Source organism: Barbatula barbatula (genome assembly GCF_947034865.1).
Source record: "Barbatula barbatula genome assembly, chromosome: 24".
Taxonomy (NCBI): Eukaryota; Metazoa; Chordata; class Actinopteri; order Cypriniformes; family Nemacheilidae; genus Barbatula; species Barbatula barbatula.
In genome coordinates, this window is record NC_136787.1 from 15,140,137 (window position 1) to 15,250,565 (window position 110,429).

The 110,429-nt window shown below is 38.2% G+C and overlaps 11 protein-coding genes across 17 annotated transcripts; 7 read left to right on the plus strand and 4 right to left on the minus strand.

Moving 5' to 3' along the window:
- The first annotated feature begins 2,764 nt into the window (after window positions 1–2,764).
- On the plus strand, window positions 2,765–6,669 carry tmem120aa (transmembrane protein 120Aa). The gene is made up of 12 exons (XM_079449078.1): window positions 2,765–3,273; window positions 3,573–3,691; window positions 3,771–3,887; window positions 4,131–4,190; window positions 4,361–4,456; window positions 4,582–4,671; window positions 4,759–4,824; window positions 5,016–5,077; window positions 5,190–5,282; window positions 5,363–5,427; window positions 5,791–5,859; window positions 5,953–6,669. The coding sequence occupies exons 1-12, from the start codon at window positions 3,196–3,198 to the stop codon at window positions 6,061–6,063; spliced, it is 1,026 nt and encodes a 341-aa protein (XP_079305204.1). The 5' UTR covers window positions 2,765–3,195; the 3' UTR covers window positions 6,064–6,669.
- Window positions 6,670–6,949: 280 nt separating this feature from the next.
- pora (P450 (cytochrome) oxidoreductase a) lies at window positions 6,950–17,223 on the plus strand. Of its 3 annotated transcripts, XM_079449446.1 has the most exons (16): window positions 6,950–7,030; window positions 7,773–7,975; window positions 10,490–10,538; window positions 11,186–11,314; window positions 11,405–11,554; window positions 12,466–12,590; window positions 12,719–12,808; window positions 13,148–13,246; window positions 13,609–13,725; window positions 14,022–14,140; window positions 14,374–14,555; window positions 14,630–14,779; window positions 14,854–15,121; window positions 15,197–15,342; window positions 15,509–15,594; window positions 15,702–17,223. In XM_079449446.1, the coding sequence occupies exons 2-16, from the start codon at window positions 7,803–7,805 to the stop codon at window positions 15,844–15,846; spliced, it is 2,028 nt and encodes a 675-aa protein (XP_079305572.1). In that variant the 5' UTR covers window positions 6,950–7,030; window positions 7,773–7,802; the 3' UTR covers window positions 15,847–17,223. The 3 variants fall into 3 exon arrangements, with proteins under 3 accessions (XP_079305572.1, XP_079305573.1, XP_079305574.1); XM_079449447.1 differs by lacking the exons at window positions 6,950–7,030; window positions 7,773–7,975 and adding an exon at window positions 9,609–9,842; XM_079449448.1 differs by lacking the exons at window positions 6,950–7,030; window positions 7,773–7,975 and adding an exon at window positions 9,613–9,842 and having other exon boundaries at window positions 11,223–11,314.
- Window positions 17,000–19,602, minus strand: rhbdd2 (rhomboid domain containing 2). The gene is made up of 4 exons (XM_079449449.1): window positions 19,226–19,602; window positions 18,443–18,847; window positions 18,086–18,236; window positions 17,000–17,817 (listed from the first exon to the last, which is right to left on the minus strand). Exons 1-4 carry the CDS (start codon window positions 19,401–19,403, stop codon window positions 17,460–17,462), a joined length of 1,092 nt encoding a protein of 363 aa, XP_079305575.1. The 5' UTR covers window positions 19,404–19,602; the 3' UTR covers window positions 17,000–17,459.
- A 2,054-nt stretch (window positions 19,603–21,656) lies between these two features.
- Window positions 21,657–31,679, plus strand: LOC306889778 (adhesion G-protein coupled receptor G4). Its single transcript, XM_079449069.1, has 25 exons — window positions 21,657–21,937; window positions 22,745–22,833; window positions 23,835–24,526; window positions 24,600–24,645; window positions 24,762–24,800; window positions 24,880–24,941; window positions 25,065–25,135; window positions 25,429–25,462; window positions 25,554–25,591; window positions 25,691–25,818; window positions 25,907–26,006; window positions 26,211–26,323; window positions 26,548–26,755; window positions 26,975–27,131; window positions 27,248–27,409; window positions 27,613–27,732; window positions 27,913–27,958; window positions 28,041–28,150; window positions 28,262–28,383; window positions 28,460–28,731; window positions 28,830–28,941; window positions 29,364–29,647; window positions 30,020–30,121; window positions 30,197–30,325; window positions 31,110–31,679. The coding sequence occupies exons 1-25, from the start codon at window positions 21,864–21,866 to the stop codon at window positions 31,211–31,213; spliced, it is 3,414 nt and encodes a 1,137-aa protein (XP_079305195.1). The 5' UTR covers window positions 21,657–21,863; the 3' UTR covers window positions 31,214–31,679.
- On the minus strand, window positions 31,598–42,905 carry gabrr3a (gamma-aminobutyric acid type A receptor subunit rho3a). The gene is made up of 9 exons (XM_079449076.1): window positions 42,426–42,905; window positions 41,140–41,252; window positions 38,747–38,814; window positions 37,882–38,105; window positions 35,747–35,829; window positions 35,313–35,450; window positions 34,610–34,762; window positions 33,409–33,602; window positions 31,598–32,845 (listed from the first exon to the last, which is right to left on the minus strand). The coding sequence occupies exons 1-9, from the start codon at window positions 42,566–42,568 to the stop codon at window positions 32,543–32,545; spliced, it is 1,419 nt and encodes a 472-aa protein (XP_079305202.1). The 5' UTR covers window positions 42,569–42,905; the 3' UTR covers window positions 31,598–32,542.
- Window positions 42,906–45,175: 2,270 nt separating this feature from the next.
- hhla2a.1 (HERV-H LTR-associating 2a, tandem duplicate 1) lies at window positions 45,176–50,783 on the plus strand. Its single transcript, XM_079449077.1, has 7 exons — window positions 45,176–45,517; window positions 47,009–47,293; window positions 48,452–48,730; window positions 48,814–49,140; window positions 49,252–49,341; window positions 49,467–49,529; window positions 49,687–50,783. Exons 1-7 carry the CDS (start codon window positions 45,448–45,450, stop codon window positions 49,740–49,742), a joined length of 1,170 nt encoding a protein of 389 aa, XP_079305203.1. The 5' UTR covers window positions 45,176–45,447; the 3' UTR covers window positions 49,743–50,783.
- A 520-nt stretch (window positions 50,784–51,303) lies between these two features.
- On the plus strand, window positions 51,304–54,344 carry LOC306889536 (uncharacterized protein). Its single transcript, XM_079448584.1, has 6 exons — window positions 51,304–51,869; window positions 52,013–52,288; window positions 52,364–52,690; window positions 52,782–52,889; window positions 53,407–53,463; window positions 53,544–54,344. The coding sequence occupies exons 2-6, from the start codon at window positions 52,039–52,041 to the stop codon at window positions 53,993–53,995; spliced, it is 1,194 nt and encodes a 397-aa protein (XP_079304710.1). The 5' UTR covers window positions 51,304–51,869; window positions 52,013–52,038; the 3' UTR covers window positions 53,996–54,344.
- Window positions 54,345–59,506: 5,162 nt separating this feature from the next.
- On the plus strand, window positions 59,507–77,196 carry phldb2a (pleckstrin homology-like domain, family B, member 2a). 4 transcript variants are annotated; one of them, XM_079449070.1, is made up of 18 exons: window positions 59,507–59,658; window positions 62,587–62,695; window positions 64,376–65,337; window positions 65,435–65,767; window positions 68,687–68,821; window positions 68,982–69,119; window positions 69,364–69,492; window positions 69,849–70,004; window positions 70,153–70,263; window positions 70,421–70,510; window positions 70,589–70,735; window positions 70,875–70,974; window positions 71,438–71,627; window positions 73,424–73,514; window positions 73,594–73,731; window positions 74,189–74,408; window positions 75,062–75,147; window positions 75,275–77,196. In XM_079449070.1, the coding sequence occupies exons 2-18, from the start codon at window positions 62,650–62,652 to the stop codon at window positions 75,413–75,415; spliced, it is 3,213 nt and encodes a 1,070-aa protein (XP_079305196.1). In that variant the 5' UTR covers window positions 59,507–59,658; window positions 62,587–62,649; the 3' UTR covers window positions 75,416–77,196. The 4 variants fall into 4 exon arrangements, with proteins under 4 accessions (XP_079305196.1, XP_079305197.1, XP_079305198.1 ...); XM_079449071.1 differs by having other exon boundaries at window positions 73,594–73,710; XM_079449072.1 differs by lacking the exon at window positions 69,364–69,492.
- A 2,517-nt stretch (window positions 77,197–79,713) lies between these two features.
- On the minus strand, window positions 79,714–83,315 carry LOC306889200 (uncharacterized protein; the record flags this gene model as incomplete). Its single annotated transcript, XM_079447936.1, has 1 exon — window positions 79,714–83,315. The coding sequence occupies one exon, from the start codon at window positions 83,313–83,315 to the stop codon at window positions 80,967–80,969; it is 2,349 nt and encodes a 782-aa protein (XP_079304062.1). The 3' UTR covers window positions 79,714–80,966.
- A 3,126-nt stretch (window positions 83,316–86,441) lies between these two features.
- zdhhc20a (zDHHC palmitoyltransferase 20a) lies at window positions 86,442–94,786 on the plus strand. The gene is made up of 13 exons (XM_079449006.1): window positions 86,442–86,927; window positions 88,022–88,048; window positions 88,458–88,552; window positions 88,883–89,003; window positions 89,191–89,260; window positions 89,340–89,372; window positions 89,640–89,760; window positions 90,942–91,074; window positions 91,495–91,621; window positions 91,899–91,982; window positions 92,297–92,406; window positions 92,620–92,667; window positions 92,963–94,786. Exons 1-12 carry the CDS (start codon window positions 86,810–86,812, stop codon window positions 92,661–92,663), a joined length of 1,083 nt encoding a protein of 360 aa, XP_079305132.1. The 5' UTR covers window positions 86,442–86,809; the 3' UTR covers window positions 92,664–92,667; window positions 92,963–94,786.
- A 9-nt stretch (window positions 94,787–94,795) lies between these two features.
- Window positions 94,796–107,640, minus strand: smg6 (SMG6 nonsense mediated mRNA decay factor; the record flags this gene model as incomplete). 2 transcript variants are annotated; one of them, XM_079449001.1, is made up of 20 exons in its annotated part: window positions 94,796–96,583; window positions 96,676–96,757; window positions 97,020–97,237; window positions 97,325–97,469; window positions 97,975–98,142; window positions 98,280–98,438; window positions 98,545–98,761; window positions 98,854–99,028; window positions 99,161–99,277; window positions 99,374–99,519; window positions 99,689–99,750; window positions 101,003–101,215; window positions 101,336–101,446; window positions 101,589–101,667; window positions 101,757–101,863; window positions 102,413–102,523; window positions 102,790–102,982; window positions 103,066–105,244; window positions 106,843–106,857; window positions 107,543–107,633. In XM_079449001.1, the coding sequence occupies 20 exons, from the start codon at window positions 107,631–107,633 to the stop codon at window positions 96,453–96,455; spliced, it is 4,719 nt and encodes a 1,572-aa protein (XP_079305127.1). In that variant the 3' UTR covers window positions 94,796–96,452. The 2 variants fall into 2 exon arrangements, with proteins under 2 accessions (XP_079305127.1, XP_079305128.1); XM_079449002.1 differs by lacking the exon at window positions 106,843–106,857 and having other exon boundaries at window positions 107,543–107,640.
- Between the last annotated feature and the right edge of the window lie 2,789 nt (window positions 107,641–110,429).

The following is a 110,429-nucleotide window of genomic DNA, read 5'->3' on the forward strand; positions in this document are numbered from 1 at the left end:
TACAGTAATTTATTGAAGAACTAGCATTATCTAAAATTAATTTGTAGCGTTGCTTGAAAACTAAATATTCAGATGATTCGGATTATTTATATATTCAATAACCTTGTGCATACAGTATAAGCTTGTACAGCCTTATATTTCTACACATCAATTATTATTTACGTATTTGTTTTTTGCATTTTTGACAGGGGCATTGCACATAGGATAAAACCCGTAAAATGGACTGAAAGGTTGGCTATCTATCCATCCATATATCTGTCCGTCTATTCAAATCTATCTATCTAAATTGTATCCTATCGTCCATTTATCTATCCCATCCATCTCTTTAAGTCTTATGTATCTATCGTTCTATGAAATTTTGCTTATTCCCTCCTTTCATTATATTTAAGGGTTTTCCAGTACAATCATATGGCAACGACTGTGGTGTGTTTATGTTGATCGTAAGTACATTATGTTTGTAGTTAATATTATATTGTTTTGCCATGATACTGACGTCTCTTTCATGTATAGTCTGCATTGTACATTGTGCTGGATGCCCCATTTGACTACACAATTGTAAGTATTAGTACAGTTTTCACTATACAGAGGAGTCCAAAGCCTTCCTGAGAGGTGATCAGCAGCCTGTATTTAGGTTGCAAAACGTAAATTGGAATAAATCTCTCAGGTAAAAGCATAGACTAATCATAAGGTAAAGAATGGCATGTTGTCATGACTAACTTGGTAAACATGGGCTGTATTTTCTCCCCAACAGGAAGAGCATTTTGACGGACAGGTAACTTCTCGGGTAACTCCTCAGGAAAAGTACCAGTAACCTTAAAAAGGTAGTCCTAAAGGTAACTAAAATTAATATTTGCTTTTTAGGTAGATGAAACCAATGTTTTCATCTGAGAAGCAGGTGGTTCAGTCTCCACGAAAAGTAGGTTTTGTTAGAGAGGTTGTGGCCATTATTGTTCAGCATATTTTTATTTATCATCTTCTACATTGTTGTTTCTTAGGAGCGTGTCATGAACGTGTCATGACGGATCTTAAAACTGCCAGTCAGTGGTGCTTGGTGAACATTTACATTACATTTATTCATTTGGCAGACGCTTTTATCCAAAGCGACTTACAAGTAATTTGTTATTTTTTTACAGTGGCACATTACTGCAGAGCAATCAGGGATAAGGTGCCTTGCTCAAGGGCACTTCAGTCATGACCTTCTGGCACTGAGATTTGAACCAGCAACCTTCTGATCACAACTGACTCTCTGGGAATCTTCTTGGCTCAGTTCATGGAGGATGATGAAGCTGCAGAGGCCTTGGAACAGTTCTTCAGCACACATTTCATAGAACATGATAGTGTAGAGCCTCTGATGTTTGTTTTTATGCAGGACATGCAAACATTTTTAGAGAATGTGGTGGACAAAATGCATCTTAGAGTCTTTTGTCGAGTACAAAATTGAACAGGGTTGTCCAGGGTTGTGTTATGATTTTATGCCACATATGCATTGAAAACTGATTTGGAAGCCTCTATTTCGAAAAAAAAACAGATGTGAGCCGTCCTGCTCTTTATATATATATATATATATAGAGTATGTCTACATAATAAAACTTTATCATTAAACCATTGATTAACAAGCACCTTTTTATTGTAGAATGAGTCATTTATGTATATATGTGTGTTTGTTTATAATTTTAGGCCGGAAGAATACGTGTACAAGAAAAGGTTTTATTTAGTAATGTATTTTCATTATTAGTGTAGATGTTCAGTAATGTATTTCAGCTTTAAAATAAATACCTGGCCTTGACCTGAACCACCAGTATTCACGATACTCTTAAAAAGCAGTAACCTTTACATTTTATTAATAGAATCTTATAGTTCACCACGTTAGAGCGTGCATGTGACGAGTGCGCATGTGCGGCTGAGCGTGCATGTGACGAGTGCGCATGCGCGGCTGAGCGTGCATGTGTCTGACAGTGCATCTTGTCTGCAGCCAGATGCTATTGGAGTAGGCGGCTGCAGTAAGGGGAGGAGTCAAAAAAGACCTTTGAAGTCGGACACTTCGTGAATCTCGCTGTTTTGTCTCTTGCAAACGTGAACAATGGAGGAGATCACGTTCGCGTTTTTTATCGCAGACGAAGTGGATGTAATCGAAATACCACTGTTTTTACATGAAGATGGTTACAATAATAATCACTGAATGTACTGTCAAATAATGTACAAATAAACAGCTTACACAAAAACATGTAAGACATTTTCAAGGATTGTATAAACAAATGCTAAATGAAGTAAATAGCAAGTTGCTTTTGAGAGACAGAGTTCATAACAAATGTTTGTCATATTTAATAACAAGCAGGTTTCTGCCACCATTTCACGTCAATAGTATTTTTCCATACCATGCAAGTCAAAGCTGTATTGTAGCAAATATTCTTCAGAAGTTCTTCCCTTATTTTAAGACCCTGACACTTCTCAGATGAAACCACACAAAGATGAGGCATAATGACTAAACAGTCCATTTAGATATGTATGCGTGCATGTATATTTTTAATGGATTGATTTATTAATTCACACAAACATACAATAGAATAAAGAGAAAATTACAACAAGGAAGAATTCTAATGAAGAGAAATTTAAAATAAACGCACGTCCTAATTCTTAATTTCACTAGGCGTGTTTTTTTTTGTTTAGTTTGCATGAAAATATAAATGAACAGATGCGTAATCTAATTCTTAGAATGAAGAGAAAATGTATCGTTGACATTCTCAGCCAATGAGCTTGAAGCTGTGTCGTCAGTCAGTCGTTTCCCATCATGCTTTTGAATAGCGCAGTCGGAGGAGAGCAACTGCGCGAGAGTTTTTTGGCATGACATCAGAGCAAGGCGGACGTAACTCGGACACTTTTCTAACCGGCATGCAGCTCGCGGTGATCACCGGTGATCGGTTCTGCGCAGATTATGCTCATCTCAAACAAGCCTCTATACAGTAGAGCGTCTGTGACGCATCACTCTTGTTTTGAAGGCGCTCATTGGTCAGATTTCAGAGACCTAACAGTATAAAGCGGAGTCTGTCTCTGATTGGCTAGGCGAGGTAGCGCCGGTGTTCACGTGACCGCCGTTATGAAGAAAGCGAGTAGACCATCCCAGACACGGTAGATTAGACGTTTTTCCTTTCGCTATTATTTGGTGACGCTAACTTTCAATAAATAGACTTTCTGGAAATGTTATTAAATCCGAACGGGTTGACCGAATGTTTACAGGAATGGGAGGATCTGGAGAAAGACTACCAACAAGTCCAGGTCAGAGCTCTTTTCCCAGTCACGAGAATAGCACGACAGCCCTGAAGCATCAGATGTTACACTTCTCTGTATTTTTATAACGTTACATACTCATATATCGGAAGACTGTAACCTTACTCTAGTTATGCGTTGTTGATTATAGTTTAGCGTTACCTATTATCAACAACTTCACAGCCACAGCAATGATGGCTTATATTAGAAAGCATTAACGAATAGATATGTTCATAGATTATAAAATATCGTAATATTATATATTGTTACATATAAAAAGTTATATATACATTTCTGTTTTGTTTCAGGAGACACATCGACTCTACAAACAGAAGCTGGAGGAAGTTTCGAAATTGCAAGACAGCTGTTCGTCTTCTATCGCACGCCAGAGGAAAAAGTTAAAGGATCTCTCCGAATCTCTGGACGAGTAAGTCACGACTTGTGCTTTAATGTAAATGTCAAAATAAATATTATAGCCCTGCGCTCAAGCCCTGTTTCTCTGTTAGGTGCAGAACCGCAGAAAGTCCAGAAGATGTAAATAAAGTAGTAGAGATCCAAGAGTCCATAAGAGAAAGACCTAATGTATTTTTTGAAATGGAGGCCTTCCTGCCAAAGAAAAACGGGTAATGGAAATGAAAGCTGTCTGAGTTTAGGTCTGCCACATCCTTTTATGTTTAAATTGCATTTATTATTTATGCAAACCAGGTCATGCAACTCCCGTTCTTTAACCAATAAAACATGTATTGTAGAATAAAAAGTGCTACAGAATTAAGATGATTAGGCCTATAACAACTTTGTCAGTTAATGATGATTGTGTTTGGTCTTATAATTTCTTTCCTGTAATATTTATCCTGTTCTTAATCCAGGTTATACCTCAGTCTTGTTCTTGGAAATGTGAATGTTACGCTTCTTAACAAGCAGGCCAAGTAAGTTATGAAAACCCTGAGCAGAATGCAATACTGTATGATATAAAAAAATTCAAAGCAAAAATATGAATTGTAACACCTGAGTAGTCTTTGTAGTGGTCAACATCTTACATTACGTTGTCATGTTAATTTTGTCATTAGTCCAATTTATGTTTATCTCCATCTTGCAGGTTCGCCTATAAAGACGAGTATGAGAAATTCAAACTATACTTGACTGTAATCCTCTTGTTGTTCTCATTCACCTGTCAGTTTTTGGTCAGCGACAGGTATGTTGTTTGTTGTTCAAAGTTCTAGCACCATCTCTAAATATGAAACATGCTTTTAAATATTTACATACATACTGTTAAGTATTTAGTCAAAATTTGCTTTATGTCTGCTTGTGGTTTTACAGGGTTGTAGATGCCCTTTTCAACTTCTTGTTGGTGTGGTATTACTGTACATTGACAATAAGAGAGAGCATTCTCATTAATAACGGCTCTAAGTAAGAATAGTCATGTACTCTATGATGTTTAATACTCTATATGCATGTGATATAACATAAGTATAACATACTTGACTTTTATTTTAGGATCAAGGGCTGGTGGGTGTTTCAACACTATGTTTCAACATTTCTTTCTGGAGTAATGCTGACCTGGTATGAATGTAATATTCTTCTACTAACAAACATTTGAGTTTATACTTGGCAAGTATTTAAAAATAAATGTTATAAGAAAGCACACAGAATAAAGAGGAAAGTATGGGAGAGATATTGAAAGAGAGACTGAGAGTGGGAGACCTTTATAAGGGAATGTGTGACTTACATCAACGGTTACATCTGTCTCACAGGCCTGATGGTGAACTCTACCAGATGTTTAGAACTCAGTTCTTGTCATACTCCATGTATATAAGTAAGATCATCACCACTTGTATTTATATTATACTGCTTTGTTTACATTTAGGCTGCAAGCAAGCTTTTTAGATAATAATTTATTTATTGGTTTTATTTTGTTTTCCATTCAGATTTTGTTAAGTTTTTGCAGTATTACTATCAGAGTGGATGCTTATATAGACTTCGAGCTCTTGGAGAAAGACACAACATGGACCTCACTGTTGGTGGGTCTCATAGCATATATATTTATTAACACTAGCAAAATGTCATTTTTTACATCTACACTCCTGTGTTTTATGGCCAGAGGGGTTTCAATCCTGGATGTGGAGGGGTCTGACCTTTCTCCTACCTTTCCTTTTCCTTGGCCATGTAAGTTTAGTTGATGGTTTTGGTATCTTGGGTGGTTTTGCAATAACTGCACTCATCTTGGGAAACAGTACAGTTCTTAGTTTATGGGCCTGTAATATTGGGAAAGGCTTCTGTTGAAGTAACAGGGCTAAAATAACAATCTAATGTTGTAAGTTAGTAAGGACATTGTATAAACATTGAATTTATCACAGTACTAAAGTACTTTGAACCTTTTTTGAATGAATAAAAAGTAGAAATAGTTTTTAGATTTTATGATGAACTGATGGCCATGAAAGAATGGATAGATAGTTTTGGATGCAGTGTTATGAATGCCATGTGAATGTGATAGTATATTGTAGATCTTATGCTGTTATGTATGCTCAGTTTTTCCAGCTTTACAATGGAATTACACTCTTTCAAATGGCCCGACTTCCAGAATGGAAAGAATGGCAGGTCAGTGTTCATAACTAAGAATAAATAAACATAAAAACAAAGCTAATTTTGTTACATTGATTTCATTGTTTTTGTCAAATATTTTCTTCCCAGGTTCTCATGTGTGGCTCCACTTTCCTTGTTTTATTCATGGGAAACTTCTTTACCACTCTTGGTGTTGTTTACCACAAATACATGGATCAAGAAAAGACCAAAGCTTTATGAACATGACAAAAAAGTTCAAAAGTATTTTTGAAAGCAATTTATGTTTTATATGAATGTCTTTTTTATGTAAGCGAGGGATGGAATGATTGTTTTGTTATTGTAAAATGTATGAGTAACAGTTTAATAGAATTTTGGTAATTGTTCTCAGGTGGGTTTTTTGTTTGCCAGGATAAGTGACGATTTTTGTAAATGTGTCACAAAGCAAGTTAACAGTCTTTGCCATAAACTATTTAATAGATTGTTCTTATTTTGGATTTCAATGCCATGAAGTGTTTCATTTCATATATAAATGCAAAATCCTGACCTCAGACTCTGTGTGTGTTTAATGATAAAATACCTTCGGCCTTCATTTAAGGCAGTTAGAATAGGGCAATGTTTGTTTAATGGAACAAAGCTAGAAAATTAATATTATTTGCTATCACTACCATTGTGCTACAGTGTCAACATAAGACTATGTCTACACCTATGTTTGAGTAAGGAGAAATGTGCAAGCATTGACCATGATTTTCACAATTGACAAAAAGGCTCCGACAAACAGAAATGGAAAGTGCAAATGTATCAAAAGACAGTATATCTGCCTGAATAAGTCATGAAGTAAATAATTACATTACAACTACATTTAAATAATTGTTTCTTAATATGATTTTAAATCAAATTTAAGTCAATCATGTGCTTGCCAAATAACCTGAAAAACGTTACGACTGTTCTATCAATTGCTATAAAAATCAATTGCTTTAACTTTCCACATCATGCCAACAAAAGAAAACCATATTAATTTAAAAAGTAATGGATTACACTTAATAACGTATTTGGAATATCTTCACAACAAAATAACCCAAAGGCATTCGTTGTAATTCATTATTACATGCCCCGTCACGTTAAAAAAGACACGAGGGGTTTTATGAACTTGTGACTGGCAACCAAATGTGACGTAAGCGTTTGTTGCGCATGCCCCAGCAAAACCGAGGTATGTGCCATAGTGCTGCACATTTATGTAACGTTACTTATATACCGACATATATTGTCAGTGATCTAATGACATTTACTGAGCGGTATTAGCCAGTGGCACGTACACATCAAGGGTCTGACTAGCATGTGTCTGATCTGATAAGCATGTGGTTATGCGCACTTGAAATGTCGCACGTTTTCACATTAGTTCGCTTTACATTACACTTCCTATCACAAGCTCCTATTTCACAATTATAGTGCTTTGTATGCAATGTATAACACAACTGAACAACTGTTTCTTCGTGTATCATAAAGCTTTTTATTGATCTGTGATTTATAGGAATACCGAGTAATTACCAAATCATGATACTTCAAGGTAGTTCAAGTAATACCGCGGTCAGTCACTGCGGTTTAAAGTGGCGATTTTTTAAATGATGGTGAAAAGGGAATTTTCTATAGCCTATGTGGCGGTGTTAAACAAATGTCATTTGCAAAGAATTGTGGGTTGGGGTTTAAGCATGCAGTTACGTTGAACATTCAAAAGAGGGCACAACCGTCAAAGTGTTTTGCGTTTAATTTAAGCTAGGTAATCTATGTGTATTTATTGAATGTATTTATTTTATGTCACCTGTAAAGTGGAAATTTTCCACTGTTGAAATTGTGCTTTTTGTTTTAGTTTTTTAAAATCTTTTTCGAGTTTGTCTGTATGAAATCAGAAATTGTTAACAGAAATGACAGTGACTTAAGCAATCTGTTTGCAGGCTTTTCTGATTTTGCCATAGTCTTTAAATATGGATGATGCAGAATCCCACCTGCAGTCCGATCAAGAGCAAGATCCAGAACCCTTCCTGAGCTCTGTGGACATCTTCATCTTCTCACTCATCTCTGGGCTGCTTATCTACTGGTTCTTTTTCCGAAGAAAACCAACGACTGCCCCAGAGATAAGGACTGTCACCAGTACAGTGTAAGTGTCTTATATTATGCCTCCTCTCATCTGTCCATGAGCGATGTTCCACCCTCACAAATGTTTCTGCATGGTTGAAATGAACTTGATCAGAATCACATTTCATAAACACCAAGGTGGTAGAAGTTGTAGGCTATAAAACTGGATGAATAAGAATTACTGTGTTCCATTATGCAGAGGACCAAAAACAGGGTTTCCACGTTGCGCTTCATAGCTGAAATTGTAAGAATCATATTTTCAATAATATTTTTGTTGGAAAGTCTCTTTAAAGTTCTTCTCTCTGTCAACCTTTGGCTCCATTCAAACAAAGCATAATTTCTGAACCATGGCTTGTTTCTAAAGCACTTTGTGGTTAAGTAAGTCATGGGTTCCAGCATTGCAAAGTGTTGACATCATGGGACCAACAGAATGTGTGTGTGTGTGTTATGGATTGTTGCAACCAGGACGTTGTGTGGGTATAAAGTAAGTTATTGTTGACACATTTCACAAAGCATAAGCCTCACACACATATTAAATACGGCTGTGTATTCAGATTGTTGAAAATACATTGCCTTGGTTAATGAGATCAAACATTTAACTTGTAGGTTGGTGAGTTGGTAAACAAACAACATTGGCCCCTATTGACTTCCATTGTATGGACACAAAAACAGAGACATTCCTCAGAATTCTTTTTAACATTTTGGAACTCGAAGAATTGCCTTGGATTTGCATTTTTTATATACATTTCTCAGAATATCGTCTTTTCAAAGAGTCAGGTTTTGAACAACTTGCTGGTAAATAAATGACAGACTTGTTGCTATTGGGTGAACTTTCTCTTAACATCTACTGCTCAGTGTTTTTAATAGTCCCACGATGTTATTCTCCCCTTGCTCCTCATAATTCTTACCAGTCAATTGTTTGTAACGCTGTACAATAAACTTATGACTCTTTGTAAACAATGAAGCCTGATAGATAAAGAGAAAAAGAATGACGAAGGAAATGATGTGTAACCGAAGAACTGGAAATGCCAGGAAAAGATAACCACTTCCAATTCTCTCTGCACTTCCTTCAGCCTGTTTCACATTACTCTTGGGTTAAAGGACTGAGGCCAGTCCACACTGTCGTGCCAAAGTCTGCACTGTTCTTTCTTGTTGCATGTATAGATAATGGGGCATCTGTAGTTAAAGCTTTATAAGATTCTTTAAAACACTCGCGTCCAAAGTTTGTTGCTTTTGTATCAGCGCTCTACAGTGCATGTATTTTATTACACTAGGAAAGGGAGGGAATAGTTGATGTCTGTGTGTGTTTACATTGGCAGGGGCATTACGTTTTGTGGGCGTGCATGTGGGCTTACTTAGCTTTAGTTTGGGGACAGATTTGTCCCAAGAAATTAGCTAAATATTACAAAACCTCCCTTTGAATTCATTTGGTAGCATTTGAATTTGAAAATATTATTATAAATAAAACCTTTTTTATACTTTTAAAAAACTTTTGTTATTAGGGTCAGCCTGTATGGACTACGTAGATTTAAGTCAATAATACATTGTCTGTCTGAGATGAAGTGGGGTTTAGGAACAGTATTGTGCTGCAGAGATCCATGGGAAATGTTGTATGTTCTCATTGCTCTGCAACCCCTTTGCTCCGGCCAGATGTTGAGAGAGAAAGAGAGTATGAGCGAGCGAGGGAGCACGTCTCAAACCCCTGCCTGCCTCACTGCTTTCAAGAACAATGTGCTTTCAGGAGAGCCTGATCTCTGTCTAAAGGACTGAGTCTGAATCTAAGAGAGGTGATTTGGCTCTGTATGCTGTAGTTTGAGGATTCGGGTCTTTCCCCCAGTCATGGGGTGCATGTTCTCTTTGCCTCAGGACAGACTGGCAGCTGCAGAGAGGTTAGTGCGGGACACATGGATCTTTGGATATTGTAGTGTATTGTGTTGTGCTAGATGTGTCAGGTTTTTGCTTTTGAATTTCATCAGGTTTGGCCTTTATTGTATGAATATCTATTTAAATAGGTTGTGTTTTAACTCAATGCTTCTGCAATATAAAGTCAGCAAATAAAGTATGTATCATATGTTGAGTATGTATGATTTGGAGTAACTGCATGAATGCCTTACGGGTTTGTTTACTTTAGGGATTTTTTTATCTACATTTTCATTTTACGCGATGTGTATTTTTGCAATTGATTATAAACCAAACACCATCTATGTGGGAGTAGAAACGATATGATCAATGTTGTAAACATGTAACTTTTAAGTAAAGTTGTTTGCACTAGGTAAACTTCCATCTGCTCTTCAGATTTTCAGATCTTAAGATGTGTGAGATGAAAGTGTTGGTTTTCGTTAGTTGACCATTGAGTGAAAGCAGACGTATTCAAACGCTGTGGTGTTCTCAGTGTGATGAGAGCCTAAGGATATTCTCAGTGTGGAAAAGGCCAAGACACTAACATGGCTTAATTCCCTGTTTACTACCAAATGAATCGGCCTTGGCATGTTATTCTGCCTTTTCACGCATGTGTTCTCTTGCTTTTTCTCTTCAGATCTCAACCCGTTCGTGAGACCAGCTTTATAGAGAAAATGAAGAAAACTGTAAGTTTTCTAGAAACATTTTTACTGCCGCACAAAAATGTAAAGTCCCCCTGTGGTGAAAATCAAGTTTTTAATGTTGTTTATATGTGGTGCTTTTTGAATGCTTTAAGATAAACCATGTGCAAATTCATAATTTTTAACCATTGCAGAGTATTTTCTCCATAAAACAGCATTTTTTCCAAAATTCAGTTTGAAAATCCCTCTGTTTATGACATCATAACTCTTTAACCAATCACGTAACAGATTTGAGCCATAGATGTGTTAGGATGGTACATAGAATCGGAACTGAAGCGATCGCTGCCTTTTTAGCTCTGTTTGAACAACACAAACACGTTGCTCACACGTCGAATGAGGCATCAATGTACCTATTATCAACATTCTGAGCTCACGCGATCTCATTTGCATATTCCTGAATCTGCGTATACTATATCAAGCAAGGTGGTAGGGTTACATTCAAGCGATTTTAAGGCATGAAGAATTTATTTTTACAGGAATAAATCTTTTTCATATCCTATTTTAAAGCTTAAAGATGAGTTTTATTATCAAATTCAGTGGGACTTAAAATATTTGGCAAAAATGACATTCACTTTGGTTTAGAAAATACTTGTGTTATGTTTGATTTTTGTCTTTGTAACCTCTCGCTCTAGAACCGAAACATTGTGGTGTTTTACGGATCCCAAACAGGAACAGCTGAGGATTTTGCTAACAGACTGGCAAAAGATGCCCATCGCTATGGTATGAAAGGGATGGCAGCTGATCCAGAGGAGTATGATATGGTACTTAGGACGTTATGCACGCTATTATGAAACTCTGATACTTTTTACTCACCATTTTAAATAAAAAAAAACATTGTCTCCCAAACACAGTCCGAGCTGTCTAGACTGAGGGAAATTTCAAATTCCATGGTTGTGTTCTGCTTGGCGACATATGGAGAGGGAGACCCCACCGACAACGCTCAGGAGTTCTATGATTGGATGCAGGCCGCTGATGATAGCCTGGAGGGGATCAATTTTGCAGTAAGTATTTAGTCAAGATCAGTCAAGTTGCCTTGAATATTTTAGGCTGGCATCAATGAAATCAAAGTTGAAGGCCATCTATATGCCTTTGTTCTTCTAAAAATGAGATGAGCAAAACACGTTTCAGAGTTCAAGAAATTGCATTAGTCAACCTGTAGGCACCACCCAAAATGTATTTGCTTGTGATGCCCATTTCCTCAGCAGTATAGTTCTTAACTAGCGCATGCCTCAGGCTGTCCCGTAGTTAAGGGGCCCACGGAACCCTCCTCACTTCTCCTTCACCAAACGGAAACATCTGGCCTTGCCAAATAAAGCTAGCGCTCCATCCCAGCTGAACCTTTCTCCTAGGAGGACTGCTTCAAATGGGACGGGATCACTGTATCGTCTGTTCCTTTGATTCTGGAGACACAAGGGTCCAGGCACAGCTTGAGCTGGACCAGTATTTTGGATGAGAGCCTTGTGGTTTCAGCATGGAGTTTGTAGATTCTTTAATGTGGTTCTGGTGGGTCGGCATGATAAAACCTGTGGTTGGAAACATCACCCCAGTGTGACCAGACTGGGGGGCAGACTAGACATCCAGAGGTTATTAGAAGTGCAAAACTACGGAGAAAATTCATAATTTTCGCGTTTTCAGTGCAGTGTATTAAAAAGGGGCAGATCATACATTGAAAGTCACCAAAACAGTCATATTTTAGTTTTCCTTTTTCTGCAGAACACAAAAGAAGATATTTTGAAAAATGTTGGTAAAAGAAAAGCACAGCCCCCCATTCACTTCTATTATAAACAATGCAAGTGAATGGGGGGTTGATAACGACATTATTGTGTGTTCTGTGTAGGAAAGAAAGTTTTTCTTCAAAAACTTAAAACGATCTCTTATAAAATAATGAGTTGATGGTTTACTTTGTTTTAAGGTTTTTGGTCTTGGTAATAAAACCTACGAGCACTTCAACGCCATGGGCAAGTACACAGACAAGAGACTAGCTGACTTGGGCGGGAAAAGAATATATGACCTTGGCCTCGGAGATGATGACTCTAAGTGAGTGAATAATACACTCAAACCGAACAAACAGATGTTTATACACATATATCCGTTTTATTTAGGTACATTCTGTCCTTCTCTTTTCGTTGTTTGCCTTTACCAACCCAATCCTAAATCGTTTAAAGCTTGGAAGAAGATTTCATCTCTTGGAAGGAACAGTTTTGGCCCGCAGTGTGTGAGTTCTTTGGAGTGGAAGCCACAGGAGTAGACAGCAGGTATGGTTTTTCGTTCACCTAATCCAATTTAACAATATCGTGCTGTATATCTTACATTGTATTGACATATAATAGCATAAATGAATGCACGGTTGATTTTAGCAATGCAGACCATCTGTAGCTTTGTGGTCTGGTTCAAACATGATGTTCATTTGAGGCCACACATTCAGGGTCTCATCTGCATATTAGAGGGAACAGATTCATTGATCATGTACCTCCATAACAAACCTTCCCCGGTCGTGCTTGAAAGGGTTTTTGCATCTCATTAAACATCATAGGTGTTTTGAATGCTTTAAATGCAGGCTGGGATGAGATCTCCGATCCTTTTTGTGCTTTCAGCATTCGGCAGTTTGAACTGGTGGTCCATAATGACATCAACATGAATCAGGTGTACACAGGAGAGGTGGGGCGTCTTGGAAGCTTTCAAACGCAGAAACTGTAAGTTGATCCCTTTCAACTTAGGGATAGGTTTATAGTTCACAGTCAGACATTTCAAAAGATCACAAGTCTGCCGGTAACATTACTATTGTGATTCTTTATATATTATAACTGTGTTTCTTACCCAAGGGGCCGCAGTCTCCATATGTTATTTTTTTGTTCTGATTGATTACTTTTGTAACAAATATGCATTTTTCTAGTTTTGCCAAGCTCAATAATATTTTATTGGGTAATAACTGAATGAAATGGTTTATTGTGACTATTTAGGGGCCTTCAAACAAAAAAGGTTGAGATCCTCTTTACTATATACATCATCGTGGTGATTATAGGCATAATATTTTTCTATTGTTTGTTTTGTGTAGGCCTTTCGATTCAAAGAATCCTTTCCTTGCTTCTGTTTCTGTAAATCGGAAGCTGAACAAAGGAGGAAACCGTCACCTGATGCATATCGAATTGGATATTTTAGACTCTAAAATCAGGTACAGTTCAAGTATAATATATAAAGATAGCCAATAAACTTTTTATTTCACTGCAATAACCCACAAAAGTGTGGGTTCCAGTGATTTTACCATTGTTTAAGTGCTTTATAAGCACTCCTTAGCTATATTTCATTAATATATGGTCACAAGTGTGATATCTGTTTCTACAACAACTTATTTTCTGTATTACAATGTCAGGAGATATTCTGATTCTGATATTCTGATCAGATATTCTCTGATGTAGCAAGCAATCTACTCACAACAAAGCTTTGAAAAATATTTTATGTTTCGTGCAGATACGATGCTGGAGACCATGTTGCCGTTTATCCCACAAATGACACATCAATGGTCAGCAAACTAGGAAAGAGACTTGGTGTAGACTTGGATATCTTCATGTCCCTCAAAAATCTGGATGGTATATAATAATATGTAAAATTCCTATTCCATCATTAAACTTGAATCAACTTTAAAATTTGGAATTACATTAACCTTAGAATGGCTTGCAGGATTTATTTAGTACTTTAGATTAATTATTTCAGACATTTAAGAGTATTGTTTAAAACATAGTAGAAATCTGTATTACAACTCTTAGTTTATATCTTGTTTAATACTTAATTTATTGTTGCAATTTGTGATTTTGTTTTTCAGAGGAGTCTAATAAAAAGCATCCATTCCCCTGCCCGACCACATACCGCACGGCACTGACACATTACCTGGACATCAACAACCCGCCCCGTACAAACGTGCTTTATGAGCTGGCACAATACGCCTCTGATCCACAAGAACAAGAAAATCTGCACAAGATGGCCTCTGGATCTTCAGAAGGAAAGGTTCGATTTTCATGTTTACTTTGTGGATCGGTTTAGATCAGAGCATCTGTTAACTGTCTAAATGTTCCTCTCAGGCTCTGTACCAGAGTTGGGTTGTGGCTGCTGAAAGGAACATACTGTCTATTCTAGAAGATCTACAATCTCTCCAACCACAAATAGACCACCTCTGTGAACTTCTGCCTCGACTGCAGGCTCGATACTATTCCATCGCATCCTCTGGCAAGGTCAGACTTTGCCGTATTTTAAAGAGCTGAAATCACAAACGCCTTGAGGTTGACACTGGACTTCCTCATTTCAGGTGCATCCGTCCTCCATCCACATCTGTGCTGTGGTGGTGGAGTACGCTACCAAGACGGGAAGGGTCTTCAAAGGTGTGGCCACCAACTGGCTGAAGAATAAAGTTGTAACTGATAATGGCCACAAGCCCACTGTTCCCATGTATGTTAGGAGATCCCAGTTTCGGCTGCCGTTCAAACCCAGTAATCCTGTAGTCATGATCGGGCCTGGAACCGGCATCGCCCCCTTCATAGGCTTCATCCAGGAGAGAGCATGGCACAAGGAACAAGGTATGAATTTGAATATGATTTCTAATAATGATGACGAATGCTCCAAAACAAATTGACATCTGGGCTCTGTTACAGGGAAGGATGTTGGTGAGACAATACTTTACTTTGGCTGTCGGCATAGAAACGAAGACTTCCTGTACCAGCAGGAACTGGAGGAGTTTGAAAGGGCAGGTGTACTGACGCAGCTTAATGTTGCTTTTTCCAGAGACCAGGAGCACAAAGTGAGTGTCTACAGCATTATACGTTTTTTTTGTAACATTTATTTTTCTAAACATTTATGACATTTTACATTTAAGAGGTGATCCAAAGATAGGTGCACAGTCTAAGATTTTTAAGTAACAAAGCAAGTTAAAGACAAAGTAGTTCTGTGGTGTCTTGTTTTCACAGGTCTATGTGCAGCATCTTCTGAAGAAAAATAAGGAACACCTATGGAAGCTAATTCATTTCAATAATGCTCATATCTACGTTTGCGGGTGAGAATAAATCTTAATTGTACAGCATAGGCAATGCTTTTTAAAGCCCACAATGAGAGATTTTGTATTTGCCTGTCTGTGTAATGAGATTCTTAATGTCCCTGCAGAGATGCACGTAACATGGCTCGGGGCGTCCATGCTGCTTTCCATGAGATCGCGCAGGAGGTGGGCGGACTGACGCACACTCAGGCTGTGGACTATTTCAAGAAGCTAATGACCAAGGGCCGTTACTCACAGGATGTTTGGAGCTAAAGCAACTGATGAGCCAATATCTGCTACTTTACCTCAGATGTTTTTACTTCAGAGTACAGATATAAATCGCAGAACTTACTTTTTCTGTGTTTGCATTGACTTGGACTGATTTGTTGCTGTCAGTGTCTCTTAAAGTATACAGAAGCTCGAGTGCACCTGTCAGCAGTGCTGATATAACCGAAGGCACATAACACAAAATTGAGTCTAAAATAGCTCATTTTATATTTACATTTTGGCTTTCGTGGTGCCATATCATGTCCATTACGGCCAGTATTTGATGCCCATTTAGGTGGTAATGTATATCAAATGCAAAATGTTCTATAGCTTCTTTTTAAAGGGTTGGTTCACCCCCCAAATTCATTCAACATGTATGGCTTTCCTCCAATTAAAGAACACAGAATATATTTTGAAGTATGTTGGTAACCAAACAAAATGCACCCCAATGAATAGACGCCAAACCACTGAGAGATTTCTCAAAATATCTTCTTTTGTGTTCCACGTAAGAAAGAGTCAAATACAGGTTTTGAATGACATGAGGGTGAATAAATTGTAGATTTTTTGGAGAACTATCACGTCAAACACGGCCTTATTCATATATAATTAGTTTGACTGTCAATTGTTTAAACCCTGTGTTAAAAGACTACAAATATCACTTTTATGTCCTTATTAAAGATCTTTAGGTTTCTGTTTTGCAACTTCTAGAAATGATAATGTAATGCATTCACTCACAGAAATCAACTATTTTGGAATGTTTACAAATCATGTGATGTTAAAGTTTGACTTATTTATTGTTTGATATACTAAACCCGTGTCCTATCTATGCATTCATTTGGAAAAACACTATAGCTGTGTGCTGTGTGTGAGCAATTCTGAAATTGACGTGACTTCCTTCCTCACTACATGATTAACTGTAGTCTTTTGAAATATTCTAAGCAACTGTTTGCTATGTCCTTGACAAATGCACGGAGTTATCCATTTCCATTGTAAAAGGTGCAGTTTATGAAGAGTAAAGTGTGTTATACTAATGTAAATTTTAAATTAATTGTGTAATTGTCTTAACTTTTCCAATGATTTTTCAATTCAGCCCCCTGGTGAACTAATGGTGCAACTGCATCACGATGCTGGCAATGTGGTATGAAACAAGTTTCAATTGAAAGTACTTTAAAGCACAAGTCATTTTAAAGTATTTATCATGTTGAGGAAGATGCTGTGTGCTACAGTTATGTCACTTGGACACATTTTGTGCAACGACATACTCTCATTGATGCAATGTTAAAAGATTTAAAAAAAAATTGAAACACTGTCTACGTTTGTCTTGTTTTTACAAAAATCCAAATGTACGATATAATGTGTGTTAATAATAATTAAAAAATGTATAAAGACAAATTTTATTCCATTCTATAAATTAAAGTACAAAAACATGAATAGCAATTCAAATGACAAATGTATAAAATAGAAGAATTAAAAGTTACAAAAACAAAGGTTACATGCAAACAAATCTATAAAACATCCAGCGTCATTTGTTTTTCTGGAATCAAGATATGAGGTATCTAATGAACATAAAAATACATTATATCCCTATATCCCTAGGAGATGAAGGAACCGCAGGCACATTAGACTCTTAAGTGAGATATCTCGGGTATGATTGAAACTCCTGGCTGAGGTAGATGACTGAAAGGTTGCCCTGTCCCTTTTAATGGAGGACTGATCTGAGTCTGCACATATGGAGATATCCATGGGTTGCCATAGCGATGAGCAGCATCGCACTGATGGCTGTGTCCGTGGCTATGACCATGTCCATGACTGTGACCGATGGTGACAGAGCTTCCAGTGTAAGGTGTGGAGTTTTGTTGTGGATATGTCGAGTGGGGCCAACCATCCAGTGAGTTTGGCAAGCTCCCTATCGCTTGACCAGTGGTGACGTTTACTGGGGCGTAGGTCTGGACAGGATACGACCCTGGGGTTATGTCTCTGGAATTACAAATATTTAAAACTTCAAGCATTAGATATTATACTTAGGAACTTATAAATGATGTACAGTGGAACTGAAAGTACTTGGACTTTTTTTGTTAAAATGTATTAAATAAATGAGATTTTCTTATAAAACAAAGTATATGTATTTAGTGAAATGATTTGCATGAAAAGTATCTTTGTGCTATAATACCTTGCAATAAGTGGCATGTTGGTTTTGAATAAACATTTGCTCATGTACATATTAACAAGTGAATCATTAACTCACGTGAGATCAAGAGGTTTGTTACGCTCCTCATCAGACGCAGGGATGAACTGGACCCCAGGTAAATGCTTAAGCAACCGAAAGGGGAACTTTTTCTCCAGGACTGAAGCTCTGGACTCTGACATCTCGAACAGTGAAAACCATCCTATTCCATCTGATACAAAACATCAAGTTAAGGAATAAAATTCAACTTTAATTTGTCTATCTTTATGTTTTTGGATTACAACAAAATGTTTATTCTAAGGTTTAAATCATAGAACTATCATCTTTAATTTACAGGCCTGCTATATGGGGAAAAATAAAAACTGTGTGTTTGGATTCTACAATCTACAGCCGATGACTTAAATGATGGAAGGATACATATCATTCCTGTGATGATGGCCAGGACATTGCAAAGGAAGACAGTATTTGGAAAGGCGACGGTTACAATCATTAGAATAATCCAGGGCAGAGATGCAGTGGGCACATTTATGCCCATGAAATATGCCTTCCGCATAGCAGAATTGATTGTCACCACCCCCAAAACAGACATAGCCAATGGGATGAGACCATTTACTGAGCTCCTATTGGACGGGGAGAAAAGGAGTGACTCTAGCAGCACGTGTAGCAGTCCACTGATGGATGTCAGGAGCAGTGATTGATAAAGATATCTGATTGTACCAATGCCTTTCTCCAGTCCAATACAGGGGTACACCATCACTATGACATTTAGGAAAAAACATGTCATATTCTTGTGATAGAGGCAATAGGTGACGAGTTTGTAGACTGTAAGGAAAAAGGAAGCGCAAGTTACACAACAATAATTCAAGTATAACACTCAACACACACAATAGAACAAAGCAAACAGGATGTGTTAGGTTCTTGTAAACGTCATTCAGGCAGCCCCGCCCACAATGCTGAGCTAACTGTGTCATTCCAAAACATTTTATTGCGTCAAGATGTTTTGATAAAAAGCTTTAAAAATTACATTATACAAATCTACTCTTTATGAAGATTACTCCTTTATATTTAAAATATATATTTATGAACGTATAAACTAGTATCAAGTTATATTTAAATATGTATAATGGTGAGACTTCCAGACACTTCGAAAACAGCTGTTGAATGTGTTTTTGTGATTTACAATTTGTTAAAAGCTCTTACCATGGCCTTTGAGGACGGCATTAGTGTCCAGACTGAAAATATGCTCCGAAACATCAAAGTGATGTGGTACGACGCTGAGAACGCACGAAACCGCGAACACAACAACTACCCCACATGTCAACTCTACGTGCGGTACAAAATATGCAAACTTCTGTCTCCAGTCTTTTATAGTATGCATTTTAAGGTTAGATGATATGCATAACTTAATTATTATTGTTTACTGGCAGGTTACTTTATGGTGCGAAAATCGTCATTCAGTTCCCAGCACTCGGAATTTTGCAACTTCCGCGTGGAAGAAAAGATGATTCAAGAGCGTGAAAGAGGCGCACTGCTTACGCAATCCTGCGCCAGAATGGTTCTCATTTCATCGAAGCTTCTGGAGCTAAAAAAGAAGCTCCAGAAACCTCTCTGTGTTTTCAACTGGAACGATGGCAATCATGTTACCATTGCAGTGGGTGGAGGAAAGTAGCCTAACAGGACGCTCATGTTCAGATTCTGATTCTTCCTTGTTGATTATTCAGAGTGGAAAATCTACATGTAGACAAGATATTTTTGATGAAGTAAATCAGTAATTTTTTTAAGTTTCTCAGGAAAATATTTATGTACATTTGGGTTCCAGCACGTGGCTATTAAGGGTAATGAAAAAGTGGATAAAGTAGCGAATGAAGCCCTAAAAGCAGAACACTTAGATATCCAAGTCCCACCATGTAAAACAGACATTAAATACAATATTAATAGAATGTGGCAGGATACATGGGATCAGGAGGAGAAAGGAGCATACAGCATTCAGAAAGAAGTAATTGATAAAAAGTAAAGCAGGTTGAGACGGCAAGAAACCAAAATCACAAGGTTGAGAATAGGACAAAAAGTTGAATTAGCTGTTTAAGATTAATAGGTAAACACCAGACTAGATTATGCATACATTGTATAGATGTGGAAAATGTAAAACATGTACTCTTGATATTTAGAAAGTACTCTGAAAAGAGGAAAGAATTAGAAACGGAAACTGGAAATGAAATGAATTAAAAAAATCTATTGAACATGTCCGGAAATCAATCAGCAACAAAGGCTAAGTTCGCAAATAGGATTTATTTTTTTAACTTTTTTTACAAATGTTCATTGACATCCCGTTGAGGTTCTAAAGATGGCGGTAATGCACCTTGTGTGAGTCAGTGGCTGTGTCCGAAATTGTCTACTTCCATACTATATAGTAGGCGATAATGAGTATGAGTCATGAATAGTATGTCCGAAACCTCAGTATGAAAAAACAGTAGGCGAGAAATACCCGGATGGTCTACTACTTCAGCTGAGATTCGTGAGTGTGGATCGGATGGACACTGATGTATCCCATAACGCTACGGGAGCTGAGCAACGGTCAATTTTCAAAAGCAAATAAAATAAAAATAGCGGAAAACTTTAAGGAAGCTCACTTTTTCTCTCTGGATGGTCACAGTTCCATTGAAAGTGTTTCTGTCATGCGATGGATGCAAGATACTTACGCTGCTTCATTTGCAGTAGGCTTGTATCTGACTATGCAAATACATTAATCACATTTTGCTCATTTGTGTAAGATATGAGCAAACATCACATCCAGAGAAATGTGAGAAACCCGGTGAGGTAATGTATTAAATGGCTATATTAACGTGCTGGCCATATAAAATGTGTTTTGAATAATTCATTTGGTTGCATAAGAAACACGCTTTGAGATTTTACTTTATTTATCTGCCAGGGATTAAGCAGACCTTAACAGCAATAATGTGTCATTGGTCCCATTCAAGTTATTAAGCAAAAGGCATGTTCCCTTCATGTGGATCAACTAAGGATTTGGTTAAAGAAACGCACAATGGAGTGTTATGGAGGATATATATCATTGTTGCAATTGAAACAGATGTAGAATGTGTTTAAAGCTTGTTCCCGTGGAGACAGAATGTAATGTAAACAGCTCACAACAAAGAAAGTTGATGCAAACCCCACCCGCCTATGCCTGAAAAAAAACGGAGAACAAAGTCGCAAGTATGATGCAGGTATGGGTGGAACCACCTGAGATGACGTAAACGTGTTTTTACACATTCCTAAGAAGTAAAAGCACTACAAGTTAAAAGCAGAATTACCTGTTAGTCCATGTAACAAAGTTACCAAAGATATGCAACAACCACAAAAAGACCAGTGAAAAGATATTTCTAATGAATAATAACATTACAATTTCTTTCAAATGAATGTTAATCTATAGTAGGCCTATATATTATATCCTCAGGGTTCACGAAATTTAAACTTACTTTTTTGTTAATGGATGGACATTAGCCTGTTTACTGATTTAAGATATAGTTTACATTCATCAACAATAATTTATTTTAGGTGATTCTCTGGAGGTGACCTCTGCTTTTGGGTGTGTTGTAGTTTGGGTTAAAGTGGGCGGGGCGCATAACTCTCCGTTCACTGATAGCGCCAATGTCGAATTCCATATGTGATCTGTCAAGACGTCAAAGGGATATCGCTTTAAAAAACTACTAAGAAACCCTTTTTCATACAATTTTCATACAAGTTTACACATTTAAGTAAACTGGCTGCGGACTTCTGTGGAAAAGTGGACAGAAGTTGTCAAAAGGAAAACGTTTATTCTGTGAGTGAAGAAGAGTCGATGGTTCGGTGCGTCTGTACGAGTGACGATGTGAAACACAACAGGATCTATAGACAACTTTCTCCGTCATCAAGGTATGTGTCTAATTTGAGGGAAATAATAATAACTTTTAATTCATTAATTATGTTCATATATTATTTTAGTCATTTTGTATATTTATATTTTGTATAAATCGTGGCTACGTGCTGCTTAGAAGGTATCTTACAGTGCCTGCCTCATATTATATGCATTACTTATTGTTAAAAAGAATAATATGCTACTATAGTAATGATTTAAATCATCACTCTGATTTAATGATAAACATATTAGTCATAAATAACAAAGATTAAACCTATTTAGCACAGGCTCTCTCACTCTCTGTTTGTTTCCTTGTACACTTTTGTAAAAATCGTACCCAATCCTTCACCATTATCTAGTGTGTCTTCTTTGTTACTAGGTTAGCCATTTATTACACTTTTTTCTTTAATGTCTAATCATTGATAAGGTGTGTGTTTTAAATAAGACCACCCACATTCTTTAGACATGTTGCACAACCCCATTTGCCTTCTCAAACAGCCTAAGATGGTTTTACCAGTCTAGCTGGTGTTCTGTTCATATTTTGAGCAGTAAAGACCAACAAAAACCCAAATGAGACTAGCATGGCATTTTAAAAGCTTTCAGACTGAGGCAGAGGATTAAACAATATTTGACACTGTTGGGCTATCAATTGGTCCATAAACTGCTGCATTTCTCAAATTTCCTAATTGCCAAATAAAAGTAAATGGAAACATAGTAAATGCAATTGTGTCCCCGCCTTTTGCATGGGAGTCACAACTTGGCAAGCACATGTTGTCCTATGTCCTTTTTCAATCTGTTTCATTTCCTCTGATGTGTTTTTGAAGGATGACAACCAAATCTAAAGGGAGCTTTGGGCTCTGGAGATCTATGGATTATGTATTTGCTCTGCTCTTGCTCCTGCAGTGCTCTTCAGGTGAGTTCTGCCATACCTTTTGTAGAAGACACACTACTATATTGTGCTACTTCCGCATGTTTGCTCACCTGTTCTTCTGAATGTGTAGATTATAAAGGTAAAAAACCAATATGCACAACGTAGTAACATTGAATAATGGATTCTGTAATCTTTAATGTAATCTTTTATATGTGTGCAACTGGACATACAGCGGGGTCCAAAAGTGTAAGGCAACTGAAAGAGCTTGTACCATTTAATTTAATACAATGTCTAGAATTTTCTGTATACTAAATGTATATGAGATTTTAGATCCTATTATTAATTAAGTATATTTTTCATTTTAAGGCCTTTTTTAAGATCTTTGTTATATTTAAGAGTATGCACATCGTTGCTGTCCTTTCAAAACCTTGGATGTCCAAATTCACTGTTTTTCAGAAAATGGATTTAACACTGTAGTTTTTAAATGATTAAACTCTGTGTTTTCAGGCACTTTTTAATACTTTTTATTAGTTAGATATTTGCAAAATCCAGGGTCATATAAAACTAATGATTTAGGGCAAAAAAGGTTTCAGAAGGACAGCAGAGATATGTGTGGGAATGAACTGCAATATTGTTCAATGTCTTTTAGTCGGAATGTGAGTCATACCAAAAATATCTGCAGTTAACTTGAAAAACAATTACCAACAATGCAAATATACAGAATGGGCAGACAACCTGCTCGACATGTTCTAGTCTGGCACGAAACAAAAGCCCATCACACAAGACAAATCACTTAACTGGGCAGACAGAGTTACACAAAGACAGATACAGAGCATTTAAAGGCTACGTTTGGAAACAAGAAAGGGGAAAAGGAATTAAAAGAGAATTATGGAGTGAATAGAGATTTAAAATGTTTTACATACACATACACAAAAAAGCTCAATATGTACAAAGCTGAATTTTAATACAGTAATTCATAAATATCATGTTTTAAAATGATTCACCTTTTTTATTTGATTTTGATTTCTCAACAATTGTCACAGCTGCAACAACGACAACAGCTGCAGCAGCAGCAGCAGCAGCAACAATCTCAACAAACACATCAACAACTACAAAAACAAACGAAACAGCAACAGCAGCAACAATCTCAACAAACACATCAACAACTACACAAACAAACGAAACAGCAACAACAGCAACAATCTCAACAAACACATCAACAGCTACACAAACAAACGGAACAGCAACAACAGCCACAATCTCAACAAACACATCAACAGCTACACAAACAAACGGAACAGCAACAACAGCCACAATCTCTACAAACACATCAACAGCTACACAAACAAACGGAACAGCAACAACAGCCACAATCTCAACAAACACATCAACAGCTACACAAACAAACGGAACAGCAACAGCAGCAACAATCTCAACAAACACATCAACAGCTACACAAACAAACGGAACAGCAACAACAGCCACAATCTCAACAAACACATCAACAGCTACACAAACAAACGGAACAGCAACAGCAGCAACAATCTCAACAAACACATCAACAGCTACACAAACAAACGGAACAGCAACAACAGCCACAATCTCAACAAACACATCAACAGCTACACAAACAAACGGAACAGCAACAACAGCAGAAAACTTCACGAATGCAACGACACCCGCAATAACTACAATCACAGTAAACACCACAATTTTTAATACATCTAGAAACGTGGTAAGTATCATTAAGACAACAGTTCTATCATGTTATCAGAAACCATATTAAAATTATTTTTTATCATTTTCAGGCTGAAATGTTGTCAACCCCCTACACGACATCAGCATTTCCGACTAGTAAGGCTTATGAAGATCTGAACATCTAAACTTTCTTTCTCTATACCAAACAACCACTTATCATATTAGTTTGAATGTTTTTAATATAATATTAAACAGTTCATTTTTTGTTTCAGCAATCATGCCCTGTAGCTTTTATCTAAACTGTAATCAAAGTAAGTATACAAATATTACGCCCTTCCTCTGACAAATGAATGGAATACAGTGCTAAACTGACTCTGTTTACGGTTATAGCATTTTACTGGATGGCTATATCTGTACAGAGTGAAAATCAGAGTCTAGTTTTCCAAGAATGGGTAAGTTTAGAAACACTAAGAACATTTTTCTGGATCTGGTTTTGAAACATCATAAATTATGTAATCATATAAATTGTGAAAGTTTTATGTGTAGACTATATAATCTGCAATGTGCTTTTTCAGTTTAGGTCAGTGTTTCAAAGCACCCTTAGTAAATGTGTCGATGCAGATAATTCCAGCGTCAGCAACACCAGGTACAATATTTTGTATGGAAAACCACACCTTTTTATGAACATGTAAAAATACAGTCGACACGCCATTTTGTCTTGTCAAAACTTGTCCTAATATCAATAAAAAAAAAATATATATATATCAATCAAAAATTAAGTCTAAAGAACTTCATCATGATCAAATAAATAATTTTGATGAACATTAAAAGTACATCTAAGTTCTGCAATGTTATACAAGCTTTCAGCTGCTTTTACTTGACATACATTTAATCCCACTATCAATAGAGATAACTTAATCTTTTCTTCTGTATGTTCAGAAATGCCTCGACAAGCACACCAGACCCGTTTCTAGTAAGCACAGACAGTTGTCATTAAAGCAACACAAACTTGTTTTTCATCATATTTAATGTAATAAATGAAACATATGTTTTTTCATTTTTAGGACATAAAGGTCTCATGCGAAACAGGACCTGTTGCAACGTCAGTATCAAATGTTGTTCATTTTGATTTGGAAAACATTCAGGTAGTGTTGTGTAAAGTTACTCTACTGTATGCTTATACTTAATCTTGTTCTCACAGGGAAGCACTATGTGAAGTACTTTTAAAATTGAGTAGACCGGTCGATGTATGCTGCATTAAAAAAACATTGAAAGATGCAGGGAACTCAACTACTAATGGCACTTTGATAGGAGGTGTAGAACGAGTGGGTAAGTGAACCCATGTTTTTTCATGTCTTATTTTATCTTAAAATGTTAGTAAAGTTTACATAATGGATTTATTAAACTTTTCTGACAGGTGTGTGTTTACATAACACAACGAACAATTCTTCCGGACTATACAATGAATGCAATAACTCAAGCAATTCTGATCATCAGTGTGCAGGAAATTTGACATGGTACGTAATCCTTACGGAAAATAACATATTATTCTTGTAGTGTTTCGAACGTTGATGATTTACAACTGAATGTTTACATACTTTGTGTTCTGTAACTTTTTATGTAAATAATTGCTTATCTTTGTAGGTCTGCCTGAATTGCTTTTGATGTGTTTTATTTGCCAATACATTTCAGTTTCTCTTAATAGTACTTTGTATTTGTAGCTTTAACGGATCAATTGTAGCTGTTCTTCAGAATGACAACTGTAATTCTAACGTGACATATATCAACGGCACATTTTCTACCCCTTCTTCCACATCCCCCCCACCTTCCACAGGTAGGTTACTTTTGTCTACAGGGCTCAGGATTGCATCAACCTCTAAATATCTGCTTCATTTTTTTATCAACATTGTTTTTCTAATGTTGTGGTCAGACTATGACCCAGTCATGTTAATGAGAGATTTGATATCGTTACATTTGTAAACACCTTATCATCAATCCAGCCAGAAAACAGCCATGTGTCCTTTCATAAATGTTTTTTTCTTTATTCTCTTGGTTTAGCATCCACAAACCCAGATGCTGGTGAACTGTTAAACATGACTGCAAACCCTTCAAGTTTAACCTCCTCTGAAGTGGACTCGATCATAACAAAGCTGGAGAGGCTTCTCTCCGGGCCAAATGTCAGTGTGGCTCTGGCAAACACTTCTGTGGGGATTGTGAACTATCTGCTCGATGTACCTGTAGCTGTAATGGCCCCCTTCTCCAAACGGTGAGTAGAAAAGCAGTTTCTAGTGGACAACATTATCTGTGGTCTTATTGTTTTTTGATGTTTGGGTTATTTTTTCCGCATTTTGTGGACACTAAAAGTGTTTACTTTTAGGTTGGTTTATGCGTTATTCAAGACAAACGTCACCATATCTGTGTCTTAGCTATTTAGTTTACACAAAATGTTGTCGAAGTATTGACTCTGTCCACATCTGGTTACAAGGGCCAATGGAATTGTGGACACTGTGGGTCTTAAACTGGTTGTATCAGGAGAGAGTGAGATATTACTTACTTCATCACTGGCTCTGGCCGTGAAGAAAGTCAATGGGGCCAAGTTTCAGGAGACGTCCTTCTCCATAACTGACCCATCAAACGTGCAGGTAACATCCTTTTCATCTCACAGACGATAATAGAACTGTTCATGGAACTGTTGCTGATGAAGGAAAAATGCAAGTTTAGTTTACAAGATCTGATAATGCTTTTATTGATACAATAGATCCACAGCGACTCCAGGCTAAAGAGAGATGTTCAGGTTCGATCTGTCCCTCTGGGTTCAGCCATTCTTCCGGCTTCACTGACACAGAACCTCAGCTCGCAGGAACAGGAGCTCGCATCCAGAGTGCAGTTTAACTTCTACAATAAGAGCACATTCTTTCAGGTCTGAGCCCTGATACATGCAGATTCATTATTTAGCAATATTAGTGTGATTTGTATTGATATAAATTATAATATAAATATAATATAATATTGATATAAATTCTGTATTTATATAAACTCTGACCTTTGAGCATGTCATACATAAATATAGCAAAAAACATCAAATAATAAAATAAAATGGGCTCTTTATATATTTCTTTGTAGGATAAAGCACTTGGTGAACGCAAACTGATCAGTGGGATTCTGAGTGCCAGTGTGGCTAATCTAAACATCTCTAATCTACAGAAGAACGTGACCATAACACTGCAGAACACAGAGACTCCGGTTAATGTTAATCACTTTGTGTTATGAATAAACATTTCACCATATGTAATACATATATATATATATATATATATATATATATATATATATATATATATAAATATGCTATATATATATACGCATATGCAATATTGGTCTAAGTCAGAACAATTTTCTTTCTTGTTTATTTCCCTTCTACAGGGTAACAAAAAGGTATTATGTGCATTCTGGGACCTTGGCTTAAATGGTAAATTTTATTATAAAGTACTTTAACCTTTAACTGCTTCGTATTTTATGCATACGTTCTGACCCCAGATCCCCTGTAACAGGTGGTACGGGCGGCTGGAGTTCTGAAGGCTGCACTAAGGTTAACTCATCATCATCTGAGCAAGAAACACAATGCAGCTGTAACCACCTCACCAGCTTCGGTATTCTGCTAGTAAGTCGCTTAGCATTTACCTCACCTGATGTATTTATGTTTCATAGGACATTTCGTCCTTCGGGTTGTTACTGTATAATTTGAGATGTCTGGGTCAATCTCTCTTTACAGGACTTATCCAAGCAGCCTCAAGATCCGTTGCAAAACACAATCCTGACTTACATAACATTTATCGGCTGTGGCCTTTCGTCTATTTTCCTGTCCATTACACTGCTCACTTACCTGGCCTTTAGGTATGGATCGCTCTGAGTTATTCTGACAACTTTAATGACTTTTCAAAGTATGCTTACCTTTTGTATCTCTTTATAGTAAACTGCGCAACGATATCCCGTCTAAGATCCTTATTCAGCTGTGTTTGGCCCTGCTGCTGTTGAACCTAGTGTTCCTGGTAGACGGCTGGCTGACTCAGTTCCCAGAAGTGACAGGCCTTTGCATCTCCACTGCTTTCTTTCTGCACTACTTTCTTCTAGCCTCCTTCACATGGATGGCCATGGAGGCGCTCCACATGTATATAGCACTTGTTAAAGTGTTCAACACTTATATCTCTCGCTTTATGCTCAAGATTGGATTTGCCGGGTGGGGTAAGGGTGCTGAGTTACATTTCAGATTTCATCAGCACTTGTTGATGGGTGTTTGTTGAGTTGTTTTGTCTGATGAGGTCATCTTGCTTTTTTTAAAGGAATTCCACTCATTGTGGTCATAGTCGTCATAGCTACAAACAACATCACGACATCAAAAAACTACGGCATTGTATCATACGGGAAATTTGTGGATGGAACACCAGATCAGTTGTGAGTAATAAGGACGTTTTCATTTTGGCCAGCAGCCACAAACGGCCTGCAATTAAGAGAATGAAACGTTTTTAAATATATTATTATTATTAATACATATTTGTAACAAGGTTCAATAAAAGGGAAGGAAGGAGGCGGGAACCGGCGAACATAAAATAACTTTTAATTAATAAAATCAAACGTAAATAGACACACACAAACCACAATATAAAGTCCAGGCCTGGTCCTCTCTCACTGACGGTCCGGTTACCAACCTTATTCAAATTATCTTCTTTTGTGTTCTGCGTAAGAAAGTCATACAGGATGGAAATGACAGGAGTGTGAATAAAAGATGACATACGTTTTATTTTGGGTGAAAACTATCCTATTAATGTATTAATGTATCTAAAATGCACTTTTTTCACATTTCCTTACCTCCACAGTTGCTGGATCACCAATGACATTGTTTTCTATGTGGCTGTGGTCGGATACTTCTGCATTGTCTTCCTGATAAACTTCACCATGTTTATTGTGGTATTGGTCCAGTTGTGTCGCATTAGGAGGCAGAATCCACAAAATGTGCAGCATCGCAGTTCCTGGCAGGAGATTCGCAGTGTGGCAGGACTCACTGTGCTTTTGGGTCTCACCTGGGGCTTCGCTTTCTTCGCTTGGGATCCCGTTAACCTGCCCTTCATGTACCTGTTTGCAATATTTAACTCTTTACAAGGTAAGTCTCAATCTGCACATACACTCTATCAACATCACCAAATCAACATAGGCCATACTGACTTTCTAAATAAATGATTTTTGTGCATGATGTATTCAAACCAAAGGCATAAAATCGACTTGATCAAGATCACGTCACATTATTAACAGGACATGTAAAGATATTTTTCGTAAGGGTGAATTTTATTCCTTGATACATAAAGATTTCTGTCTGTGACAGTTAGGTAAAGGAAAAGCCAGGATTCTGTCGTGACTATAATTCATTTCACATCCTTTGTTCAATCGTTTATATAATGGGGTGACATGTCTCAGGCTTATTAGCATCCCGTTCTTATGGCAAGTTGACAATTGAATGCATCTTATCTCATTACAGGATTGTTTATCTTCATCTACCACTGTGCCTTGAAAGAAAATGTCAGACGACAATGGAGAACATACCTGTGTTGTGGAAAACTGAGGCTACCAGAGAACTCAGGTACAAAGCCTTCTGAGGTTCTTGCAGATCTGCGTTTTGGTGATTAACATCACCCTGTTTTCTTTGCCATGCCAGAATGGAGTCATACAGCAACTCAGAAGATTAAAAAAGCTCCCAAGAAAAGACCTTCATCAGCTCATTCCAATTATTCTAGTTCATCTTTCCTGAATAATGACAGCACCTCTGATTTGCCCATGGGGATAAGTGAGTATTACCTGTTTAACTGGCTTCACTTTGTGGCATTATGTTTTGACTGCATACTCTGTATATTTATTAGCTGAAATTCCCAGCAGATGATGTTAACTAACGGTAAATTTCCCATCTTTACGCCTCTGTCAGACACTTTCAGCTAGTTACCAAAAACAAACCAACAAACAAACTAAAAAAGGTTGTTTTATAGGAATAGGTACCAGTGTTGAATAGTTAAGTATTTTTACTTGAGTACATTTAAAAAAATCTGTATATTATGAGAGTGTTTTTTCTTTGGATGAAATTTACTTTACTACATTGTAAAGCATATATAATACTTTTTTCTGCACTACATTTTAATAATAAATGTTGTAGTACCTTTTAATACTGAAGTACATAAAATGGTCTTAAGTACTATATTAAAGGTAAAACCATGCAGTGGAGTAAAAATAATAATATACTGTGTGATTCATAAGGAAGGCAACTTCATAGGCAAAACACTTCAATAAAGTACAGATTCTTGAAAAGTATGTACTTTTAACTACTATACATCTCTGACAACTACTCACAGCAATGCAATTTTGCTCAAAAATATAAAAACATTTATTAAGCATTTTTTAGAATAGCATGATTCATTTAGAATAAAATACAGGAATGTTTATTAAGAAAGTAAACAGTGCCATTATATTGACTTTAAGTAGAAAATTATTATAAATTTACTAATCTGTGTAAAACATGGAGATTGTCTTGAATAGGGATTGTTGATGTATTTGCTCATAAACCTTAATTTCACCTCTAGGTAACCCATATGATGATAGGATAATAAAAGCATCTGAAAAGTCCAACTCAGACGTGGTATTGAACGAGACCAATAACAAACACCGGGGTAAAAAGTCATATTGATAATGATGATCCACAATGGCTCCTGCCAAGTGAATCTGCATGTTTGTGTGACAGTGATAAGACACTGTTATTTGTATTTTAACTTTACACAATGTATTGTGTGTTGTAATGTATTTAACAAAAGAGGTTTATATTTTAACTTCAAATGAAGCACTTTAATCAATGAAATGTAAAAATAGAAAAACTATATAACCAGAAAACATATGATGGTTCATGGACAACCTTCTTTTGTAAACAGTAACCACTGGCGAACTGTGTTTGAAATGGAATGATTTTCTTATACGCTTTGGTCAATGATTGTTTTATGAAAGTAGCTTGAGGCTGGAATACTCAAAATACTCTTATCAAATATGTTGTAATGTTGTTTTATTTTTGTGTTTATTTATAACTTTAATCATGAGAATAATGAATAATTTTTTTTAAAATGTTTGTAAAGAGTGCCTGAACAATAAACATGATTTATTTTACACATGCACAGGGATCATGCACACACACAACCCAACTGACGCACACAAATATGGCAATTGCATTATAAAAGCACAATCTCCAGTCTTAGGCAATTTTCTTGAGCCAGGGTGTTCAGGCATTTATCAGTCGATTGAAAGTGTTTCATAAGCATTATATAGCAATCTAAAATATAAGTTGCAAATATATTGTTCTCTGTTATTAATGTTATGAAATGGACAAAATTTTAATTCTGACATTAACGTCTGCAAACATTTCTCCTAAATTCTTTGGCATTGTCTTTTCAACATTAGTGAAGTCTTATAGTTTTATTGATTGTTGTGAATGAGCCAATATTGCACACTTGTTTATTGTTGAGGTGTCTTGTATACCTAGACCACAAATAGTTCTGCCAATATATCCAGACTATACTGACACTATGTCACCCTAACAAGTTTAAAATGTAGAGGATTTCCATCTTTTATCCACAAAATGGCTTCTGACACTATGCCAATTTAAAGCATAAACATAATGGGATTTTCTGCGTCTATGGTTTAAAAATATATGTCCCCAAATAGAGTCCTCACTGAATTTCCACCAGAGAATGTGCTTCATTGTCACAATTTATCGGATTATCTTACACAAGAGCTTTATTTATGACAAAATATTCTTTTAAAATATCCAAAACTTTTAAAATGTCTGAGAAGAATGAGGGCAGCATATACTGTCCATTATTTCTCCAGTTTTCACTGTCCATTTCATCAGTCCTATTGCTCGATAGCCACAGCAGGCCCAAAGTTTGATGTCACACAACTTGTCTTTTGTGATAACTGTCGTCTTATCTTGGACTATTGCAGTGAATGATCAAAAAATCCTTGTACATAATCAAGAGTATATACACCAGTATATAATGTTGAAGAGAAGATACGCAACAGGAAAGAGGATTCTGGAGTATGAGTCAATCATGTAACTGTTGCTCATGATGTATCTGACGTTGCTGCGGACTGATCTTTTCTTCCAGAGTCTGGTGCCCTCAGTGGGCGGCGGCTCAGCAGGGGAAGTTGTGGGCGGGATCGTCCGTGTCGTGCTGGGCGTGGCCGGAAGGTCAGGGAAAGGTGAAACATCAATATCATCGTGAAAACAGCCGTCGTATGCCATTGCTTGGTTTGCGTCGTAGGAAACTGGGAGCTTGTGCAGAAAGCAGAAATAAACGTCTTTACAATGAGTAGAAAAAATATTGAATAACCTATTTCTGAGTTAAAAACAAAAATTCGCAAAATTAAAGGGATACTTCACCCAAAAATTTAAATTCTGCCATCATTTACTCAACTGAATTTTAAAGCAACAATAAGTAAATAAATAAGAAATAAGTAGGTAGAAACATGTTTTTATATGCAAAATGAATTGGATTGTTGTGGATGTTCTGTACCACTATGGATTCATGTGGTCTGATGGGAGGGGTCCAGTTATTTAAATGTATTTAGTAAAAATATGAAATGTTCTGCCTTTTGACAAATGTTTATTTTCAACATTTATATTGAGCCATTCATGGCGTAAACAGCAAATGGAAAATAATAGTTAGGCGTATGTTGCGCTTAACATTTATAACTGCAATGACACCTTACAGCCATAGGGGGGCGACATCTACATTAAATGTTACTGTTCGGAGCTGTCATTACCGTAGGAAACATTACTCATTATTTACGATGACCACATCTGCAGTTAAGTGAAGCACGATGGCATTGGCTAACCTTAGCGTTCTTAAGTTTCTTCATCTCCTCCACCGTGGTGAAGTAGTTTACGGCAGCGTATTCAATGACTGACAGGAAAACGAAGAGGAAACTAGCCCAAAGGTAAATGTCCACCGCTTTCACATAAGACACCTGAGGCATGGATGCTGAAACCCCCGTTATTATTGTAGACATGGTCAACACAGTCGTGATTCCTGTTGTAACGTTACAAGCGTGAAACAGTGACAAGAAAGAAACAGACGTGACATTTCAACCAGGGTTAACACTCACATACGCAGTTTACGTAACATTGGTCAAACGAAATAGATAGCCTAGCATTTATTACGTGGCTTCTCCACGCATTTTCCTACGTAGTATCATACATGTTTGTTCCTATAGTATAATGCTCTGTTATAACTTTTTGTTGTCTAATACATTTCAAATACAGATCCATGGGTATTTGAAACCCATGAAAATGGCAGTAATAGGCCTATCAGTAAACATGTAAAACATACAGTAAAGCTATGCCCTTGAGTCTGATCTAAAATGACTGAAGGCCATTTTTGGGTTGCCTGACTTCACATTTTTTTACTAGCAGGCCTATATTGGCACATAGAAACACTCAAGAAGCAACCACCGTTGGGGACTTCTTCATTTTGTTCATAAACCGCAGTATCGTGACTCAACTTTAGCCTTTATTTGAAGGTATTTCATTCATCCAAACTGGTCTATGCTTGTTTTTAGAGAGTGAGCCAAGTTCACTGTTACAAACTTGCCCAGATTGTTTCAAAGGAGTTTTATAGAAAACTTAAAACTCTTAATTTTGGTAAAATAATATATTTTGTCTTTTAAAAATAGACATACTGATACATCTGCCCAACAAATGCAAAATACCTTGCTAGTGTGTGAAACTTGGAATATTTGTTTTCTTTTTCTATTGGGCTTTTTGAAGTTACTGTTAAGACAACCCATTATTGACTCAAGATACACATGATAAAGGAAGTTTTGAATGTCCCAAAAATACCAATAACTCCTTTTCGACTAAAAACAAAGTTACAGTCTTTTTGGCCTTCGTAGAGAAGTATTGATAAAACATCCCTAAACAAACACAAAAGCACCGGCCAAATTTATAAATGTAAAACAAACACTAAATGTTGCAACACTGACATTTCTGGTCATTGAAAGAGACTATCTCACTACATAAATAAAATACTGGGTTTACCCAGAGAGACTCGAGCCGGTACAGCTCTCCTATCGATCCAAAAAGAAACCCAGGAGAGCATGACCATAAGCATTGTGGGAAAGTACGTCTGCAGCATGAAGAAGAAAATGTGCCTCCTTAGGATGAAGTTTATGTACAGCCTGTTATACCAGCCTGAAGGAGAAAACACAAATATTTTTGCAAAACTGTGTAAGCTATTACGAGTCTTTATGTATTTTTTCTTGTTTTAGGCATAAATCCAACAAAATTCATAGGGGTTTATACTTAAAACAAAAATTCGATTAATTTTTGTAGAGAGGAAATGGTGCCATCGATATCATTATAGTTAAAGTAATTATGGACATAATTATTTAAAATTATGTTTTAAAATGTATTAATAATATGATCAAATGATTTATATCAAAATATTATTTATATAGTAAAAATATATAAAACATTTTTTTCTGAGAAAATGCAGTACTGTACTTTCTGTTGTGACATTACAGCTCGTGTTTAAGGAAGTGACACCATAATATTTTGACCACATGATTCAAACAGAGTTTTCTTAAACAAATTGCACCATTTTCTGAGAATAACTCAGCAGAGCCAGATGTATGGAGCCAACCTTATGTCAGTCAGGAATGCTGGAATTTCTTTATTCTATTAATAAAGCACATGACACTATGGCAAATAATGCATGCAGAAGGAAATTTTGCGGACATACCGGTGCTGCTGTAGAAGGCTAGCCCGTAGGAAGGGTGGAATTCTTCAATAAAAAACTGCGAGAGAGCAATCTCGTCAGTCCTTAATGAATCGTTCCCATTCTTCCAATAGAGCATGAGGTCGTTCTCATTGTACGCGTCTTCAAGAGAGTAAAAAAAGTGAGGGAAGAGGAGGAATAAGCCAGCAACGTCTCTCTTTGAAGATACATGGACGGCACACTTCAGAGGAAAGAACACAGAGCATATAAAGCTAGCTCCATCATCTCACCTCTGAAGCTGAGGTCCATGCAATCTATTCTAATTCTATATTTGGATATTTTGACAGGTCTTCTGTGTGAAGTGCTCTGACTTGTGATTTACTTTTACATGTTTATGGTACTGTACTTTTCAGTGTTTGCATGCTACACACACAAACTCATACAGATGGTATACTCACAACTCTCCAGCTCTAGAGAACAGTTCTGTGTGTCTAAAGGAAACCTGCTGAAGTCCATCGAACAAAGAGCCGTCACTGTGATTCTGCAAATCACATTTTACACTTCTGCGTCACACTTAAAAACAAGGTGCTTATGGTTCAATGTTTTATATGGATTCATGCCAATTTTAAAATGTAAATAAAACTATCTATTGCAGTTATTAAAACATTAAGAATGTGGGGTACACATACATGCAGATTAAAATGTTAAATTAAGTGATTTTAGTGTTTTTATTCAATGAATTGGCCATAGCCTTAAGCAGTGTTCTGTGGTGTGTCCGTGGTTTACCTCAAAATTAATTAATTTCCTCGACATGTTTAACACTTTTAGTATCTAAAGTCTTCAGGAACAACGTTATTGCTTTTCTTTGAGTTTTGGTTATGAATCATATCATTTTTTGTTCTATAATTTTGTCTTCTTAAATTAACAAATGTATTTTTCCTGAAAATCTATATATATACAGGGCTTGACATTAAGCATTGTCTTGTGGTTGTCCTGGGGACAAGTAAATTTGTAATTCAAATGACTTATTTCATTTAAATCATAATAGGTACAATCAATATAATTGTTTTGGATTTAGATTGATCAAGTTTGCATCGAAGCATTTTAACTAGTGTCTGCTTTGACCGCCTGAATTTGGTAATAGGTCAGAGTGTGTGCGGAGAACCCAAGCGCAGACAGCCAGGTAAGCAAAGACGGTCTTTATTTACAACAAGGGGGAAGACAAACAGGCAAAAAAACAGCCAAACAACGAAGCCACGAGGGGCAAAAAGCAAACAAAGTCCAACTGAAAGACCAGGGGATAATCCACTTGGGAAAATGCAACCAAAATCCACTTCGGAACGGGGTAACAAAAAACCCACAAAGGGGGACTAATGGCGCTCACAGGGATGCGGTGAACCTCCAAAGGCAAGCAGTATTTTTTTTGTGTTAAAGCTGTATGTTTTATTTTGAAGGGTTTTCGAGAAGACGCTTGAGTTTTTGTGTGTTTGCCGATAGCTTCACTCAAACAGTAAAACTCTCGCAAAATAAACTCGCAGAGCAACTCTTGAGATGAAGTTCACGTCCTCATACAGTGCAGACGCAGATAAATCCTCGACCATAACTCGTGTTGTATGTTAAACTGTGTACTCACATAATTCACTTAGGCACAAAAAACAGCCAGATTACATTTAAATAACAGGATCCTCGTCCACATCTAGTTACATGGACCCAGTACGGTGTGCCATTTTTGTCACACACAAACGAGCACAACCACGACAAACGCACTTCACACAAGCACGCAGCCCTGTCTAATGCACATTCAATTCTACATATATGCCATATAGCACTGATGTAATTGTTTTTTTCAAGTTACTCAATCACTTGTCCATACAAAACATTCACTTGCCCCGGACAAGCGTTAATGTCGAGCCCTTTATGTATATATGTATCTGTATATGTATATCATTCACATAAGCATACTGTATCCGAGATTTACATTTCAGGCACAAAAATTATATATTTTAATTCAATACAATGATTGATATTAATGGTCGCACCACATTACTAGTGGTATAGTTAGTGTCATTGACCCTTATATAGGCCTAAGCATATAAAATATATAAACAATGCAAAAAATTTACAAGTAATTTTGCATTAAACAAAGTCTGTGCATGAAGCTCAGATACACAAGCCTACACTTGCAAGCTGTCTTGCCATTTCTTAAAATCAATATCTGGTCAACAATGTGACTACTTTAAAGAGAAACCACCCCTCATCTGTCAGTTAATGTACACATGGAATTTGTCAAAAGGGATGGTCAATCCAACAATGAAAATAAAGTTGCTGTCATTCCAAACACTTTAAGCCGCATTTATCAAGGTACCATTATTCGTAACATGGAATTGGCCGCATACAAAAGTTGAATGAACTACACGTGAGCGATAATTTAGCTAGCAAGCTCTACAGGTTTGAAACAACGTAAGGAAATGAAATTCCTGTAAGCATGTCATGACAAATCCTAAAAATGTTTACTTCGAAGCAAACATCCTATCATCCTACCATTTTTGTTTCACAGCCCTTCTTGTTAGGAAAATGGTTCTTACTGCATTACCTGACACTGTAAAGAATGTTTCCATCTGGATAGACTCTCAGCATGATGTTTTCCATAGTTGTGTCGTGAATGAAAGAACGCTTGGAGTGAACAAAGAACACGTCTGGCACCCAGATTTTTTTCACCAGCCGAGCGTCGAACGTTCGACTTTTGTTGCTACTGGAGGGGAAGGCCAGTCTGTCATCCTGCCAATAATGTCTGAGGTACAAGGTCATTGTGAAGTCCTGCATGCACATAAAAGACATTTTACTAAAATGTGAAAAGTCGGCATGTCCATATTTTTTAGGTGTTCACAACAAGATATATACAGAGGCGAACCTGGGGCCCACGGCCCAAGGCAAAATTATTCAATGAGGCCGTTCTGACATTTTTTTGTGAATATTTATTTGTCCTAAAAATAGAATTGCACAGGATCAATTAAAACTATAGACAAAACACATGTGAAATAAATTGTTTACCTTTACAACATTAAATGTCAATCCCCAAATATTTAAAATTAAGAAATGCATGGATTTTTGTCTATTTTGTTTGACACTTTTCTATTAGTCTTAATACATTTATTATCTTAATAAATATAAATATATCTGTCTGATCCCTTTCGTTCACTGTATTATTCAAAGGGACAACCCAAGCACAAATCCCTCTAATAAATGTCACAATCTGTCATTCCTATGCCTCTGGATATATACACCAAAGGAAAACATCCACCGTTTGGGCACTATTCAAAGTACTTCTGTGTTTTGACCTTTGACCTCTGCTTCGGTTGTGAACTCAATCTGTTTAAATGGTTGAGGATTTATAGTAAGCTTGAAGTATGCTGACAGGGCAAAGGTTAAAAGTGATTTATAAAAGAGCAGATGCCTACCATATTGACCTCAGAAATACTGTCAATACTCTCCACCTGTACATCGATGCCCACCGGAATAGCCGAGCCTTAATCAAAAACAGTGACACAAACAAGAAATAGTAAGAATTAAGGAATGACTCATAAAAGTGATTTAGCATATTACAATACATTTGAATAAAATGAAAAGGATGTCAATCGTCCAAAGTTGGATATCACTTTGAGCCATATAAAAGCATGATCAAATGCTACTCGTGGTTATATTCTGGGATACCTGAGTGTGCAGTTATACTTGTCTTGTGTCCACACAATCCCATAGTTCCATCTTCTGAAATGAGCACGCACAGCACTCATGTGAAATGTAACTTCACTGAATGATGTTCCTCAGGACTCATTGACTAGCCGACCGTTTCAGTTGAATTCCTTTTATATACAAATCTGAGCAAAGTAACTCCACAAAAAAACATGTAACACCTGCCTTCCCTCCTCAGTAATGTCAACTGTGTTTATCTACTGTCAAATCTGTTTGCGTCCGAGGGCTATCAAACCACCTCTTAGCTGCTAAGATCCATCTGTAGAAGTTATGATCCTATTGAATGAGTAAATATTTGCGAGAGAACGAGAGCATGCAATTTGCATTGTCATAACAGAACGACGCGGGATAGAACTGTTTAAATATCAGAGTTGTATATGGAGGGATGCTCCGCTCTGTCCAACATCTGGATCTGGAGATCCAAGACAGCTTTAAACGAACGCGTGTTCTGAGTAAAACAGAAACAACAGCTTAAACACATACTGTAGTTACAGTAGTTCACCAAAAAATCAAGTTTTATTATATAGAGTAAAACAAACTCAACAGTACAAAGGAAGCCAATGCTACTGAATGTATGTACTCTTGGTGACTCTTGACTAACCTTCCAACAGAATCAAGTCGATAAGCTTTCTGCCGACAACTCTGTCACGTTGCACACGACTGAGACAGTGTGATTATCAATCTCTTGCTGTTTTCAGAGAAGCACCGGCACGAACGGCGTTCCACTAATCTGAACTATAATAAACCGAAACTCAATCTTAGTGTTCCTGTGCAGGGATTAGCCTCACAATTAAAATCACACGCACTCTAAGATAACGTGTACCATACTGCTCTGTTTTTATTGGACCGTAGTACAATGTCATTCTTTAAAGTTGTCGATCTCGGAAAACTGTATAAAATTGGTACCACAAGGAATGCACTTCATTCACATCCTAATATCCTGGTCATCCTTCAATAACATATACCCATAGAAGTACCACGGTATTACTCTCTAAAATAATTGTTGTGGTAAACAACATTTCTCGAAAATAATTTTTAAATAACAATTATATTTCGGATTTTGATGAAAACACTATCATGCAAGATTCAGCCACATTCGAAATGCATTCTCTGAGGCCGGCTGAGGTTATAATCCAGATTACCATGTATAAAAACACAGCTGCCTCTGTGTATTGTCTGCTTGGCACTACAATCTGGGTCAGAGTAGTTTTATTTATTTATTTGGTTTGGACGCATTGCATATGACACTATAACCTACAATTTTTAAAGATCTCAGCCCAGAATCAAATTCCCTCACCGTACCTCTCAAATCTTGCGGTCTTAAACTCATTCACTGTATCAAAAGCAGAATTTAACCCTGTTCTGTGGGTCATCTCTGAATGGACATGTACTGTCAAATAACAGCAGCAAGCAGGCTATCTTTGTCCGCACAGCATGTTTCATACATTGTAAGCAGCTTAAAATGCATGAGAGAAAAAAGGTTATAAGGGGAGAATAAAGTTGTGTATTTAATGATATAACAAATGTTCAGACAGCGTTTATGCCAGTTTAAATCTGTGTTAAAGTCCCATATGTCCAAATTGTCTCTCTCTTTGCTTTCTCCAGTTATATTAGTGACAATGCTTTCATGCCCTGTATTTGTGCCAACTGTCCTCCATTCCCTGTCAAACATGTATTTTCTCATTATAACCGAATTAAATAACATGTCATTTTCAATACACTGTGTAAATGCAATAGGAAAAACCACCAAATTAGACAAAAATAATTTGAACACTTTCTGGTGGTCACACAGAATGTGTCAACAGGTGTTATTAACTACACGCCATTGCTCTGAGACCTGTCTGAACATAAAGGGAAAACGGAATTGACTGAACAGGCAAAAGCAATTGTAAAAACATGAAGTAAAGCTGGTTTTGTGACAAGAACTCATCATTTGTTTACAGAAGCAACTTCATCTGATAGTTTGACATTCAATGCAATTACAATTTATACAATTTGAAATGCAGTTTAAGTGATCAAATATATTATCAACCCACTGCATAGTCAAAATCATACTAGAAAAACATACACTGCATGGACTGTATATATAGAAATTCATCACCTCCAAAACCAGGTCTCATAGCGAAGTCATGATCCTCAATACGCAGGAGCTGCTCCGATTTAATCAGTAGAGATTTGGTACTGTCAGACTTCTTCATTTTGAAGTCTATTCGGCTGATTAAAAGACAAAATGTAAGAAGTTAGTTTATCTGATCTCTATGGTTTATGCAGTTACATAAACATGAATTCACAGAAATTGACAAGTACATTACATGGCAGACAGATATCTTTATTATATTCACACTCATAGTACATTTGCCTCAGAACAAATACTGTATTTAACACAAAAATACAAATGTTTATTATATTGCTTGGTGCAGTGATATTGGCTTCATAATACGAAGAGTTAATTTGCACTCAAATTGACTAAAATAGTTTTTTATTGTACATTCTAAGTAATATCAATATGATAAATATTTAAATAAATAAATTCTTCACATAACTGATTAGAATATTGTGTGGTGCAATCATATTTGCTTGGTCACATTTGGATTAATTCCAAACGTATTATCTACAGGATAATGGACAGTTTCAGAAAATACTGAAAAGCCCATATTTGTTGACTAATCTGAATGTTGACACTCGCACTTTGGGCATGAGAACCCAAGCTTTTGGAATTTTACCAGTACTCTTTTCCACCACAACGGAAGAAAACAAAGAAAACCTATCCTTAGCCTTTTGGCACAAGTGGCACTATTTCCTGTAAACGAACCTCCTCCAGATTAGCACAAAAAGACTTAATTACTACCCAGTGTTTTGTTTTGTTTTGTACCTCACATACCCTGCTCAACCATGAGCTGTAATTACAGACTTTCTTTAACCACCATTAATTCTACCCTCAACCTTGCTCAACTCACCCCCAGACATAACAGCATTTCAGCTGCAATTAAAACACATCAAACAAGCACAAAACAACAGCGACGGAAGACACTGCTGTATAAACACACTGACATGGAAATTCAACAGATTATAAACAAAGCAAAGTTCAAACAACAAGAGCATTTTGCTAATGCATCTAAGAAGTTCAAACGAAACATCTAAAGTCTGCTAGGTCTGGCATTACATCCCAAACTGTGGAAACCAGTTCAAAGGAGAAAACTGCTCACAGATCAGCTAAAGATATTGACAAATCATGACATGCCAGATGTAAACATCAAGCTGCAAACTCAGCATCTCATATGGATTAGGCTTTATGAGAGACAGTATTCAGGACTCATATATACATTTTTGCATTTTAAGATCTACTAAAACCGCAGGCATAAAAACAGTGAACTCAGGTGTCCTCACCCTCCATGCTTGTGTCGTACATTTTCCCCCAGGTAGACATCCTTATTCCTGCGGTGGCTTGGAGTGTTGGTTCCTTTAAGCAAGGTCACGGGCCACAGCCAGGCCAGGCACATTAGCCTCACTGCCGGGAGAACCAAGTTCATGGCCGACGCCTGGGCTCCGCGGTCTAACACAGGAAGAAATAAAGAGATGCTCCTCTGTCACAGAGCCGTTCCGAAACACCTTACCCAGCATCCCTTCCACCTCGTGGTGTTCCTCATTTCCGTAGGTTTCCCGGTGGCCCTTAGATCCACACAGCTAGAATTTTTACATGACAGTCATTTGTGATCCCAGCATCACGACTTGTGACTTCAGTCTCCACTGGTGAGCTCTTGTGCATACGGACGGCTGTCTGTGATTCCCACAGTTCACCCCACCCTGCCTAAAGCCTGTCTGTTCTTCTGACATGGTGTTTTCCCTCTCCCTCTCCTCTCTCTGATTAAAACCAAATATCAATTTGTGTCTATAATGACAAAAGAATGACGTTAATTCCTCCGTAATCTCTTTACGTACAGCTGCTGAAATCTTTCAGTAACCTATAAACTCTTGGGGGATGCTTTGCAACCAGTACTTTCATCAGGTTTGTTTTATAAAAAGCGGAACGCTTTCTTTTTCAAGATCGGATTTTAACTTTAAGATCACATCTCTGTGAGAGACAACCACGTACATAAACTTGACAAATATGTTTGTGAACCTTCTGAGCCCAGCATTTCTACCTCTTGAATAAATATTGATGTCATCGGTTCTATCAACATAGACCAAATATCTCTAGTCATAAAACATGTAAAAGCATCAATCACTATACAGTATATTGTCTGTGTATCTAGGTCTTACACTGCTGTACAGTAAATGCCTGTTATCCCGCTATTAGGTCTTTATCAGGCTGAACATATGTAAACTTACTGTTTATGTCGCATCATAGAGGATTATAGTCATGAGATGATAAACAGACGATTGGGAGATAAAAATGTGTTCTAGAGGAAGACTAGAAAGAGATGGGAGAGAGTAATGCTTACACTGCAAAAATTAAGTATTTTCGTCGACAGATAAAAAGTAAATCAAGATTATTTGGTAAAGAATTACCTAAGATATTATGTCTTGTTTTCCAATAAAAATCCAAATCAAGCAAATTGCTTGAAATAAGCACCATTTATTTACATATATTTTTTTTATGTAATTTGTACTGCAAAACAATAGAAAAATACTTGGAAAAAAATTGCAGTCATTCTCTGAACCAGTTCAGATTCTTGTCGAAGAGAGAAATAAGATAAGAGTTCACGTGAGAATAAACATGAGTGTTGCAGAGTCCAAGGAACACAGTGGCCCACAATCAATAATAAAATTGCAGTCACTGGAACAGTAATCCCAGTCCAGTAACATGTTGCTTTAATCCAGGATTAGAGCGTTATTGAGGGCAAAGAAGAGTGGTTCCATCTAAGGGTGACGTGGACGGGACTCACAGTGTAGGCCACTGGAGGATGGTGCTTTTTTACACTGTTTATCATCCTTCAATATTCACATCATTAATTATTATAAGAAGGAGATCAAAAGCTGTTTTTCAATCACAGTGAAAGGGAAATTGTGTAGTTATAGCAACACAGTTATTTGTGGCTAGATGATGTTTGATACAGTGTTTATCCATATTGTTGTTGATTTCACTACTATCTGATGCCCCTAGTGGGAAAGTAACTAGGCATGTCCATTATCAAAACGGCTGAATCTTTGAAAACTACTTCCAACAATGTGCACATTTTATGCTAAATTAATAATGTCATTTTTAATATAGAACATATAAAAAAGGATAGTAAGCCTGACTTTGACATTCTGAAAAAGATCTTGACAAACCTCAAGCAAAAGCTTGGCCAATAATCTTTTAGCCTGGTTAGAATTGAATTTGCAAAAATCATAATACATTTTCTCAGTTATTGAAATTATATTTCCCTGTTACTGTTAATAAAACCTTTTTTACAAATGTTCACATATTTTAAAAAAATGTTTATGCTTTTTCACATATTTTTGAAATACGGTGAAAAAGTGTCAAGGACACAAGATTTACATGTTTTGCCTGCCGTAAAATTTCCAGGGTTTTTACAGGATATTATTATTCACAGGAGGCCTGTATCTATTGAATTGTGTGCTCTGTTCTGCCCCAGTGGTATTTTATAACCACTACACCTTATCATCTCACCATGTCAGCTGTAGCCCAAGGGCACTAGATCAAATCAGACAAAATTAAATCTAAAATCAATACATATTTAAACCTGCATTTTAGATGTCACCTGTCTTATACTGCATGCTTACACATCCTCTGATGTCAAATAGAACAGACACTTTTAAAGAAAAAACTTCAAAAGCATGCTACTGCACCACAGCCGTGTGCCGTTTAAGGAAGGAAACACGTTACAAAACATTTTGATTCATCCGGGTTGATGCAATACATTACTAAAAGCTGAAAGTTGCCACATCTACCAAGGAGGTTTCCAGGAAAATTACATCACCTCTAATTTCAGCAAGCAGTCAGTGCAGAGCAAAAGAAAAGTGGCGAGCTGATTGACAAAAAGACTGTCTTGAGGTGATATAGAAAGGTTATCTTAAGGTTGTGTAGTGCGTATTGGCAGGAAAAGGTTGCCATTTCGTGACTCACTCCACGATCTGTAAAAGAGGCGTGGAAACCTGTCTACCGACTCTCTCTCTTCTTTGCGCTCTTTTTCACACAGACACTGTCTTCATACCCCACAGCAAACACACACTCACACAGCAGCAGTCAATTCCCAGAAGACACCCGAGGACCAAAACGTATTTTTTCCGCCTTTCATTCAAGAGCAACTCTTTCACTGTTATTAAACAGCAGAGAAGAGGACCAGGGTTCAATTACACCCTGAAAGAAGCTCTTTGATGCTTCTCAGCAGTGTTTTTCAGTCTTATCGTATTCTTTAGTTCCACGCCTCTGTCTCTTTGCTTTACCACATTGCTTTCAGAGAAAATGTCAAAGGTGTGTTATGCCGTTTATATTCTCTTATGGGTGCTTTTCCTGGTGGAGTGTAAGATTCCAGGTAAGCACAACTTTTATATTCTTACATTTTAACTTTTCTCTCTGTTTGTATGTCAATGGATGTTAGGTTCAAAAGTTCTAGTCAGCCAAGCTTTAAATATAGAATAAAAACAAAGCTGTTCAATAGACAATCCCCATTTTTTTATCAAATCAAGCAATTACATTTTTTTATTTTTATGAATACTTCTCTGAAGGTAATGAGTGACCTTTACTTTCTCTGTTTACTCTCTATGTATCAACATCAACGTATGTACCTGCAGGCTCTTATTGTGGGTGCACATTGATATCTCAATAGATCAACACCAATTGCAAAAGTTTGCTTGTCACAGCATGTAAACTAAAAAGATGCCAGGAAATATTGTTAATTGAAAAATGAATGTTGACAGGTACCGGCACAGACACATTTTCTAGATAAACTTAAAAATATTTACTATGAGAGATCTTTCTAGTTCAGCAAAACAGTCCAAACAAATATGAATGCATTTCAGCATTGCACCACCATGCTTGCCTTTCTGCTTGATTTTGTAGGTTTAAAATTACTGTGCTATCAAAAGACAGAAGTATACTGAGCATGTCTGCTGCAACTCATTGTGGGCATGAATGTGCCAGAATTTCACTGTGATTGTGATGAGTCAGGATCACGGCATCCACTAGTTTGGCACAGTATCAGCCTCACAGTGCGTGCAGAGTGCCAGTGTCAAAACAAAAAGTTCAGCCCCCATCGTGCAATTTGCAACCACTCTTTTGCATATTTATAGCCAAACAATTTTCTGGAGAGGATGTTTTGAGCCAGATAGTGTGAGTGTGTTGACTGTAAACAATCAAAGTCATAAGTAGTCATTACTGATAAATGGCCTCTTACCGTGAAACTGGATGGTTTGTAATGGGTGCACATACAGATTTTATCACCAACAGTAAAATGTTGTCAGTTAATTTTTCTTTGAAGAGAAGGGTGGTGTAATGTATTATGAAGGAAACACATTTATGTACTATACACATGCACGCCTACTTGGTTTGTGCTTTGAAAACCAGGGGTGGCTTGCAAGTTATTGTATAAGCATTTCTCATCAGCGATGCATTTCAGAGGTTTTAAAGGTTTGAGTGACATTTTTTTGCCATATTATTTTTATTTTTTTAATAATATTTATAATTTATAAAATAGAGAGTTTGCTTTTGGATGCAATGCATAAATGTAATTAAATTAGTTGACTTCGGCAAATATTGAAAGTGGGACTTTTAAAAGAGCAAAACATTTCAATAAACAGAGAAACCAACTTCATTCAATATACACATCCACTAAAAATAACATTTAGGCATTCAGACATGTTATTTGTTTGTTAGTTTTGTTCACATCTTACTTTAAGTTTTACTTTACGGCTACATAATACGTGAAGTAAATGTTTAAGTCAGTTAAGTTAAAGATCTATAACAAATGACATTGAAAGATTCCGTTTTTCAAGCTGTATCTCAAAGACTTTTTGCTCACTTGCAGAGTTTCGAGTCACCTGCATCTTCTCTGAGAGCTGCACGCTACCCTGCTCTTTCACGCCCACTGACGCCCTTGTGAGCATTCAATGGTACCACCAGGAGTCGCTCATATTTAGTTTACAACAGGGAGGAGAGCAGCTCAGCAACGGCAACACGTGGTTGCAGGTTGAACACATCTCCCATGGCAACGCGACGCTGTTTCTGAAACACGTGGTCGTCAAGAATAAAGGACGATACAAATGTGTCGTCAACAATGCGTCTCAGACGTATGTTATAGCAGCAGTGGAAGGTTTGTTTCTCTATAATGCATTTTTTAACGTTTACCTTTGTGGCTTTAAAGTTTAAATGGCCTGTGTTCGAAAGCACACATAGCAGTTTGCTCTGTCATAAGCCGTTGAAATTTCAGTTCTGTTATATGAAAGGAAAACTACGGTGGCCGCTGTCACAGCACTGCAACGGAAGAAAACGCATGCCAATAGAAAAAACGCCAACATTCTGAACGCATCATCATTAGTTTGCCATGCAAATAATCGCAACACAAACAAACAAATAAATTCTTAATAATGCTAACGCATTGGCTTCAGCAGAATGCATAAAAGGAATCCAGATGCTAGTTTTTTTAAATGGATATAAATGGGTTTCCTTAGTCCTTTGGATATGATTATTTGAACAATTCAGCAAATGCTGCCTATAATTTTACTTGACTGTACCTGTGAGTAACTTTAGCTAACACAATGTAAGCACAGTCTTTAATTTTTACTTTGGATAGTGAAATGACGCGCGTCCCAGACAGTTTTTGTTCCCTGGAAATATTTCTGTTGTCGTCTGTGCTACATGCAAATTTTCTGTATTTGTTTATGTTATAAGAATTTGCAGCTCGTTTCTGTGTTTATTTGTGTTGCGTGTGTATGCAGGGCATGTGTCACCAAACTAATGAAGATTCTTTCTGAATTTGCTGTTGGTTTTTAAAATTTGCATGTTTTCGTTGCACCTAGCGGCCACCATAGGTTAACACATAAACAAATAACTTTCTTTACAGGCGGGATAACATGCTATGTCATGCACTCTGACTTCTTTACACTGTCGAACGTGCAGGCTTAACATGGTCAACTAGTTAAAAAACGAGTTGGACGTATGATATAGAATTTCTATCCAGCACTCCAACTTGTTTTGGAAAGTTTTTTAAAAGTCTGGATCCCTATTTCGTTCTTTGTTAATATAAAAACACGAAGGGATTCAAGCGATGATGTGTCGTGTGCTCGTGCTGTAGTTCCGTCCCACTGCCTACCTCCAGCAGCTCGTGTTTTTCCGGAAATAATCGTACAGCTGTATCTCTCTTTTATAAATTTGATCAAACGAAATACGATGTATCCAATACTACTAGGCACTCAAGATACATATGAGATTGGCAGAAACTGAGTGTGTTACCCGATCTTTAACTTTTCAGCTCCCATCAGTATGATCTCTATTGACACGCATCCCTCTGGAGTAATCCAGTGCTCTACAAAAGACATCTACCCAGCACCTGACGTACATTGGACAACAGAACCCAGTTTACCTTCAACTGCCCTGCAGCCGGTCACCCGTATGTTTTCTGATGGGATGGGCCTCTTCACTGTTGAGAGCACTGTAAAACAGTATAATATCAGCTTTGATCATATGTTTGTTTGTAATATCACCTCCAAGTATGGCACACAAATGTGGACGGCTTCTTTAAAGCTACAAGGTAAGAATATTTATTTTGCAAAAACACTCCAAAAGTTAAATGACTTGTTAACAATATTTATATTTCTCGTTTTTTCATCACAGAAATGATTAGCTCTGAAGGGCAAAACCTGGTAATTCCATGTAAAGCTCCCAAGAACCTTCAGTTCGAAACACTTGTCTGGACTTCCACAAAAGCAAACAAAACCACAGATCTCCTTAAGTATGAGAGACAGACACATAAAACCATCAGCTTCCAAGATTATGCAGAAATAAAGGACGAGCGCGCATTGAAAGGGGATGGATCCCTTACCCTGGAGAACCTTGTAGATTCGAATCGTTCTGGAATCTATACATGTGTATTCTCAGGGGAAACGACAAGACATCTTATAGAGACTACTGTTGATATTACACGTTCCAGGCAGAGGAAAGGTATCCATTGATCCATAAAAGTATCCATTTATTCACCTGTTGGACAAACAGACTTTATCCTGTACAAGTTATACAGCAATAAACATTTTCTTTTGTTCTGTCTCTTTGCAGACTCCGTCACATATAATCTGTGGATGTTGGGGATTGTTGTAGGCTTACTGGCTCTTCTTGCAGTAACTTTACTAATAAAGAAATACAGAGGTAAGCCATAAATAATGTATGTACTCAATGGAATCATTTAACAACCTGAATTCATAATATTGCTATATCGTAGGTTGTGTATAGCTTTAATCTATATAAATGTGTCATGCTGTTTCTGTTTGCAGCTAAATCAAAACGGAGCCAAGAAGGAGCTCAGGGGAATGAGGAGATGCAAAGCATGAACACAGGTGTGTTTACATTTTTTAAATCAAAATCTCACTCATATTGCACATCAGTATAACATATAAAATGTAATAGTTTAAATGAATGGTCTTACATTTTGTGAAAACCTGAATACACTGCATTTCAACTTACAATTTTTATTTCTCACGGCCAAAACATCAGAAGAACCACAGGCAGAAAACAAACTTATGTCACAACCTTCAGCAAGTCGTAATTAACCACGGAGAGAGGATAGAAGAATGTTGCGAGAGAGAAACCAAGCAGTTTGGGAGACCAAAGTCATATATATATATATATATATATATATATCCAGATTATTTTCACAGTAGCACAGTATTTCTATGCACTGAGTATTTGTCATGGGACAACCAGAAAAATGTTTAGAAGTGACTATAAACATTTCACATATTTTAATGGTGCCTTAATTTCATCAGTAATTTATTCTATAAATGAAAATGATTTAAAAAGTTATTTATTATTATTAAAATCTGTATTTTGCACAACTCTCACAGTGCTTCTTTCTTCCATTTGAATGTATTTGACGATGGTCTGCTGTAATTATTACTGTGTCCTAAAATAACCCCGAAATAACATATGGATACGTAGGCAGACAATCATACAACAGTTTTTATTGAGCTTCAAATTCACTGTGTTCTTTTTCCCTGTTGTTTTATTCTCTGCTTAATTGCACTTGTTAACATGGCCCAAACCAGTTCTGGTCACTATATGTCCACTCATGCACTAGCTGGTTAATGATTGACCACTTTAATTGATGTGTCCACAAGGGTCTTTCTCCCACACACACACACACACACACACACACACACACACACACACACTCAGAACACATGCACATACACAGGAGGTGAGAGAGAGAGGTTTTGGTGTCTTGTTAAATTGAACTCCAAATGTGGCATAGTCTGTGCAGAATGGAAGTGCTACATCTATATGCTGGCTTCGTGCTTCTGGTGAGCTGTGTGTCTGGTATACTCATTACTAAAGGTAAGGACTTATAGATACAAACACATACTCACTTTTGATACTTTAAGTGTGAGGTACAATGTTAGCTCCTAACCAAAGAAAGGAGAACAAATCCTCTCTTGTGGGAAAATTGGTACATGCTGTTTAACATTTGGCATGCAAAATGTGCTTGTGCGAATTGTTATTTAACCAGAAAAAGACTATAAATGAATGTCTCTTGGGAATTATTTAAATATATTTGATATCATTATAATAATAAATAACAAGATTTTCTTTGTAGATTTAATGTCTATTAATTGTGTCATATTATTTGTTAAAGTGGTGTAACTACACTTTCTATGGTTGTTAAGCTGTAGGCTCACTGCATGAATCAAAGCAGCACTTGTAGGAAACTCCATTAGCCTAAGTTTAATGACCCTGGTTAAAGAGAACAATAGGATTCTGTGATTCATTCATCCTTGTCTGAAGCCTACAGGAAACACCATCATTGTACGCAAACCAGCCGTTGAAAAGATCAGGTTCATGAGGAAATATTTATTTGCAATTTCATGCTTTGGGTTAGTTTAACATTCAGCCAATGCAAAACACAACATCTAGACAATAAGCTCTGTTCAGGAAATAAATCTTAAGGGATAGATCACCCCAAAATGAAAATTCTGTTTTGTGCAAATCACAAAATAAGATATTATGAAGTATGTTGGTAAACAAAAACCGCCGGTCCCCGTTCATTTCTATTCACAAAACCAATGGTCAAAGGTGACCAACAGTTTTCTGTTACCAACATTCTTCAAAATATCTTCTTTTTGTTTTGTTGAAGGAAGAAAGTCAAACAGGTTTAAAATTTCACGAGGATGAGGAAATAATATATAGAAATAATAGAATAACAGAATTTTCATTTTGGGGTGAACTATCCCTTTATGTTAATGTTTTACAAACAGGTCACAAACATACTGTTTGAAAAATTACATTGAATAATTCCATTTCTATCTGGCTTTTTAAATCATGAATCAGGTTCATTCCTAACATTGTTTTTTGTGGTTGGTGGGTCAACTTAGATGCACACGTTACGTGTCTGTTCTTCGAGGACTGTGTGTTACCCTGCAGTTTCAGGCCCACAGGGGCCGTGGTCATCCATTGGTACAAGCAACAGATCCCAGTCCACAGTTACTACTACAATAAAGATCAGTACGGGCTCCAGAACAAACACTTCAGCGGACGGACAAGCCTGTTTAATTCTCAGATCGCGCAGGGAAATGCATCGCTGGTGCTGAGAAAAGTTAAAGTCCAGGACCAGGGGCGCTATAAGTGTTACACCAGCACCAGGAAGGGAAACCAGGAGACGTTTGTTAACCTAGGGGTGAAAGGTCAGTAAAGGGGCACGCTCACTATATTACGCAAGTATGCTGGGTTACTGAGGTTATCCGATTTTAAACACTTGTAACTTTTTTGAATACAAGAGGCCTCAAATCTTAGTTATGACAGCAAAAATCATCTTCTGTCATTTTAGCCCTAATTCAGTTTGTGAAGCTTGAGATGGTTGAGGACAGGGTCACCTGTCTGTCCCAGAACATCTATCCTTCTCCTGAGATCACCTGGGCCACTGAACCCCCTAGTGCTATCGGAAGCTTCCAGAACTTCACTCGTAAAACATCAGACACCAAGGGTCTGTTCACTGTCGAAAGCACCATCAGCATGACGGGCAACATCTCTGATCACACATTCATCTGCTCTGTTGTCTCGGCGGATGGAGCGCAGGTCTGGACCGCATCATTGAAACACCAAGGTAACGAGAAAACGTTTGGTATCTGTGTGGTTTTAGGGTTCTAAATTCATTCTTTAAAATACTTCAAACTTCTAGATGAGTTACTTGGTGAGGAAGGTGCTGGACTCATTGTTCCATGCATGGTGCCTCAACCTCGCCACAATTTCTCTCTCACATGGACCTTCATCAGAAGCACAGAGTCTGTCGTCATCTTCAACTACGATAGCAGGACTCGTCGGATTGCTAACTTGTGGGAAAGTAAAGCGGAAGTAGACATCGAACAAGCTCACCTGGGTAATGGTTCCCTTCATCTGTTAAACCCAGATAGCTTGGGGCACTCTGGTGTTTACATATGCACATTCTACGGTTCCCAAATGAGACACCAGGTTCAGATCCCGGTCAATGTTACAGTTCGTGTATTTGGTAAGATTACATAAATGAACATGTCCATTATATAATGGCAAAAATGGATAAGGATGTAAAATGATGAAACTGACGTCACTTTTTGGTTTAGATGATGGTGAATATGAGTGCAGGAGGTCGTGGTGGGGGACGGCTGCATCTGTCTTCATATTTCTGATCACTATATCTGTAGCTCTGTCAAGGTGCTTTAGAATGAGAGGTAAATCAAACACTTCATTATGCATTTTGCTAAATTATTTTTTTAATTGATTCATATATATTTTAATAATATCATTCACATATTTCACATTTTAGAATGATATTAAAAACAACAAATTTACCAAATAATGTATATATCATTGTCTGCTTAAATATACTGTATATATAAATGATATACAGTATATATATATATATATGTATATATGTATATATGTATATATATATGTATATATATATATATATATATATATATGTGTATTTATATATATATATATATATATATATATATATATATATATATATATGTATATATATATATATATATATATATATATATATATATATATATATATATATATATATATATATATATATATATGTACAGGTGCATATATATACAGACATTTACTGTATTAAGTATACACCTAAAAATAGCTCAAAATAAACATTTCACTCAAGTATACAATATTACGCGACATCCCTTTCTATACCATTATAATGACTATTTTCCCTTGCAGGTGAAAAACCAGTAGTAACCCATTCAGAACGAAACAAAAGATTTACAAACAAAACTGGTAAATCAATCAATCAATAATTTCCTTCTGAATAAACATACTCAACTGCATTCATTTCTCCTTTAAATTCATTTTGGCAGAACTTTCACTTCTTCAAAGACCAGGACGGGATGAACCCAGGCATAATGGTTTGGAATCTATACAGACAGAAGTTCACAAAGCGCCATTCAAAGCAACTGATCTTGAGGCACCTATTGAGAACGATGTCACACCACCGACATCAGCAGAACACACTATGTTAAATACAAGCTTGATTATAAGTGATTCATCTTTATCTGGCACACCATTGGAAAACAGTGAATCCAGATCACCAACACCAACGTTTGGCATCATAACTTTGTTCTCAGATATGATCACAGAAGCAGCTGATGATGAAGATATTGAAAGAAATGAACTTGCTCCTGATATACCCGAGTCACATCTAGAAAGAGATGGTATAGAGATGGAATACACAGTAACTCAGAGACTTCTTAACACTGATAAATATGTGTCTCCCACGCCTGAGCTCTCACATATTAATGGCTTCAGGTGATTGATCGTAATGTGAATAACATTCATCTTTTACTCCTGATCTACAGTAGTAGAATGAAGAACGATGCTGGTGTTTTCGAAAAATATTCAATCAAACCAACTAGTTGAACTGTTGCTATTTTAAACTAAACTATTGTATTGTGTTGTTTCAAGTTATATTTCTTTGTACATCTAGGATTCTCACTGACCTTTAGGTAATCATAACTAAGATAAGAGTATAAAATGTAATTTACAATATTCTTTTGTTAAATTACATTTACCTGTGCTTTATTTAATCTCAATTTTGACTGAAAAAGTGGACTGGCTCATTTTTATGTGATCTACGTTAATAAAATAAGATCTCAAAGGAGGAGAGGAGCCTGATCATTCTGTTCTGTCAATCATGATTCTGTCCTGTCAATCATCCATCATATTTCTTTATCTCATTTTATCCAAATTCGTTTCCGTAACAGAATGGTCAGTCAGTTCATCCTGTTCATTATTTAAGTCATTATTAGATTATTTGTTCAAATATGAGATCATAATTTCACACAATAAATCTGGACACATGTAACCATGCATGAGTATGTGACAGTCTACATCCGACAGATGGCGCTATTTCTTTGTGTATATATATAAATCGCAGCCGTAGCTTGGCGTTAGTTTGATCTCAATGGTTGTGATTCTGTAATGTATAAACATGTATTTAATAGCTATTAATATAATCACAGGTTACACATAAGGAAAGCTGTGTTTATTGGGTTGGCAAAAAGAAGAATATATTTGAGCTGTGACAGACTCTTGAAAACTTTAGTTTAATCTCTCAGGAGTTTGGTATGGGGTGAGCCCCTCTTTTCATGTTTACATCAGGACATTAATTTCTCGTGGACATTTACATTTTAAGAGACTGAAGTCACAGTTTGTTAAGCTGTGTTTCTGAGTACTATATCTCTATAGAAACCAACAGTTAAACCTCGGATGTTTTACAGAATTACAGTAAATGAGTGATTAGGGGTTCATGTCAATTTGAAGACTGACCATTCTGTTACGGTATGACATGAGCAACACTGACACAACAAAGGTACGATTCTTTTGAGAAATGATATGCAAAATTGCTTTCAATCTCTCTACAATATATGTAAATCCAAAATGAAACGGATCGTTCACCCAAAATGAAAGTTCTGTCTTGAATTACTATTAACCTTCAGGTTATAACGTACATTTCTTTGTTTGGTTGAACACAAAGATAGTTATTTGTGGAAGAATGTTAGCAACAGAGATTTCTGGGCACCATTGACTATCATAGTATCATTATTTTAAGTATTTTTCTGGAAGAAAATTAGGTCTGGAACGATTGAGTATATTATTTCCATGACAGAATTTAAATTTTGGGTGAACTGTTCCTTTAAGATGGTTCAAGGTTCAATTTGTAATGGACATAATTTGAAACATTTATATGGACTTCGCTTGATTTCAAAGTTTGGTCTATTGAAAGTGTGTGAGAGTGATGTGAACCCTGCAAACATGGGCAAATCTACTTCTGAGCTGACTCCACTTACATTCATTAGCAGGAAATTCCCAAGATCCAAGAGATGACTGCGATAAAAGTGTATAGATTGTACTTAAATACCCTTGGCACCAATTGGGCTATTATTAAATGATACAGTTTATTGACTCTATTAGGTCTTGTGGGAAAGCAGCCCTGTTGAAAATAGCAGACATGGTCAGACCGGTTTACATCATCACACTTTTCCCCAAAACTATCTGCTACAAAATAGATGGGTGTGTTTGATGAAGATTTTATTCGACATAAATGTTACTGGGTTTTGTTTTTGTAGATGTATAGAGAACTTTCACTTTTATGGAAAGAGATTTAGAGGTTACCCTCAAATAATGCACAAAAAATGCTAAAAGCTTTCTTTAAACTGCTCTTGAACGAATGTGACTGTTTGCGGTCACATGCAGAAATGACGTAAAACATAGCTGATGGATCAGATATGCTTTTTCTTTAACATTATGACCCAATTTAGCTCGCTCTTGTTAAGGTGATCTAACAAACAACACTTTATTTTGACATTTGTGTTATTAAGAAGAATAGGACCAGCCCAATGACCTCACTTTGAGAAACTTAGAGACAAGAAGGAGTCAAGTGATTTCAGCTGTTTCGGATCCTCACTTCCTCCCAAAGGAGCCAAAGGAAACACCCAGAAATCCAGCCAACTGGAGAACAAGGCTCACGGCTTTTGTTCATTAAATATCCCACATCATATCTGCTGTGTCTACATTCTTTTTATTGTGGTGATACGGTGGCCCAGATAAACATTGGGGTTTTAGGGGAATCTGATTCTAGATAGGTTTGTAGCCTTTATTATTAGTTATGTCATTATGAAGTATGTCTGGTTTTTAGCTACTCATGTTTACAGATATAATTCAGTAGTGCCTTTAACCGTGGCTTTTTATGCTTTATAAACCCTATTCTGGCGCACAATGCATCACTTAGACAGTTTACTTATATTATTTAATATAAAAAGTGTACCCTAGGGCCAGCTCTTGCTTTTCATGGAAAAAGTCTTCCCATAATTCTTTGCATCGTATTTAAAGTAATCAGGTTGATGCAATTCTAATTGGCCTTGATTTCAAGGGTTCCTGTGTTTGCTTTTATAGGCTGAAACTCCCTCCTTAACATATAACCACGGTACTCTCTACAATTATTTGTTTTCCGTCATGAAAATGTATATTAACACCACTTATCCAGGCCTCTTTCCCCCACCGTGTCCTTTTTCTGTTTGTCCTAGAATATCCTAGAAAAACATATTGTATGTGTCTGAGCGCACATGTGAGTGAATCTTATTCCGAGCCAATGATGCAAGAGCTAAACGTATTTTCCAACATATGGAGTTGGCCGTATTTAAAGAGCTATAAAAACTGCTTTTGCGACTACAAAACAAAATGACTTTACCATGTCGGAGGAAGGTTATTTTACTACAGCTCTACCTAAGAGAGTCCATTTAGTACATCTATAATATAAATTGCAGATGTGTACAGCAGCCCCAGTCTTTCAGACACTTAAAACACACCAAACGATGAAACAATAGATATGTTGTTCAGATTGTAAACAATAAGCATTTATTTTGTGCGTGTGACTGCCAAATTCAATGGACTGTGTCCATAGTTGAACATCTGTGGTTACTCTGCTAGTAAGACACCTGTGTGAACTTGAGGGAAACCGACTCAATACACCCACTAAATCTGATGTTAAGATCAGTTGGTTTCAAGTAATAGACAGAAAATATCTGGGAATAGTGAAGTTCTTTATGCGTATTGTCTCATTTCTTTGTATGCATTGAAGTCCCTGCTATCATTCTCAGGAATCCCATTTTGAATGTGATGGACACTGGGGGTGGCCTAAAGGTACCCCACCTGATCAGTTTAGGCAGATTTTCCACCACTTTGATACCACTGACTAAGGGTAAGTTTGACTTTAAAGTTCATTTAAATGTTCTGATATCAAATGTGATATAATATGTTAGAGGTGAATTTTAGAGGATTACATTTGTTGCAAATACTAGCCCAAAAAGCATGCATACATTCGTGCAGTCCTCATTCATTTACATATGTTTACTTGTTCCACAGAATGCTGTTGGCTGCTCATAGGTTTTTTCTGATTTATGCAAAATTATGAAAATATATGACTCTGCACCAGGTTGGTTACCTTTACCCTTATGGTCACCTTTCTGCGTATACCTTTAAAATCGCCAGATTTGCTAAATAAACTTCTTCAGCTGGATCGGAATAATAAAATCCAAAACTGAACTAAGCTTTTGTTTGAATATGGGCCCCCTGACCACCTGCTGACTGTAATATTAAATATTTAATGTGGGGGTTTTCAGAGTTTCTTTCTGTTTTCATTAGTGCAGCCTTCATGCTGAATGGAAGTCATTAAGGTTCATTTCATTACTGCGTTACAGAACTAAATCTTATCGACCGTGAGGATGCAGAATTTCTACAGAACTATCCGGGGATCCAGCCGCACCACGGTGTCATCACAAACAGAGATGGAGTCATTACTTTACACCCCTGTGAAAATATCTGCAGTCTAGATGGAATTAATATCAGCCAGCCCACAGAGCTTAAACTTGGTATTACACCCACAATATCTTACAAACAAATACCCAATTAAATCTCATGAGCTATAAAATATCAAGCTTTTCCTCTAGATTTCTTCCTTTCCTCTTTCACACGGAAATCTGATCAGTGATATGAGATCTCATACTTTCTGTGTGACTAGACTTTCAGAGAATTTTGTTTAATGGTTGATTGGTCTCAAACCACTCCTTATTTTCGCTCTCATCTCACATCCTTCTATATTTCACTATTTTGCTCAAGATTATTTGAACTTTAGAAACATGTAGGATGGTACACACATGCTCATTCCAATCGAAGAGAGCTATAGACTAACATTAATGGAATTTCGAGAAAGACGTTGCCCAAGATTACACATTGTTTCAAGCATTCCTTATGATTTACTCATCATCTTCCAGAGCTGTCTCTGTTTTGTGTTTCACACCCCAGTCTCTCTCTCTTTTTGAGCTAACAAACTTGCATCTGGTGTCTATCTAGCTGGATTATTAGAAATGAGTCGGTTTGTGTATCTGTGAGTCAGTTTAAGTGTAGTTGTATGTGGATATGAATATGGGGATATGGGAAAAGTGTGCCGAGGTCTGGAAGCAATCAGAGTTGCCGGGCAGAGCTCCAGCACCCCCTCCCCACGATGCAATTGGAGTTCTGAGAGTGATGAAGACCAGAGTGCCCGCTGGGCGGCAGGGGGAGGGTCTGTCTTCTCATCCTCCAACCCTCTTTCTTCCAACTTTACACTGAGGGAACTTGACAATGGAAAATATACCAGTGCGCTCTCCAATCATGAATAATAATGCAAGGTTGAGTAGAAATCATGCAAGCAAATGCACAAAAGCCTGGTTTGGATTGCTCGATAAGGGTATAGACAAATAAACCAATCCATCGGTTTTAAAGCTTTCTGCTGCTGCAAATACAATTTGGACGGCGTGCAAAAAATGGTCCTCAAGGGATTCTTAAAAGATGAATTTGTCCCACAGTAACGTATATAGTCCTATACTGTATACACATGCTATATTTGAGACATCTGTACGACTTAAAATTACAGAGGACTGTACGGTGAGGGAAAAAAGCTGGTTAAAATCAAGACATTTTGTTTCTTTTGGCTAACATATATAACTCCCATTGAAGTATGGTAATTGTTACCAGACCTAAAGTTATTTGTCATAGGGGGGTTTAAGACTATCCCTATCCTGTTTTTAATTACAAATTGTACAAAATTACAAATTACAAAGTTTTATCAACTCGATCAATTTTGTAGGAAGTAGTTCAAAAGTCGAGCATACATATGCATGAAGTTTGCGCGTCCCAGACCAGCCAAAGGCTATTTCATTGAAGCGCGTTCCCGATCACCCTAGAAGCCAGAGTGCAGAGTTCCATCCAGGCTCGTCCCCGCTGAGAGGGGGAGTGTCCGCAGACATGGCCAAGGTCTCGTAGCGCACTCAGCATCGCGTCTGTCGCGTCTTTGTCATGCAAAACCGCCCGGATAGAGAGAGACAGAGCGCGCATCACTCTTCTGTAGCGACTGCGTCAATGAGACACTAAACAAAGGTGAGTTTGATTCTTGTTAATGAAAAAAGCAATTGAACTTTGAAAAAAGTCACTTTAACGTTTTGGTGACGCTTTTATGAATAGTTTAATATAACTTCATTCTTCGAAAATCTATTTTCTGGTTCATAGGGACGCATTTAGAGAAAAGTAATTCGAAGCGTGTTGGTTTTTTACTTTTAAATGTGTCAATATGTAGCTTTACAAAGATAGGTAAAAGTGTTGTTTAGGCACAGGGATGGGACTTTAGACCGACAAACACCAAATAACACAGATCAATGCTGTTTAAACAGAGATGCAGTGCGCGTGCGGCTGTCCCATAATCCTTATAATAAAGCGATTAGCGGCGAAGACAGAGCAAACAGCCTGACTGGTATCATGGCGTGTGTCTGTTTATTTAGCTGGTTTAGGTCATTGTCTGGCATTCAGCGTGCACAGTTTTATTCTGCTGTGTAACTCTGACGTCCAAGTCCATGTGTTTATGTAACAATCAAACTGCCAGAATATCTATTCATTGAGAGATCAAGGGTGGGCTTGATCCTACAAACATTTGCCATAGTAACCGTGTTTTGTGCCAAAGCACTACAGTCATTGATGCAACAACAAAACAAAGTTAATGTATTAGCCACTGTTGTATAAATGTATATAGTTAAGCAAACATCCGGACTGACTGTTATTTAATGTTATTTATTTGTGAAGATGTGGTATAACTTTGTGTTTTAATTTATGGGTTGGTGGAAAAAGAGGTGTGAAGCATTTTGCCAAAGTGTTTGGATTGTGGTGAAGTTTATAGATTTTTTTACAGAGAGCTTAAAGATGGAAAACTACGATTAGTTTGAAAACACAACCCTTTTCGTTCTCTTTAAACAATCTTTATCACTTTTGCAGGGGCCTCGTGCTGATAGGTTGACAAGAACTGCAAATCATTAGACAGAGAAAGACGTGTGAGTGTAAAGCTGGACTTTCAGTCTTTTCCCAAAGCCGTGAACTCAAACAAGCTATTAAACTTTAGAGAAGTAATTACTTTACGTGATACTATTACACAGAGATATAGTACGTCTCCAGTTTGAGGTTCAAATGATGTGAGTTAGCTAGGAAGGCTGGGTGTCCATGTGTCTGAATGTTAGTGTCTGCCAGTGATGGAGAGAGTGTGAGAGACACATCGCAACAGACTTGAGAATTTGGCACATGCAAGATAACAAATCATTATAATAACATATCACAACATTTCAGCTGATATATATAACTCCTTTCCTTCTCACTTCACTTCGCCGCCTCCTAACAACACTGTTTTAATTACAATGAAACAATCGCTAAGCAAGTTAACAGATTGCAACTACAATTATTACCAGATGGAAGATGAGTGGAGAATGGTGTCCCTGTTTAGGCCTCTCCATCGGCACGGGACAATCGAAGTGTTTCTCTGTTGGTTTAAAGAGAAGCCAGAGGTTTCTCAGGTGGCTGGAGATGGTGAACTCATGGTGAAGGATTGTGTCGCAGACAGCGTAAAACGATCCCTCACTTCCTGTGCAGAGTCCTCGTAAGCAGCCACAGACTGCAGGAGTGGGCTGCTGAGGGATTCGCATGTCTGTGTTTATGTGTGTTTCAGGAATCCCTGCGTGCTTACAACATGCTTTCTGTGCTTTATTTGATTACACATGGGATGTTTACAGATCACATAATTCTTGCTGTACAGAAGGCATCGATTTCTATTCTTTGATTTTCTACTCACCAGACATACAAACACATAGATATTCAAATGTTCCAATGAAGACCTCTAATGTTTATATAAAGCTAACTTTAAAAACGCTACCATAGATTTAGGTCAAAATCGTTATTTGTTCATTTATAAGAGTATTTTTAAAGATACACTCTTAAAGATCCAACGTATCATTTTTTGAGGGATCTATTGACAGAAATGCTATTTAATGTATATCATTTAATGAACCTGTCTTCAGAAATTTAAGAAATGCAATTTAATGTACATAATTTAATGAACATGTCTTCAGAGGTGTATAAAGACCTTACACAATGAAGCGTTATGTTTTTATTACCTTAGAATTAGTTATTTCTATCTACATACACCGCAGGTCCCCTTAATTGGAATTTGACTTGTTGTTTCTACAGTAGCTCTAAACGGACAAACTGCTACAGAGCAAGTTTCGCTTCAGGACAAAAGCAAAAATACGACGACATCTTAGTCCTGTGTCAGCCGCCATGGTGCTTCAAAGGGGAGGGGTGCAGTGAGCCGTTGGTTGCCGCTAAAATCTCTACATTTCTCCTTTAAATATAAAGGTTCTTCTGCACAATGCCATAGAAAAAACATTGTTTTATGAATGGTTCCATAAAGGGCCCTTAACAGCCAAAGAACAAAAGGTTTTTGTTGTGGAACCGAAAGAAAGAAATGAAAGCACCTTTATTTTTAACAATATAGATTTAGTCAGATTAAGCTAATGTCTGGGGAAAAATATGTCCTCGTAGCTAAGTAAACACAACAGACTCTGAAGTAAAATATAAGATCAGACTAGAGAGAGCGAGAGGATGTACCCCAGACTTAAGAGGAAAATCAATCTTGTGGATTTAAGTCCTCGAACACACAGACTGGTTCTGAAATCTGACCTGTTTCTGGATCTGTTTTTCCACTTAATCTAGACTCCGTCTATGTCTCTTTCCATTTCTCGCTCCGTATGTCTTACTGAGTTAACGTAAAAAGGGAAAGTGTCTTAAAAAGGGACAATATTTGTGTTGAAAATTCCTCTTTAGAATAGTTGTATGTAATTTTATTCGATCATAACACTAGAGCTAGAATGAATATGTACCAGCAATGTCTGAACTCATGTTTTATTAATGCTTCATATCCTTACAGTGCCTAGAACTCAAGCATGTTTTAATTGTAAAATTACTGTGTGTGTGTGTTTTGGTTCTCCTCAGGGTGCACTCTTTGTCCGGGTAGATCTTTTTTCTCGTTTTAACCACCCAGAAGAGGCTAAACGCATGAAGAACATGCTGCCGGATAAGACTGCCCTGTCCCTTGGAACGGGTGAGCTAGATCCTCCTCCACATTCCCCCATTCATCTCTTGTTTTGAATCCTCTCTGCTGTCTTTTCTTATAAACAAATGCCTGCAGCCTAATAGAAGCCGTCCATTACCATTCCTTACCGTTTTAAACACAGGAAGAGCGGAAATCAGTGCCATCTGTTCATATGTTCCATTTTGTTTTTGTTTGCTTGTTTATTGAACATGTAAATATCCTCATTAATCTCATCAATGATGTTTTCTCTTCAGTCTCTTTTAAACATTACCTGGCACTTTTTATAAACACAATACAGAATAGAAACAGAGCGATGTGTTAACAAAGTGCCAGAGAAAGGAGGCACCTGATGTTTTTTGAAGGTTTTGGGGATGTGTGAATACAGTTTTAAGTTTCTTTTTTTTAGCAAACAACACTGAACAAGCATTTCAGTTAAATAGACAAAATGTATTATTTCTTTACGAATGCTTACAAAGACAACTTTAAAAACAACACTAGTTTTAAATATGTAACACATTTAATAGACCTCACAGCAATAAAAGTGAGATGCTTTAAAAAACAACTGAAAACCACATTCAACCATATTTATGGAATGTGCCATCTCTGCTTTTTTTCTATCTTTCTTTTTCTGTATTCTTTATGTTGGCTGAGAGACCTTCAGTCAATACGGTCACATAACCGCCATGTAGCCACAGCTGTACAAATGACCTTGCTCCGTTGTACATAAATGACAACGTAAAATCTCATCCATATGGCTCCAGGTCAACCTCTTAGCTCAAATGATTTACAACCCAAAACGTAGATAAACATTCTGGAGTACAGGTGGTCCGCTAGTAAGTAAGTATGTGTGTGTGTGTGTGTTCTGATGGAAACCACCACAGAACCCACAACCAAACAAGCCAATGTAGTTCCGACCCCACATCTTTTTCTCTACCTCTGTGCCAGAAACTACAAACTACTGGCATCGCTTCTTCCATTTTTAGTAGTTCTTTCCCCTTTACAACTCAAGGCATCCATATTTGTGTGGGTTGCAATTTGTATGAGAAAGCATTTTTAGATTAGAATCTTGTGAACGCTGGACTTCCTACGCAATGCCAAAAACAGCATGAACATGTGGGATTGTTCTATTTATTTTGTGAGATTTTGCAATTTAGTTTGTGGGTCTATGACAGTCTGTTAAAACTAAAAGGTGCTTGAATGAGTACAACACGTATCAACGGTTTGTCATTTTAGAACTTTTGTCTTTTAATTGTGTGTTTCACTGAAGTTAAAGTCTCACTGCTGTCCTTTTGAACCCTCGTATCTCCATATTTCTGGACAATTTTTTTAGCCATAAATCAATATTATTATTCACCGGGTTTTGCAAATATTTAACCAAATCAAAAAGTGGTTGTCCACAACACAGTATTTAACTATTTAAAAAGTACAATGTTTTTCTCAGAAAACAGCGAATTTGTACAGCTGATGTTTCGGAAGGACAGCGACAATATTTTAGTAAAACATATACAGTAGTATGGCAAGTAACCCTATGTAACAATTTGCTAATGATAAACTTTAGGTTTATTTTGAAGGTTTTTTAAGTGAGGTTTTTAAAAACCTGTCAAATAATTGTTTTTAAATAGAAATGTATAAAATACCATATTTGAATGTCTATAAACACAAATTAACTGTTCCTTTCATTTCTTTCAGACGCAACAAAGCTTCATTCCAATGGCGGCTCATTGGCCCCGTCCAGCATCCGTGGCACTCGCTCGAAGGCGGAGCTTCAGGAGTTAATGGAGAGCTTGCAGCGGAGGAAATCGGCTCTGGAAGCCAGTTTAAAAGCTACAGCAGAACGGGGTTACATCACTCTATCCCCACCTCCCAGTCCCCAATCAGCTTCCAGCTATCCACAGGAGCGCCCGCCTCTTTCTCTCAGAGTCCCCTCCCCTTACACGCCCACCAGCAGCCTGAGCATGCCCCCCTCCCCCCACCAATCGGACCGGCCCTTAAATCCAGTCCCGAGCCAAACCCGTATACGACACCAATCACAGGATAACCTGTTGCTTTGCCATTCACCTGACGCTCGCCAGTCCAACCCTACCAGCTCGCTCCTCACCATGTGGAATTGCTCCACTTCCTCCTACATGCCCGACGCTCCTCCTCTATCTCGCCGGGGTCCAAGTGGGGCAGCCAGCATGCCCTCCAGCCCACGCTTGGGCCGAAGGCTGTTCTCACGAGACGGGGAGTCAGCAGTGGAGCCACCGCTCCGCCAGAGGAAATACTCCACCGGTTCCCTGAACGGCCTTGGAGGTCATAGCCGCTCTCTGCCCAGGTTGTATCGCGGAGACACTCCTATGTTGTCTTTGCCACCCCGTCGCACAACCAAACCACGCCGTAGCCTTCCGGCCACGGAGAAACCCCCCGATGTGACGGTGATAGCCAGTGTGCCCGGTAACTCTCGTAGGGCCAGTCTCTGTTCTGTGGGCTCTGCGCCATGTTTGGACCTGGGCGTTGGAGAGAGGCGTATGTCGTTTGGTAAAGGAGGGCTGGGGCCTGGCATGGGGCAGAGAAGGGGTAGTATCAGTTCGCTGAGTGGGAAAGAAGAGCTACACGATTATCATCAGAGACAAAGAGATGAGAGACTGAGAGAACAGGAGGTGGAGAGACTGGTAAGCAGACATGGTCAGAAATAAAAAGTATTTAAACATTTTTTTATAATTGTGGGCAGAGGTCGATGTTCTGACACCTTTTTTCAATCCATTTCAGGAACGACAGCGTCTGGAGACCATCCTGTGCCTGTGCTCTGAGTTCCGCCGGTCTGATCTCAGCCGGGTGGAGACTGACTCTGGCGTCTCGGCTGTTTCTGACCTGCAGAAGATCAATCGAGAGTTGGAAAAGCTGCAGGTCTCGGATGACGAATCCGTGTTCTCAGACTCTGCAGGAGTTTCTGTTGAGAGCGGGTTTGTGGGGAAGAGTCGAGGAGAGATTGTGACCCAGAGACATCAGAGACTAAGTGGACACAGAGAAACGAGACCCCAGTCGCCCACCACCTCCCTGCGGAGCTCAGCACCTTCACCATCTCCACACCTCCGCAGCAAGGTGAGACCGCACACTGCTTGCCTGTGGTGTGAAAATGTAATTGTGGGTTCAACTTCTTATTTACCATTGCTGATGTCAAACACTAAAATGACTTGCTGGTTGAACTGTCATGTATTACCCCACAATCAGAATTAAATAAAAAACTCATTCATTACTTTATTCATTACTGTAATGAAAAATATTACAAAAGCTAAAATAATGTGAAAAAGCTGAAATCCGTAACTAGTAAAAATAATCAAAACATATGATTCATGAAATTAAAGCAAAAGGTAAATTCTGTCATCATTTACGCACCCTTTTGTTATTGTTAACCGAACCATGGCAGTACCCATTCACTTCTACTGCATGGACATTCTTAAAAATATCTTCTTTTGTGCTCTTTAGATTTTCTTTAGATTTTGATTTAGTTTTCATTTTTGAGCGAACCATTTTTTTTATGTGTACTATGATGTCACCTAACCGCCCCCTACCTTTATTCACAAAGGTATTCTTATAAGAATGATTTGTAATTCGAACTGTGGGGATCAGTTTCATGGAAAGTGCCAGTTTGATGTTGCGGGACTTCAACCGAAGTTGAATAAGATAACCTGCAGTTTTATGTTTCAAACAGAGATGGCGATAAAGAGGCAAAATATAGATTACCACTTCAATAATACATTATCTCAATTACAAAATATTATAGATACATAGTGATATTTGTTGTACGGATTTCTAAAACAGAATACATTTAGCAATTTGAATGATTTATTTATAGTAATAATTTGCTTTGCAATAACTTGTTTAATGTGAAATATTGACTTTTCAACTTGAGACTCCATTGACGTCTGTTCCAAACTACACTATTAGCTTTTGTCATGATATTAGTTCTTACTATAAATACCAATCTCAAATTCGTAAATATGATCTCCACCTGTTTAAATCTAAACCGACTGTCTGCAACTGTGTACTCAGTATTCCAGACGGAGTTCATGAGGCAGTGGAAACTATGTAGTTCTCTGGGATTTCAAGTATGCAAAATAGTTAATGCCTTGGAATCTTTATACCTGACACACTGTCTGTTTATCTCTTCTCTAATTGTCATGTCAGCATGAACTTTGACCATTTATTTTGTAACACGCGGATCCACACTCAATTGACATTTACATTTAGAGTAATTTAGCAGACGCTTTTATCTAAAGCGAACGGAAAGTAGAGAAGAAGTAGAAGACTGTACTAATGGGTCAGATGTTGACGGAAGTGTTTTAGCCGATTCTTAAGGACCACTACAGAATCCGCTGATCATGTGGCATTCAAGAGTCGTGGAACACATCCGGAGAAAGTGCGTTAGAGTGATTTTTTTCCCTTTGTGGGACGGCACCACAAGACGTTGTTCGCTAGCTGAGCACAGGAATTGGGCGAGTATCCCTATGAGTCCTATGTCTGTGTTTAAAACATAAGGTGCCAAGTCCAGTGCTTGGGGGAACGTGTGGAAGCAGTGTTTTTCTATTGGATAGCTATAATGACATAACGGTATGTTAGAGTTTAATAGACTTTCTCAGGAGACGGGGGCAGTTATTGCCTCTCCTGCTATAGGAGAAGAACAGGAAATGACTCTATTCCCAGTGGATATGGTGTGCGTTTTTGCTATATTTTTTGTGCAAATACAGTGTATGGAGATTGAGGCATTATAAATGTGGTTCATATTATTCCAGTCATACATTTCAAGTCTTCTGAAGCCATATAATAGCTTTGTGTTTCTTTTAAGTACAACAGAAGAAAGAAAGGCTGGTTGGAACCACATGAAGGTGATCATGTCAACATTTTCCTTTCGGGTGAACTGTCTCTTTAAGGGATAGAGATTATAGTTTTTTTCCTTTTGGTTTGTCATCTCCTTTTAAGCAATATTTCTTTTCACAAAGTTACTATTCATGACCACAATCACTTTTAAACATATGCAGAATATTCATGGGCTCATCCGCTGGAGGATATTTTTGGTGAATGGTAATGTCATGGAGATCAGACACTTATATCAGAATGAGAGTATCAGACAGAGACGGCTCTGTAGTCTTCCATTTGTTGATCAGCTACATTCCTCTGTGCTGTCATTGGAAAACTCGTGGCCTCAGAAACTGCCAAGTTAACAATCCATAGCGATCAGGACTGTGTAAAGATCTCATGAGGAACTGTAGAGTTCAATCTCATATCAGTATAGCAGATGATATTTTACTATTTAAAAGCTCTGTTACATCAATCAAAAGGAAGTATAATTCAAGTGAATTTGTAAAGTATTTTATTAAGTATAAGTTTAAAGTACAAATATCAATGTACTACTAGTGCACTTGTAAGCGTATACTATTTCAATACTACATGGTACTAAACAGGCCCACTTTTTAGTTTATAAAAGTATGCTAATAAATAACAATCATATAAATCGTATAAAAGTAACAATTGTACTTTGAGCAAACAACTAGTTAACAACTACATTTTCGTATCTTTCACTAAGCTCATAGCAGTACTGAACGTTTAATACTTGTAGCGCATGTTTTACTTTATAAAAGTAAAATAGTGCTTAAAGACTTAAAAGTATTGAATATGCTGCTCATTTAAAAGAATAAACACACTACTAGCCAAGTATGCACTTCGAATACTTAATCAATGAATACTTAAAAGTGAAATTGAGTGCAAGTATAGGTCATAGTTTTTCTGATAGTAAAAGTCATCTATACTGTTATTTGAAATGTTTTAAGTACATAAAAAGTAGATTGAAAGCAAATTATTTAAGGTAAATCCTAGATAAGATTATGGATGATGTAATTTTGTTTGGGAGGGGGGTCAGTAAATACAATACCTTTATCAAAGGGTTTTATGACAGTGTCGATGTCTAAAAAAGTGCTGGATATAAACTTAATAATCTCAAGGTTTGTTGTGTCTTTCTGACAGGTGTCTGAAGACATGCAGCTGCGACAGGAAGTGACACGTATAGAGGAGGAAAGAATTCAGGTGCTTAACAACATTGAGGAACTGGAGCAGAAGATCAGAGATCTGGACACACAGATGGACGAGTCGCTCAGGGAGGTCTGTTTGCTCAATGCATTTTGATATGTATAGACGTTTACATGTATTGTGTGTTAGATGATTGTCTTCAGGTCTCTTTATTTATCAGCCTGTAAATAACATCTTCAATTTGTTTATTCTCTATTGAGAAGCTTAAAGCAATAAACTCCTTTTTCCATAGATGGAGGTAGAGAGAGCTCTTCTGGATGGGGAGCAGGAGGCTGAGCACGCTCAGCTACAAAGCGACAAGGAAATGCTGGAACAACTCAATGAACAAATATGCAACATGGAGAAAAGCACTCAAAACAATCAGACTCAGGTAAACACAGCAGGTTGTCTGGCAGATAAATATTTACACGTTCTCAAAGCTTCAGTACCTAGTGTCTCCAAATAAGACCCACTAAATTGACTTCTTCTTATATCTTTTCACTATTTTACCTTTTTCTTGCTCTAACCCAACCTTGCACTTTCTCCATCGCTTTCTTTGTCCATCGTGTTTGTGTTTGTCTGCTCTGTGTGTCTTTACATTCACATACATCACTACGTTGGCTGCCGTGCTGTAGGAGAAAGCCCTGTTGGAGGCTGAAAGAGTTAAAATAGAGAGACTAGCTGAGCTGATCTCAGAACAGAAGACCCAGTTGGACACCTGTCCTGAAGCATTGAAGGAGCAGCTCCACAATCAGCTTTCCAGGGTCAGTCAGTTACCACGGTCTACCTTGTACCTGCGCCCACCTGTGCGGCCGACTATTCTGCTTCCTGTTGTCCTCTAGATCACCATTGACTCTCTCACAAAGACTTCCTCTTGTTTCTTTGCTCTTTGCAACAGTTCTGGAAAAAAGATTTGTACTTGTCGGTAGGCCTTTTCTTCTCTCTGTCTTGACTTTGCTTGTTACCAAGATTTTGCAAGAGAGATTATTGCTCGTCTCTTTTCCGTGTACTGTGAGTCATTGAATTATGGCTGTTTAGTTAGTTTACTTTGGAGTTGCATGTGATATAAAGTATGTCATTTAACTTAAGTGTTGTTGATAAATCTTGTGTGTGTTGATAGGACAACGAAGCTTTGGAAATAGAGACAAAGCGTTTTGAAGATCTGGAGTTTCAGCAATTGGAAAAAGAAAGCCGAAAGGATGAAGAAAAGGAGACTCGGACGCAGCAACTCCTCAGAGAGATTGCTGAATATCAGAGATCGCTCGTAAATCGCAAGGTGTGTGGTTTTGTGTTTTCATTTTTAACCATCATATGTTCACATGTGACCACATTTATCATTTGGTGTGGTCGGCAGGATCTATCGAGAACATACAAAGACCTTTTTATAATTTCATTTTCCTTCTGGCCATATGTCATCATAATAGGAGAGGCTTCTTACCCTGAAGAAGCAGTCAACTCAGATTACCCAGCAGGCCCAGCGGGAAAAAGAAAACTTCTTAAAGGAGAAGAGCAATCTTATTTACATGCTTCAGAGGGTGAGTTTATGCTTTCAATGAACAGTCGGCTGAACAATATTACAAATGTATCTATTTGTGCCTTGTATGATGTGGCAGACCAATCAAAATCAAGTATTTCAGAAAACCATGCATTTAGTTTAAATACATGTGTTCTGCTAAACTAATCTCTCTACAGGAGCGCGAGAATCTGTCGTCTCTAGAAAGGAAATACTCGGAGCTTACAGGTGGTCAGGCCTTTCCCCTTAATCCTGTGTCCATGAAGGAGGTACGTTAACCACAAGCTCCTTGCTGTTTGTTTGAGAAAAGCAGTAACATATTTACACTCTCTGTCTAAATGTTATAGCACTTTCGCTCTTTGGAGGAGAGGAGGCGGAGCAATGGCAACAAGGAGGGCGGAGCTCTGCTGAGTGTCAACGGCATTTCCCGTAAGAGAGAGAGGCAGAGTTCCGGGACATTAAACTCTACTCTTAATCGCAGTCTGTCTCCTAAGGTCAGAAGACAAATTCGCAGCGAATACACATTGGGTGTCATCTTTAAATAACTTGAAACAAAGTTCAAATTGCAGCCGACAATGTTTTCATGTGGAAAGGGCTGCTAAATATCTCCCTCTTTATACTTTAATCCTGTAGCCCCATATGCCACTGTCTCAGAGCTCAAGCTGTGGTAGTGTACTGCCTCGAACCCTCTCCGCCACCTCCCGTGACCTGGACACCCGCCGCTTCCTCAAAGGTAACACCAATTCATCATCCTCACGGCGACATCTTATTATGTTTTCAAGTGATTTTCAACCAAACCTTTATGACTTTCTTTCTTCCGCAGAACACAAAAGAAGATATTTTGAAGAAAGTTGCTAACAGTGACGGTACCCATTCATTTTGTGTGCAGTGTATAGGTGCCTGCGCTGTTCGGATACCAACTTTCTTCAAAATATCTCTTTGTGTTCTGCAGAAGAAAGAAAGTCATACAGGTTTATCTTTCTTTGGGGTAAACTATCAATTTAAATCTATTACATTTTTTGGAATTAATTTTAATATAAAATTGTATATAAATGTTTTTATATTTCATATTAATGTTCATATTACATTAATTTATATGTATTGTGTGCAATAATATACAAACATTGATGATAATTTATATATAAATCTCAAAAAAGAAAAAATCCAACGTTAATCCGCCTTTGGTCCTGCATCAGGTCAGATGTTTCTAAATGAAGAGAGGCAGAGATTGAGTGAGATGACCAATAGGGCGGTTTCTGAGTCAAACGTCTACCTGGAGCTGTTCCACTACATGGATAACGGACACAACTTCGACACAATGAGTGTGGACAGTGCGGAAAGCCTGGAAACCAGCATTTCCGCATGCTCACCTGACAACATTTCAAGGTGGGACCTTAAATTATTATGAAAAATATGTATTTTTGGTCATTTGGGACAGAATAATTTTTTTCTCCCATGTTAGAGATCTAAACATGTTTAACAAGATAACAAAATAATTGAAAACCTGTGAAAGCAACAGTGAAATCCGTTCAATCCTTGTGTCTTCCCTATATTGCTTTCTTTCTGCAGATCACAAAAGATATTTGAGGAATGTTGGTAACCCAAACTTTGCCCCATTGACTTCCATTGTATAGTCACAAAACCCCTGAGACATTTCTCAAAATATCTTCTTCAGTTACATTTTTTGAATGACGTGAAAGTGAATAAATTATGACAACTTTTTTATTTCTTGGACATTTATCCCTTAAATCAGGGTTCCTACGCATTTTGGAAAAGTATAGATTTTTATTTGATCGCATTCCAGGTCTGGATGAGTATGAAAAAAAGAAATTTGAGCATGGAGAAAATTTTTCCACATAGACCTATTCGGTTTTCTAAAATATTAAATTAAGAATTTCTGATAACAAATGTATATTTATGAAGTTTGGAGCATGTTTCGAGCGCTGCCTAAAGATCGGCGCTTGACCAATGCTTGATGGTGGACTGTTACACAGTTAGGGCTCCCCCTACTGTTTGACTAAACATGTTGAACACATGGCCTTACCATTTAGGTCCCTGACATCTGGGTAGTTTTTCCATGGTATGCAATAATAGGCTTGTGTTTAGCCTATTAAAACAATATACATTTGTAAATATTTCAAACACATCAATGAATTGTTTTTCTTAAATTCTCTTTCTATATTATTTTAACTATTTTGAATAAAAAACAAGTGTCTTTAACTTTTGTTATTTGATGTCTTTGTCTGTAGCTACACAAAAAGTAAAAGGCATAGCGTTTGTCTTTCCAAACCCAAATGCTCTTGAAAGATTGATAGTAATTTCAATTTGGCAATATTTGTATAAAATATTAATGTGTTTACTCATCATTGATTAACATAAAAAGACAGACATGGTTTAAGCAATTGTTATCTGATTTGCACTCCAGTTGTTCTAAAAGGCACATTCAAGAAAAAATAAAAAAATTAGTTTGGGACAAACTTCTTTTCGGACCTCTGTATTTCTAAAATCCTGCGTACGGCCCGATATTGAGTTATTTAATCTGACATAATATTAACATTGCACTTTATTCCAATAAAATGTTGTGCATTGAACATGTCCTGACGTATAGTTACAACAGTCCACTAATTATTTGGCAAAATATTATAATAAACATGTGAACAGTTTGATTTTTAAAATCACGACTATTTTCAGATGTTAAATATGGCCTGAAAAATCTTCTGGGAAGTCTGTATGTTTGAGTCTGGAAGAATATGGAATGGAAAATTTGTAGGAACCCTTCTTAAATGCAGCTTTATAAAGTACATCTATTATGGCATTGCAGCTACTGATGTTAACATCACATGCAAGTGTGTGTGTATCTTCATTTTGTGTGCCATTTCTGTTGTGCGAGGTTGATGTGAGTTTAAGTGCGTTTATATGTGTTTAAGGAAGCTGAATAGACAGGAATCTCGAGTGATGTAGCCCAAATATACAAGTATCCTGTCTGTGGAATTTTTATTGCATTCCAAGGCGTCTACAAGTAGCCTTTAGATGCTCTAGATTACTTTAGGTGGAGGGCTTTGAACTCAGATTTTAATGGACAACAAAAATGATTATAAAATTGACTATGTAAACCGTATTAAGACCTCACAAACTTGACATGGAAATTCTGTTTCACAAAAATCCTTTGTGTGTCTGTGCAGCACCAGCACTGCTAACATGGTGAAGATAGAGGAGATGGAGCGAATGTTGAGAGAAGCTCAAGCCGAGAAGAACAGATTACTGGAACACAGGGTAGATCTGATTATCAATGTGCTAGGATTCTTTAAAAATCGTACAGAAACACAGTATATTCATGTTTCATTCCTGATAGGAGCGAGAGATGGAGTTGCGGAGACAGGCTCTTGAAGACGAGAGGAGGAGAAGGGAGGAGTTGGAGAGGAGACTTCAGGAGGAGACGAACAGACGACAGAAACTGGTGGAGAGAGAGGTGAAGCTTCGGGAGACTCAGGTGAGAGAGGGAGAGGACGAGCGAGATTTAAATTGAATGTCAATTGCAAATTGCAAACTGAATTGCAAATTAGTCACAAATTGAAATGAATTCATAAAATATCAAGATTTCTTTTTATTAGGCAGACAAACCATCAAATAGACATTGCAAAAAGTAGTTTTACAAGTCAGTATATTTTTGTTTGTTTATTTCCATATCATAGGGTTCATTCATACAGGATGCATTCTTGTATTATTCTTTGTATTTATAACATCCCCGATGCCGAGTCAAACTAAAAACATTCAGTTCGACTTTGTCACGCTCATTCTGGTTGTTTTTGAATTTCTGGTCCTGTGTGATTCCCTCTCTCACTTTGTACACCTTTTACTAATATACAAATGCACACAGACTTATCTTTACCTGTGTGTTACCTGTCTGCTGCATAATTACCGGATTTTTTACTTTGGCATGTCTCCAGACACGACCGTTGACACGTTACCTGCCCGTAAGGAAGGATGACTTCGACCTGAGAGGTCACATCGAGGCAGCAGGTCACCATCCTGAGACATGTTTTCACCTGGCCATCACTGAGAAGACCTGCAGGGGATTCCTGGTCAAAATGGGTGGAAAAATCAAAACCTGGAAGAAGCGCTGGTTCGTCTTTGACCGCAATCGCAGGACGCTTGCATATTATGCTGGTAATGACCATAAACAAGTTAATCTGCTATGACTTCTTACGGAACTAGTTTACACCAGGGGGCAGTACTGAGCCCTGTCCTTCACAGAAACCCAGAAAGACAATGCATTTGCCACATCACTGCCATTTTCACAAGCCCTTATCCTCACATCTAATACTTAATTCAGGGGTGGTTTCCCAGACAGGGATTAGACTAGTCAAGACTAAAATTAATGTAAGATCCGTCCAAACTGAAAACAGCTTGCACTGATATATCTTAACGGGTAACTTCATCCCAATGTGATTTTTTACTCACCCACATGACAATAAACACGTTTAAGACCTCATGGCATCTTCAAAGCACAAATAAAAATATCAAAAATAACGACTTTAATCGATATATTCTCCTATGTCTTCTCAGTCTATGGTGCTGCTAAATTACTAAATTTAAATGTTTACAAGCAGACGCACGCTGTATATAAGATGATCTTCGCAAAATGTCTGATGATTTCGATATTGAGGAAGACCTGCACTTTTTTGCCCAACCGAATGCGCATGCGTCAAAGTGCTTGTCAGGTTTTACAATCTGTACCTAATTTTGACCTTTTATCAAATATGGGTGTGTGTAGACCAACTGTGTGCCTTAAGATATAATATTACTAATATATTTTCCAGATAAACATGAAACCAAAATGAAAGGTGTGATATACTTCCAAGCCATAGAGGAAGTCTACTACGACCATCTGAAGAACGCACACAAGGTGAGCTGTGACACACTGTTATATTGATTTATCAAATACAGACGTTACAGATGTTCATAAATCTAAATCTAGCTTCTCACGTTCCTCTCTCTCTCTGCTTCACCTGCTTCTGCTTCTGTTTCGTCAGAGCCCGAATCCCACCCTGACGTTCAGCGTGAAGACACATGACCGTGTTTATTATATGGTTGCTCCTTCTCCAGAGGCCATGAGAATCTGGATGGATGTCATCGTCACTGGAGCGGAAGGATACACCCACTTCCTGGTGTGAGCGGGACTCATCTTTGTTAAACAACACAAAACGGTTCATGATTCAGTCCTGCCTGGTAAAAAGGGTCCTGGTGCTGGATTTCATTCTTTCCAAAATATTTGGATTGATCAGTTGTTTGGAGGAGAGCCTCAACGAAATCTTCTGCACTCATCCATGATACAGTATATTATGCGGTGCTTAAGACAAAGGCAGCTCTTTGACTTCACAGGTACCGTTCAACAGTTCTTTCCGTGGGGAGATCCTGTGAATACGAAATCACTCGCTTTATTTCTAAAGCATCCTGGAAAGCGCAAACTGACATTATGTCTTGACCTGAAGATACCTCAAAGAAACAACAGGTCTTGTTCTTCATTGTTTATTAAAACGAGATGCCAAAGACTTCCTGATGTGCCATACAGACTATATACCAAAGGTTACCTTAACAAATTAGTATTCTAGTGATGGTACTGTTTTAATACATATATAAATATAAAAGTAGCCCCTGCTACTTGAAACGTTTTAACCATGTATCAAGGATGCACTTTTATTTTGTTCCTGTTCTTCATTAAGTGCCTTCCAAACATTTGTATCTTAAGTAAGTAGTTATATATTTAGAAAAGATTTGTAGAAGGGTATAAACAGACTGTGTTGTATTTTACAGTTATGCAGCCCTGTTGCTCAAAAAGAATTCTGGATAAATAGCTCACATATAGCACACCAAAGACAAGCTGAATTTCTATTTCAGCATGATTGAATGTAACTGCATGTACCCGTCATTTAAATAAGATTTTTTAAGGATGAAGAATAACGTAGCTGAAAACTTAAACAGGGATATGATGAAAAGCTAAATTCAGTCTTTCATCAGGTGCACTGACCTTCTATCGTTGGGTTCAATGAACGCGCAGTACCACAACTGACCAGCAGAGGGTTTCAATGTCACTTCGCTTTATGAATCTAATTCGAATTCAAGTAAAATATTTTAATTGCTTTGTTTACCAACAAATGTATATGCATATCTAAGCTTATGTATCTGATCTGATATAATATTTTTTATATATATATATAGGATCATAATTTCATTTAATATTAATAAGAATATGCTAATGGTGTGAATATTCATATTGAAAGAATAAATATGTGACAAGGTTGATTTACTAAGAAAATACGATGGTACATGTGCTGTTTGGCAACAAAACGTTGCATTTTTTGGACTGTTGTCTGAGACGAATAAGTTCTGCATGAGCCTTTCAGGATGAGCCATTCTTCACCCTGATATAAAAAAACGCCAGACAGCCATTTGTCAAAAACATTCATATAATTTTTGGAAAAACTATTAAATTAAAGTGGATAAAACGATGAAAACTAGTAATTTTACAGAAATTTTGTATTTTACAGCTGCCCTTTAGCTGCCAGAAAATTTCTGTATTTTACAGGATGTATTTTATTCGACAGTGTATGCCTTTTATGGATGGATGGAAGCAGTAGTACAAAATAAATGGTTTGTTGATGAAATAAGCTTCACAATAGGCTATTGAAGTAGCATCTTCAGATTTGAGTTGTGTTCTTTATCAGATTCATTTGGTAAAGCACATTCCTGCAAAAGCACAGCAGTGTGAGAGTAGCATCCTTCATAACAATTAGCTATTTCAAATCTATCATGATATTTTAGTATACAGCTTTTTCAGTATTTTTATAAAACTTCAGTGTTTATGGAAAAAGCAATATTTTTACTGTCAGCATGATTTGTATTCTCATTTAAATATATAAGCTAATTTACAATGTGAAATTTAATAAAATCTCTGTATGACAAGTCATTTTTATGTTGTTCATATCTGCATTCAGGAATTTGTGGCTTTGCCCTAAATGTTTGTTTGTTTGTTGATGCATCACGGTTTTGACGAATAACTGAAATTTGTGATTTAATATGGAGGTACTGATAGCAGATTTCCAGCTCGCCTCTCACATCCCTTTCACCCATAACACATGATCAAGTGTGATTCAATTAATTTATTACAACCGGAGCCCATCTGTCACACCCATCCTTTCCTCAAAACTCTAGCAATATTTGTACATTCTGTACATTTCGATCACACCCCATACTGCATTCAGAAATGACGTTACGTGTGTAACGTGAGAGTCCATTTTAGAACTCCTCACCATGCCTCTCCTCTTCCCAGCCCCCCATTGGCTGACCTAGTCGGGTTGCCATGGCAACGTTTTTTCAGCAGACGATGAATAATAAGCCAAACATATTTTCGCTGGGATGTTAATACGTTACACTGATGGGGAATAAAACATAAGCGTTCTGTCGTCATGGCCTGTTTAAAATGACCAGGAGAGTTAAACATCAACTCTGCTCATAATGTTGACTGTAATATGAGCAGATACAAGAAAAATATCAACAGTTATAATGTGTAATATAATAATCAAATTTTTTTTACTTCCATTTTTTTAACACATTTGCTTGTTCTCAAAAACACCATTTCACCATAAATGGTATTAGCGGGATTAGATTGATAATCTCATGTTCGGTTTCCCATAAACAACCTAACAGCATATTAACATTACCTACAGGTCATTTTTAATCTCATCCCTGAGGACATATGCGTGCACATACATGTAACTGTGAAAACGCTGTTAAGTCATGCCATCTGCTTTATGGGACTTGCATCACCCATACAACATGTTTTAGTCTAGCATGGTTGCCTATATTTCACATTCTCGCTATCTTTTGCACATCTCCCAGCTGCAGTGTTTAATTGTATTTTTTGGGCTATTTTGCACCGCTCATTTCTGATCGCCATAAATGAGACTGCAGGCTTCTTCTGCTATAGTCGCATCAAAATGATTCACTTCGAGATATAAGGTTATTTCTTGTTCATCATCATTCATTGTCACAATAAGACCTCAGGTGCTGCTGATCTATGTTTGGTTTGGCACAAGGTAAAGCACAAACAAGAGGTTTTTATACTTTTCAAAGCCATGGATGGCAGATTCATAAGCAAAGGATGGTTTTTATTAACAGTGGGCTTCATTCTGGCTAATCACACTGTGAAGTCCTCGTGTTTCTTTTGTCGTATACAGCCCTAGGGTCTGAATTAGATAACAGAGGTTGTTTATTGCTGTCTCTGTGTGAGTTCTTTCTGTAAATATCCAAATTTTGTTTTTCTTTTCTCCACACTCCCTGCCTCCTTCAGCCTGTGATAGTGAAATAAACATATTAGTATTCTGAATAATATAATTACAGCAGTGAGAGTTTTAATAAGACCAGTCCAGTTATTTCTTTGTCTAAAATGTTTATTTTCGTAATAAATCTACCTGCAGTATTTGCATATGTGTGACCCCATCTGTGAAAACCAAGGCTTAAGTAATTTCTTGGTTTTCTACATAAAACAATTCTACATAATGTAAAGAAAAGTAAATAATCGATCAAAATATAACCTTGATATACATTATTTAACGTTGCCAGAGTAAGGCGGAAGATTGAATGTTTAGGAAGCAAACTTATTTCGTATTTTTTGTGCAAAGTAATAAAACAGTGTCCCTTAAAATAAGAACAAATTTCAGTAGGCCTATTTTTTTTCTTATGAAAAATGATACTATATCAATATCCATCATTTACAGCAATAAACTCACATTACCTATTTTCTTCATTTTATATTATATACGAGACTCAAGCCTCGATTTCACAGACACGATCACATATAAAATTTGCTTTTGCCATTATTCCTTTAACATTCACAGCCGTCGAAAAACACAGCTGTGATGAAACCAAAACGACCTTTTTTATGTCCTCCCCTTCCATGTTCTCTTCCTCCATCTCCACCACAATCTCTCTCTGTCTCTATTCCGTTCTCTCTGTGTGCCCACTGTCCTTTCATTGCAACCCGTTACTAGCCCTCCATTCATTTCCTCTATTATGTTTTATAATGGTTGATGTGAGTCCAACACTAAGAATAATAACAGCTCACATAATCCTTATTCGGAGACAAAATAACGTCCCATTAGAAAACGACAGGGTTTCATTCACATTCATCGGATGCAGGGGTGCGTGGTCCTGTTGTATCTTAACATACAGCTCATTGACCAATGTTCGCTGACGTACATGTGCTTTTCTATTCAGGTCAGTGGCCTTTTCAACACCACATCATGGCAATGCAGAGGAAGGGGTGGGGGGACTGGGGGTTTCTAGTGAAAGGCTTTAGAGGATTCGACTACGAATGTCAGACTAACAGGGATGCATAATGCTACTTGTAAAGAAGTGGTCAAATCACTATCATATTGTAAGTGGAGTCTACTATTAAACATTGTGCAAGTATAATCACATTTTATTGATTAAATAGGAAACAATGATACATTAAGATAAACACCCATCCACTGACAAACACACACTCATACAGACACACAAAAATAAATCTCTATTACACATGTCCATGTGTGATGGCAACTTAAAAAAGGATCTATCCATCCAAACCTCAATGCCACTGTCATCCACCAAAGTCTTCGCTTTCCTATAACATCAACTGCTGTCTGTGATACATCACTCTATTATCATCAGACTCGATAATAGAAGTCTCACTTCAGGCAGAAGAAACAATCCACTGTGTCCACAAATCTAGATCCATTAGTCTCATGGGTCTTTGATGACATGTCACATACACAGACATTACAGCTCAGTCACTGTGTGACCTAACACAGTGTTTCAAAAACAGCAAGAAAAGGACATCGGTGAGGAGAGAGAGTGGCTCATCTGGTTGAGAAAGTAGGGCATGCGTTCTGCTACATACATTCAGAAGATACTGTGGAATATCCTGTCTTGGCGTCAACTGTACAAATTCAGTTTATTTGCATACGACACGTGGGGGCTTCAAGAAGACTAACATGTATCCAGAAAGCTCACTTTAAAAAAAGAAAAGAAAAAAGACACAAGACGAGAAAATCTAAAAAAAGAAGGCCAAGTAACAAAGGCTACAAAGATCCTCCATTGCTCAGCAAAATGTTTTCCCGTGTGGCTGGCCAGGAAGAAAAAAGCACCTTTCTGATAACACTGGGCCCTTCTGGTGTTGTAGACCTGGAGAAAAACCACATGACTCTATGATGGCTTTTAAAAACCATTATGGACCACTTTGATGATGATGAGTAGCCACTGTACTACAGAAATAATGGACGGATCCATTCCTTGTTTCTGCCGAGGAGCTCTACATGGCTTTCGATTCCAGGTGAGGGCTCTTGTGCTTTAGTGCCAGCCTTTTAATTAGCATGTGAGGTTGCCAGAGGATCCCTTTAGATAGAGCATGTGTGTGTGTGTCTGCGTTTCGGGTGGCACACAGAATTAAATCCACAGAAAGAGTCGGTGCAATAGATGCAAGAATAGAAACATCCAGTTTGACAAAAGTATTGACACCGGTATGCAAATGAGTAAAAAAACATAATCCAGTTGTGCACGGGAGGATATTAGGATACTTAATCCAGGTTTAATGATGCCTGACTGAATATATAAAAAAGAAGATCTTGAGAAAAGTTGCCATTGGAATGTATTTGGGACTTGTTGCAAAGATAATGGGAACTTTTGTTATTTTCGGGGGGCCGTGGGCGCGGGCCTATTGCTGGTCCGGCGGACGGGCATTTTGGACACCGGTATCTTGGAACGTGTAGCCTCTGTTCTCCCATGTATAGAATGGTAGGTAGCAGTGGATCCATGTTTGACTGGAATCTTGGATTCTCGGGATAAACTTGTGGCACCGGCTGCAGGGCATGCAGAAGTCAAACCAATGTCCTCTTGACCGAGCGTTGGGGTGACGGCTCCTGATTCTGTGGAGATATCGCTGAGAGCCTCTTTGCTGCTGCTTTCCCGTGAGAGAGAGAATGGGCTCTGCTCTTCATTTACTGGTGTTGGTGGATTGGAGTGGTCCTCATCTCCATTGGGCTGGGCCTCTCTTTGATGCTGCTTTGCAGGTCTTCCTCCACCACTTACAGGGATTTTGCTCAGAGTTGCAGGCTTCCCTGTCGCGCCCTTCTTCACTGTTTTGGTGATGCGTTGAGTAGCAACAGAGTCTCTCGTATCAATTCCTTCTTGTCTTACGTCCTTCCTTAAATGCATCCTGGAATCCTCTTCTGCTCTTTGAATGGAGTTTGATGAATTTGATGGTTGAATCGGTTTAATAAACGGTTCAGAGATAGAGGTTTTTCTTACATTTGACATCTTGTCACTTTGGGAGGTGGATTTTGTAGTTTGTCCCGTCGGCTGCTCCGGTTCGGGTTTGGTAATAGGAGCAGTGTTACGGCTTGTTGATAATCCGAATGTCGTTATGAGTTTTGGTCTCTTTGCCGGTGCGGGGGGCTTGTTAGGTTTACCAAATACATCAAATGGTGGTGGATGTTTTGTGGAGGTAGATGAACCATGTTTGGACTCATGTGTTGGTTTTGTTGCTTGGGCAGGTTTCGTTTTGGTAAAAGAATCGGGGGTGGTACTACTTGTGGGTGAAGGGGAGGATTCTGAAATGGGGGTAGTGACAGGAGGAGAGGCAGGTGTTGAGGTTGGGATAGGTAGGGTCATGGATGCAGATGTGACGCTAGGTGGTTGTATTGTGGTGGGTTTGAGTTCAGGGCTAGATTTAGGGGACAGGGCAGGGTTGGCAGGGGAAGAAACAGATTTAAATATGGGGCTTGATGTAGTATCATTGGCAGACTCTGTACTAGAGAAAGGTGTTGGAGTAGGTTGGACAATCGGAGTGATTTGAGTAGGAGATGGGGTGGGTTGGGTTATGGGCATAACTGATGGGGCTGGTGTTCGTTCAGTGAGAGGGCTAGCGGATAGTCTAGGGATAATAAAGGCGGAGGGCATGGATGGTGGCGTTTTGGTCAATGTAGAGGATGTTGGAGAGGAAGCTGGTTTTGGCAAAGGGCTAGTAATGGGTTTTGTGGTGACAGGTGAAGAGACAGGTTTTGTCGCTAAAGTAGGGGAAGGCTTGCAGGAAGTAGGGCTCAAAGTTGATGTAGGAGAAGGGCTGGGCCTTGATCTGGTTGAAGCAGATGAAGTCTTCTCAGAATCATCCACCCTCAGCGTTGTTTGTCCCTCCATGCGACAGCTGGCTTTGACCCATTCTGCCTCGACATCCGCTACAATATCTCCACATGGCGTCAGTGTATCAAAGCTTAAAATTGATGATATATCTCCAAGCAGTGTGCTCAAACGTTCATCTGTTTGTGGTTTTGTTGCCTCGCTCACCTTTTCAGCATTCTTCGATGATGTGGGGCCCTCTTGTGTTGTAGGAAGCTGTTGATTTTCCTCATGTTGCTGCTCCTCAGCCGAGCGAGGTGTTGGGCCAGGTGTTAATGTGAGGCTTTCTTTTATAATCTCGACACTGTTGGAGCGGGACGCAAGAAGGGGAGGGCCGGGTTCAGCTTCTTCTTCAGCCTCCGTCTCTTTACTAGGCCAGCGTACATTACTAAACAGCCCCTTCAGGCCCTTCCGTTGCCGTCCAGGCCTCTGAGACTCGGTCTGAGCCTGACGTTCTCCCGCTACTCCTCGTCGACCTTTGCGAAGCATGTTAAGGAAGCTCAGGGACTTGGCCGATGTGAGGGAGGAGATGGACTGCCTCGTAGGGGTGGTCTCAGTTTTCATATTCCCGCTTGTGAAGTCGTCCATTGGAGCATCCTCCTGTTGACTCTCCTCTTCCTGGTCAAGATCCTGTCGCTCCGCTTCTGCTTCTGGGGTGGTAGGATCATTTAATCCATCTAGAGTTTCGCTCCTCGATGGCGGTGATTTAGGGCCTCCATCGCCTTTTCCCCGGATAGAAAAGATGCTAGCGACGCTGCTGCCTGGTTTCCGCTTGCCGAACAGCTTGAAGGCTTTCCTGATTCTACCTGGAGGCTGCGAGTCACATGGCGGCGGTTCACAGCTCTCAGACTGTGCATCCATATTCCAGCTCCACTGCAGTGTGTCTCTGCCTTCGTAACGATCTCTCTGTCTACCCTCACCCTCTTTTTTTGTTTGAAACCTCACACTCAAATTAATTCAAAACAGCTCCAATGAAAATTAAAAAACAGTTACCTCTTCCCTTTGTATGTCTGCTGAATATTTTTGCTAGCAATTTGTATTTATCCCCGTCTCCGCTCTCGTTCCCTCCCTCTATCTATTTCTCTTTTTTAAGCGCTCCCTCTTTCTCTCTCTCTCGCTCTGCTCTGTTCCTCCCTCCCCAGCCTCCGCCCTCCCTCTATTTCTCTCTGCTCCTCTCCTCTGACTGCTCCAGCTGGTCGCCATGGCAACTGAGGGTCTAAGCAGCTTTCGTCAGCAATGGAGCGGAGCCAAGGGCTGTCATCATGGCACACTCTCCTTCTCTCTCTCTCACCATCCACTCCCTCTTTTCATCCAACTCACTGGTCATCCATCTATCCAGTTACTCATCCAGATTTATCCTTTGTGTTGGTGACTCTGTTGTCTTTTTATCAGCATCACTTCTGCATATGGAAGAGGGGACAAGACAATTGCTTCAGTTCACAGCACCTGACTGATTGTAAGAAAAAGAAAAATATATCAACATACTGTATGTTAAAAACTACATGATATTGCAGACATATGCACATTGGAAATTGGAAAAGGAAGCAATACAGATCAGGGTGTTTAAATCGTATAATGTTTAATTGACTAGCATTCTCCCCAAGGTCAATTCCCTTACTTAAACTATCCTGTCGTCTTATATGCACTCCTTCTCTAATATCATCTCAACCCACTCAACTACCTACAATTTCTTTCTCTCACGCAAAAAACACACAGAATTCCCTTAGGAGATTAGTAAACGGTCTACATTATGGGGAGGCTTCCCAGAAAGGGCTTCAGCCTAGTTCCAGACTAACTTCAATTTTAGAGGTGTCATGATCGAAAACAACTTGCTCTGAGGACCTATCCTAAAATATGTCAGTACGATTGTTATGTCTCAAGATGCCCACCAGGAATGTTTTTGGTGAAGTATGTTTTAAAAAACTACTTCAATAACCAAATTTCAATAAGGCCTTGTCCTGGTTTAAACTTATCCCTGTCCAGGAAACCGCCCATATATGTTTAGACTGGTAGATATATGTTAGAAGGCTTCAGTCATCACAACTCACTTTACAATCAGCATTGCTCTCGTCATGACAACATTATCACAGCCCCATGTGTGTATCTCTGCGACACTGTTCCTTCGTCTCTTTCTATTACATCAAGATTACATACCATACACATGCATTTTATCTTTTTTAAATATGCAATACATATTCAAATAGCAGTGAATATTCAATGTCCGCTGTGAATCAGCTGGATTTTGAAACTGCAACTGATACAATAGTCGCATGACCCCCACCTACTGTATATCTGTCCATGTACACATCTCCTTTTCGTTTCTAATCTGTTAAGTATTTTTTCTAAAAACAGACCTCTCTACTCCTTCCTTCACGTCACTGGTACGACAAAATGAATTCTTTGATCACTAAAGTGGTGCTTTGAAATGGGTTCAGTAACAGGGGCTCTCACCAGACAGAGCAACACATTAAACTGAGATACAAACATAGTTACAAAAAAGAGATGATAAATACAGGAGGAGATAAAATATCACCTAAAAAACACAATTCAGTTCAAATCTTAATATGTGTGTTATTAATTTCTTCAGAATGTGATCCAATCTCATGTCCTCTCTCTTTCACTTATCCATGTCAGAGGGTCAGCATAAATCGGCACACTTTAAACTTTTTTTTCATTTTTACAAATAAAGCACGTACTGTATGAGACATGAAAGACCGGTGATTATATCTCTCAAGCCCCAAAAACCACACAAAACACCTAACTGAATATTGCATCGTTGAATTAATTTTATATGAATATACATATACAGAAAAACCTGTATTATACAGCAGGTCACCCAATGCATTCATTACATTTACAGTCAACTGTTTCTCAAGGCTGGTTTTAACTGGTCATTTTAATCACATCTGTACAAATATTTGTCATCCCAATAATGCAACATTAAAGTGTGTGTGTGTGTGTGTGTGTGTGTGTGTGTGTGTGTGTGTGTGTGTGTGTGTGTGTGTGTGTGTGTGTGTGTGTGTGTGTGTGTGTGTGTGTGTGTGTGTGTGTGCGTGTGCGTGTGCGTGTGCGTGTGATGTATTTTATCACAAGCAAGAATTATATTTTGGGCCCAGGCCAAGATCTCCCTATCACTATGAGTAGACAATTTGTTCTTTGTTATTTGTGTCCTTATAGCTCTGACAAACTCACTTTTCTTAACCTCCTGAAGAGAGGAGATAGAAGAGAAGAGACCGAGGACTAGAAAGATTTATTTTCTAATCTAAAGTACAGAGAAAATACTACACACATGGACACATCACAGGACCCACAGTGGGAAAGAACAGAATACATCTCACACATAAACTAATCTACCATCTCTCTCTATAAAATAAGAAAAACATCAAATTTTCATTACTTTTTAGGTAATTAATGGGACTGAATATAACTGGATAGTCACATCTATAAATCCACATATTCACTGCCTCCTCCAAGCATTACAATGATCTGTTATTGCACTGTTAAGCAACCAATAACAAATGGCCACATTAAATATTCATGATCTTTGTATGCTCCACGCGCCGTGTTGCGTGTCATTGTCTGAATGGACGGAAAATCTAAATATAGGTGACGGCAAAGTGACCATGTGAACGGAGTGAAGATGCGTTTTTATCATTTATTTAGCTTTAGGACGTTTTAGAATACTTTAAGGACGGTGGATGTCGAGAAGTGATGTATTCAAACGGACCGTGCATTGCGATATTCAAGCTCATGAATGGAATTGATATGGAAATAAAAACGTTTATCCCGTCTTATATCCACAAACCCAACAAAGAGGACGAATCGTGTCAGATCATTTAACATGTGAATCAACGCCTACCGATCTTCATGCTTAAATTATTGTGCTGCCTCCCCCTGCTGGTCTAATTTAAGATTGCAGGTAACGTTTTGTACAATTTCTTAAAAGCCGCTATTTATAAATAGCGATGCTATCGGTTCAGTGAACACACAGCGATGCGTTTGTCGATATATGTATTATACAGGATACTGTATACACAGCACGTACAGTTAATGCACAGGAATGTAGGTATTTTAAACACCAATATCATTGTATTTAGACACGTTTCCCATACAATAAATAAGAGTAAACAAAAATCAGACGGTGGATTTAGTGGTGACTATTCCTTTGTTATTTTATCCATTTAACAAATCCCCTGTTTGAAAACGAAGTCCTGCATTGCTCGATAAGTGTCTAATGGAGTATTAACATGCTGCTGGAGCGTGAAGTGAGTCTTTTGTTTTTCATCGCTCTCCTCCTCTCTACGTCGTGACGTAACGTGACGTCACCGACACCCTTCCCAAGGGTCGGATTAAAGATGGCGCCCTCTCCTGCAGTGAGATGCTGTCAACGGACTTTATCCTGGATACCTGTCATTTTTATCAACCTGGTGGTGTGCTGGTCCTACTACGCCTATGTGGTGGAGCTCTGTATATGTAAGTTTCGATCCCAGGTGGTTTGGTTGAACGTGTCACTGGTTAAAAGTTGACGGTTAGTTGTTACAGTGGTGCCGTGGGCAGGAAGTGACTGTAACTGACTGGTACAAAGATTTTAGTGCCGATCTGCTCCGAAACGCTACTGCATGTGCATCGTTTATGCAAGACACGCGTGTGTTTGTGAACTTTGTGCTTTGAATTGTAATGATTGAACGTATTAAGTACGCATTATAATAGAAAGAGTTAAACATTGAGTCTTAAGACCAGATGCTATGGGGTTGAGACGTTTGGATACTTGAGAGTAACGTTAGGTCTGACGATAGTTTATTTAGAGAAACGCAGTTATGTCTATTTAATCAGAGTGTAAATGCTTTTATTACAATTTTGAAAGCAGATTAAACAGGAAGACGATCACATGGATCCACAATACATTTCGTTTGTCGGTGGTCAGATGGCTCATGGTCATGAAATGTACTGGAGTGACATCACTGCCAGCTTGTATAATTTCTATCTTAAACTTATCATTATAATAGTTTTGACTATTTATTTTGTGTAAATTAAGTAAACAACAGTATTGGTATTATGTTGTACAGAAGTATTTTTGACGTCTTCAACTTTAGCCCTTGTTAACCACTTAACCACAGAGAGCTCTACACACACATAGGCAGTTATTACTTTACCATCAGTCTCGAAATACACTCGCTTCATTGTGTGCTCCGCTCTGTGCAGTGAAACATTATGATTCTTTCCTTATTGACCCACAACAAAGACACTTGCAATCTTTAATCAACTTCCTTAAAAACCAAAAGAAAAGTAAATGTAATACCAAGAATTCAGGGCTGACCGTGCCAACATGACATGTATCTGTCAATCATTCATTTAGTTGTCTTGACGACCCGGGTATTGGATGGATACAAAGAATGCGGCCAGATGGCAGTGCCTGTCACCCAGTGCTCTGGTCTCACTGGGCTGAGCTGGTGAGAACTGGGAAGCCTCAGAGAGCATGAGTGGTATCCCAGCACTCAGCAGATGGCTTTGTGAATCGTGTTCTTTATGGGATTGCTGATTAACTTTTGGCTCCTTTCCCTCCGCAGATACAATCCCTAACCCAGAAGAGCAAGGTAAGAGAAAAACCTGTGAACGCAGATGGTCAGTCTCGGTACAAGATGTGTAACAAAGAAGCAAAAAATGCTGTATAAGAGCTCTTCTTATTCTTATTACTCTCATTTTAGAGATGTCCTGAGGCTTTTTTCTTCCAATTTATTCACTATTGCATAAACTGATTTTTGTCATATGTTGTCTTTTTACACTTTTGAGTGAAAATATCTTGACATGCATTGTGAAAATGTACCAACTACATAGTTATGCAAAGGGGTTAACAAACTATTTCCTAATCCAGCCTTCTGTTCTTGGTCACATGTTTTTCCACTCCAGAGTGAACCTTTATGAACTTTTATTGGGGGTTATATAGTATGAAGCACTTGTTTGACTGAAATCATTTGAAAGATAAAAAACCCTTTTCTGTTGCAGTTATTTATCTGATAGTGTTTCACATCTGCTTCTTCATGTTCATCTGGTCCTACTGGACGACCATCATTTCCAAGCCTGCCAACCCCTCCAAAGAGGTAATCTTTCTCTCTCTCTCACTCCCTCTCTCGTGAGTGCTCCTCACATCTGGATGCAGGGCAGCAGTTAAACAGACTGCTCTGTAGTTTCACCACCGCAGAACGTAATGACAGAGGAGGAGGGAAACATCTGGTCTGCCTGTGGTGCGGAGATGTAGCCTGGTAGTTACCATACATGCTTTGACGCATCAAGCTGTGGTGCTTATGTGGGTATTGGGGGTTCGGGTCTAGCAAAAAAGCCAAAAATAAATGTTTACAGTTGAAGATGGTTTGTTTGGAGCTTTTAGTGCTGTAACAAATAATAACGTCACGTCCTGTTGTTCGTCTCAGTTTTGTCTCCCTAAGGCAGAGAAAGAGCTGTATGAGAAGGAGGAGAGACCAGAGGCCCAGCAGGAAATCCTGAAGAGAGTGGCCAAAGAGCTGCTCGTATACACACGCACAGGCTCTGGGGGTAGGCAGACATATGCTTTTAATGACATATTATAAAGTAATACACTTTAAATTGAGATTAAACATTCAGCAGGATGGATTTGCTTTTGCTTGACATTAAAAGTCTAACTTTACACTGATCATGTTGTTGTTACTTTGATGCTACATGCTGCTGTTGAATTGTTGTTGAAGTCTTCCATGTTTCCCAGCTATCCGTTACTGTGACCGCTGCCAGCTTATTAAACCAGACAGATGCCATCACTGCTCTACCTGCGACAAGTGAGTTCCAGGAGAATGTATTATCTTGTTTGTGAAAATCTGCATTGTGTTTATTTTTGTGTTGGTTTTACTTTTGCAGATGTGTCCTGAAAATGGATCACCATTGTCCGTGGTATGTGTCTTCACTTCAGTATGTTACCTGCAGTTTTGAAGGAATTTCTTTTGTATGTTTCCTCCTTAAACTGTCCCTTTTTAATAAGCATATGGCCATATGATAAAACTCTCTTAATTTGATAGATTTTTCTCCTAAATGAGGACTTCAGTCTGGTTTTAAAGCTTAACTGCTTTAAAGTGGTTTGTGGGTTGGTGCCTGTGATTTTCTAGACTTGATTTACTGTGGATTTTTAAAACATTGGTTTTGTACTATAATCATTTTTAGGGTTAATAACTGTGTTGGATTCTCCAACTATAAGTTTTTCGTACTCTTCCTGGCGTATTCCATGCTGTACTGCGTCTACATCTCCGCCACGGTTCTGCAGTACTTCATCAAGTTCTGGACAGTAAGTTTAGAAATCATATTCCTTATTCCTTTAAACTGGTGCGGTTTTAAAATGCAGCTTGTCTCCCTGATATTAAAAACAGGCAAGGAAAAAATATACTTTGTTTTTATTAAAAAAATCACTAGATAAAGTTGACTGGTTTTTGTGGTAGAAATCAAACAACAAAAGTGTTGCCTCTGCTTCTAACATTCTGTCTGTTAAACACTTTGCCGAAAGCTTTGCAGACGGAGGGCTTTAGAGCAATGCCCCGAGGTAAAACACACCCGCTTGCTTTGCCTTGTTTTCTCTGTGGGCTTTGGTGTACTATGATGTGATTGGTTTTGCTTTGTATTCTCATTATCAGAAATAAACGTCAATGTAATATAGTGTAGTGATGCAGACATGTTTTAATGGCATGGCAGATAGCCGTCTCAAAGTCTGTGCTGCAAATGTTGCAAATGAGTCATTTGTATATTAAAGGGATACTTCACACAAAATAGAAAATTCTGTCATCATTTACTCATTTTCGAGTTGTTCTAAATCTTTATACATTTCTTTGTTCTGATGAACACAGAGAAAGATATTTGGAAGAATGCTTAAAAACAGACAGATTATGCCCCTCATTGACTACCACAGTTGGTGAACAGACAAAGGTAGTCAAAAGTGCCCCAGATTTGGTTTGCTGTCCTACATTCTTCAAAATGTCGTCTTTTGATACAGTAATTTTTCCTACTATGGGGGGCAAGATCTGTTTGGTTATAAGCATTCTTCCAAATATCTTTCTCTGTGTTCATCAAAAGATTTGGAACAACTCGAAGGTGAGTAAATGATGACAGAATTTTCATTTCTGGGTGAAGTATCCCTTTAAAGGTGATGTGTTCAATGTTTGTGATGTTAAAGCTGAAAATAATTAACATTAAAAACACAAAGTCCATCCCATGCATAAAGTCCCCCTCTAGTTATACTGTCATTTTTTTGCAATATCGGTTTTGTGATGCTAGTGGGGCAGAAAGGACACACGTCACCTTTAAATCAATCATTGTGTGTTCAGTTAAGTGTATTTGTAAGCGTTTGTATTGTGTTTGTAAGGCCTCTGAAGGGGTTTTGTCAAAATAGGCTTTAGGAGCTTAATACAAGCTGATCTATAAACTACTTTGATCAAGAGTTCGTCGATGTCACAGTTTTGTTCTCTTACTCAACAGAATCAGCTGCCACAAAATCACGCAAAGTTTCACGTGTTGTTCCTCTTCTTTGTGGCGGCCATGTTTTTCATCAGCGTCTTGTCACTCTTCAGCTATCACCTCTGGCTCGTGGGAAAAAACAGAACCACTGTAGGCAAGTGTCCCCTCACCTCCACCTCCTCACACGTTTCTGTGGTTAATCCAGCTCCAGCTGCTATAATTTTCTGCTTCAAAAAGGACACAAAACACTCCCAAAGTGTTATAAAAGTGGTCTGAACATCTTGTGTGCTTAATTATAAGTGTTGTGTTGCTTTATATTCCCATTGTTTTCTTTATTTTTAAATCTCTGGGATCCTATTGTGACCTTTTAGTCATCACCATTTCTCACTGAGGTGACACTCAATAAAATTCAAACCGACGGAAGTATAATGTAGATGCATGTATGTAAAAGGCTTTGTGTGCCCACCTACTGTACGGTTTTGTCTCTGCGAGAGGTTTTTCAAGATGTGATGGATGTAACTCTTATGTCTAGTGTGTTAAGGTCTTATGTTTATCGGTCATTTCTTTTGTTCAGAGGCTTTTAGGGCACCCGTGTTCCGAAATGGCCCAGAAAAAAATGGGTTTACTGTGGGCTTTCGTAAAAACATCACCCAGGTGTTTGGAGACCAGAAGAAGTACTGGTGTTTACCGATTTACAGCAGGTAACACCACATGATTTTCGCCTTCTTTGTGATTTTACATCCATGTTAGTTATACCAAAGTCCCTTTAAGACAAGTCAGAACATAATGGTTTAATTAAATGGGTAATAAATTGTTCCAAGTAATAATGTTAATAAGTTCAAGGGCTGTAGTGCAACAGTTTCAACAGAATGTGAGTTTACCAGTCTTGTCAATAATAGCATAAAAACATCTCTTATGAAAGACTTTGCATGTGTTTAAGCAATGGTTGCATGACTTATATTGTATTTCTTCCTCTAGTTTGGGAGATGGCTACACTTTCCCCACTCGCCTGGTCAACACTGACTCCGAGCAAGGCAATGTTGAACATCAATCCATTAAATGGTAACTATAACCTCATTGTTTGCAATACCAGTTACTTTAGCGTTTGAGATCGTGTATAATTCTGCAGTCTATCCTGAAGACAAATCAGTTCATGTTTGCTTTCCCGTGGCTTCCTTGGTTTCAGATTTGGTTGTGCAGTCTAGAAATGTTCTTTTAACCCTGAATATATTTGAGATGCTTTTTTCCTAGAAATGTTGTCCTTGCCGTATCACAGTTAATGGTTTAATGGCATCCAGGGTGAGGTTTATTTTTGGGGCAGTGAAAACATCTGTAAGTGTTTGTGACTGATGGCATAATGGTTGTTATGGTAACAGCACTGTTGATGGACAGACAAACCCCAGACCTCTGAGTGAGTCACAGAATCATCTCCTAGGAAACGATATGCACTCTGAAGACTCCAAAGACGGCAGCCGTGCAAACATCGGTATGTCACAATGGAGGTTTTTATACCGCTGATATTTCTAGAGAACATCGTGAAATGGGATTTTTTTAAGCTTTCCAAAAATTGGGGTGATTTTTTTAGAATCTCTGAGCTTTGTTAAGGAACACTGCTCTTTAATGTGCACCACATTGATGTGACATTATGTGCGAGAAAATGTGTTTATGAAGGGCTGATTTGTCTGGGTTTGTGTTTCAGAGGTATGTCAACCTGTTTCCGTTACCATGGAGAACGAGTCCTAGACAGGTAAGCATATTGTTCTTTTAACCGCTGCGCTACACACTAACATTTAGTCATTCAGCAGGTGCTTTTATCCAGGGAGACTTACAAATGAGATAAACAATAGAAGCAATAAGTACAACACAAGGGCAAGTATATCATTACAAAACAAAAGAGTCATTGGGTTTATACAATATAAGGGGAATTTTAAATTTTGTAATGAAATAAGACATTTTGACATTGTTTGTTGAAATGCTGCAAGTCACAAGATCTTAATGTTTGTCCTTAAATCACTTAAATCTGTTATTTTTGCCCCCTACAGGCTATTGCAGTGATGCGTATTTAGTTTTCCTCTAAAGACCTCATGTGAGAAACCACATGACCCTAAGATACAATGCCTTAAGATGATCTCATATCTCATCATCTCATCTGTATGAATTGACCTGCAGCATTGCCGCTGTGGTAGATGTATTTCAACTGCATGAATATCAGCACAGACTTTCAGGTTGTTTGCACCAAACGACTGAACATGAACTCTTTCACCAATTTTTATTACATGGTGAATCACAGCTCTTGATGCACTCTTCTTTCCCCAGACTAACATTCGCATACACAATTATGTTATTTGACGAAATACCCTAATTTGATCTTCAGGTTTTGCATGTCATATTGTTAATTTGTTATTTATTGTAGGTTAACTTTAGAATCGACTATGTCTTCTAAGCCAAATACGTTATACATGGGTACGGTTATTACAGGTGTTTTTGCACTTTTGTCACCAAGGATTTTTGTGGAAGGGTTTTGTCATTGTTTACAGACCTGAAGTAACATGTAATGCAGTATTTGATCAGGATGTATTAATCCACAGTAACAGATTTAGGTTCACTAAACAGCGTTGGCAACTTAAACTGATGTTCTGGGTGACTCAAATAGGAATGTCTGTCAAGTTATTTAGTCAGATTTTGGTGGAAAAAGTGCGATGAGTTTTATACTTGGCAAATCTAATTAATTCTCTAGGCCCAGATATAAAAGTATTTATAGTGTTACGTGACGTTCAACCTTCTTATTGTATGGAACAGTTTAATATAAACTTTATACTTCTACCCCTTAACACTGACATCTTGTCTTTTAAAGACATGTTTTTTTCTTGACCTCATGCCCATCAACATTTTACTCTGAGATTTGCGCCTTCAGAAATGTGATGCTGAAGCACAATGAAGATTTCTAGATTGTGTAGCACACCTACAGAAGAAACTCAGGCCAAGAAATGAGAAGCGACTGAACTCAGTTTTTGCTTTATATTGCCACCTATGCAGCAATAGTTTCATGTGGAGTTTTAATGTAATTTATTTCGTATGTGAAGCTTGTTGAAGACTTTTATTCCACATAATTGTGTATTTTTGTTTGTTGTTTTCTTGTGTGTGGGAGGGGAGTTTTGAGAGGTCTGTTGCAGCTCCACCCCACTTGTTTATTTTGGGAGGATTTTGACCTCCTATCTGTTATAGAAAATCATTCCTGATCTGAAAAATTCACATTTCTGAGTATATTTGTCTCACCATTTCAGGTTTTATGTTCATGAAGTCTTTTTTTTATATTGTGTATTTGTGTCTTTTTTAATGATTTTATTGCATAGCATTACATTTTTATTTATTGCATGATAATGTGGAAAATGTTGAAGATGTAGATAATAGGAAAGGGATTTAAATCAGTAAAACTGGAGCAGATGTAACCATAGCAACATTTTAGTTCTAAATCTGTGGTTTGAAAATACTGTTTGGCTGCTACATCTGCTGGATGTCTTATGGGGTTATATCATGAGTGTCTTTAACATTATGCCAAAAACAGAAGGAACTCACTAATTTATCGCGTAATCACGACTATAATCTTACTGGAATCAAATATCAACCATATAAAGGACCATTTTCTTATCGTGTAAATTGTTTTATTTACAAAGAAACTTCCTTGTACAGAATTTTTGCTATTTTGTAATGTTCTATTTTAAGATGTTTCTAAAGTCTGAACAGTTTGCACAGATTTTCCAAGTCTAATTCAAATTAATGTTTGTGTTTTGCAGATTAAACAAGTCAATGTATGTAAGGTAAACAATAAATTTTCCGAAGACTGTATGAATTTCTACATTCAAATCAAAAAAAGGAAAAGTAACATCTACATCTGTTTTTATTTCTTGTCAGTGACTGAGGTTAAAATGTCTTCAAAGCAATGACATTGTAATCAATGAAAACCAGCACATCTACAATCCAAACTGACACAGGTCTCACAAGAAAAAATATACATTTTAAGCCATCACGTTTAAAACAATAAAAAAGACCTCAGTGAAATTAGGAAGACAGTGTTAAGTTTAGATGCTGCTTTAAACTCATTATACCATATAACAATGGTTAACCCAATGGAACAAAAGTAAGGATGATGCTTTAACCTTAAAAAAAACAGGTTCTTCAAAAATACAGGTCATGTGGAAATATTTAACTATGGAAAACACACTGAATAATCAAATTTCTTGTGCAAAGCTGGGACAAACCTGCATAAATGCAAATAATGATTTAAAAAGGCAAGCAAACACATACATATAATATCAAGACGCCGAACTGTTTGTGATGCAATACAATTTTTTTATATCAATGAAACAAAATGTATATTAGGATCACTCAAAGGATTATAAAGGCATTCTGAAATATAATTTGATAATCTTAAGTGCTTTTGCTGCGGTGGAGATGCTTGAACACTTGCAGAGCTCAAACAAATCATAATATCTTGAAAAATGGCAACTTTGAAAGTACAGATCTTAAGCTACTGGCATATTTTAATGTACAGACAAATACATTTAAAGCATCGTGGCCATTGCATCTATGTGAAAACTACTCGCAACCAATTAATTCTATCAGTATTTACTTTACATTAATGTATATCACTATGAGTGATCGATGTTATAGTGTTCAATCTTGTAGCCAAGTGATTTACTTTGGCGGTTAAAAAAAGTCAGATGGAAACCACAAAAATATTTAATATAGAGAGAAAAGCAACAATGAGAACTGGTAAGAGAGTTGAAACATAACTCAAGTCAAAAAGGCAATGCTAACATAAATACACAATAAAAAAATCAAACAAGCATTAAAACAATCATGCTTACAGCAAACAAAGCATGCACTGAGGCAATAACAAAAATGCTATAAAAAAGCTTTTTTGAACACAGGCCTCCCAGGCCACAGCAAAAGAGGAGAGGGAAACTTTAAGCTTTATCCCTCATCGACCTGATCCCCTCACACTGGCCCCTACTGGAGCTCTCGTCCCATCACAATCACAACAGATCAAGTTCCCTATTTGCATAGAGAGATCTTTCTAGAACTGGAATGAATTCATCCGCAGCACAACTGGCCACTCTTGCTGTGCAACTGCACGCAAACACTACAAGCTGACACTCTAAACAGCGGATGCTGGTTTCTCTCACACTTACTAGCGAATGCACGCATCTCATGGGGTGTATGTCACCATCCAACCCTTCTGCACTTAAACCAACTGCCCAAACCAGCTAAGCCCGATCCAACCTCTTCGTTCTTTGCAATCTCTCTCTGAAAAGCAAGCTGACGTCTTCGCACGCTGCATTTTTAGGGGAACGAAATCCTCATTTTATAAAGTGGCTTGATGTCTCACGCTTGCTCTTTCTGTCGACTTGACAAAAGGCTTGTTGTGTTTTCCCCTTTATATTCATCCTGCCCTTCTGACATCAATTCCTCCACCCAAACTGTTGTTGTGGAGGACGACTGGTGTTTACAGCTGTAAATCTGGTCTGCGGTTCAGCCCACTTTAGCCCAGTTCAGAAATACTGGGATGTCTCGCACTGGAACGTTGCGCGTCAGAGCTTTAACTCGCAGGTTGCGATCGTCCGTGAGCAGGACCACCTCCCTGCATAACCTCACAGGCCCTGCTGGAAAATACACAGACCCATATCGGTCGCAAAAGTCAATCACAGAGGAGGAAAATGAAAGATAAATTAGACTGACAAGTGAGATAACAGACCTCTCTCAGCAGGCATGAAGTCCTTGGCTTTTTCCTGACAGTAGTGCAGGCAACAGGACAGGATGACATCATCATTGTTGCCCTGCAGAGAAAGATGTACAATTAATGGGTGAGTTTAAAAATAAAGTACTGTGTGTATTTTTTAAACCAAAAATCTAAGCTCAAAGAGGCCGTGTTTACAGCAACTGCAAAGAGGGCTCGTGAACAAACCAAGATCTAAAAAACCAAGGGGACACACAAATTTGTTCTGTGTGAATGCAAAAAAATATGGTTTAAACTAAGCATTCCATCCAAGTGTGAACGACACAAATCTCTTTGTTGTCATTTGTGAGGAATTAACAGACCTTCTGTCCAGAAGTGTCCTCGCTGCGGAAGGCGATGGACTCCAGCGTGTTTCCTCTGCTGGTGAGGGCTCTGATGCCGGGATTTCTCGACTCGAAGGCCTTTTCCAAAAACGTCACGGCTGCTCTGGCTCTCTCCTGCACTTGCTTGACATGCACGTCATTACCGTTTCCCTCACGACTGTCCTGCCCTTTTGCAAGGCCGTCCAACTCCGTGATTACTGCATCAAAGAAAATGAAAGGAAAATCACTTATTAAAAGATAAGAAAAAGAGAACAAACGGCATCTATAATTAGAAATGGCCTTACCAATTAGAGGCACAACCAAGATGTACGTCCCACAGGCCAGAAGCTTTCTCAGGCCGCATAAGTGATCTATGAAGCCATTTGTGTCAGGCACCAAATAAAACGGTCTGATCTCAATCTCCAGTTGCCCGCCCGTCTGCAAAACTGCCTAAAAGACCAAACCAGAAATGTGTTAGCATGTCTTAGCATGCTAGCATAGCATGAATGGTTTTTGTCTGCAGGTTTTAAATGGTGTTATACAATCGATTCAAATGTGTTATACAATAGATTCAAATGTTCACAATGTAGCTCCTTCCACCCATTAAAGGAGTAAAAAGAGTGGAAAACCTTAAAGGGGTCATATAACCTTAGGTTCCAAAGCAATTGTGCTGACAGGAACGTCCACCTAACTTGCGTATACATTTGGGCGATCTTAGTCAAATCATACCACGAACTGTGGTGTGGTTACAAGACGGTTTTCAAGTCAGCCTTGGTGAGCATTCGTATTAAGTTAGAATACATCTTTTATTCATGTCCAAAACACGCAGGGGCAACTTATAACACACCAAGGACACAGAAAACCACGTATTTGTGCCATATGACCCCTTTAATGATGTTTAAGGAGCATTAACAAGTGGCCCATAAAATGTATGAGAGGTAAAATATTGAGAAACCTGTATCTTGTCTCTGCGTTTTTGCTGCTGTGCCAGCTTGTGAGTGAGAGCGTGGCGCCTCGCCCTCAACTCTTTGATATCATCTTCACTTCCGTCTCTTTCCATCTCTCCATCCATCTCTCCCTCAGATGCTGAGAGAGATGACTCCTCCACAATGACATCATCCTCCTGAAAAACAACAACAGAATTAGCATTGCCCCGCAGAGTGGCACCATCAGTCAGTCTTTAAAGACAATTGCATTTCTTATTTGACGGTTCTTCTATTTCACTCCTTTAATGTTCAGGAAATCAGAGTTCTGCTGTACCAGTTCTTGTGTCTGTGTCTTGTTCTCTGTACTTTCTCTCGGTGTAGCCATGGAAATATACTTTCCACCCTTGAACGCCAGCAATGGCTCTTCCTGCCCGCACAAAGCCTCCAGGAAGTACTTAAGAACGGTGACCCGCTTACAGTCAGCTGCTATGGCCTACAACACAGAATGGCGTTGTGCACGTAAGCAGCCTGTGACTCCATGAGATCCGCAAATTCAGATGATTCAAGTTTTCCGACAATGTTCAGAGACTGTGTATTACCGTATCTACTCCTTTGTCTATATAGCAGGGGTCCTGTGGGGCAGCAAGCAGCGGGACAAACCCGGACAGCATTTTATCCTCCTCCAGCTGTAGGACTCTGAGCTCCTCGTCTCCTTCCCCATCTGCGTTGGCTTTGTACAGCGGAGCCTCCCCATCATACACGCGTGCCAGAGAGTTGCACAGGTCTGCAAGGCACTGCCACACGTCTGGACTACCCCTTCAAACACACACATATAAGAACACAGCTGAACTTTACCGGAGCCTGAAATTAACACAGCTTTATAAGTGCATGAGATGAGCCGGACTCACTCCATGCTCCCTGGTGGAGGATTCCACTGGTCCGGGTGGCCGAGCATCCAGTCGGACCAGACTTTAAAGCTGGGCAGCAGCTCTCTGAGATCAGGTGGGAAGGCGGACACACGGACCATCCCTTCTTCATCATCCATCTCCTCAAACTCGCCAAGCTCTTCGGCTGGGATAGGTACTGTAAAAACACCATCAATCATTATATTAGAAAAAAGTAAAATTGGCTTTCTTCCTTACGATTGAGGCATAGAGCATGACTCAATTCACTACACAGACAGCTGGTTTCCAAACAGATCCACCATTTTCTCACCAGCAGGTATTTCTTTCAGGAGATCAGTGCAACGTTCGACTAAGAGACCAAACATTGCTAATCCTAGAGATGTGGCCTGTTCCTCCAAAACAGACCGAGCTTCACCATGTCCTTCAGCTGAGCAAGAAAAAAAAAGAATATTAATTATTTACAAAAGAAGTGTCATCAAACAAAACAGGGGTTCCATGGCCTGTGGTTATGTTCTATTCCTACCTCTGATCTGGGCGTTATGGATGGTGAACATGTTGATGGTGATGATCTGCAGCATACGGGTGCTGCCGAGAGGGGAGGGGCTATGCTGGAGAAGGGCCTGAAACTCCTGCAACACTCTACTGGCTACAGCAGGAAAGCTCTCCATCCTGAGGACCAATCACAATACATTTTGAAAATCAGACTCGGTTTACAGGACTTGTGAACCCAAAAACATATGCTCTAAATGTACAGTTAATAGACTGAGATGCATGACCCTTTCAAATGAACAAAATATATTGTAATGAAATCGACATTGTTATCGACATAAGGACTTACCCTACTTTAGTGAAGATTTTTCCATGAGCGTATAAGAAACTCAGAATGAACCTCTTATTGAGCTGCAAACAAAAAAAAAATTACCACAATTTATCTTTGTAAAAGAGGCTGAAATTGTTCTGTTTACAGATGTCAGATGCCCTAGCTAAACATACTAGCTAAAATAACTAACCTAGCTAACCATAGGAAAAGGAGGGGGCTCTAAATAATCCAGAAACACTTATAAATAGGGATGGACCAAAGTGAAAATTCTTGGCCAAAGCCGAATAAAAATTAAACACCGAACATGTGTTTTTCATATTTCTTTAACCAGTTCTCTCACTATTGCATAAACTGAATGGTCAAAATGTGCTTTTTATATTTTGTCTTGCTTTTCAATATAATACTATATAATTTGAGATCAAAATTAGCAAAATAAGTAGACTAAATTGAGACAAATAATTTAGCCTTCACCCTTCTTGAATATACTATATTGGTTCTATAATGTTAACTGACTGCTGAAAGAATGTACTGTACTCCCCTACAAAAAAAAACACTTCATTAAAAAGTGTCATTCAACATATAAAATAAAAATATGGATAAACGGAAAACGGTTGGAAATATTATATGCCAAACTCCGCCCACAAAAGCTGACTGTTCTCCAATCTGAAGAACTTTACAACCATTATATGCTCCACACACTGCCGAAACTTTTGATGCATTAATAAAGCACGCACAAGACTCTCTCTTTCTGCGCTGGTCACTGCTTGATCATATAACATGTCTACATTTATTCGACTGAACTTGCTTTTTTTGCTATTTTCTGTTGCCAAACATTTGGTGTATCCCTACTTATAAAAGGAGGGTGAGGAGGTGAACTTAAGGCGCAAATGTGAATTTAGCGCTGACGTGGGCAAATATCTAAGGTTATGAAGATGACGCGGCATCACGGCCCACTGATGTATTTTTCTGTCATTGATGGGTGTAAACAACTTGAGATGACCTCTCTAGCTCTCCCGATGTGTGCATTGTGTACAAGCTTACGGGCATGTAAATCTGCTTTGGTTTAGTTCTTGCTTTTAGTTTTAAAGAAATTATAAGAAAAATGTTTTGAAATCTGTTAATAATCACTGGAAATCCTAATAAAGATGTCAATGCTGACGTAAATAACGTTAGTCAATAATAGTCAATGACTAGGAAAGTTAGGAATTGCCATGAGGCCTGATTGAGGCTTGGTGTGAGGAAATGGATCAAAAAGTGTTATCGATAGAACTGATGAACAATGACAATACAAAGTCATGTATGTGTTCAGTACAACACTTTCTCAGTACTCACATCGCTAGCACTCAAAGTGCCCAGCTCTCCGTCCTGCTCAGAGTCTTTACCCGATTCACTGCCAGCTGTACGAGACACGCCTGGATGCCCAGTCGGACGTATCCAGATCTCTACACGTGCAGCATCTTCCCCTCGACGACCACCTGTATGACCTCGGGGACCACGGGTACCAGCCTCTGAATCCTGCTTCTGTCTATGTTCAATCTGGTCAGCCTGAGGTGGTAAAGACAAAACAAATCTGACTTAGTCCTGTGTGTTCACTGGAAACCTTGGCATCAGTTTGAAATGACATGTTGCTGTAATGCGTTAAAACTGAATTCTTCTCTCATGTACCTTGCGTTTAGCTTCCTCAAACAGACTCATGAGACTTTCCTTGGCTGTGAGGATGGGGTTACTTGCAGCTAGACTGCGCATGTAATAGTATACAGCATCCAGCTTTCGCTTCTACAAGAGAAATGGAAAACCAAGTCCTTTTTTAAGTCAATTAAAACCACATCTCACTATATAAGAACAAAAAAAAATGTCATGAACATTTGTATTTAAGAATAGATGACTATTTAACACTCTAGTATATGGCTGGTCTCACCGTGTAAACTGCCAGTAGGGCCAGCTGGTTATAAGGTCGACCATTTTTCGGGGCAATCTGCTGAGCCTTCAGATACCAACTGCACAAAACAAAGACTCATTAAATGCTTAACACTTAACACTTAAAAACGCCACAAATGCAAGTATCTTGTAATTGAAACAGACATACCTGCGTGCCTTCCCATAGTTAGCGGACTCACTGGCCTGTTCGCGATATCTCGCAATATCACCCTGACAGATCATACAGCGCTGGGCACTGATCAGAGCATATTTAACCTGAAACAAGATAAAGGGAATTCTCAATTGGTGGATATGTTTGCGTGATCTTCAACTTATTTGGCCCCATCTACAATACACTAACTAAAACTAAAATAGACCAACAGAATATGGATATGACATCTGTGTCTAACACACACCATAGTTCAGATAAAAACACAACTTATGGTTGTCTACACTTTTTTCTTAAAGGGATTCTACACCCAAAAATGAAATTTCCATCATCATTTACTCACCTTCGAGTTTTTCCAAATTTATAATGTATAAATGTCTTTGTTCTGATGAACACAGAGAAAGACATTTGAAAGAATGCTTATAACCAAACAGTTGACTCCTATAGTAGGAAAAATGACAATGGTAGTCAAAAGTGCCCTAGAATGGTTTGCTGTCCTACATTCTTCAAAATATCTTCTTTTGTGTTCATCAGAACAAAGACAATTATACAGATTTGGAACAACTCGAAGGTGAGCAAATTATATTTAGTTCTTGGGTGAAGTAACCCTTTAACTCCATTATCACATGTTATTGGTAAAGAAACAAGGTGTGTACCGTTTTGCGTAAGGGTCTCGCTCGTATAGCCATGCAGTCCATATAATCCTCCAGTTTGAAATGAAACACAGTCTGCAACTTTTGCAGCAGTGAATCAAAGAACACCGCCCCCTAGAGAAAAAATGTCACACTGCGTCATTTCCTAATTCATCATTTACACGTTTTAAGACCAGTTAAGAGTGTTTTAAAACAAGTACTAAACACATGACATCAGTGAACAACAAAACCGATGTCCATCTATCAATCCAAACAATCTCACATGAAACTTTGGTAAAAAGAAGAGCATCTACAAACAAACATTACAAATGGGAAAATAAGTCAAATCCTAAAGGAAAACAAATTTGACAAAGCAAGAAGGCAACTTTGTGCACGCGTACCTCTTCCAAAATATTCATTAGCATGGTTTTGATCCGCGGGGCACTGTCTGATGCCTGGTCCTTTAGTAACTGCCTGAACCTCTCTATCACCTGGTAGAACACATTTTTCCACAGCGCCTGGTCGAGGTTCTGAGAGTCGGCAAACTCTATGTCTGTTAAAATCACCCGCTCGTATAGCGTAAGGAGCTCAGCCCTGAGAAACAACAGATTAGAAAAAGAAAATACAACACTACACTACTTTACTGTAAAATGACAAATAAATATAAAATCACTCACCTAAACTGGGCCATTCGCTCCAGCCCCTCTGGACTCAGCCTGTCCCGGGACAGCAGGTTACTGAGTTGTAGCTCCTGACTGTCAGCCAACCGCAGCAACTTTCCAATCTCTCCTCTGGTCTGTACTTCTGCCTCTTCTGGAGTGAGCGAAGACCCCCCTGTAGGAGAATAACCTTGCCCACCTTGCCCATAGGGCCCATAAAATGGTGGCATGGCAGATACTGGATACATCCCATTAGCGGCAGGTATTTGATAGGGCATGTGATACGGGTACGGATAGCGCGGTGGGGTGTTTGGAGATAACGGGTAGCAGTAGGGGTTGTCTGAATTCTGAAATTTGTAGTACGCCATTGCAGCAGCTTGCTGATTTTGAAAGTACTCCCCCTGGCGAACCGGAGGACTTCCTGCCATTTCATCATCGGTGTCCAGGAAGTGCAAGGGCCCACAGCCACCCTGCTGTAAGTACAAAGCCTGCTGAAGAGATGCATGTTGGGATTGCTGGCTTGACATCAAAGCTGGTTTCTTATCCGGGTTATTAGGGTCCCAGAGTCGTCTTGTCCCTCCACCACGTCCACCTCTTCCTCTACCAAGACTCATTCCACCTCTCATGCCACTTAACTGAGGGCCATGCTCAGGAGTCCTTGTTAGATCGGTGTGGGCAGGAAGTACCAGGATGCCCCTCCCACGACCTCTAGGGTTTGGGGTTTTTCTGTTTGCTTGCTGTTCGCTTGAAGATGTGCTTGGGGGCTTATTTAAAGCAACCCTCAGGATTCCTCCTCGACCACATGCACCTGTTCTTTGAACTCTATTCTCTCTTCTATCTTCTCGCTCCCCGACCTCGATTTCCTCCAGCGAGTCTGTGGAGGACAAAGTCCGAGCGGTCCGTCTCCTCGGGCAGGCCTGATTTCCACGGACAAACTCCAATACTTGTGTAGTTGGCTGTTCGCTTTGCCTCCGCAGTCTCTCAGCTTCAACATGTCCATCCATACTGGTCCCGCTGCTGGCTGAACTCGTGCTGTAGGTGCGATTCCGTGGACGTCGGATATCTGATTGAGAATAGCGCTTTGAAGAGTTAACTCGGTTGGAGTCGTTACCTTCAGATAGACTTTTCCCTCTCTCTATTCGATTATCTTTTGGTCTGTTGCCTCTTCGTTTATCATGATTCACGTTCTGGTCACGGTTGCCCTCCTTTCCTCCTACATTCTTCTGCAGTCTTCCTTCTGCTCTTTTAAGGTTATCCTGGTCAGGTTGAGCTGTCTCTGAGCTTCTTCTCTCCTCTTCATCTTTCTTTGCAAACCCATGGTTGCTATTAACTCTCTCCTTCCCCGCTTTGGCTTTTCCATTTCCTCTCTCCTTTTTTTTGTCTTCTGCCACTCCCCAATCACCTGCCTGACTTTTTCGTCCCTCCCCACTTGATTTTCCCCTCCTGTGCGCACTGTCCCGTCCACCTTCCTCTTTACTTGCCTCGACTTTAGCCTGGCCACCAATGCTAAGATTACTGACCTTCCCTGTGATGTTCTCAACATCCACCTCTTTTTTGTTAGCAGACGGGGAGTCAAAACTTTCTTTGCGCTGTTTTTCTTGATCCTGCTTCTTCTTTCCGTCTTTGCCTCGTCTGTTTCTTCGCCTGTCCTCCTTCTCCACAGGTACGTTCTTATCAACAACATTTTCTACAGATTTTTCACCCACAGCTTCCTCTCGACTCCTCTCTTCTTTGGTAACCCCTTCTAGTTCTTTGTCTGTCCCAGTTTCTTTGATACCTTGAGATCTTCGACCCCCTGGCTGATATATCTCACGGTCAGGTTTGCGCATCTTCCGTGCTTGCTTGGGTGACCGAGGTATGTCTGTGCTTTTGGTAGCATTCCCTGCTACAAGCTGGTGATTTTTACTACTTACACATACTTTTGTATTAATTGTTTCAAGCTGACTTTCACTTGGCATGTTTCCGGTGTCTGCGCTGGGGATGACGGACTGGTACTGGTCAGTACTGATCAGTGAGCTGTCAGGCTTTTTGCCATCGATATCAGAACTGCAACCTACATGTGTGTCTAAACAAGCACTGTGCCCATCTTCTTGAACACCATCCTTAGGTCTATTTGACTGACCAGAACCAGGTTTGTATAACTGGAGGTCTGGGCGTTTACCCTCTCGTTGCGAATGTTTTTTACCTTCTTTGAAATCTGCGAAAAAGAGAAATGAACACAAATTAAATAATTTTACTGGCTGAAAATGGTCATCATAACTAGGGATGCTCCGATCCGATATTCGTATCGGGTATCGGCGTCGATACGTAAAAAAATTCTAGATCGGGTATCGGTGCAATTTGTCACCGATACCCGATCTGACATAAAATTTGTGCTAGACGATGTAAAAGTTCATGGAGACACCGGCGCGTAAACTCTCTCGTGGGCGGCTGTGCTTTGCGCAACGTGTGACACCATACGCTAGCAACGTGTGACATCATACGCTAGCAACGTGCGACATCATACGCTAGCAACGTGTGACATCATACGCTAGCAACGTGCGACATCATACGCTAGCAACGTGCTCTGTACGTAGTGCACGTGAACAAGTGAACATATAGCAGCGAACAGCATGGAGCGAGACAAAATATCTGTCATTTGGAGTTATTTTACAACAGCTACGCCAATAAGTTCCACCGCTTTCATTGTTATGGATGGGCAACCGCTGTCCGTCGTTGCGAATAATGGCTTCAGACTCCTTATAAACCACCTGGAGCCGCAGTACGACACGCCGAAGCGTAAATATTTATCTCTACCTTGAACTGTACCGAAAAGTCAAAAAGCAAACACATATCCGAAAAAATTAAAGATGTCAATGCGGAGAGTTTTACAACAGATATCTGGAGCTGCGACGTGTCCCCCGTGTCGCTTTTAAGTTTAACCGCAAACTGGTTGGATGAGAATTTTGTGCCACAAAATGCCACTTTAAATGCAACAAACATGTGCAGTTTTACTAAGCTAGGGAAGCTAGCGTTTTATTCATCTGTTTCTGTGTTGGATGTTAAATTTTATTTTCACTAAACTTTAGTTTAGTTAAGTGGACTTTGCTTTAGTGACTAAAGCATTAAAAAGATCTGATTCATGTTATTTTGAATATCTAAAGCAGTAAAGCTATTACTTTTTTGCTCAATTTCAGCAGCTTTTTTTTGCGAATTGATTTTTTAATTATTTTTGCACTTTCTTAAAAATTATTAAGAGATTTTGTTTCCATTTATTTATACCCGTTTATCAAGCTAGTGAAGCTGTTGTTATATTCAGCTGCTTAATTTGCACTTTAATTTTGAATGTCTTTTGTCCAAAGATAGTGAACACTTTTGTTTTATTTTTCATTTGTTTTGCACCGGTGCTGGTTTAATAAACTATTTACGAAATTTGTGAATCATTAGTTTGTTATTTTGTTTTACGGGGTCAGGAAATTTATGTTAAGTCGAGCCTGATGTCTTGCACAGCAATGCACATAGTTTATTAAGTAATTGTGCACTTTAAAATTTTTACCTCAGTATCGGATCGGTACTCGGTATCGGCCGATACTGAATCTCAGGTATCGGAATCGTATCGGAAGCAAAAAAGGTGGATCGGAGCATCCCTAATCATAACTACTATAGAGTTAAGGCATTTAAGGGACCACTTGCATATTATGAAAAGGCTAAACAAAATATGAACGCGTTAATACGAAGCACAGAGATAAATAACATAAATAACAAGATATAAGACTATGGGTAATAAAAAAAATCAAGAGGGATGCTGTTTTTTACCTTCTTCTTTGAAATCTGCGAAAAAGACAAATGAACACATTAAAAAAATTCACTGGCTGAAAATGGTCATCATAACTACTACAGAGTTAAGGCATTTAAGGATCCACTTGCATATTATCAACAGGCTAAACAAAATATTAACGCGTTAATACGAAGCACAGAGATAAATTACATAAATCACAAGATATAAGACTACTGGTGATAAAAAAATCAAGAGGGATGCTGTTTCCATGGCATCAGAAGAAGAAAACCTGTTGCACGTATAAGTTACTGCAGAAACTTTACGTAGCAACTGATATTTATCAGAAACAAATAAACAGCGAAACCATCACGAAACTGCTAACTAGAAAATAAAGAATTGGGTTTGACGGCTGACTCTATTCTCAAATCTGCTTAATCACGACATGACGATTACATAACGTTTGTTAGCACAACACTTGATTATTTACACAAAGAAACGTAGGACTAAAATGACAAGTTAAAACAAGTTATAATGTTACAAGTACAATCACGCAGAAGACGAAAAACGTATTTTAAAACAGGCGCCGTTCAGCCCACACGAGCGAAGACTATTATTAACTCTTATGCTAGCTAGCCATTAGCAGAGTGAACCGTAAGTTTGGAATTGCGTTTGAAAATTGAGCTCGAGTTTGACTACAGTTTTCTTGACTTTCTCGAAAATACTTATGTAACCTCTGACCTTTTACATTTTCGCTGTTTGTGCTGAATTTCGACGAGTCTGCTCGAAGCTCCGCTGCTGAAATTCGTACTCTGTCCAGGTCGTCCGCCATTTTCGTCTTAACTAAACACAAACACACGGCGGGTCGGTAGGGCCAAAAATCCTTCGCGCAATCAAAAAGCGTTTAGAAATTGAGACGAGCGGAGTGGCTTTAATGACCAACAGCAATTCTTAAAAATGATTCAAAATGATAATTATATATATTTTTTTATTTAAAAAATATAGGATAAAATATTAACCGCATGGTATCAACAAAAATATTATGTAAACTACAAGAAAATATTGTTTTTATTAATTAATGTATGATTGGCTTACAGAAAAATGCTGTTACAGTGCTATTACGCTAAAAGATGATAACGTCATACTACTTTGATGGTTACTAATAAATTCATAAACTAACGAATTACATTAATTTACCGTATGCCCAGAAAACATTGTAATACCACGGTGTGTGCTTTTTTTAGTGACTGCTATGTTCAGTGAAAAAAATCTATGCTAAGTGCTAAACACTTCGCTCTCTTTAACTTTAATTTGCCTCGGTTCAGTTCACAGATTGAACATTACGCTTTTTAGTCATGTCATTATGAAGCGGTGCATCATTTTGAAAGTGTGTGAGTAAGGAAAAGTTCAATTAATGTGTATTTTTTGTGAATTTTAATCTTGTACATTTCGTTTTATTTGAAATACACCATTTGAAACACAATAACAGCTCAAATCGCAGATCAACTACAACATTCTAGTGTGCATACAACATCACAAACAGCAATTCATTCAACTATCAAATCGTAATGGCAAATGACTGCAAATAATTAAATCTCTCCCTGTCTCAGCCATCTCTCTCTCTTTCTCGGGATGGCAGGGTTCAGTGAGAACACAGAGGTGGATAGTATGAGTCATTCTTGTGAGTCATGTGCGTTGTGGCTATGTGTGTGTGTGACTTGGAGAAGTAGAGACAATTCATGAAAAACAAAAAAACAACAAAACAGAAAAAGCACTACAACTAATTAAAATAATACTACACGGAAAATCACAATTGTATAAAACGTGGCGCTTCGTTTGTTTTAACATACCGTGTGTGGCGATTCCTTCTGTTAAGTGTAGTTCCGCCGCATAGCCAGAGGTGTCAGTGTTGTTGCACTTTACAGAGCATCCTCAAGGACATTCGTAAGAAATTTCTCTGCATAGTTTTATCTTTAAATTCTCAATCGAATGTGCTGATCGGTTGTATTGCAAAGCTGAAACAGTAAAACATTTCAGATCCTGTTGTGTTAAATATTCTAGTCTAAACACACTATTGTCACATACAGAAATAGCTAATTAGTCACATTTTTATTTAAATGGTTTGTGACATTGTTTTGTCATTATTTCACTCAGCCTACTCATTTCTGAGAAGGACACAACAGTTCTGCGATTGCATATAAATAATAATAATAGCAAATTCCTTTTAATTAAACTGTCCTTTTCTGAGGCAAAGAGGAAAAAGCATCACTTCAAAGCTGAAAAAGAGGTACGGGGAAGAGTAGAGAGAGAGAGAGAGAGAGAGAGAGAGAGAGAGAGAGAACGAGAGAAAACATGGAAGGACACAGGAGACTCGGCCAGCTCACACTGATGTTGGAGTAAACAGCTTCATTTCCCTAGCAACATGGCATCAGGCAGGCATTTAAAGAGACAGGAGCCTAATTCACCCTTTTTTATCTGAATTTGTTATTCATGGAAGATCTTCCTCTCAACTGTACAGGCATGACGTGCTTCATGTACCAAGCCTGTTCATTTGATATATAGGGTGTTGCATATATGTTGCACGCAGGTATCCCATAGAGAAAGTGGTATAAATCATTTTTGACAATTTCCAAAATAGACTGCGGTGATGTAAAGTGAAGGAATAAGCTGGCAATACCACAATACTTTGATATATAAAAGAGTAGAAAATAAATGCTATATTCCGTAATGATGATATTGCATCAGTATTTCAAAAAATGAAGGAATGGTAATTCCACAAACAATGGAAATTGAAAATATTATAGTACATCAATAAATACAAGACTTTTACCATAGCACCATTGCAAAAAAACATATGTATGCCTATTACCGCCACAGTAAAGTTAACTGAAGTGTGGTTAATTAGTCTGCTCTCACATAACAACTCTGCACTATTCTGATGTACCTACATAGTCAAGTGATAGTTTGCCATTGATGCTCGAGTGCTGCACTGTGTTGCAGGTAAAATAATACAGAGGAGGGGTGGGGGGATATAGAGGCGGGATGAGGGAGGGAGAGCAGAGAAAGGCTCGGAATACAGATGAGCAGAGCGGAGGTGGGAAAGGCAGGGAGTTTTCTGCAGGTGAATTCTGAACACCAGGGGGGTTTTCCTGCCCCCTCATTTATCCATCCCTCTTTTTCTCTTCACCGCTCTCCCTTGGGATGTCAAGGGGAGGTGGGTGATCGCCGAAGCCAACTTTTAAAAGTAATGAGAGAAGAGGTGGATGATGGCGAACGGAGGGATGAAGTGATCCAGGTGACACATAGGAAAAAAGAGACTAATTAATATGAGAGAATTAAAAAAAGAGGTGGAAAGTGCAGAAAGAACAATGAGCAATGCAAAAATAATGCAGTGGGAAGAGCCAGGAAAATGAGACACAGTGTAAGAAAACAGAGATATTGCGAAGGTGGAGCCTGTGACGTATGTATCCCAATAACCTCAAACCTCTGAAAGCTTTTTAACGTTCAATCCAAATTAAAGCTCTAGGGAGGAGAGAGAAAGAGAAAGAGAGAGAGAGAGAGAGAGAGAGAGAGAGAGAGCAGAAAAACTGGACTTTCCATGAAGCAAACCTTCTCATGAAGTGTTTAA

Excerpts from the sequence above, each read along its gene's own strand:
- tmem120aa (XM_079449078.1), top strand. The coding sequence starts at position 3,196 with ATGTTATTAAATCCGAACGGGTTGACCGAATGTTTACAGGAATGGGAG. Across the intron at positions 5,428-5,790 it reads CTTTCCTTTTCCTTGGCCAT|TTTTTCCAGCTTTACAATGG; the intron begins GTAAGTTTAGTT and ends ATGTATGCTCAG. Across the intron at positions 5,860-5,952 it reads CAGAATGGAAAGAATGGCAG|GTTCTCATGTGTGGCTCCAC; the intron begins GTCAGTGTTCAT and ends TTTTCTTCCCAG.
- pora (XM_079449446.1), top strand. The coding sequence starts at position 7,803 with ATGGATGATGCAGAATCCCACCTGCAGTCCGATCAAGAGCAAGATCCA. Across the intron at positions 13,247-13,608 it reads AGCTTTCAAACGCAGAAACT|GCCTTTCGATTCAAAGAATC; the intron begins GTAAGTTGATCC and ends TGTTTTGTGTAG. Across the intron at positions 15,595-15,701 it reads GCTCATATCTACGTTTGCGG|AGATGCACGTAACATGGCTC; the intron begins GTGAGAATAAAT and ends ATGTCCCTGCAG.
- rhbdd2 (XM_079449449.1), bottom strand. The coding sequence starts at position 19,403 with ATGCATACTATAAAAGACTGGAGACAGAAGTTTGCATATTTTGTACCG. Across the intron at positions 18,237-18,442 it reads CATCATCACAGGAATGATAT|ATGGAATAGGATGGTTTTCA; the intron begins GTATCCTTCCAT and ends GTTTTGTATCAG. Across the intron at positions 17,818-18,085 it reads AACAAACCTCTTGATCTCAC|AGACATAACCCCAGGGTCGT; the intron begins GTGAGTTAATGA and ends TTGTAATTCCAG.
- LOC306889778 (XM_079449069.1), top strand. The coding sequence starts at position 21,864 with ATGGTTCGGTGCGTCTGTACGAGTGACGATGTGAAACACAACAGGATC. Across the intron at positions 24,646-24,761 it reads GACATCAGCATTTCCGACTA|CAATCATGCCCTGTAGCTTT; the intron begins GTAAGGCTTATG and ends TTTTTGTTTCAG. Across the intron at positions 25,463-25,553 it reads GCACACCAGACCCGTTTCTA|GACATAAAGGTCTCATGCGA; the intron begins GTAAGCACAGAC and ends TTTCATTTTTAG.
- gabrr3a (XM_079449076.1), bottom strand. The coding sequence starts at position 42,568 with ATGAACTTGGTTCTCCCGGCAGTGAGGCTAATGTGCCTGGCCTGGCTG. Across the intron at positions 41,253-42,425 it reads GTACGACACAAGCATGGAGG|CCGAATAGACTTCAAAATGA; the intron begins GTGAGGACACCT and ends TCTTTTAATCAG. Across the intron at positions 35,451-35,746 it reads TTCTCTAGAGCTGGAGAGTT|ACGCGTACAATGAGAACGAC; the intron begins GTGAGTATACCA and ends ACTCTCTTGAAG.
- hhla2a.1 (XM_079449077.1), top strand. The coding sequence starts at position 45,448 with ATGTCAAAGGTGTGTTATGCCGTTTATATTCTCTTATGGGTGCTTTTC. Across the intron at positions 49,342-49,466 it reads ACTAATAAAGAAATACAGAG|CTAAATCAAAACGGAGCCAA; the intron begins GTAAGCCATAAA and ends TTCTGTTTGCAG. Across the intron at positions 49,530-49,686 it reads GATGCAAAGCATGAACACAG|AAGAACCACAGGCAGAAAAC; the intron begins GTGTGTTTACAT and ends CCAAAACATCAG.
- LOC306889536 (XM_079448584.1), top strand. The coding sequence starts at position 52,039 with ATGGTTGAGGACAGGGTCACCTGTCTGTCCCAGAACATCTATCCTTCT. Across the intron at positions 52,289-52,363 it reads CGCATCATTGAAACACCAAG|ATGAGTTACTTGGTGAGGAA; the intron begins GTAACGAGAAAA and ends TCAAACTTCTAG. Across the intron at positions 52,691-52,781 it reads TGTTACAGTTCGTGTATTTG|ATGATGGTGAATATGAGTGC; the intron begins GTAAGATTACAT and ends TTTTTGGTTTAG.
- phldb2a (XM_079449070.1), top strand. The coding sequence starts at position 62,650 with ATGAAGAACATGCTGCCGGATAAGACTGCCCTGTCCCTTGGAACGG. Across the intron at positions 71,628-73,423 it reads TCACCTGACAACATTTCAAG|CACCAGCACTGCTAACATGG; the intron begins GTGGGACCTTAA and ends GTGTCTGTGCAG. Across the intron at positions 73,732-74,188 it reads TGAAGCTTCGGGAGACTCAG|ACACGACCGTTGACACGTTA; the intron begins GTGAGAGAGGGA and ends GCATGTCTCCAG.
- zdhhc20a (XM_079449006.1), top strand. The coding sequence starts at position 86,810 with ATGGCGCCCTCTCCTGCAGTGAGATGCTGTCAACGGACTTTATCCTGG. Across the intron at positions 86,928-88,021 it reads TGTGGTGGAGCTCTGTATAT|ATACAATCCCTAACCCAGAA; the intron begins GTAAGTTTCGAT and ends TTCCCTCCGCAG. Across the intron at positions 91,622-91,898 it reads TGTTTACCGATTTACAGCAG|TTTGGGAGATGGCTACACTT; the intron begins GTAACACCACAT and ends TTCTTCCTCTAG.